Source organism: Electrona antarctica (genome assembly GCF_951216825.1).
Source record: "Electrona antarctica genome assembly, chromosome: 21".
Lineage (NCBI taxonomy): Eukaryota > Metazoa > Chordata > Actinopteri > Myctophiformes > Myctophidae > Electrona > Electrona antarctica.
Genome location: NC_136802.1, coordinates 28601119 through 28731118, shown reverse-complemented (window position 1 = coordinate 28731118; position 130000 = coordinate 28601119). Strand labels below are relative to the sequence as shown.

General features: G+C 41.8%; 3 protein-coding genes across 3 annotated transcripts; 2 read left to right on the top strand and 1 right to left on the bottom strand.

Annotated features, from left to right (window-relative positions):
• Positions 1–12661: 12661 nt before the first annotated feature.
• nat16 (N-acetyltransferase 16) lies at positions 12662–21023 on the top strand (the record flags this gene model as incomplete). The annotated part of the gene is made up of 6 exons (XM_079491603.1): positions 12662–12877; positions 13224–13448; positions 16056–16222; positions 19363–19548; positions 20241–20335; positions 20829–21023. The coding sequence occupies 6 exons, from the start codon at positions 12662–12664 to the stop codon at positions 20957–20959; spliced, it is 1020 nt and encodes a 339-aa protein (XP_079347729.1). The 3' UTR covers positions 20960–21023.
• A 26951-nt stretch (positions 21024–47974) lies between these two features.
• On the bottom strand, positions 47975–48991 carry LOC306914315 (ELAV-like protein 1; the record flags this gene model as incomplete). The annotated part of the gene is made up of 1 exon (XM_079491312.1): positions 47975–48991. One exon carries the CDS (start codon positions 48989–48991, stop codon positions 47975–47977), a length of 1017 nt encoding a protein of 338 aa, XP_079347438.1.
• A 12807-nt stretch (positions 48992–61798) lies between these two features.
• vax2 (ventral anterior homeobox 2) lies at positions 61799–103313 on the top strand (the record flags this gene model as incomplete). Its single annotated transcript, XM_079491311.1, has 3 exons — positions 61799–62105; positions 69098–69285; positions 102825–103313. The coding sequence occupies 3 exons, from the start codon at positions 61799–61801 to the stop codon at positions 103311–103313; spliced, it is 984 nt and encodes a 327-aa protein (XP_079347437.1).
• Between the last annotated feature and the right edge of the window lie 26687 nt (positions 103314–130000).

The window sequence follows — 130000 nt, the reverse complement described above, 5'->3', positions numbered from 1 at the left end:
TGTGCACGTGTGCGTGCGTGCGTGCGTTTGGAGGAGTGCAGTGTGCAGCACGTGGACCTCTTATATCGTGACTGCTCTGACTATAACCCGTCTGCCTGCTCTGCACCTGTCTGTCTGCTCTGCACCCGTCTGTCTGCTCTGCACCTGTCTGACTGCTCTGTGACCTGTGCTCTGTACCTGTCTGTCTGCTCTGTGACCCGTGCTCTGTACCTGTCTGTCTGCTCTGTGACCTGTCTGTCTATTCTGTAACCTGTCTGTGTGCTCTGTAGATGCAAAAGACACAAAGATGCAAAGCTATACTGAGCATTAGTGAGGACCAATTACATGATTGATTGATTGATTGATTGATTGATTGATTGATTGATTGATTGATTGATTGATTGATACAGTCAAACACTTAGTCTAAAAGGATATCACCGGGGGAAAAAAGTCCTGTTTCCACTCAGGTCCTGGGTATTTAATTCATAATAAAAAATAATAATAACTACAAAAAGTGCCCCTCGGGACACAGGTCTCCACCAGGCCAGGTCATGTTGTGGCCTCCTGGTGGCGCTATAATAGGCCAATGTGAAAAGGGTGCCATTTGTAGGCTACTTACGCCTTTGATGGCAATGGATGATTTGAGGCGTTTTGAAAAAATCCACCTGTTGGTGGCGCTATAACAGGCCAATGTGAAAAGGGTATAAGGATATATTCCTCAGCCTAGTAGGAAAGTGTGTGAAAGATTTCACGTAAATTGCACGCTGCGTTCATGATTTGAGGCTTTTTGTTCAAAACAGGCCAATCCTGCAAACTTTGAAAGCCAATGTTAGCCAATTAGGATGGAATACGAAATATTGGACATATCCGTCTTGAGCACATGACTATAGAGATACTGTGTAACGATTTGCAGGAATTTTGGACAAAATCTGGAGGAGTAATATAATATATATAATATAAGTCGTTTTACAAAATTCGGCCTCCTGGTGGCACCATAACAGGCCGTTCTGGAACATTTGGGGCAGAGGTTCATCTTTGGCATCCAGGGAGTGTGTGGGCAAAATTTGGCATCGAACGGGTTAACGGTGCCGGAGATTAGCTGTACACGGTCACGGACGGACGGACGGCCGCACTGACGGACGGAGTGCAAAACATACTCTCTCCCCATGCCTTCGGCCTGGTGGAGACAATGCAAACGACGTGTACAGGTTGGGGGAAAAAGGAAGGGGGTTATAAACAGGTCATTTAGGGAGGAGCGATCATTTCCTCTCCCTTTGGCCTGTTGAAAGGTGGACTCTCAAGCCTGTTCCATTTAGGCATGACGTCGAAATTAAAAAAGAAAAAGTCTGTTTTTTGAAATACCTACTGTATGTTTCTATATCAGTGGTGCTCAAGATTTCATGTCAAGGACCCCAAAAAATATAAGTAATTGGCCACCGACCCCCATCTGAAAATATGTTGTTCCAGGGACCTATGTTGTTCCAGGGACCAGGGAATTATAATAGAAATATTGTATGCTACATTTGATTTCAGTATACATTTAAAATAGAAATATTGTAGGCTATACGTTTGACTTCACTACATTTATAATAGAAATATTGTAGGCTACGTTTGACTTCATTGCATGTTTTCTAGGAAGCGACTTAAACTTTGGTTTGGTGATCTGATGTCGGCTGGCAGTTTGGAATTTGGAAATGAAAGCATTGGACACATCACTGTGTACTCTGCACGCATGCACGCACGCACGCACGCTCATTGTAGTTGCATCAAGAGACAGCGAGAGACAGAGGAAAAATAAGAAAACACAACATGGACAGACAGAGAGACAATTTTCTGTCTGTCTGTCTGTCTGTCTGTCTGTCTGTCTGTCTGTCTGTCTGTCTGTCTGTCTGTCTGTCTACTCTACAGACTATCTCCAAAATTAATATAAGTGAATTTGCGCATGCCAAAATGAACATTATACTTGGTTTAAGGGGAATTATCACTTATATTTGTATATACATTCTGTGCATTCTCTGCACATTATCGTTAAGTAAGCGTTAATAAGTAAGCGTTTATCTCGCTTACTTATACGTCACTCTGGATAAACAGTGTCTGATAAATGCCTACACAATTGTCAATAAAGAGATGCATGGTAAAAAAAAAACTGGAATTAAACAAATATTAAATCAAAATGACATAAAATCCTATTTAAAACCAATTTAGATACTATACGTGTGTGTGTGTGTGTGTGTGTGTGCGCGTGCGTGCGTGCACACTGGAAGTGTGACAGTAGAGAGGAGAGGAGAGGAGAGGAGAGGAGAGGAGAGGTTCTCTAATGACACCACGGCTGCTGCAAAGTCATCTAGGGCACCAGCTGTGCATGCGTGCATGCATGCGTGTGTGCGTGTGTGCGTTCGTGCGTGCGAGCGACATGGGCATGTAAGGGCACACACTTACTTGTTCGATGCACAGAGCAGTGCGCGCGCACGCACGCACGCACGCACGCACGCACGCACGCACGCACGCACGCACGCACGCAAGCAACGCACACACGCACGCACGCACGCACGCACGCACGCACGCACACACACACGCACGCACACACACACACACACACACACGCACACACACACACACGCACACACACACACACAGCCCCCTGCAGTGCAGCTTGCGTCAGAGGTGGCTGCTGACGTACCACATTGTACAGTATTTATTTGGAAAAATACTGTAAAAACATGTACTATTATTATTACACACCTCCTCTATGTCGGCATCATCAGAACTATCGTCTGTACTCTAAATCAGAGGTCTAAGGTTTTTCAGGCCGCAAGGACCACTGAGAAGAGAGATTGGTTGCTTGATTGCTTGATTGCTTGATTGCTTGATTCATTGATTGATTCATTGATTGATTACGTTCTACATTAGTAGGATTAGGTCCATTGTAGTCAATTCACCCCTTATGGTGTTTCATGCATTAGGTTATGCTTTAGCTATTGAAAAATAGCAGATCTACAAGCTCATATCTTGTAGATCTGCTAGATTTTTCACGAAAAATCGTGACAAATGCATGGGAAAATCTTTGAATATATATTCTTTCACAGCGAACATTTTTAACTCCAATCTTTGCTTCTGGGAGGTCCCTGGAACAACATACTGGTATGTTCAGATGGGGGTCTGCGGCCAAACACATGAAATTATGGGGGTCCTTGATATGAAAAAGGTTAAGCACCACTGAAATAGAAACATATGTTTTTCAGAAAACTGTTAGGATTTAGAAGACATTTGTAGAATCTGTTCTTACGTCTACTGTAAATGGGTTAACATATAACATTCAGACGTCCACAACAAATCTGCATTGTTATTGGATTTTCTTCAAATAAAGAATTCCATAAATAATACACATCAATGCATTGCATATGTCTTATAATACATACAATACATTACATATTGTTAGAAAACATATTGGAAAATAAAATATATCCATCTTGCTCCCCTGAGCCACTTAAAGAATGGAAACATAGAAATGAATAAATTATACATTTCTCGTTAACATTTGATGGCATATTGTGGATCTGTGCACTGACACGGTCTGTCTGTCTGTCTGTCTGTCTGTCTGTCTGTCTGTCTGTCTGTCTGTCTGTCTGTCTGTCTGGCCTGATAAGGTAAGACAGGTGGAAGAGATTGAATGGAGCTGTGAGGGTGAGACAGGTGGTCCAGATTGAATGGAGCTGTGAGGGTGAGACAGGTGGTCCAGATTGAATGAAGCTGTGAGGGTCGTTGTAAATAATGACCTTTGGCTGCCTGTGGCCATGACCTCTCGCTGATTAAACAGCAGCGCATGAGGTCAGTGTTATCTCCCTGCAGACTGAGCTGATGACAATACAGCTGTGACTGATTAGAGGAGTGGGTGAGGGGGGCTTGAATGCATTACCCATTGTTGACACCCAACCTTTGAAGATATATAGAATATTCTTTCTCCACGACGATCCACCCACCATCTGATTAAAGGCATACGATGAGCCGTTTGAGAACCTCACATGTCCTGCCATTGGCAATTCAGTCAGTGCGTAGTCAGAAGATTGATTCAGTAGATTGTCAGAAACAGGACGATTCAGTAGCTTGTCAGAAACAGAAGGATTCAGTAGATTGTCAGTGCATTGTCAGAACATCGTCAGGGAGAAAGGGGGGCCGGACAGATTCCCTGAATAGATATAGGAGTTCCTCTGCTGGGCACTTCTTTTCAGTAGCAAAGCAGGAGGACTGCCCTTAAGTCAGACCTCGCGTTAGTCCGACCCGTGCTGCGGGTTACAAATCACCCGCGCTGCGGGTTACAAATCACCCACGCTGCGGGTTACAAATCACCCACGCTGCGGGTTACAAATCATTGATTAGCATTAGGCTAATCAATGAACAAAACCTGCAGGGAAAACAGCCTGGTTTCCAGACTGTTTTTTGGTAGGCTACTACTGAATCTGACATCTTTTTACCGTAGGTTTTACTCTCGAGTCGCGTCTCACAGTGAGACACTGGACAGAGTGGCGCTGGCTGATGACGTATCAGCAACAACGCGGCTACGTAACAGGTCACGTTATGAAATACGAGTCAATTAAAATGCCTGCTGGCCAGACTGAGTATCAGAGAGACAAACAAATCAGGGAATGCAGCGAAGCAGGCTGGAACCCATGCAGGCTGGAAGCCAGGCTAGGGAAAACATGCATTTTCAGAAAACCTTTCAAGAAAAGATCAGGAAAGCGTGAAGAGTTGGAATCTCTTTAGTATCTCTGTAGTAGAGTCTCTGCGAATCTGAGAAAAACAAAAAAAACAGTGCCACCGTAATGCTCTATGTACCACAGTTCTGTTGAAATGTGGCTTGTTTTCTCCAATACATAATCAACATAAAGCAGAAAAAAACCATAGCCTATATATTTCTTTTATAAAACCTTGTGATCACATGATGGCTGGGTGTAATCTTCTTCGTCAAGGATCATTCACAGTTTGCGGAGGAGCTGAACATTGATTTTACAATATAAATTGGGGTCTCAGAAATAGAAATGCCATTAAATGGGGGTCTGTAGATTAATATACAAGTCAAACACGGGGGTCCTTGAAATTAAACCGGTTGAGAATCACTGCTAGAGCCATAGAAATCTTCTCCTTGGCATATATTTTCTAATGGGAGTCCGCGGGGCTAGTTAGTGTTAATTTCTGTCCTTCCTGACATGCGCATATAATACTGATTTATAAGCCCACATGATGCAAACAATCTACATTAAACACACACACAAGCAAGCAAGCGCACACACACACACACACACACACACACACACACACACACACACACACACACACACACACACACACACACACACACACACACACACACACACACACACACACACACACACACACACACACACACACACACACGTGCAGCAATGCATCTGTCAGTGTCCGATTATGTAAAGGGGATAATCTGGGGGGAAATGAATGCAGTGATTTGTTCACGCACGCACGCACACGCACACACGCACACACGCACACACACACACACACACACACACACACACACACACACACACACACACACACACACACACACACACTACAGTGAAGGAGTTGCTGACAGTCATCATTTTGATGTCATACACAGCTGCCATTAACGGTCATCATAATGCTGTTATATGACATCATATCGTTGCCTTCTTAAACTAATGGCCTAAGTCGTTTTTCAGAAGAAAAAAAAACTGATCCTAAACAAAACTAGGCATATATATTTCTTAACCGCATTTCACCAAAAACATTCAAAACCATTTATGACTATTACCATAAAAATAACACTGTCCGTTATGTAACATAAGAGGATTAAATAGAATTGAATACTGTACGATTAAACCTGACTTAGGCCAATTTACAGACTTACTCCTGACTTAGGCAATTTTATTTAACCTATTTTGGCCTAAGTCACACTTGAGATTTTACTAAAAGGGTCAGGATCGGCATGATCCGTTTCAAAAAAAGGACTTTAGCGATTTTACCAGAGGTGGCTGCAGTGTCATGAGGAGCCAGTGTGATGTTTCCTCAAAAAATGACTTAGGCCAGTGGTTCCCAATTTTCTTCATGTCAAGGACCCCCAAATTGGCAATAATTAGCCTGCGGACCCCCATTTGAACAAATATGCCAAGGACCCCGATAAGAGAAGATTTGTACGGCTCTAGCAGTGATTTTCAACCATTTTCATTTCAAGGACCCCCAGTTTTACCTGAATCACCCATTTCTATCTCATGGGACCCCAATGTATATTGTAAAAATCAAAGTTAATTTGGTTCCATTTGTACACTCTCAGAGTTACAGACCCATAAGGGTCTATTTGGTTCCTATAACTATCATTTAGCTGGGGACCCCCTGGAACTCCCTCAAGTACCCCTAGGGGTCCCCAGACCCCACTTTGGGAACCACTCACTTAGGCCATTAGTTCAAGAAGGTGACGACATTTGATCTAATCAGAAGACAGCAATCCGATGATGTACGATGATGTGCGATGATTAGAGCGCCCCTCACTTCACACAGGTGTGATTTTTCTAAATCTGATGGCGCTCTTCGCCATATGTTGGCGAAGAGCGCCATCTATCGTAAACCACTGAGAAGACCGTATAGACGTCTATGGATGTTCTCCGCAGTCGATTCATTCTTGTTATTTCAAACTATTTCAAACTACTATCAATATGTTCCCCCAAAAATCTATTTGTTTCTCTGCAATACAGGGTGTTTTCTGCCATTTTTAATGCCGTCCTACAAACATAACAGGACTCACTCTGCCCATCAAGCCTACGGCAAGCTCTACCACCGTGTCCTTTCACAACATGGCCTGTCCGCACAAACCAAGATCGGTGTCTACAGAGCTGTTGTGAATCCAACCCTTCTCTACGGGTCAGAGAGCTGGACCCTCTATCGGAAAAACATCAGGACCCTGCTGGTTTCACCAGCAAAAGCTGCGGGCAATCATGGGAATTGGCTGGGAAGAACGCATCACCAACAATGATGTTCTAACCCGTGCCGGCCTCCCAAGCGTGGAAGCGATCATCGCCAAGAACCAGCTGCGCTTCCTCGGTCACTTATATCGAAAGGAAGACTCATCCCTCTCCAAACAGACTCTGTTTGGTGAACTGGCCCATGGTTCTAGGCTGCTAGGGGGACCCAAGAGACGGCTGAAAGACCAGTTTTAACAGCTACTCAAAAAGACCAGGATCCCTGTGGACAGCTGGGAGGCCCTGGCAGTGGATTGCCCAGCCTGGCGTGGCACAATTGCCAGTGGTGCTCAGAGACTTGAGACCGACCGAGCACAAGCAGCAGAGAAGAAGCGCCAGCAAAGACATCAACGTCTTATGCTACCCCGCCCACCTCCAACACTTCCGTGCCCAGACTGCCCCCGGCTCTTCCACTCACACCTTGGACTCCACAGTCACCAGCAGGCACACAGACGGAGAGCCCAGCTATAGGTCAGCTAGTCCAGAAGGAGAAGTGAATGGCTGAGGAGAACGGATCCTCGTTTTACGAGGCTGCCATGATGATGATAGTGCAGTCAGAACACTAACGAATAGACGTAATCTTTTTTTTTAAATCAAATGCATATACTAAATATTTATACTAAATAGTGTGAATATTAAATATTTGATGGTGGTGTCCAGTCTCTGCTATAGACATTATTATACATATACAGTACATTACTCCCTGCTCAGTACATTAGAATACCAGGATATACATATCTACAGACAGACAGACAGACAGACAGACAGGCAGGCAGGCAGGCAGGCAGGCAGGCAGGCAGGCAGACAGACAGACAGACAGACAGACAGACAGACAGACAGACAGGCAGGCAGGCAGGCAGGCAGGCAGACAGACAGACAGACAGACAGACAGACAGACAGACAGACAGACAGACAGACAGACAGACAGACAGACAGACAGACAGACAGAGGGGGCCCCTCCTGGCTGCAGCTGAGGGCCCCGGTCTGTCTGTAGTGAGCTGCCAAGACCCGCCAGCTCACTACAGCATGAATGGAAAAGTACCAGCACGTGTGTGTGTGTGTGTGTGTGTGTGTGTGTGTGTGTGTGTGTGTGTGTGTGTGTGTGTGTGTGTTGTATCGGTTCTCAAACCATTTTGGCTCAGGTGACCCCTGTAAATATATTTTTCATCCACGGCACCATCTGAATTATATTGATATTTCTTTTAGAACCTTACATTTATGTCTTATTATTACGCTACCTAGATCTGTTCTACTAAGATACAGTATGCCACATGGGTGACGGATTATAACTCACTTTTATTTAACGTTGTTTAACCACTTGAACCCCAGCATCATCATCCCTATATCCTGGGTGGAACATGGGACGCGTTGTCTGTGTAAATCGGCTATTTTTGGTGAAGAGAATGCAGAAAGAAAGTATACAGTGAAACCCACTTGGGACCTCTCTGGTCTTGAACTCTGGTCTAGTGCTGCACGATTCTTGCTCAAAATGCGAATCTCGATTCTCCTCCACAAGAATTGATGGAGATCACGATTCTCCTTTTTTTTCTCCATGAAAACATTTCTTGTCTTTAGTCTGTAGTCCCATATAGGTCGCATAGCGGTGTCTGCATCTAGATCACACGGCTCTGGCGTTATGCGTTTGGTCCGACGTATAGGCTACTGTCAGTCTTAACAGTCCTACAGTCATGAGTCCGACACCCTATACCCAAAACCCAAACCCTAAACCTAACCTCACAGGAAGCCACGGGTTAGTTTTATCCTGCCACGGGTTAGTTTGAACTTGCCACGCATGTCGGGTTAGCGACGGCGTTGTCCGACTAATGCCTGTGGGACTGTTAGCATGTCTAACCAACGTATGCACCCCTCCCCCCCAGGCTACATGGATAGATGACCAGGAGAAATGTGTGTCTCTGTCTTTGTCCCAGACCGTCCTGCATGCTAGCCAAGCCTGAGGCGCCACTATAACCCCGTCCCTCATGCTAGCCAAGCCTGAGGCGCTAACTGTCCAACCATCCAACCTGTCCTAGCCGCTCGCTAACAACAGAAAGCCTGTGTGTGTGTGTGTGGTGGTGTGGTGTGTGTTTGTTCCGCTTCCACGCATGCCTGCCCACAGCTCCATGATAGTGTCTGTCACCCTGTCGGACTCCTTGCAGTACTCTGCGTGCCAGCACCGCGCCGCTCCGATCTGTTTCTTCTCAGGGGTTCGGTCGCGCCCCTTTTTTGTCCCCCCACATCTTTACCCATGGATGGACGTGGGACGGAGCTTGGATAAACAGCAGAGTTCTAATCTTCACATTGTTGAAGCTTTGGGAGATGTTAGGCTATTTTTGGCAAAGGGATTTGGTTTTAGAGGGAACAAAAGGATGGCCTGAGGGTAGATGTGTCCCTTATTGGGGCCGATGAGGGGACACACTTTGTTCCTTATTTAGTAACATAAAAGACGTTGTCCATTATTGAAGTGATGAGGGACACATGTTGTCCCTTATTTATTAAAGGACCACTTCACCACTTTTCAACTTCTCTTCCTATAATTAGTCCTAACTAATGTTCATGATAAAATACCACAATTTTTTCCTACTCAGTCTGTGTCTCATAGGAAGGCTTGGGCAGTTCAGAAACCCGTCCACCAGTGACATCATCGATGGTGAATTCAAGCTAATAGAAATGGCAGGCTTTCTTTTCCTGAAAAGTTGCAATGCAAAAGTTGAAGCCATCGTTCTCACGATAATAAAAATCGAAATATATTTTAAAACAAATCTTGTTTAAAAAATTAATCTGCCTAATGATGATGTCACTAGTGGACGGGTGTCCGAACTGCCCAAATCCCTCCTATGAGACACAGACTGAGTAGGAAAAAATGGTGGTGTTTTATCATGAACATTAGTGAGGACCAATTATATGAAGAGATGTTGAAAAGTGGTGAAGTGGTCCTTTAAACTAAAAGACATGTCCTTTCTCTGTGTGGAAGCTGCATTTCAAAGGGGCAAATAAAAAAATCACCACCCGTGTGAAGTGAGGGGCGCTCTGAACATCATACATCATCTCATTCTGGCCAATCACAATTTGCGTCCTCACTTTTCCATCTTCACTTTTTATACTCAATACATACTTTGCTTAGCCAATCAAATCATCGCTATGGCGGGCTCAGCCAATCAAATCATCGCTATGTGGTACACATATTGCTCAGCCAATCAAATCACCGCTATGGGTACACACGCACGCACACACAAAGCTGGGCATAGGAGGGGCTAGCGCCCCTCAAAAACGCCTCTGGTGATAAAACGCGCCCCATATTTGCATACTGTGCCCTGATTGGTCCCTCATTACTTCGGAGCGAGTGAACTCCAATCATTCACAACTGAGCGGTGTCAGACCAAAATCTGCAGGGGGCAATTTGTTTTTTCAATCGCAGACTGGTCTAGTTTCCAGGCTAATGAAGCCATAGGTCCCTATTTTCGCCGGTGCCTCCCTTACGCCTTATCCCCAAACCTTTTTGCCTATTTCTGTTTTGACTATTTTGAAAAACATTTGACAAAGCTTCAAGTAGCCGATCTACATCGACACGTTGTGATCTTGTAGACTGGCTATTTGAGGCATACAAAACATTTAAGTCCTGGCACTGAATGTGGATTCTATTATTTCATCCTATAAATGCGCCACGTCTCTGTCTGCGTGTGTGCGTGTGTGTGTAATGCACATAACTCGAGAACCGTTTGCCCCACCGACTTCAGTGCCCGGTATAGAGTCGGTCGGACCCAAGGTTGTCCAGAACCACCACAAAAGGCTCTGGTCAGGCTCTGCCAGTGGGCCTAATGAGGCCAACTCCTTTCACCTGGGCCAGGCTCTGCCAGTGGGCCTAATGAGGCCAACTCCTTTCACCTGTGCAATTAATTTCCAGCCTCTGTCTTAGCCAATTGAGGCTCAACCAATCAAGCTCTGCCAGTGGGCCGAATTGATTGCCAAGTACACTTTTCACAGTCAGTTTGCCCACTTCTCACAGCCAGGTTGCACTCTTCACACACAAGCTCACAGCCACAGAGATCTCCAACTATGTGCTGTGTCAAATGCATCCAGGCCCCAAGTTGCATGGTTCCCAAGTAGGCCGGTGGCCGACTGCGACAGTAAAACTACATCCCGAAAAAGATGCAAGCCGAACACGTGTTGGTGTATTTTTTACGTCTCACTTCCAATAATAGAATCCACCTTGAGTTCTAGACCTGGAATCTTTGACATAATCTTTCCTTTCTTCTGTAGTTGACACCCGAACTCAATCATGAATGTAATTAGCTGCAGCTGTGTTGCTTACATCACTGTGTACTATAAGGTCAGCCTTATGCCGCTGTGTTGCTTACAGTGCATCACTGTGCACTATTACGTCAGCCTTATGCATGCAACTTGCCATGTTGTTTAATCTGCATTGAATATTTTTCAGCGATAATTTGGGGGCTTTTTGTCGTTATCGATAGAGTAAGTGGAGACAGAGACGGAGAGTGACATAGGCCTACAGCAAAGATTTGGAATAGGACTTAGGAGCCTAGATAGGTGCCCCAGACTGATATGGTGCGTTCACACGGGTAGACACAAAGATCACGTGTGGAGCAGCTACATGCACCATTGTGTCTTTGCGTCGTCATGTCGCTGGCTTAATAATTTCATACTAGAAGGCTTTCTTACCTTTATTTGTAGTTGTTACGTCCACCACCAAAGAGGTCCAGGTGTTATTTTGTGCAAAAGCGCATTATTGGCTATTTCCCCTACCATAAGCCCTCAATGAATTGAATTGATTTGCATTGAATTGAATGGGGCATTGGGTTGTTGTGCTAATTGCCTGTTTTTGTATATATCCTCTCTTCATGTAATGTAAATAATAGTATCCCAATTAAGGGCACACTTTACTATAATTATTTCGATGGAAATAAGCGAATTAGCACAAAAACCCAACCCCCATTGAGGGCTTATATTAGGGGAAATTCACTCGCTAAGAGTATTTAGAAGCATTCATATTTTAGATGCGCGGTCATGGGGAAGAGCTATTGAGCCACTAAACACAGTCGCTTTATTTATCCAGCACGATTTGAAATGGAATACTCTTAAAAAGGCCTAGAAAGGCCTCACCCACCACCTTCCTTTTTTCCAATGCATTGAGGCTGAAGGGGAAGCAATCGAACATGGAGCTGCCACCCGAGGGGAGCTTTGATTAGCGGTAAGCCAACTTTATAGTTTTATCATTAAATAGAGCGGTAAATAACACGTTAATGGTGTCGTTGGCGGTGCGGGATCTCATTAAAAAGGCGTTAAAGAAGTCCTTAGCCAAGAATGAGTTAAAAAGGAAAGTCTCATGTCCTCTCTTAAATGAGTCAACCGACTGTGGTGCTCTCAGATGGGCGAGGAGGACGTTCCAAACAGTTCGGGGTCGACCAAGCCAAGCAGAAAGCCCGGTCGTCCATGGTGCGCACGTTGGTCTTGATGGGTTTGTTGTGGCGGTTAGTGGCTTCCATTGACAATGAATGGTAGACTGTATCTTTGCTGTCTGTCCATGTGAACGCAACATTAAGCCGGCCCCGGGCCAGAATAAACCTAATAATGTGGATTATTTTGACGCCTCTAAAAAAAAACTAAACTGTTACGCCACCTAAAACCTTCCGTGTTCCCGAAACAGCTCCGCCAACATGAAGATCGAGAACAGCTTGCCGCTCACCCAGCTGCCCGAGGCCCCGCCCCACATGGGCCTCCAGTTCACCGTAGCGACGGAGGAGGACTTTGACGACATCATGGCGATGAGTCAGCACATCTACGGCGGCCTGGACTACATCCCCACCCGCTACACCGACTGGCTGCAGGAGCACAACCGCACGGTCATACTGGCCCGCAAGCACGGCAAAGTGGTGAGTTACTAACTATAGGCTATAGGCAATGCCTTGCTCAAGGCCCTGCCCGGCCTGTTTCGTGCGCAAGCGCCATTCACTTACTGTATGTTTGGGTGCCATGGATGGAAGGTTTATTTCCAGGGGTGGCATGGATGGAAGGTTTATTTCCAGGGGTGGCATGGATGGAAGGTTTATTTCCAGGGGTGGCATGGATGGAAGGTTCAGGGTTGCCATATGGATGGAAGGCTTATTTCCAGGGGTGCCATATGGATGGAAGGTTTATTTCCAGGGGTGGCCTGGTGGGCCGAAACCTTTTGACAACCGCCGGTCTAACATGCCGCTCCCCACCCCCCCACCCCCGCAGATCGCTCTGGAGTCGGTGTGCGTGATCGACGACGGCGAGACGGTGCTGGTGGAGGGTCTGCGCGTGGCCCCCCAGGAGCGGGGGAAGGGCGTGGCGGGGGTCCTGCTGCGCTTCTGCTCACAGCTGGTCAAGTCCAAGTACCCCGAGGTCAAGGTCACCCGGCTGACCCGCGACGACCAGCTCGGACCCAAGGACTTCCAGAAGTACCGGCTCATCACCAAACAGGTACTGTCAGGACAGCCAAACGGTGTTCATATTTGTGACCCACCTTGAAAAACACTAAGTCATTGGACTTTTTTTTTAATTTTCATTATTTTTCATGTCATATAAATCATAGCTTCAAATTGACATTGGTTGTTCCATTTGACCCACCAGTTTTGTAGATGTGGCTTATAGAGTGATGTCTTATAGAGTAATGTCTTGCAGAGATACAGCGAGTTGAGAAAATAGCCCTGAAATGTTCACTTCGGTGGTCTGTGGCATTTAGAGGGCGCTGTTTCCCCTTTGTTCTCAAATTGGGGGGAGGTTGTTGGAGCTTTGCAACTAATATCTTGACACTAGGTTGGTTAGTATAGTAAGGACATTAACCTTTATGAAAATGAAGAGTAAGGAAATTATAAAAATGCTGCTATTAATTCACATTAGCCTTAACGTTTATAAGATTACAACTGGCTGGCCTGGCGTCCCAGCTCCTCCAGCTGTTTGAAGATGAACGCGGACGTGTCCGCACTACATTACTTATCAACACGAGTCGAGTTATTATTCCCTAGTCATGTACATTTCAAATAAACACCAAAATAGATACATGTACGCGACAGTTTTTACAAAATATTATTGTTAATAGACCTACATCTTTCTTTTGAGATTCACATTAGACAACAGACCTTTCAAAATGATCGGGTAGAAATAGCGGATTTGACTGCGAATTTGCATAATTTTGCAGGGAACTGTGTCTTATTGTTAGCATTGCTAGCAGTTGCTAACTCTAAAGGCTCATTCATAGTCTGGATTTTCGGTGGTGAGGTGACCACCGCTCCGGTGGTTGATTACCAATTAAGGTGGTATAAAGGTGATCTGTGCCAAATCTCATGCTTTTATCACCAACTGTGGATTAACCATGAGCAGATGTACAGTTATGCAATTTATCGGCAGCCATATTGGAAAACATGCCACCATATTGGAACTTATTGGATCGACAACAACGGGAGGTATGATTAATTCTAACGCGACTAGCGACGGGACCGCGATGGGCCGTCTAACACATAATCTTTGCTTAGAATTGGACGGAATGATTTAGATCAAGAGTTATTCAAGTTTTATAATATAATAACATTGAATGTTGCGCAACAGACGTTCCCAGCCTGTGGAGCGATGTGATTGGTTTTGATATCAATAAATCTCCGTCCTTTTATCAATCTCCGTCCTGAGTGCTGGGTGTTACTAATTTATTGAAGGGAGAACTCTGTCCTTGCCGCTCGCGGTGTTCACCATGAGCAGATGAGCACATTTATGCAATTTATTGGCAGCCATATTGGAACCTAATGTTACTTTTAATCACACTTTGGTAGAATTACCTCCAAACATATATTCTTTTATATCAAAATGAGGGGAAATAAAAATATTTACAGCCCCAGCAAAGTGATATAGTCCAAAACGTATGTCCAGTTGCAGCCATTTTTAAAAGTGGCAGCCATCTTGAAACAAATTGGAATTCTGCTTTTATCACCAACTGAACTATCATGCATTGAAAACAGCAATTTCCCGCCTATAGCTAACATGTTTAAGCATTTATTTCATATTTGCATGTGGATTTCAGCTCTGACATCTATTTCAGACTTGCTCTATAGGCCTATGTGAAGAGTCTGCATGCCTGTGCCATTAACTCATTTTGGATTAAAAAGCAGGTTACAATCATGATGGTCCACAGCATACATACTGAACTCTGCTTCTTCATGTTTAGTTTTGCTTCTAGGGACAGCAAGCAGACCTTTCCCAGAGACCTCCGGGTAGATCTCAATGGTTCATGACATGATGTACCACAAGATCAGAGATGTATTTTCTCCCAATAATATTCAAAACTTTATGGACCAACAGTAGTACTTTGAAATCAATGATTTGACATGGAGGGAGCCAACGTAAAGATCTATGAACTGGAGTGATATGATACGATACCATATCTCTGCTGTTGGGAAGAAACCACCTAACTCCAAAAGGAAATTAAAAATATATTATTTTTCAGGAAATTAAGAAAACCGTATATTTTGAAAACAAAGCAATACAGCCTCATCAAAGTTGGTGTTGTGACTTTATATTATTGTTAATTACTTTCATGAGAGGGGGAGAGGTGGTGGAGGCAGCTGCTTTAGTTTAAGCGTCCAATGGAGTTAAGAGGTGTTGTCCCAAGTGCTTTTTACTACTTTTCAATGGTTAAATATTTCAAAACAACACACAGATGTAAAGAGTGTTCAATAGCACTAATTATTGGAGGTGGGGAAACAAAATCAAAAACCTCAAAAATGAAGTTAGTTGGTTTCCTCCCGACAGCAACGAAATTCTGATATATGATGTTCATGATTCTGAATCAACTGCGTGCATAATTCTGGCCTTCCTCTTTGCATGTATTGATGCTGTATTGAAATGTAGATGTGGAGCCGCTAATTTAAAAATGTATCTTTCCCTTCCCAGAAATGTAGCAGTCAGAAGTATATGTATGCAATTGCATGTCTGTGTGCATGTATGTCTGTCAATAAAACAATAAATAAACTGGACTGAACTGAATTGAATTGAACTTATAACTGAACTTAACTGAATATCCCTGACATTCTTCCCCAGGGCATCCTGCTGGTTCGCTTCAGAGCTGAACAGCTGAAGAGTCGTCTGGCAGAGCTGAGTGCAGATGGAGACATGCTGACCTCTCCGTCTGCACCTCCATCCTCCAGCCTCCAGGTGGCCCCGGTGAGGCTCGACGACACGGCCATTCAGCGCCTCTATCTCGCCAGGTCAGTGTCATTCATCCATTTAAAAAAAAGAAAGAAAAAAGAAGAAATGACCCAAGTCATTATATATCAGCTTGCATTCCATTATCCATTTGCAGACCGCAGCCATGTTTCGATCAGAGTTTGGAAGCACTCGTTTTCAGTAAAGCAACGTCCTGCTGTCTCTTGCATTACGGTATGTGATAATTCAAAACAGGTGGTACACAGGGCAGTTGAGTGATATCTAACGAGCACTTCCAAACTCCAGCACTTAGAAAAAGAATCACCTCCAAGGACACAAAGTAGAGTTCTCAAACTCTGCCCGAACCCGACCTGGCCCGACCGGTACCGAGCCGGGGCCAAAAGCTATGCTAATTAGTCGGGCCGGGCCGAGCCTCGGGCTCAGTGATTTTCTGTGATTTTTTCTTTTTTCTTTCTTTTTTTTCTCCTTTAAAAAAAAAGAATGTTATTATAACAAATGTGTATACTGTATACATGTATGTATTTATGTATTTTAAGCATTATGTTGTACTTTAGCTGTTGAAAAATAGCAGATCTACAAGCTCATAGCGCGGCACCGAGTGCCGCGCTACAAGCTTCTAGGTCTGCTATGTATGAAAAATCGTGAAAATGTGGCCCAAATGTTTGAATATATTCTTTCAGAGCGAACGTTTTAAACTCAACTCTTTGCTTCTAGGGGGTCCCTGGAACAACATATTTTGAGGTGGGGGTCGGCGGCAAATTACATATAATTGTGGGGCTCCTTAACATGAACAAGTTTGAGAACGACTGACATAGAAACATGGGTTTTTCAGAAAACTGTCAGGATTTAGAAAACATTTGTAGAATAAAGCTCAGGTCTAAATGGGTTAATATGAAGAGGGCTGCGCAGCGCACTGGCAATGGCATTTCAGCAGCATGCACTGCGCGCAGCAGCACAGCAGAGAGAAGACTTGCTACCGCTGGCTGGCCTCTGGTTTGCACACCAAATGAGCTTCTAACCAGTTAACTTGCCATATGCTTAAATGTTTATAAGATCCATCGGATTATCACACGATAGCTGAAGCATCAGGTTTTCGTCATGTTGCACTGAGCTATCTCGTTAACGCAGCTGGCTGCGATGAATAACCTAATCATTAATCAACGTCACCAGTCACCAAACGATCCATGAGTGATATAACTCTGTAAGCTATACAAGCAAGTCTATGATGACCACGCAATGTGTCCATTGCAGGCTTTTTTTATTTTTTTTATTTGATTTCCAAAATGCTTAGTATTATAGTGCCGTCCGTCGGCACGCCTCGTTATATGTGCCCAAAATAACAGATCTGTAAGCTGTCGAGACACGCATGAGCGGTGCGTGGATGGTTTGTAAACTTTGTAGAACTTTGTTCTTTTGTACTTGGACACCGAACGGGGACAATACTTGGACATAACTGCTTCACTTCAGAAGAAACTAAAGGGAGCTGCTGCAGCTGCTATTCATGTTTAGGCTACTCACCACAACTGGAAATGGAATCCATTAGAATGATGGAAATGGAACATTAACAGCCTAACGTGAGTTACATAAATCCTTTATTCCGGCGATAAGTCCGTTGAACTCCGCTCTTACTCTCACACAGAGACAGACACACACTGAACCACGGCGCCGCCGCGCCGGCCATTAGGGTAGAGTAGGGCCGGGCCTTCATTTTTGGGCCCGTTGAGAACTCTAATTGGCTTAGAGGCCAGCCAATCATCATAACAATCCGCCACTAGACCACGTGACTAGACTAGAAAGTCTGATCATTGATCAGCTCCGAAAGCTGATAAAAAAGGCGTTTTGGCTTTTATTGTATTTACATTTTCAGTTTAGATTTAGATTAGCTTCAAATTGTATTATTTTATTTAACCCAGTTTAGCCGTAATGTATAGGAGGAATGGAGGATACGGCAGCTCACAAAACCTTACAACGCGGCATATTGTGAGCTTGGCTATTTCAACATTTTTGACAATCTTTGACAAAAACTAAATATATTGGAAGATAAAATGTAATCACAATACCGGTCTAAACGACTACATTGGGGAGAAAAGGGGGTTCGGGACAGGTCGATCTTACAAAAAGTAAACCACTGGAGAAAATGCATGTACCCTCATGGGCCTGAATGCCTGACTGGGAAAATAAATCAATAAACTTCCCCCAAATGATAAAAGAAAAAAGACGAACCCTCCTTATGGGTGTGAATCACCATTGTTGAGACGCTGAATAGACTCCTTCTCTCTCTCTCTGAGGCCTCATTCACACGTATCAAACACAATCAAACACATTTTTTAGTTTTTTTAGCCCACCACAATGCTTTTCCAATGGGAGTCACATGGTTTGACCAAACATTTGTGTTTGATTGCTGAATTGCTGGTTGTGTTCTGCCCAAAAAAACAAAAAAACGACCAAACATTTGCTTGAATGGTGTTTGATACGTGTGAATGAGGCCTGAGGGAGATTTGACGGGGTCGCTCACACTCGCAGTGTGTTGATTGCTTGTTAACGACCGTCATTGTCTCATTGATTGACTATTGACTATTTTATCAATTCAAAATGTGTATGACCCCCCCATTGGACTCATTGGAAAATTACCTGACATTCCCTTGGACTGAGATTAGAATGGCATATGCCCTCCCCCATCTTCCTTCAGTGGTACACTTTTTGAGTGGTGCAACCACTCCAAGGAACAGCAATGTCCCTATGTCCCAATCTATGTGACTATGTGACTATGTCCGTTTAGAGTTCCAATAGGGGGTGCTGTTGCACCACTCGCTTCAGACTGGTTTGATTTTTGAGTGGTGCAACCACTCCAAGGAACAGCTTTGTCCCTATGTCCTAATGTGACTATGTTCGTTTAGAGTACCAGTAGGGGAAAAAGTGGTGCTGTTGTGCCAGAAACAGAGAGAGATAGTGTTGTACTGTTGCCTGCTAATGAGAGAGAGAGAGAGAGAGAGAGAGAGAGAGAGGGGAGTTGCACCACTCAGTTCACACAGGTGTGATTTTATTTAAACCGACCTGTCCCTATAAAGGGAAAGCTATATAATATGAGAAATGTGGAACAGATGTTTTTAATTAACCTTGTACTGACCTTTGGATGTTTTAATTCACCTCGGTATATACTGACCTTATGGCCTCCATGCAGCGACCTGATGCACGATGTGCTGCCCAACGGCAACATCGTCCAGGACTGGCAGCCGTTCAAGCCTCTGTCGTCCAACATGGACATCCTGCTGAAGAAGGACATCGACTGGCTGGTGGACGACCCGGCCCGGCCCAGCGTGGCCAGCCTGTGCACCTGGCCGTTCAGGGTCCCTATTGGAGACCACTGGTAACTACTATCTATCACTCTGTGTACCTGGCCGTTCAGGGTCCCTATTGGAGACCACTGGTAACTACTATCTATCACTCTGTGTACCTGGCTGTTTAGGGTCCCTATTGAATGTGTCTGTGATCCACACATGGGTCCTCCTGACCCACTGTTTGGGAAACTGTGGTAGGGTGCCCATGGGAGATCACTGGTAACTATACCTGGACCTTTAGAGTCTTTGGGCCCAATTCACTAAGCTGTTTACTGTACATCAATATTTTGGGTGTAAAGGAATTTTCCAAACTTCCCACGTTAGTAGTCTGGAATAAGGTCTAATGACATACAGCAAGCTTTAGTCCCATGTAAGTCTCCATCCGTAAAAGTTTTTACTTTTTTCCTGTTGACTTGTCTTTGTAATTAGATGGCTTGCTAAATAAAATTTCAGTTTTTTTATCTGCACATCTTCGCTGTTGGGCAGAAACATTTCAACGTCTTTATGCGTGTTCATCATTTCATTCTATACTTCATACATGACGTATGAACAAGAGTGTCAAGCTAAAGTGGGGGGAAATAGCTGATCTCCAATCTCACAATTATGTCGCGTCGCGATGGATTGTGAGCTTGCCGATCCGCTATTTTCACGATAGTTTCCGACATTTCTTCGTTCTTCTCAGTTATTAGGTCTCAATTTCTGCCATTTCTTCATTCTTCAGGTACTACCTCAACATCGACATGTTCGGTAAGGACCTGGCTCTGGTTCGCCGGCAGTTCCTGTGTCACCTGCGTCGCCACACTGCCACTCTGAAAGGTACGACCGCGTTTGATAGTTACATATCGTTGCTGTCGGGAGGAAACCACAAAACTTTGCATGTATCAGTGCTATTGAACACCTGTGTGTTGGTTAAAAAAAATATTGAACCAAAAGATCATTAAAAAGCTCTTCGGACAAAACCTCTTAACTCCATTGGACCCTCAAACCGTCTGCTAAAGCAGCTAACTCCACCGCCTCATGCAAGTAATTGACAATATATAAAGTCACAATCACAACACCAACTTTAATGAGGCAGTATTGCTTTGTTTTCAAAATATAATATATAAATATATTTTTCATTTTCTGAAAAATGAACATTTTGGAGTTAGGTTGTTTCTTCCGGAAGGCAGAGATATAAAAGTGTAAGCTATCGTATCGTATATGTGTCCGTCCGTCCGTCCGTCAGTCAGTCCCCCCCCCCCCCCCCCCACACACATTGTTTGCATATATCCAGCATTAAACAGGAATCTGTTGCCCTGCCCCCTGAAAGGTCACGTGATGTGCCAGATGTTCCTGGACCCGCCCCTGTGGAAGCCCATGGAGGAGTTTTGCCGCCGAGCGCTGGGGGTGGAGCTTGTGAAGGAGTACACAGAGCAGTGCGTGGTGGAGTCCGACCTGTGACACAACAGCACCCCCTAACGCCACCGCCATCGCTACTACACATCTATAGTCTCGCGTTGCCAGACTGTTGCCTCTCGCAATTTTACAAATGCTTCCGTCATACAGTTTGGAGCAACGGGAGCTCTGATCATGATCAAGCGACAAAGCGGAAGTGGAGACTTCCTCCCCACTTCCATTTCGTCTTTACAGTCGCGCACATTTATCATAATATAAATAGAAATCACCTAAGCATATATAGCTTGCTGCTTAGCAGAAATGGACATAAAACAAATAAAATGTAAAGATGTTTTAAAATATATTTCCGTCAACGGAAATGGCAGCTTCCTTACTCGGATTTTCGAGAGGTGTAGTTCCAGACTATGGAATAGTTTGTCTGGCTACGTGAGACTACTACACATCCGACCTGTGACACCGAAAACACACAACGAAAAGCTTCCCCATCGGATCAAGACGCGAGGACAAAACAACAACAACAACCCGGACGACAAAAACAGAGGATGAAGAATGAAGATGAAGGATTGAAGAATTTTTTGCTTTTTTCACAGACACCCGACTCGACCGCGTTCCACTGGAAACGAGACAAAACCATCCCGGAGACCTGGCGAAACAAAGAAATCGACAAAAGATGTTTACTCGAACGTGCTTTTCCTTAACGATAACGACAAGTAACTCTTTAAAGGGGAGGGGGGGAGGTCTTAAAACGAGTTCTTACTCCCACCAGCCGATATATCATCTCACGGTAGCATCGTCAGGAAGAGGCTAAGCTCACGTTATTCTTTGGAGAAAGAAGAAAACACACAAAAACAGGTTCTTAGCTCGGCACATGTCCTTAAAGGCCTCTCCCTTTTTTTTTGTAAATATTAATTATTATAAATACATAAATACAAAAATATATATATATACTTTTGGAGTTGGATGAATACGTCTGCACATCTCTTTAGGCACTTTATGAAAACCTCCATAATGTCATTCATGTTTTTGTTTAAACGCTTAGCACCTCAACCGCAAAATAATTCTAACATTATTTTTGTTTTTTAATGATTGAGAAGTTTATTTTTTTGTGGTTAAGTGGTTAAATGGTTAAGTTGAAGGGAAAGGGGTTGATAATATAAACTCAAGTAGGAGTGAGTAACAAATCCCAACATTGTCATAAATGTAAACATCTCGTATACCTGGCGGCAAATCTCTCAGAAAGAGACACAAATCTAAGTCAAGAGTCAAATCCAATTATTGTTGATTCAAAGTCAAGACTTTTGACAGTCGAGCAAATAGTCTTAACTGGAGCTTGGGAAATGCTATTGTTATGTTATTGTTTTTTAACATTATACTGTAGTTATTTAGTTAATATTAACATTTTATTAAGGCGTCTATGTTAATTCACTTCAGCTATGCCACTAATTTATTGCTATTTTAACTCAAATGCTGCATGACATTTAAGAGGTCATTTATTAACATCTGAAGCTTTAGGAAACTCTTATTTTTATTATTTTCTATTATTATGCAATCAGACTTACTGTTACGGGAGCTTAAATCGCTTTTTTACCAATGCATATCGGGCGTTTGCTAGACAGCTGTGCAGTCTAACACGTGGCTTAATGAATTTAGAGTAGAAATCGGTATCGATATTTATGTCATCGTCAAGTCTTTGTCATTTGAAATCCTTGCCGGGGGAGAAAGAAAGACGAGAAAAAGAGAAGCTTTTTAAGAAACAGTTTTGCGATCGTGTTTCAAACATCCGTCACCATCGGATAAAGTTCAGTCACGTTATCGTGTTATACAGTCGAATCCAGGACACTACACAGGGGAATACTTTCTCTTGGAAGCTTCATAGCCGACTTAAGACCCTTCATAAGAGCCTTCATAGTCTAAGACCCTTCATAAGAGCCTTCATAGTTTAAGACCCTTCATAGCGTGTCCCGTTTAGCCTCATGCGTACTGCAAGGAAGTGGAAGGTGTGATTTTAAACCACCATGTCCTCAAGATGACGCAACTTTTTTTTCCGAATGAACTCTAGAACTACGGACCCAAATATGAAGAGAAAGCGCTTTTCATTTTCTTTGATAAAGAACAAATGAAGGACACCACTTCAAAGAGACGGATTTGACAACATATTTTTTTTCTCCTGCACGCCATATGAAGATCACATCTTTGGGAAAACAATCTTTTTTGAAAAAACAGACGCAAGACCAGCTGTTTCCCGATACCAACCCACCCCTTTTGTTTAGTTTTTTTTTTTTTTTGTATTGTTCCTGTTCGGGCCAACAAGGAGAAATATTTTTCACTTGAACTGAAGAAGGCCTTTTTTAATTATTATTATTGTTTTGTGGCGATTGAGCGCTGACGACGAAGATGGCGCCATTGAGGAAGATGCAAGCAGCCTGATCCCCTTGACAGGAGGAAGTATGCCAGCAGCACCCCCTACCTCCACCTCGATGCTACTACATATTACACACACACACACACACACACACACACACACACACACACACACACACACACACACACACACACACACACACACACACACACACACACACATCCCAACACAGCCATCAATGAGCAATCCTCGAAATCCATTTAAACGGCTCACGAGCAAGTACACCCTCACTGGTAGCGTCTGAATTTGTTTTGTTTTGTTTTGTTTTTGTTTTTAAATCTCAAAGTCGAGACCGGAAACTTTTGGGTCCAACGCCCACACAGGTTCCCAACCTTTTCCCGGGTCAAATCACACTTCAATAGCGTTTGCGGCCACGGCAGCCAAATTACGATAATGATCAATCGATTGTCTTGCGGCTTTGATCAATGGAACTAACATAGAAGTTCCTATTTACTGGTATCACAATAAAAAATAAAAAAAGGTTTTTAAAGAAACAAATAATACCTGTTGATTTTCTTTACAATATTGCTTTAATAAAAACGTAAAGAGTGTTGCCAATTATTTGGTGATAGTGGGCCCTGGTACGCAGGTTGGGAACCGCTGCTGCATTAGGGTCAAACACAAGTTGTTTGTCCACAATAACTGTGGGCAAAGTATTTGTGTTTTTGGAGTCTCTATCCACTGGTTGACAAAGTGCTCCATCAAACCTCTAAAGTGTGTCGTGAAACTGCACTGAATGCTAGCTTAGCATGTCTGCCTCCCGGTGCAGTGGTGCCCCTGTCTGTGTCAGTGTTTTAAGTCATCATTTCTGGCTCCCAAACAAAGAATAAAGATCGTCTCTCTCACACCCATGTTGCTCGAGCTCAAATTTATAGGTTATTATAGTCTTTCCAATGAATGGCGGAATGATACGTTGTATTCATGATTTGAACGTGGTCCGTCTGTCCCTAGCTGTGTCTGAACAGAAGTATATGTCAAAGCCTGTGTCTAAGACCATATGGCCGGCATGGGTCCACCACACACATGGGGCCGGCATAGGTCCACACGTGTTGTCAAATGAGGGTGTACCGAACCGTGATGCTGCGCACACACACGCACACACACAAACAAACAAACACAGCCCATCTTAAATAAATGTAAATCCGTTGCCTTTGATTGATTGCTCATTATAAGGTTTGATGTTATAACTAATCTGTCTTATTGCAACAGAGGACAGACATTTTGGTTTCACAAACTCTCCTACTTCACCAGAACATTGGGACTTTTGCATTTGGGGTTTACGGGTGTGCCGTACGTGAAACGTGTGTGCGTAAACCGAACCGTATAGTGTAAACCGACTGTCTGACGATAATATATAAATGTGTGACCCGAGTGTTATTATGATGGTTTGTATTGGGAGACGTCGGTGGTCAGAAGAGCTGCTTCATGTGTGTTTGTGTTCGAGGGAAGCGTGAAGGAAGATGGAATCAGGTCTTCCAGTGGTGGAGAATAATAACGTGTAGTGCATCAGAGCAGCTCTAAGCCTCTGCCTGATCTGAGCTAATATCTCTCCCCTGGCCAAGGGGATGAGTAACGTTTTATACTGTCAGTGGCATGGCCTTGCGGGCCTGTAATACTTTATTGTTCTCAGTGACATGCGGCCTTGGGGCTGGAGACCTATAAGCTATCATGGCTTGATCACAGATTGATTTCCTTCACAGAACCCGTATAAACGTTACTCTGCCCCCTTGAATACTTCCCAAGCACACAGACACAATGAAGAAACAATGCATTAACGTCATGTGGTTTTGTTCATGGTGTGTCGGAACTGTCTTTTATGCAAAGCGAATAACGACGACGTCAATGCTCCGTTCAGGTCGGCGCGACGCGGTAGGACAAAACTCGGGACGTTAGCGTTAAGACGGAAAACGTTCCGACTAGGGGAAACGAGGGTCAAAACTGAAAGTCACGTGGCTGGATATCAGCATTTTGATTGGCTCAAAGAAAGAAAAGCTTCCAGCCATCCATTTCAACGTAATGGAACAAATCACCAGGGTTGGGAAATCGAGTTGCGTCAAATTAAAAGTTGCGTGGAAACGGTTCCCCCATGTAGCGCCGACCTCACAGTATTGACCGGAGCGTTGGTCGTATATGAATCAACGGTTACATTTTCATTCACACTGTGGAGAGTGAAAACTCAACGGTACAACCGATGCCTTTCTCTGTTGGTTCCACTTGTGACCCCATTTAATACATTATCCTATTCCATCTCTACTCTGGGACCCCCAAAACTGTAATGTAACATCCTCTGTGTTACTGTAAGTAAGACAGAGAGAGTATAGGGTACAAATCAAACCAAATTGGTTCCACCACGTGTACACTCTCAGAGTTACAGACCAGTCCTGTTGGACTCCTGGCGGTCCCCAGACCCAGAAGGGATCTTGTTGACAACGCACATAAATTGCAACATATACATTCCTTACTATTGCAACGTATATTCTTTCCCCAGCAGAATGTTCAAAGGCAGCAGATGTGCGAGCTATAGATAACACATCGTTGTTATCGTCTCTGGTTTGGTTTAGCCACATTAGCAGCGTTTTGGTCACAAGCCCCCAACAGAGAAAAGCACGCGAATAAATCAATCGATTCTGCCAGTATTATGTCACATTATCTACCAACGGTCATCGCCACTGTTAAGCAACTCTGCACAGATCAACAACCCCCCCACCCACCCACCCACCCAACCCAAGAAAAGTCAATAGTTTCCAATTATAAAACGTGTCAATAATTTGACATGATCTAAAAGGGGACGAGCTGCTGTACATCGGTTCATAACACCGATCAAAAACAACAGGGGTTGGATTGATTTCTGCACGTTGCAGAACCAAGCGGTGGTATTTTGAGAGCCGTGTCACTTTGGAAGAACATCATTCATTGTATGAAGAACATTGAATAACATCATTGCGTGCTTGTTATTTTCTGTCCAGCCCTCTTTTCCATCTTCACTGTCCTTCACCTTTCTCCCTATCGAACAGCAACATCACGTTCCTAATATGCACAAAGCATCGTTCTGCCCTCAGAGCTTAGATGTTAGGATGCTGGCGGAAACCGTCCAGGATCTTAAGATGTTTCATCAGGATCGTAGATGTGGTGAGACCATCTTAGATGCTAAGATGTTGGGTTAATCATGATCTTAGACGTTAAGGTGAGGGGTTTATCACGATCTGAGATGTTAAGGTGGGGTGGTTCCATAGGGAGCACAGATTGTTATGGTGGTGGTTCCATCAGGAGGTTAGGTAGGCGTTGATGCCGTTGGCCGACTCTTACGGGTCCATTTGGTCACAGCCGATCTGTACCCTCTCGCAGAAAAATTAACAACGGACAACATGATTGTTTTTGTATCCACAGTAATCGTCTGAGACCCCCGAAGGCAGCCGGACGATCATACAGTGTGAGGTGACGTGTACGAAGTTTACGAGACCGATAGCTTTGGGAATTAACCACTTAGGACCCTGTACGTACAGTTGACCGGAGTCACCCAGGGCTCTATGCTAGGGCCTCTGATGTTTTCGCTCTACATCTATGAGCTTACAGCACGTTATAGATGATGTTGGACCAAGAATAGGGATGCTAGGGTTCAAGTGGTTTAACCCATTGAGAGCCGAGGCCAATTAAATACCTTCTAAATCAGTAGTTCTCAAAATATTCTCCTAATTCAAAATTACATTAACATTCAGCGTCTAACGAAACTTCTTTTTTTCCCCCCAAGTTCAAAATAGCGTAGTGTACAAGATCGCAGCGTGGCACGACGTGATGCGTTGTTAAGCTTGTATAGTTCTGCTATATTTTTTTAAATACGACACAATCTAAAATGACACGCATGCTTTCCCCGGGTTTGAATGGGTTTCATAATTTGACCCGTACTGTACAGTACTGTACCCCGCACATCCCTGAAGGCTCACGCTGGCGGCAGTGAGTGAAGAAACCAACATGGCTGCCGCCCAGCGCAGTGAGGTGTAAAACGAGCCCCTTTCCCTCCCGTTTAGCTGAAAGAGCTTGATCCTCTCACCTTCTGGACACAAAGACAGTACAGTAGTAGCTGTGTCACTGTACTTACGGTAACGTGACACATGCTCTGCTCAGGTTTCACCAACACTGTAGGCTCTCCTATCATGAATAATGACAGCATCGCAAGATAGATGAGAAGACAAGACACCCCCCCCCCCCCCAGTACGCACGCACGCACGCACGCAGGCACACACAGGCTCTTACATGCACACTCCAACATTCAAACGTACTCTTGTTGTCATCCCATAAATCCACCTCCCTTTGTCTCGGTGTGAAAGGAGAGCCTCCGGTCTGCGACCATCTGTCCAAGTTTTAGTATGGGGGAGCGCAGTGTGTGTGTGTGTGTGTGTGTATGTGTATGTGTATGTGTATGTGTGTGTGTGTGTGTGTGTGCGTGTGTGTGCGTGTGCGTGTGTGTATTGAACGGTCTTGGTTGATGGGAAATACAGAGTCCTATTTGAGCCGAATAGGGCAAAAACTGTCTCTTTTCAAACTTGCGACAACATATACCCTGCCCCAGCTGAGAGAGAGAGTGTGAGAACGAACACTAAAACCCATTAAAACCGGGAAGGCAATTGTGTCATTTTAGATTTGAGCTGAAGAAAAAAAAAACATTTTAATTTTCCCTATAGGGCTGGAACACAATATTTTGAGATGGGGATCGGCGGCCAAAAACATATAAAATATACATTTGGGAGGTCCTTGACATGAAAATGTTTGAGCACCATTGATATAGAAACATATTTTAGTTTTTTCAGAAAACTGTTATAAGGTTTAACTGTTGTAGAATCGGCACAAGGTCTTCTTGTCTTCATGGTTTAAATCAACACCATGGATTGGACTGTTTTGTTGGCCACTTTCAGAGAAAGGAGTGCACGTACATAAAAGGAATGTGTTGGCTAGAGTTTGGTTAGGCGGTTACGTAACTAGTGGAGAATCTAATTAAGAGGATAAATGGCTTACAAACACACACACACACACACACACACACAAACCTTTCGTCAATGAATGTGAACACATTCATTCATCCCTCTTTCTTTTCTCCTCTTTCTCCGTCATTCCCATATTTTTTTTTACCCAATGTGTTTTATTTGATTACATTTTCATTTTAGAAATCAACGGTCTGAACCTAAAAGGGAGGAAGTTGGAAAGAAAAGCAAATTGATTAAGATGTATAAAATACATTGTATAAATTATGTGCATTTCCACATCATTCAAGGTGGATCCTTGAGTTTTAAACGAAACATTGCTTTACAGTATATACGCTCTTAACCAATGAGTTAGAACAGGTTGCAGATTGCAGCTTTTAAAGACAGCTTTTCCTCTCAACTCCCTTTTTTCTGAATCTCTTACAACTTATTCTGCTGAAAGGCGATGAGATAAAACAGACTAAATGTACAAAAAAAACATGTCAATACCTCAATGTAGCGTGAACAAACACGCGTGTAAATGTTCTCATTTTTTGTCATGATGTTTCTATGTAAAGCACAACTGGGCTCTGGTGTGCACTGTGGTCACGTGACCTCGAGTTCCTCAGCCTCTGCAACGGCACAGTCGGACATTATAGAGCATAGTGGGTATGGTATTCTGGACCCACTGAAACCCAATCGGCCATTCATCTTTCCCATAGAGATTTGCAAAAAATATTGATATCAATTACTTTAAGCCTAGAATCTAGCCATCCAGGATCCTGGTTTATTTATAGAGCACCTTTCAGACACAAGTGTAGTTTCAAAGTGCTTTACATACAAGTAAAAAAGGAATTCACATAAATGCAGAAATTGAACAAGGATAAAAACAAAAGTAATAGCTTCAAATCTGGTCAGTAGAATTCGTTGAAATTAAAATAGAACATTGCATTCTGTGAAAAAAATGAAAATGAAAAATGCTAAACAAAGGTTATTTATTAAATGTTGTATATCATATAATTAAATATCCTTGTTCCCCACACACACACACATAATCAAAGGTTTTATGGCCATGAATCACCAGGATCATGGATGGCTTGATTCTAGACTTAGAATAATTGATATAAATATTTTTGTAAATCTCTATGGGGATAATGAACTGGAGAGTTTTCAGTGGGTCCGGAAAACCACGCCCACTGCTATGCTCTATTGCGTGTGAGATTGGATTTGGTACCTTCGTACCACCTGACCTGCTCAATCTAGCGCTGTCACAATTACACATTTAAGTCACACACAGATAATTGCGATTAACGATTTAATTGTCATTTAAATGACATAACCCTAACCCTTCAACCACTATAACCCGAAATACTTGAAATTTTAAATATTTTTGAAACATTTTTAACACAAATCTTGTCTGGGGAGGGTCCCTGGCACAAAATAATTCCAGGTGGGGGTCCTCGAGCCAAATGCATATTCACTCTGGGGTCCTTGACGTGAAAGAGGTTAATTTGGGAACCACTGCATTATTTAGAACACGCAAAAAGCGTCATGCTAAGCAGAAGGCCGTAGCTTTTATAAGTCGGATGTATTACAATACAGCAAGACACACTTTGGTTTCCAGTTGTGCTGAGTATTTGACCCAGAGCAGTATTGAACACATGTCTCTTTTTTGACCCAATCTTTGACCCATAGCAGTATTGAATACATGCCATTGTTATTGTTGTGGAATGATTTATTTTACTGTTCAGCCATCTGATGCGTGGGGGCAGAATTATGTGTAACACCCAGACATGGTCATTCAGTTGTCTGATACGTGGGGAGCATCATTAGGTGTAACACCCAGAACTGGTCATTCAGTTGGCTGACGCATGGGGGGCATCATTAGGTGTAACACCCACCCAGACACCCACCCATTTTACAATCCAGTTAGTGGATGCATTGATGTGTTAATCACATTGATGTTACAGCTGGAAAATGTGGGGCTGATTTTATTAATGTCATTTTCTGCTGTGTAGTCTAACCTAATGCGTCGTTATTAATCACTTGATCATGGATGTGCATTCAATTCTGCTACAAAAGCTGCCAAATAATTGTAGCAGAGTGAAGGAGGACTATATTTGTCTATGTGGTGGACTAGACATGCTGGGAAATTGAAATGCTCTGAGAAAATCTGAATTGTACTGAAGCAACAGAGTACTTGAGTAAATATACTTTCCACCACTGACATTGTAGCCCCCAAGCACCCGTCTCTTTCCCCGTCATGCCAAAGACCTATCTAGTTGTCAGGTATCACATCCAAAGTATATACTTTAGATTACATCCAAAGTATATACTTTGTTACATCGCTGAATCTCTGTGAGCTCAACTGAAAGACCTTACAATTCCAAAATGGACGAGCCCCCAAATTGACACTATACATACAACCAAAAAACTGAATGATGGCAATAACTGATGTGCCTGATCACATGGGGCGTGGAGGTCGAAAGATCCGCCGTTGTAGTAGTGATCTAAAGATTTTTAATTTTGCCTTTTTGAAAGTCGTCAGTCATTTGTCGCATATTATCTAATTTCACAAAAAGGAGGCAAACTAACCCCCCCCCAAACCACCAAGTTGCCGAAACACCTTTCAACACCACTAACGGGTCCAACTCAATGACCACACTGTAAAATCCAGAGACTTAACTCGGATACTGTAAGAATCTGTACACTCACTGAGTTAAAAAGAAATGACACTGACTATTCTATTGTGCCGTTTGTAAAAAATCAGCGTACTGTACATTGTTATGATTTTGCCTCAGGGTCACAAAGCTCCGGTAGCCACACCTCAACTCCCGTTTTACAAAAAAAATGTAAAAGGCTCTTTTGTGCTTAAGTGTCTGTCGATCGCGTCGGCTGACGGAAGTGTCCTTGGGTCGCTCCTACGCGCCGACGCGCTCGTGGGACGAGTTCGACAACGAGCCTTATGCCGGGTACGAGTTGGTTGTGTTTTTAACGTTTTAAACGTTTTTTAACGTTTTTAACGTTGGTGGCGTTTTGAAACGTGGCCCTTCCTTCGGTCCTTGATTTCCACCTCAGCTGTCGCACCGCTTCAGTCCAGAGCCTCACAATTAACACCTGTGCACGTTGTACGTTTATTATATCGTGCACCGTAAAATGAAGAGAGAGAAAAAAAAAGAAAGTAAACGATTGCAATTAGCACCCGGATTTGCTGCTGCAGAAGAGTGTGGTATAAAAAACACCCAGGTTTGTCTGTTTTAGAAATCTTTGTCGGTTACGTTGAACTTTAACGGACGCATGGTTAAAATGTAACCTCACGAGCTAATCACCAGCTGGACCACTGCTGATGTCATTGTGTTCATCGTGATGTCATTGATGATGTTGCTGTGTCCATCGGTAGCATGAACGTTCACTTCTCTACTTTGTGAGGCTCTTCGCTGATTGGGCACAGCTGGTGCCTGTCGAGGGGATAAATAATAATATGTTATGATGCCATTCAGAGGCATTTGGGGTTTTAACTGAAAATGTTTTTTTTTCTTTTTTTTAAGTTTATTTTTTATAAACCCAACTTTCCCGCTTATTCTCAAGCGGATGATTTGAGGAATGGTGTGTGAAAAAAAGAGAAAATATTTTTGTTATTTTTTATTTATTATCAATTCATTTTTATTATTATGATTATTATTCCAGAAGAGAGAACGCAGATGCTAATTGTTTTTTTGAGAAGAGATGCAAAACTATTTTAAATACAAATAATAACTTTTTAAAACAAACAAACGAAAAGGTGTTCGTCTGTTGAGAGATGTAATGGATGTGTTTCTGTTTCATTTGTTTCTTCATCCAGATGTGTGACTGTCTGTGAGGGGTGGGGCATGTGGAGGGAGTGTGTGGGGTTGGGCATTTGGAGAGGGTGGTCTTTGGCCTCTGATATACATATTCGGTGTGGCTAGGTTTACTTTGACAACACTTTCGACGTCACTCGCTCATATTGTACGCAACGATTTACAGCGGAGGTCTCCAGACGCAAATAATAATAATAATAATATATATATTTTTTTTAAGATCATTTTTGTTCCACCGAATACCAAACGGTATTCTCCGCTGTAAAATTCCATGAACTGTTCATGCAGTGACTAACTGCTAAAGGCCACTCGACAGTTCCTTACATAACGACTGCCGTTAATGAGTCATTAATGACTAATTAGACATGTGTTTGTATTGTGTTATGTAATGATGTATGACATAACAGGAGCTTCAAGGGCGGGGAGGAATTATAGAACAAATGCTGAGTGTTCATTTCAATGGTGGACAAATTAAATACTCTTTTAAACACTTCATAATATATTTTTGTAAGTAGGCACACCGCTGGCTAATTTTAAATTGACACTCAGAATTTGGAAAGCTTGTCATGGGAATGGGAACGGTAGTCGATAAAGCACTGCATACGATGCTCGGAGTAAACCTAGCCACAAAGACCTGACATGGAATTCAAAAAGCTATGTAATTTAAAGACCTGACATGGAATGACCAAATTCTAAAAGCTATGTAATTTAAAGACCTGACATGAAATGACCGATGTAATTTTCTGGCGACAAAGGTTAGTATTGTAAACCATTTTTAACTCTTTAGATTTTGTGCTTGCGTTTATATACATATAATCGTTGTATAGTGGACTTGTGTGCATTTTCAACATACCATTCCTCCCTAGTATATATATATATATACCATTTCCTTTGTAGTCTGGTTTAGTATTGTAGCTATCTCGAATACGACAAGGACCTTTTAACATTTACCGATATATTAACCATACTAAATGTATTATGCAACGGTATATCTATATTTGTGAAATTGTCGGAAACGGGAAAAACACCAATGGAAACCCAGTACTTTTGTGTGTAAACTGCTAATTATCTGTGACGTAGTTCTCTCTAAACTCTGTGATTATGGAAAAAGCATAGCTTTTTAGATAACTTTTCAGCTACTGTTGTGCAGTTTTTATTTTATTTTTTCTGTTGTAGCTTTTTCATTTAGTATTTTAACGGAGGGCTTGGTTGAGAGGACTAATATTGCACAATGAGACGCAAATTGTTAACGCAGAACTTTGCGAGCGTTTGGCGGCCTGCTGCTTGTCAGAAACTCTGTTGTTGACATTTGTTTCTTTTGTTTGTTTTTATTTCCGCCACTTTGTTTCGGAATATTTTTTTTCCTGTTTTGAATGATTTGCTTTGTTACTGTAGGTGTCGTTTAAAAAAAAGAAAAAGCTCAGTAAGAAATGCATGCCTGGTTGTTACAGTACATTAGACTCTGTAGTCCAACAGATAGGTTTGTGTCTCAAAGAGAAAATAATTCCTACCGGGAAGGAGAGAAAAAAAAGACAAAAAGAACAAGAAAATAAAGGTGGGTCGGGTGACATGTGTTTGATTTACACATCAGGACCAAAAAACAAGCAAGACAAACTACAGTAAGACTAGCAAACACACACATATCCTCACATGATTACAATTAGGGATGGAGCTTGTTATTTTTTATTGATAACGAGCACCTTATCTATCAGGGTTATCGAGCCAGGTTCTTTATATCGAGACCACTATCAAGCCTTTTCTATTATTTTGTGGAAAATAATATTGACGTCAATAACGTCATTGACGCTGTGTACCGTCACTTCAAACGCGTAATTTTGTTTACCCGGGCAGGGCTGGTTGGCAGGTATCAATACACATTTAGACCGACATGTTGTGCCAGCATGGGTGAATAGATTTATTTCTTGATCGCCTCTTGTCTTGATTGCTTGTTATCTGTTTTTTTCCCGGATATCGGGTTTCGAGCTCCATCCTTAATTATAATCAGTATAGTGGCTATGAAAAATAACGTTAGGTAGGAATGACTATTATTATTTTGAAAAATGACAACGTTAGGTATAGGGAAGACACTACATTTGGCTTTGCTTTGCAGTTTCATACATGCAGATGTGCAATGTAGGTAGCTTATAGTAACATCTTATGTCAGCCCATCGAGTTTACAATCTGGCATTAGGAAGTGTGTTTTTATTTGTGTCTACAGTCATTATACTCTTGTAATATTTTGCATCCTTTGGTGTTGAGAATCAACACATGTGCGGCATTTCTTCACCAAAACTGGTTAGTTTTCACCAAAAATAGTTGGATTTCACCAAAGCTGGTTAGTTTTCCAGTGTTCCACACATAACTCTGAAGTAGGGCTGGGCAATTAGGCAAAGTAAATAAGTAAAAATATATAGAAACTTTGAAAATAATATAGGTTAAAGGAGCATTCAGTGATTTGGAAAACCACCCAGTCCGCCCCGGTAACAAAATGTGCACATGCACGCTCTACAGTGGGGGGAAGTGCAACAGGCCAACAGCATGTGCACCAAGGCCTGCCCCCACTCGATCATGATTGGAGGAAGGCCCCTCTCATCCTGATTGGATGAAGGATTTGCCACCCGCCACCAAAACTGAAACTAGGGTTTTTTGACCCCAGGGGCTCACTGGGGACAGGGAGGAACTCCTTATATGGTCAGCACACTCTATAGTAGGGAGGATTATCCAGAAAAAAAGAAAAAATAAGTGATATTTGAATTAAGTCAAATCACTGAATATACCTTTAATCGAATACACAAACATTTGAATAGATTTTAGCATCAACTAAATCAATTAGCCTCATCAAAGAACACACCACAAAACCTACTTTTGAGCTTTTGAGCTTGTTGCGTCAGGGCCTTGATGTGACCGCTACGTTTTCGAGGTCATCTTAGCATGAATTTTCTGCCACCGCGGGTAACTCCATCTGTATAGGATGACAAAGCAACAGGTTTTGTTTGGTAGTCTAGAGACGGCCAAACACCAGTACACTTCCAATCACCACATTTAAGGCCTTTTCAGACGGGGGAGCGACTGGCGCGCCTAGTAATTCATTTTCAATGAGAGGCGTGGCGTTTATTTTGGACGCGCGGAGAAGTTGAGAGGCGATTTTAGACGCAAGAAATTGCAGCGTGTGTGCTCGTTTCGTGCAAGCGCCCGCCGGGCCGACTAGACCTGGATTGTGGTGAGCTTTTCTTTCACACTAAACGTGTCCCGCGCCACCTCGTGAGCACACCTGTTGCTGATCCAGGTGACGACGCCTGCGTCGCCTCGCTGCCCGTCTGAAAGGACCTTTACTACTTGTATCTATAGCACACTACTAGCTAGTGAACCTCCCTGTGTGACATGCCATTAAAGGGTCAATTATTAAAGGTGTAGGCCCTACACTGTAGGGCAACGGAAATGGTGGACATTTAATTTTGAAGTTTTAGCTTGAAACGCTGGCTCTGAAGTTTCTGAACCAATCAGAGCGTCGCATCCCTCCAGGCTATGGGGTCTCAAAGTCTGTGACTTCCTGCACGTGAATTTCGTTTGTAAACAAAGTGTCAGAGAGACATGGGGAAAAGCCAGCGGATTATTTCTAACCTATACACAACCTATATACATATTTTAGTGTGATGATTAAGTTTAAAACAAGTAATACACTGTCTGGATGTCATCGTGAATGAGATTAAAAACGGAGTAGTTCTTTAATCAAAACCAGCTGTGTGGAGGAGGACAAGAAGCATGGGAGTCAAACTGGTGAGCTTCATTTTTATTGGCTTTTATTGATGTGTATCTCGACACGTCATCACGCAGCACGTTTTCATTTTCAGGAAGTAATTAAAAACATATTTTTATGGACTTTTGATATACAAACACACTTTTCCCCCCCTCTTTATAGGAATATTGTTAAATTAGAAGAGTTGAGTTGGGTATGTCAAATGTATACTGTCCAATCAGATGAGGTCAAAGCGCACACATGCACGATTTTAAAGATTTTAACGTTTTTAAACTATTTAAACGCTTTTGATGATTTAAGTGCTGGAGTGCAACAATAGTCTGCTTGCCTATGGGCCACCACACTAATAACACAACAAGCCCCCCCCAGGGGGCAGGTTTCCATTGTGGTTCATTCATTGTACTCAATTCATCAGTAAGATATGCAACACAATACATACAATATGAGATATATCAGTAAAAAACCCATTAGCAGCAAAAGGCAGAAAAGGGAGGGCCGGGGGCAGAGGATGCTACTACCAAGGTGTTCAAAGGTTTTCTACTAAGCCCAGTTTGATCATTCATGCTTTTTGGTATTAGTTTAGACTAGTTTGGGTTAATTGGGACTGGGAGTGGAGGTCTTTCATGACTTGAGGTCGGTCATTCCACGTTTTGGTGGCAGCAACTCCAATGTTAGAGAGAGCAGTCACCATGCAGTCACCATGTCGACTTTTGGTGGACAATTTTGTAAAAAATCAATTTTGCCACGACATACTGTATAGGAACATACAAAATGAGTACACCAGAGAAACACAAAGAGATTGTGACTGCAACAGGTTTGTAACTGTTATGTGTACAAATTTTGTACACTCCACAGTTAAGGTGGGACCTTTATGGTGGTTCTTGCAAATGAAACGTTGGAGAACCACTAGTACTAGTGGGCTCCTAATGTGCCATATGTGTTAAATAGTAGTAAATAAGTGTCATGCATATTCTGAAGAAAACCTCGACATTCTTGACTTGATATTCAGTAATTGGGTCTTGTGCTCAAAATAAGAACATTATAATGGTGTGTAAAACAGAAAACGTACGATTTTCCACGGACAAGACCAATTCTTTGCCATGGTCACATTTTGTCTACGGACATATTGATGACCCCTTAGAGAGGGGCTGAACTTCCCTAAAAGGGCAATTTTAGCCTAAAATAATCGCAAAAAAACTGCTGATCTACAATCACGTACTAACAGTCCTACAGTCTTGAGTCCAAGACCCAACCCTAAACCTAACCTCACAGGAAGCCACAGGTGAGTTTTAACATGCCACATGTTAGTTTTAACCTGCCACGCATGTCGGGAGCCATGTGATAATGATAATGTGTTAATGTGTGCACGTGCCAATAACAGATGATGATCAGATTCACTCTACAGGTATATACATCTACAAGGACCATTACCTTAGTGGTTGTGGGCTTGCTTCCTTGAGAGGTTACACTTAACTCTGATATTATGAATATCCAAGTTTTAACTTAGAATTAAATTAAATTAACACGCCAGGATGTTTGCGTTGAATGGGGACAATTCAACAAAGCAAGAATGGTGTGAATACATATTAAAATGTTTGCCTCATCATACCACATCATGTTCTGGCGTAACAAGTCTTCGTCAGAGAGAGTGAGAGATCACTGAAATGACAAAGAAAAGCACTGTATTCATATATATTATTATCACGTCCTGATTAAATTTTGTCTTTAGCCAGATCATCCGGAGTCCGGAAATCCACATGTTGGACATTTCATAAATCATATTTTTATTTATTTATATTTTTACATGATTTGTCGGAATCCATCCTGAATGCAACAAGAATACAAGGACATCCATTGTGGACTCACAGAAACACAGGGCTTTTCATCGAGGTTCTAGTGCAGCACAAAACCAATCGATGGCTTTGAGTCACACTGGAGGATGAGAAATACCGACAGACAGACAGACAGACAGACAGACAGACAGACATATAAAGTGTAATGTGTTTTCCAGGGCAGTCAAATCTGAGTCATCAGGGTTTCAACAAAATGGCGGTCAAGATGGAACTAGATCCTAACATGGGGGTTTGGGAGTTGTGTGAGGAATTATCAATCATTAAATCTCTTTTTCCAAGAGAGAGAGAGAGAGAGAGAGAGAGAGAGAGAGAGACCATCACAATCGATGGCCACACTGGTAACTCGAGTTTGAGTTGCATAGTAGCGAAAGGATGGGAAAATAAGTTATAATCATTTATAAACATCATTCAACAGGTGAGTTGTTGGTGACCAGGTGACAGTTTAGCTTGCACTGATTGGTCAGCTGCTGTATCCTCCTTACTGGGCTAATAATATACAATATATATGTCATGGCGGCACTGATTTGTCCACCAGCATGCCATATTATGGTCACGTAATAGTTAGAATAGTTTCACTGAGATCCTTGACCCTCAAAACATAGGTCTATAGACACCTCTCTCATCAGTTCATTTAAGTGCAATATTGGCTGAGAATAGTGAAAATCGATTTTTCATTAATGGCAGCACTAATTCGCAGAAAAATGGTTGACCAGGAGGCTGGGACACATTGCAGACTTTTTTTTAACATCATTCAAGTAAGAAATACTAGACCTGTACGTGCCCGCTGGCCACCAGCCTACTTGAGAACGATGCAACTTGGGAACCTAATAATAATACCTGTTGTCAACTTGTCATAGCACCCGTTTTAACTATCTGTCTGTGTCCCTTTTGTGCCCATACTGTATATGGAGGTATCTGTATCTGTCTGTCTGCCTGTGTCTGAAGAGTGCTGCAAACTGACTGTGAAAAGTGGACTGGTATAGTACAGAATTTTTGCTATACAGAACATTTTCAGGATAGAAAGGTCATCTTTGGCTCAAATTGAAGGATATGGGCATGGGAAGTTTTCTACAAGTGAGGCAGTTATTTGTCAAGCGGAAAGTATATATTTTTGTGTTTCTGGGGATGATGTAGGACGGTCATATTTAAAAATACAATGGTAGCAAGCTCCAAAATCATATTCTGCTACTTCTCCTTTGAGTCAGGATACTACTTTCAGACTAACGTGTCTATTTTTTGTGAATTCATATTTTAGTGAATTAATATGTGCCTTAACACATTTTTGCCAGAGCCTATACCGAACAAATACATATTGTTAAAAATCTGCATTACTTAATTTACAAGTCTACACAATTAGAGAATGTATAGAAGAATTGTTATTTTGATCAATGTTTGCCTGTTATCTATCCTAATGGTATACCAACATCAATTCAGCATGGAATTGTGGACAATCTTATCCAACGATAACAAAATATTCTATAGTTTTGGGTCTGAGAGGCTAAATGTCGTCAAATGGTGATCCGTGGCTCAAATGCTGATGAATAAATAAGGCCCAATGCACAGGTATGGCGAGTATTGAGTTAGATTCACAACTAGGACATGTCTAATTAGGATTTGCCATTTAGAGGTTAGGTTTAGGAGTTATGGTTATAGAGTTACAGCACGCCGTGAGGTTATATAGATTGTAAAATGGCCACATTTTTAATGTAGGCTATTTATGATAATGGCCTAAAATATGGCTATATCCTCACACATATATCTCTATACACCACACACACACGCACACACACACACACACACACACACACACACACACACGTGTTTGTGCGCACGTGCGTGCATGTGTGCATGCATGCATGTATATATGCACGTGTGTGTGGTATGGATGGGGGAGGGCCAGGGATGTGGTAGAGTGGGGGGATGTGGGTGTGTGCGTGTGCGTGCGTGTGTGTGTGTTACATAAGAGTGTGTACTATAGCTCCCCCCACCCCCGCCTCTGTCCTTCCAAACGACACGCGCCCTCCCGCATGCGTCCTCTGCAGTGCATGGTGCAGAGCAACCGAGTGCATTTACTGCAAGTACTGCTGCATTCATTTAACGTAAATTACTTTTATATAAAGTAATTTATATTTGTCTCGTACGTATCAGAAACAAATACGGTATTGTATGTTTTACTCCACTGCATTGATTTGGCAGCTTTAGTTATAGGCTACTAAGTTACTTTGTACACATTTTAGACTACTATCACAAAACATACATTATATTAACCACTGTATAGCCCTATTTATATTGTATACCCAGTGGTGGAAAAAGTACTCAAATGTTGTACTTATAAGTAAAAGTATCAATACTGCAATGTAGATGTACTATGTAATACTCTATAGACACCTCGCTCATCAATTCATTTAAGTGCAATATTGGCTGAGAATAGTGAAAATCGATTTTTCCTTAATGGCAGCACTAATTCGCAGAAAAATGGTTGACCAGGGACACATTGCAGACTTTTTAACATAGCTCATTCAAGTAAGAAATATTCACTCATATTTCCAAATGTATAGCTGATACTGACTGAATATACTTTCTCCGATACTAGACCTGTATGTGCCCGCCGGCCACCGGCCTATAGAACGATGCAACTTGGGAACCAAATAATAATACCCGTTGTCAACTTGTCATAGCACCCGTTTTAACTATCTGTCTGTGTGTGTGTGTATATATATATATATATATATATATATATATATATTTATATTGTGGTAATGATGCTTTGGTTCAAAACATCAAAGTATGCCGAGGTTTTCCCCCACTTTTCCTCTCATCCATCCATCCATCCATCCGTCCCTGCATCCCTCCATCCATCCATCCCTCCTTGGCACAGATTCTCAGGGTATAGGGAGGATGGCAGCCTGGCATGTCAATGCCCGAGAGAGTCCTGCGCACGCACGCACGCACGCACGCACGCACGCACGCACGCACGCAAGCACACACACACACACACACACACACACACACACACACACCCCTCCCCCCTCTCATTTGGCCACCCGACCACCAATCACAAGAACCCCCTCCTCATAGAACAGAGAGGGGAGGGGCCAGGGGGGGAGCGCTGAGTAAAATTCCACTGAAGACCTCTGGTGCATGTGCTGTCTGTGATGTAATACTGTGTTACCCAAACTATGGCTAGTACCAAGACCCCATTGTGGATCAAGAACACATTCGTATTAGAGATTCGGTAGTATAGCGGTAGTATATCGGAATCGGCCATATCGGCCATAAAAATAAAATATTGTTATCGGATATAATGCAGATTATTTTCACCAATATTGATGACGCAATAATAATGTGACTATATGGCTAAATTCTACATTTAATTTGTGTACTCTCTACTATCTCATGCAATAGTCATTCAGTAGTGAAAACAGACACTTTATTGATTGAGTATTGATTGATTGATTGATTGATTGAATACTTCATTAACCCATTTAGAGCATTTTCATGTCATGTACCCTCAAAAATATATGTATTTGGCCGCCGACCCCCATTTGAACCTCACCAGAAGCAAAGATTTGACTTAACTCTGAAGGAATATATTCAAAGATTTGCATCACATTTTCAAGACTTTTCAAAAATAGCAGACCTACAAGCTCGTAGCGCGGCACTCGGTGCCGCACTACGAGCTTGTAGATCTGCTATTTTTCAATAGCTAAAGTATAACATTTTCATAACATACATTTTGGTCCTGGCAGATATGACCCTGCAAATAATCGGAGATCGGTAATATGATTTCATAATCGTGCACCCCTAATTCGTATGGGTCACAAGTAAATAATAACCCTTTTCTTTTTCACTATACACATTCTTTTAATTATTCATTTTCAATAGAATTCCATGAGCCCTGAATGGACCCCGAACCTCACCTTTCTGTGTGGAGTTTGCATGTTCTCCCCACGTGGCAGTGGTTCCCAAACCTTTTCATATCAAGGACCCCCAAATGGACACTAATTACTAATTAGCCCACGGACCCCCTACACACACGCACGCGCACACACACACACACACACACACACACACACACACACACACACACACACACACACACACACACACACACACACACACACACACACACACACAACCGTAACGAACGGTTACTTGTATAGATCTGCCCAAACAAGAGGACAGACCTCAAATCCAATTGTGTGTGTGTTATTATTCAAGTTATATCAAGTTATATCAAGTTATATCAAGTTATATCAAGTTTACAAATTATTCAGTGGTTAAAATAGTAAAATACACATTAACATGAATCCAATTAAGCTATTAATTGAAAACGTAATAGGCTATCCCTGCTTCATCTATCTCTATAAGGGGAAGACCCCTGTTCTAGTGAAGTCTAACATTGTCACTGTCTTTGTCGCCCTCGTGTGTACAAAAAGTGAATCTATTTTTTTAATTCAATCATGTAAGTATTTTTGTTATATTTTATTGTAATTAATCTCCTTGTAATCTATACACATTAGATTATGACATGCAGCACATTTTCTGCAAATGTCAGCTTTCATTTCCCGCATGAATGCACTCAGCGAGTTTCATGATGATTAGATTAAATGTACAAATGGAACCAAATGGACCCTTTACAGGGCTGTAACGCTGAGTGTACACATGGAACCAAATGGACCCTTACAGGTCTGTAACGCTGAGAGTGTACAAATGGAACCAAATGGACGCTTACAGGTCTGTAACGCTGAGAGTGTACAAATGGAACCAAATGGACCCTTACAGGTCTGTAACGCTGAGAGTGTACAAATGGAACCAACGAAATAGACCCTTACAGGTTTCTGATAAGAGAGTGTGACAAATGGAACCAAATGGACCCTTACAGGTCTGTAACTCTCTGAGTGTATTCCGAATTTCCGACACAAATTACATTGAATCACACCCTGCTTATAGTAGACCACTATAGCTGAATATAGGACTATATTCAGCTATAGTGTAGATTTCTGTCCTAACAAACATTAAATGCCATTGACAATGAATGGAAAATTTACGTCATATGCAGATGTGCAAATTGACAATGAATGGAGAATTTACGTCATATGTAGACGAGCAAATGATGTACGATTTTAAGAGCGCCCCTCACTTCACACAGGTGAAGGACAAAAGCTGGTGAAGGACAAAAGCTGTATATAGGAGGGGTCCTATATACAGCTTTTGTCCCCACACGTCTCAAGATTTGCCATTGACAATGAACGGAGAAATTATTCTGCTAAATATGACATAAATTAAACATCAAAACATTAAACGCCATCGACATTGAAGGAAAAATGTACGTCATTTTGTAGACGATCAAATCAGCTAACCAATCACAGGCAACAGGCATTCTGATTGGCCAGTATGAGATGATTCATGATGATGTACAATGATAAGAGCGCCCCTCACTTCACATGGGTGTGACTTTTTCATGTATTACTTTTATGTATTACTATGTCCTATAGCTGCTTGCAGCTATATTTCTTCTTGATTCTTGTCCATTTCTTTACGCCCATGGAGACAAGTTAGACAACTGACATCGCAGTACTGATGTCACAGTAGTGACGTCATAAATGTCTGACATCACAGACTGGTCTCCTATAGTATGCTGTTCATTCATTAGGCTAATTCATTCATTGGTAAAACGGCTAGTCAATTCTACAAATGTCTTCTAAATCAATGAAACATTTTCATGTCAAGGACCCCAAAAAGTATATGTAATTGGCCTCCGACCCCCATCTGAAAATATGTTGTTCCAGGGACCCCCCAGAAGCAAATATTTGAGTTAAAAACGTTACGCTACGCTACGAGCTTGTAGATCTGCTATTTTTCAATAGCTAAAGCATAACATAATGCTTAAAACACCAAAAGGGGTTCCCGCCCAGAATGGGTTAAGACCTACAGACACGACACAATACGATACGACACGATATGACCTCAGGTTCAGAGCTCAGAAGATTTTGGTCATTTGATATATATTACACCCATGGCCGGTTGGCTGCAGCTATTAGACTATATAGAGCAGTGGTTTTCAACCCTCTTCATATCAAGGTCCATTATTTATTCAGCCACGGACCACCATTTGATGACATTAAGCCTCTCAGACCCCATAGAATATTTTGTCGTCGTTGGATAAGATTTTGTCCACAATTCCATGCTGTATTGATGTTGGTACCATTAGGAGAGATAACAGGCAAATGTTGATCTTGAAAGTAACAATTATTCTTACATTCTCTAATTGTGCAGACTTGTAAATTAAGTAATGCAGATGTTTTATAATAATTTAACTCTCATCATTTAGCTGGGGACCACCTGGAACCCCCTCAAGAACCACTGGTGGTCCCCGGACCACTGGTTGAAAACCACTGGACTATATTAGTCATTACTGGGCACATTCAGTATGACACTATTTGCCACACTCGCAAATCCGCAGGATTGCATCTTTCTATATTCATTCGATTCAGACCTGGATAAATACGAGTTAAAACATTACAACTAAAGAAAAGGCAACTCCGGTGATAGGTGTGAGCGGTTTTGCCGAATTGCTAATGGGGGACCATTTAAAACAAGGCAAAAAAAAGGCAGCTTAATTTGCTACTAACAGAAATTTTCATGGACAGGGGGTGAATGGCTGCCAAAGCTATCTCTTGTTGTTTTTTCGCTCCCCTCTTTTCGAAGTTAGACATGGGCCAGCTAAAACTGAGCGGGCCACAGCCCGGGTGGCCCAATGGACCCTACGCCGGTGGTGTGAAGCTATGCATCTTTTGCATCTGCTCGTGTGAATCCTTACGGGTCGATTTGGTTGATGTTGGTACCATTAGGAGAGATAACAGGCAAACGTTATCTCTTTGGTTCCATGTGTACACTCTCGAGTTACAGACCCTTAGGGGCCATTTGGGACTCAAGGACACTTTAAATCCCCATTTTGACTGCAGCTTTAGCACCACATGTACCCACTCAAGGACACTTTGTGACCCACTGGTGTAGCAGAGTGTTTCCAGTGAGCTAACATGCACATGTAGCAGCACCCTGACTTTGTTCGACCAGAATCCCCGATCCGATATTTATATTTTTATATAACACTTATGCCATATCACAATATAGTACGATCATGTTTGTTTTCTCCCGATCCGATTCCAATCATTTAAAAATTATGTCCGATCGGGGCCGAACTGATCACGTGATCGGAAAGGGACAACCCTACTGTCAAGGCATGGTCTGACGTGCATGCAAAATGAAATCAAATGAAAAAAGAACAAAAAACTAAAACATCCAAAACTTACAAAAACATTAACAAAAGAATATATATATTACATACATAAGAAATAAAAAATAAGGGGAGAAACCCCCTAAAATACATTTTAAAAAAAGACTACAAAATAAAAATATATAACCTTAGAAAAACAAAAAACAAAACAAAAAATAATTTGGCTCTCAGGCTCTCCATCCTCGTTGCGAGGGGTGGGCAGATAATGTTGACAAATAGAGCTCCGGTAACAAAATAAAAACAAAATAAAAAAACAAATACATAATTTACAAAAAAAAGGGTGGCAGAGTGGCCACCGATCTATATTCATCTATATTTCCTCGGAGCATACACTGCGTGGAACTCTGGGTTTGCGTGTGTTTCTTTTCTCCCTCACCAAAACATGCACGTTATAGGTATCCATTCTCAACATCACAGCTTTAAAAGCAGCAGGTGAAACTCGTTTTTGGCACAATTTACACGCACATTGCTTTTGCTTTGCGGTCGAGGGTGGTGAAACTGCACCACCCTCCCTCTCTCTCTCTCTCTCTCTGGTTCCGTGTTAGAATGTCCTGTTAGATGCCGCTAGGGGGCTGAATGTCTTCAGCTTCAATGAGGTTATGCCAGATGCCTTTTTTATGTGGTGGGTGTACTGTAAATGTGCTCATTGTATAATATTTTGTGAGCACTTCCTTCAGGTTTACCCCATATAGGGTTCAAAGTATCCAGTCCACAATAAACAGAGCAAATCAGGGTTCGTTTGGTTCACTGATGATCACCCGTGGTAGGAGGAGCACTCACAAGTTTAGTAACTTAGTTACTAACTAACTTACTTACCCCACCCAATCACCCAATACTGTTCCCTTAATGCTATATAGGACCACGTTGGGCTTAACTCTTATACGTAGCGGTAGCAGTTGATGCCGATCGCTCCCTAGGTCGGTTTCACGGTGGAATTGTATACAACAAAGCTAGCCCAACACTTAAGAAACATACCCCCTTTAAATGAAATAACCTGCACAACAATCAACTAAAATTTTTTACCTCCCCAGTACCCGGGCGACAGAGTAAGGCCTCATTCACACCTAAAAGACACCCGTCTTGTCCGTGTCTCGTCCGTGTTTAATGGCCGCCCCCCAATGAATTTCCAATGGAAGTCACATGGTTTGACCAAACATTTTTGTTTGATGGCTGTGTTCTGCCCCCCTCCCCGCCATCAAACACGGACAAGACAGCTGTCTCAATAGTGTGAACGGGGCCTAAGACGGGGGCCTAAGTGCTGGGGGGGGGGGGGGGGGGGGGGGGTGCTTGGGTAATGGTGCTGAGCTGGGGGAGATAAAAAAAACTTCTGACATTGAAGTGTGGATGATCGGTGTTCTGTGTTCAGGGACTTAACATTTTGTCAAAGAACTCCAACTCTTGCTTCGCTCTTCCATGGCGTCGCTTCTCCGTGATGGTTTTGTTGGCGGCGGCGATGAAAAGTCGAAAACAAACCTGGAATACTGTGAGCTAATAATAGCTAATCTATTTGTCTCTGGGTGTTTTCCTATCATATGTGTGGGCTGTAAACAAACAGTAAGAGCAAAAACTAAAACTAAATAAAATCGTCAAGAAGCTTGAAGGAACAGCAACCAATCCTGATTGCTGTGCTTTACTGTTCAATGCCTGTTGACACCAGCAGAGGGAGCACTAAGTTAGCTTGAGTTATTACTCAAACTAACTTAGTGCAGCTGGTTAACAATGTTGGGCTCGGGGACCACCAACGGTCCAAATGGGCCCTATACGGGACTAACTATGAGAGTGTTACACGTGAAACCAAGTGAACCCTTACGGTGGAGGGTCCATTTGGTTCCCTTTGTGCACTCTCAGAGTTCACATTAACACTGAGGGTGTTGATTGTATCAAGTAGTCCATGGACTAATATATATATCAAAGTGAAGGTCCTTGAAATACAAAAAGGTTGAGAATCACTGTAGTCTGTGAGCTGACACGCAAGTGTGTCTCTGTGACGGTTCTATGTGCATTTTTTACCATGCATTACACAAAGTGTTTACCTCTAAATATCTACCTACCTATACCGTATATATACACAAAGGTGACTAGCGTGCCAATTATACTATTAGATTGCTTGCACTGTGGAAATTATGTAACATAAAATATGCCTAATCATGCATTCAACTGAGCCTTCGACTGAGCCTATACCTACCAAACTTGCAAAACACCAACAACGATATGCAAGAGCCACCCAGGTGGGTGTGGTTATATGCCTAAACCTAACGTTGCCTCACGAAAAGTATGCCTAAACCTAAGCGTAAACCTCACAAAAAGTATGCCTAAACCTAAACCTAAGCCTATAACCTCACGAAAAGTATGCCTAAACCTAATCTCACAAAAACCATTCATATAAACCTAACCTGAAAAACCAAGCTCCACCTGGGGTATGCGAATCACCAGAAAAAGAGGCTCTCATGTCTATCTAGCAGGCGGCAGTGGTTCAGGAGGTAGAGTGGCCCTCAATCGTCGCATCCAGTCATCCCGGTTCTCCATACATCTGGCTAGTTCGTTGGTGCTTTGCGCTCCTGCATCGTTCTTAAGTACATCCACGTATGTTAGTGTGGGACGTCCTCGTGACCGGTGCATGTGTTGTCGGTTCCCACAGCACTAGTTTGCTGGCTGGCAGCTCCTAGTGTCTTTGGCAGTGTCCTGCTAGATGTATTATTTTATGGCTCACCCTTGGCATTCCATCATACAGATTCTTGTTGGTAGTGTGTAAACTCTTGCTGATATCAAGTAGTGCATGGTGTAGCACCCGTCTAGAGGCTTCTGCAGGGTTGGCTTCAGGATCCAGCATTCACTGCTGTATAGGAGAGCAGACTCTAGGCGTTGCGTAGAAGCCAAGTTTGATTCGACGGGAGGAGGTTGGCGGTTCCATAAGCTGCCCTGTATACACCCAGCTCAGACACTCCCCATGTGACCACCGTGCAGGCTTCCCTCGAAGTCCTCCACCTTGAAGGAAACCTGCAGCACCTTGTCTCCGACACGGTGGCCGTTCAGCTTGGCGATGGCGTCGATGGCCTCGTCGTAGCTGTCCATGGTGACGAAGGCCAGGCCGCGGCACTTGCCCGTGCGGAAGTCGCGGATCACCTTGACGTCGGCGACGCCGCCGAACGGGCCGAACATCGCGCGGATGAGCTCCTCGTCGGCGTCCTGCTCCAGGTTGTAGATGAAGATGCGCGGCACGGTCGCCCGGTGGTCCGCACCCCCCTGCTGGTGGTGGCCGTTGTTGCCGTGCTTGTTGTGGTGGACGGTGAAGCCCGGCCCGGCCGCTTTGTTGGCCTGGTCCTCCGAGCCGGAACGGAGCTGCTGCTGAGAGGCGGCCGCCGCCTCCCGCTGGGCCGCCACCATGGCCTTGATGCCCGGCCCGGGGCACAGGATGGGCTTGGAGATGCGGATCTTCTTCTGGGCGCTGGGTGGCCGGTGGCCGTTGAGCTGCCGTGTGGCCTCCTCGGCCTGCGCGCGCTTGTCGAAGCGGACGAACGCGGCCCCCCGCGACCGGCCCGCCTCGTCCAGGAGCATGCGCGAGTGGATGATGCGGCCGTACGGTGCGAACAGCGCCTCGACGGCCTCGAGCGTCATGGTCTTGGGCAGGTCACTGATGTATATGTTGGCGTCCTTGATGGCGTCGGAGCTGGGCCGCGCGTACGACACCTTGATGGTCTTGGTCTGCAGCCGGAGGCCGTTGAGCGCGTCGATGGCCTGGCCCGCGTCGGCCGGGCTCACAAAGTTGACGAAGCCATACTGCAGGCTGTGACCTTTCACCTTGTCCATTATGACCTTGGCGGAGGCCACCGTGCCCACGCTGCTGAAGAGCGTGCGCAGCTCCTCTTCGGTGGTGCTCTGAGGGAGGTAGTTGATGATCAGGTTGGTCCGGACGTCCCCCCCTGCTGGCGGGCTGGAGTCATAGCAGCTCATGTAGAAATGTTTTTATCTCTTTGTAATTTGAGACCTTGTTGAGAGACGAACAAAGGGATTTTTTGGCAAAAAAGTAGCGAATATATCGGCTCCTCCCGTCGGTTGGCTACATATATGTGGCCGCAGAGACGTTACGTCACCGCTTCATTTCGACATTGTGTCGTTATTGGTCAATCTCTCAATGTCTGGTCCCGGCGCCCACCAGGGGTCCAAAGTGACCCTTACAGGTCCGTAACTCTGAGAGTGTAACAAATGGAACCAAATGGACCCTTACGGGTCTATAACTCTGAGAGTGTAACAAATGGACCCTTACAGGTCTGTAACTCTGAGAGTCTACAAATGGAACCAAATGGACCCTTACGGGTCTGTAACTCTGAGAGTGTAACAAATGGACCCTTACAGGTCTGTAACTCTGAGAGTCTACAAATGGAACCAAATGGACCCTTACTCTGAGGGCCCTATTTTGCGTGTCTTAAGTACCAGGTCTTATAACTTAAGGCTGTTTTGAGTGCCCAAACAGCATCGGCCACGCCTCGAGGTCTTAAGTTAAGTCATCAGACAGTTGCTTAACTCTTTTATTGCGGCTAGCATAAATGAAGTTAAGCTGTGCCACCATCAGCGTGTGGCGATCAGCAAAAATAATAATAAGTTCAGTCAATGACAGCACTCACACCCACATCCACGCTGTTTGTCAGTGACGTTGCCTGTTATGTGGTGCTGGTTGGCTGCTCCCCGAACGCCCAGCCTCTGGCAAATATGGAGACTTCCATTATGAATGGAGTGAGAGGTTGTGAGTGCAGACCGGCGGTGTGAAGACAGCAGTTTTGCCCCTTGCCCGTGTAAACAGTAACAGCGTGAGCCGTGAGCAAGTCCGCGAGTCTCCCCGTTCCATTTAGAACGGCCTCTACAAATCTGCATCTCGACTGACACTTCTACTGACTAGTGACTACGTTGTCTTTTGAAGAGGCGCCGTTGTCCAGTATAAAGAGCAGCTGAGTGAATAGAGGATTACTGTGGGTGAGCTGAATATAGGGGCTAGCTGCGGAACACACACACACACACACACACACACACACACACACACACACACACACACACACACACACACACACACACACACACACACACACACACACACACACACACACACACACACACACACACACACACACACACACACGCGCGCGTACACACACAACTACAGTCCACACACAAGCACCAGGACGCTGTCTTCGTGATTATTGATCGTGTGCATCTTTATTATTTCCCTGAGTGAAACCAGGTAGGTTGCTGTATTGTCATACAGTGACCTTTGTAGGGTTTTTCCTGTGACTCAAACCTTTATTGGTGAAACCGCTACAGCGGTACAAAGTCACAGATGACATCCGAACTTTGGATGGCAGAAGCTGGTGGTGACGGAGGCGTTGCATAGCAACCGGATCCATGTTAAAAGATGCCGTGGGGCTCAACCATTATATACACGGCCCAGCAAGTACGGTTAGGACCTGGACGAATTAGTGACGTCTCGATTGGGGCCAGATCAAGTCAAACCAAGACTAGTCATATCTGGGCCCAGAATATCACCTGATTTCAACCAACATAAATTCTGCCCACTAAGACGGACGTCCCTGGATGAATCAGAGAAAGTCCGAACGAGGCCAAGTCATATAAGTCATATAACTAGTCAGATCTGGCCCAGAATAAACTGTATTATTTAATCTGGTGAAGACGTCCTGAAAATGACGTAAAGATCATCCCCATATGGGCTGTGATCTGGCCTAGTCCTGAACGTCACCGGAGGACATCATCATAACGTCATGTTGACGTAATTTGGCTTGCTGGGGGAGTATACGTTGGGGTCCATATATACACGGATCTATCAAATAACGTCACATATAGCTATATATATGCGGACATTGGAAAGTAAGAATTAAGACACGCAAAATAGTAATGAGAGTCCTTGAGCCCTGAGAGTGTAACAGATGGAACCAAATGGACCCTTACAGGTCTGTAACTCTGAGACAGAGGCGTATTCTCCATTGGGCCACGCCGGCCGTGGCCCAGTACTAGAGTCTAACTTCGAAAAGACGGAGGCGATAAAATAAAATAATACTTAATTGAAACTCTTCAGCTCCGATTGACTATTAACCTATTGCAAAACTATTGTGTGTATTGCGGTGTGGCTCTGCTCATGTGATATACCAGATTACCTGTGCACCGAGACACAGTTCTGATACAAGTAAGACGCGTAAATGCGGGAAGTGAACAAAGCTGTTGTGGCAGTCTCACACACACACACACACACACACACACACACACACACACACACACACACACACACACATACACACACACACACACACACACACACACACACACACACACACACACACACACACACACACACACACACACACACACACACACACACACACACACACACACACACACACTTTATTATTTATTTCAGCTCCGGTGGTCAACTCACCACCGGAGCGGTGGTCACCTCACCACCGAAAATCCAGACTATGAATAGGCCTTTAGCTGGCAGCGAATGAGAGTTAAGGGAGTTGACATGGAGAGAGACTGCTGATTTAAAGGAACAGAATGAATTACTGATAGAGAATGAAAGGGGGATTAAATATAATAAACCTTCTGACTTCCGTGTCTCAATGAACTACTATCGCTGTGCTGGATTTGCATTGCAGCCCCTCGCCCCTGCATGCAAATCTATAGCCAGACATGTGACACAGACAAGTGACATGTGGACCCTCCCCCAGGTAGGAAGAGTGGTGCTGCATGAGTGAATCCACATTATATCAGTCTGGCCAGCAGAACTCATTTGACATGAATAAGGTTCTATAAAGTATAACAATATAACTCAGGGGTGTCGTGGATGAAACAGTTCTTTACAGAGGTGACCTGAGACGAAACAATTTGACAAGCGCAGCTGTTCTATAGCCTCATTCATGAAGCATGCACTTCCCTGTGTTGTTGTTGACAAACAGGTGCGGTATTGTAATGAATGAAACGTGTGTAACGTACCTGTTTCAAGGTGTGTCCACACACTGCATCATTAGTGGACTCCACAACTTAGATAATAGATCTGTAGATTCACACACATTCCCACTGATTTATAAATTACTGTATAGTCCAGTAGCTCCCCATGCTCTGCGTGTGTAGACTGCAGGTATCCCATTGCCCAGAGGCAAAAGTTTGGTTTGGTCACGCCCTGATTGGCTAGTTGGTTGTTAGGCATTTTATTTTATTTTATTTTACCACATCCGTTGAACATGTACAAACTATTTGAAAATGTTTTGTATGTATTATTTATTTTACTTGTCTGTAACTCTTAAAGTGTAACTGAGAGAGTAGGAACTGGAACCAAATACCTGTAAGGGTCCATTTGGTTCTATCTGTACACTCAAAGTTACAGACCTATTAGTTATATATTGTTACACCACCAAGATCAAGCTCAGTGAGCAGATGGAGGTTCTGGGTCTTTGTTGTTTTTCCTCAAAGCCTGTATCTGCCAAAGCTTAAGAAAAAATAAGAAACACTTTCTCCCAACGGTGAAATCGTTTTTCAGTTTTCCGATATTAACCTGCATGATGCATTAATTAAGTGAAGGTGGGGGCCACAAGAGGATTTCAGGTCTTCTTTAGGGGCAGAACGCAGGCCCAACATAGCCTGGATCCAGCCCAAAGACCCCGCCCAAGCTTCAAGAAAGCTATAGTCTGATAATCAGGCTAGGCCCAACAGCCAACATGACCCTGATATACTGCATGGAGGTATGTGGATGCAGTATTACCATTAGGCCTATATCATGTTATCGTGGAGCAATGTCCTACTCTTATCTTCTGTGGGCCTACCTGTCTGTAGGCTTCACAACACAAGACGTTAGGTTGATCCTTTGTAGATGTTTTTATTCCAAAGTTATGGTAGTGACAAAATGCCAGTGGTCTCCGAGGCTATGATAGTGTCCACTTCTATTGCACTTTCACTTTTTCAGCAACAGAGGGCGCCAAAGGACAAGCAGAGAGTAGGCCAACCCTGAAATAAGTCTCACAGCCACCCATGAGCTGCAGTTTTTTGTTAGTTTGACACAAGTTCTTTTCGCAGATAAGTAAGCCTGGGACCGAGGCTACACAAGTCCAGGGGTGCCGGCGTGCCGAATGTGTCAATGAAGATAAAGTGATAATAATGAGGTAACGGTTAGCGGTCCACATAAATTAGATGTGATAAAGACAGTGTTTGCACGGACAGTCACAACTCAGAACTGTCTCCCCCCCCCCCCCCCCTCTCTCTCTCTCTCTCCCAAGACTGTATCTCTGCAGCGTCTCGAAATAAGTCACCGTTTTTTTGTCACAACAAAATACAAGTCCAGGTGTTCCGGCGTGCCACAGCATGTTTCAATGAAGATAAACGTGATATTAATGAGGTTAGTGGTCCATATAAACTAGATTTGATAAAGATAATAAACATGACATTTTACTTGTCTTAGTCTTGTTTCCATTCAGGTCCTAGAGTACTCAATTCATAATCAAGACATGAAAAATAACAAAATTCAAATCATCATAAAAAAGAAACACAGGTTGGACTAGTGTAGGCCTATTATGTGATACATCTTTAGGACGTTTGTATGTATATTTTTATAGTGCAGGTCTAAGACTTGTTTACATCAGGGTCCTCCATTTTCAATTCATCAGAACATTTAATGACGTACAAATATACGCTTCTAGGAGAAAAAAAAGGAAATCAACATAGGCCTACTGTATATTGTACAGTTAAAAACCCAAGAGACTCCCCGTCTCTCAGTCACGATGCTCCACAGCTTAGAAGTGAACTGAAGTCGGGTCCGATGGCATGCCAAACCTTGTAACCCAGCCGGAGATGAACGCCCGGGCCACGTCTGCAGCTGTGGTGGGGAATGAATGACCCACATCCATGTCCGCGTGGACATGGTCAAACCGCCTCTCAGGAATGAGAAACAGCTCCAAGGGGGCCAATCACGTGTCTTCTTGAATCTTCTGGAGTTGTGGTTTTCATACAAGTGTAAAAACATGTACGTCCCTGGGTGGACTCGAACCACCAACCTTTCGGTTAACAGCCGAACGCGCTAACCGGTTGCGCCACAGAGACTGTGATACTCCCTGTGATACGGGAAGACAAAGGCTATACATACAAAATAATCAAGCAATATAGAATATATAATTAACTAATAAGTAAACTAATAATAATCATAATTATTATTATTATGACAAATAATAAAGAACCTTGAACCAACCTTGAACCTTGATAAAGATAACGACAGTGTTTGCACGGACAGTCACAACTGCACTGCCACTGCCTCTCCCTCCCACCCCAACCCGGCCTGGGTAGGAAGCGAAACGAACGAATCACGTCTTGTTGATGTATTTGCAGACTGAGGGAGATTTGTTTCGGCACTGTCAGATTCGTCTGGTTTCCAGTTTCCACAGGTAGGTTATTGTGTTTCCAATTCCATAGGCCTCCCTTCAGGTGTAAAACATGTTCGTCCCTGGGTGGACTCGAACCACCAACCTTTCGGTTAACAGCCGAACGCGCTAACCGGTTGCGCCACAGAGACTGTGATAGGCTACCTTGAAAACGGGAAGACAAAGGTGTGTTTGGTCACAATTTATTTTTATTCATAGTGCAAACATGACAGCTTCAGTGATAAACATTACATTTTATACAATACACTTTTTTCCTTCCTTTTTTCCGGTTTGAGCTGCCAAACAGCTCAGCTCAGCTCACAACAACAGTGAGAACAAAATTAAGTAATTAAGGATAATCATTATATATAATAGGCTATACATACAAAAGAATCAAGATAACAACAGTGTTTGCACGGACAGTCACAACTGCACCCCCAGCCCCCTCTCTCGACTCACGTTCCTTCTATTCTGTTTAGGTGTAAAAACATGTTCGTCACTGGGTGGACTCGAACCACCAACCTTTCGGTTAACAGCCGAACGCGCTAACCGGTTGCGCCACAGAGACTATGCTGCTTCAAGCCAGATATTAATCTGACGTAATACAAAACTGTTCTTCACTTTTCGCGGGGGCGAGTTGGAAAAGCGGCGACCGTACCTGTTACCCATTAAAACATTTGGAACAGTTGGAGTTTTTATTCCAAACGTGTGGTTGATTCATGTCAACTTGTGTGAATCCTGTTGCAGTTCGACTGTTTCACCGATAGAGGGCGCCAGATGACAAGCAGAGGAACATGTCTGAGAACAAGCACTATGTTGCAGTGATTCTAGTCTGTCTGTCTGTCTGTCTGTCTGTCTGTCTGTCTGTCTGTCTGTCTGTCTGTCTGTCTGTCTGTCTGTCTGTCTGTCTGTCTGTCTGTCTGTCTGTCTGTCTGTCTGTCTGTCTGTCTGTCTGTCTGTCTGTCTGTCTGTCTTGTTGTGACAGTGGTACGATGATGATGTATGACTATATGTCCTTCAGGTAACTTAGAACAGTGGTTCTCAACTTGTGGGTCTGGACTAGCCTGATTATCAGACTGTAGCGAGTCCACTCAGAGAGTGGGCGGGGTCTTTGGGCTGGATCCAGGCTAGGTCTGGACCCCCAGGGAGGTCCCACAAGATTTTATGGGGTCCCCATGGAGGACAGTGAAATGTAAATGTAATAACTTGTAAGGTTTTATTAAAAAGGTTACATTTTAATTTAAACAAATAAACCTGAACCTGAACCTGAATACCAAAACAAAATATTCATAGGGAACAAATATCATCACTGCATCAAAAGTAATCAACAAACTAGTTTATAAAAGCTAGTTGGTCAAATAATATGAGAAAGAGACAAACATTGTGAAAATAGCTGATCTACAAGCTCGCCATGCGTTGTGTGGGTTTGTAGACCAGCTATTTTCACATGCAATATTTATCTGAGTCAAATTGAATGTCTCAACTCCTACTATTCCAAGTGCTTGTTCAGGGTGGTCACCAGTTCAAATATGATGATGATGATGATGATGATGATGATGATGATGATGATGATGATGATGATGATGATGATGATGACATTAGGGGTCAAGCCAAAGGGCATAGACCCCTTATTGTTTCAGTGAAAATTCCACCATTTTAGCTGTTGAGAAAATTGTTATGATTTGCGTTGACAGACAACGCCTTGTATGATGTATGAATGATGTATGTTGAAAAGAGCGCCCCTCGCAGTGTGATTTTGTATTTACTTCAAATAATTTCAGTCATCAATGTAACTTATATAGCTCATTGTGTATATTGTATATAGTAGCTTTTTTCTTTATGGGCTTGACCCCATCTTATAGCTGCTTGCAGCTATAAGATGGGGAATTTTTATTATAAGGGGTCAAGCCCAAAGGCCCTTTTGTTATCATGAAAATTCCGCCGTTATCAGTTTTGGCAGTTCTGAGCAATCGTTTTTCACAAAAAGTTTATGGGCTATTTATAAAGTGATATATATTCATGACATTTTAGTTTATGGGCTATTTATAAGGTGATACATTCATTACATTTAAGTTTACTAGACCTGTGGCCGTCGGCCACCGGCCTACTTGCGAACGATGCAAGTTGGGAACCTATAGTATGCAATACCGGTTGTCATAGCACCCGTTTTAACCGATCTGTCTGTGTCCCATATGGAGATCTCTCTATCTGTCTGTCTGCCTGTGTCTGTGAAAAGTGGACTGGTTAAGTAATCAAATGGCAGGTGCGGGGTTTCCATGGCAATCAATTGGCTGAGGCAGAGGCTGGGAATTGTACAGGTGAGGGGACTTAGGCTGATTAGGTCCACAGGCAGAGCCTGACCAGAGCCTTTTGTGGTGTTTCTGGACAACGGTGTATCCCGACGGTGGTGTGGATGTGTGTAAAAGTCGGTGGGGCTCGAGTTATTTGGATTGCAAACACACGTACAGTGCATTTGGGCTATGTGTTTCTCTTTTGCTGATTTCTCAGACATGTATTTGGTCGTGGACCCCCATCTGAACATAATGTGGTACCAGCACATTCAGCATTCAGCATTCAACTAATTGTAAAATGACTTATACTGGATCTCTTGTTTTCATCAGTGGAAAAAGGTAGTCGACGAACATTTTTCGTCTTTTTAGTCGACAAAAACAACACTGATGTCAACATCAAAACAAATTCCTATGTGTGTATACACAATGGCAAATAAAGGTATATATCTCAATCTGAATCTGAGATCTACAAGCTCAGAATGTATCGCATGTGTGTCACATTCTGAGCTTGTAGACCTATCATGGTCTACGTTTGGTATACTTTACGTATACATTTTGATACCGATACTTTTGTTATTTTACTCAAGTGAATTTTGATAAAAAAACTTTTATTTTGATAAAAAAACTTGTAACAGAGTATTTCTACATTCCACTATTGATATACTTTTACTTAAAGTAAAGCATTTGAATACTTTTTCCACCAGTTTGTGTGATAAAGCTGCATCTTTCTTTTTGTTTGTTTAATTAACCACTTTTCAGAAGGAGAATTTCTGCCAAAGATAGCAGATCTGCTAACCGCTTGTAGATCTGCATGTTGTAGAGGGGGGGGGGGAAAGACCAAGTACAGCAGAAAGGTCAAGTTTACTCAGAATCAGCATCAGTGCATTCACTTTCTTTTGTATTATCTTTTTAGGGGATTAAAGTGATTTTGATGCAACTTTATATATTATTATTGAGTCATTTTGCTATGGGGACCCCCCCCCCACCACACACACACACACACACACACACACACACACACACACACACACACACACACACACACACACACACACACACACACACACACACACACACACGGGGTTAAGGGGTTTCAGCAGTAATCAGCCCCCCTCCGAGAGGTCTGGGTTTGATTGACAGCCGCTCTATTCAGTCGCTGCCACAGATTAGGTGTGTGCGTGTGCGTGCGTGTGTGTGTGTGTGTGTGTGTGTGTGTGTGTGTGTGTGTGTGTGTGTGTGTGTGTGTGTGTGTGTGTGTGTGTGTGTGTGTGTGTGTGTGTGTGTGTGTGTGTGTGTGTGTGTGTGTGTGTGTGTGTGTGTGTGTGTGTGTGTGTGTGTGCTCGTAATGGCCCACTATACTAGAAACCCATGCAGCATGGCAAAACTATAATTATACAATCTGCTTCAGATTCAGAATGCCTTTTAAACACTGTCAGTGTTTTCACACCTGTGTGTGTGTGTGTGTGTGTGTGTGTGTGTGTGTGTGTGTGTGTGTGTGTGTGTGTGTGTGTGTGTGTGTGTGTGTGCGTGCGTGCGTGCGTGCGTGCGAACTGTATGTGCACACACATAAAGAGGACATGTGTCTGTTTTGTTGTCTGCAAACCATGCAGTCATGAGTCATTTATTTCTTTATTGTTTTGTTATTGTTTGTTTATTGTTTTAATAGTTATTTCTTTATTGTTGTGCTGCAGTCGCTTCAACACAACGACACGTGACGTGACGGGTCCATTTGATTTTTCTACAGTTGTGGAAAAAGGTACAAGAAATACTCAATAAGCCATAGGCCTACTGCAATATAAAAAAACTCCTGTTATAAGAAGTCCGGAATTCTAAATATACTTAAAATAAAAATTCAAAAGTATTTGCACCAAATGTTATTAAAGTAGGCCTACCAAAAGTATAAGTCGGCTATACTCATTATGCAACAGAATGTCCCATGTTTCAAGTATTCAAATGTACACAAATATTTTGAAAATAGCAAGATAACAACAAGATCACAATGCGACACATTGTGAGTTTGTAGATCTGCTATTTTCAAATGGCCAAAATAGGACTGTGTTTGTAATAATAATCGAAATCTACAAAAGGCTAACTATAGTTAACTAATGTTTTCAAATAATTGTAGTGGAGACTGTGGAGTAAAAGTACAATATTTGTCTCATCGATGTATAGTCATGGAGTAGAAGTAAAAGTATTGGAAATCGGAAATATAGGCTACTCAAGTAAAGTACAAATACCTCAAAATTGTACTTAAGTAAATACACATTAAATCATCTTTGACTGACTGTCCAACTGATCTGGACCCGTCATAATAAGCACGGGTGGATTTATTAGCTGACTAAATGAAAATATTGTGCTTTGTTGTTTATTAAATGGTTTTTTTAATGTTTTGAACATCATAGGCTATGTGTATTAATTCCTATAGTAGAATTATTGGCCTCTTTCCCCCCTCATTTAAAGTGCATCACTTTGGAGATACTTTATGTATTTGTAAGTATTATTGTGTAATACAATTGTATAATATCATGGATGAACTATTGTTGTATATTATGTAGTATATGTTTTAGCAAATTGTAGCCTTTATTTCCTGCCTCTTGGCCACCCATGCAAATGAACGTTAAATAAATATAAACAACATTGTTGTGATTTTTATTTTAAAAGACCACGTTTCTGGGTCGTATATATAGGTTGAGTTTATATGTTCATGTAGTTTTCTATATCACACATATATTATAATTGCTACAAAGCATCTCAGCCACAGCATTTGCACACAGAAGCTATATGCTATAGTTTACTTCCATTTTCGCAGAGAGAGAAATTAAAATAACAGTATGAATGAATATTCAAATAAATACAAATACAAATATAATCGTATCCCCACCCCGGCCCGCTGCGTGCGTACCCAGCGCAGTAACCAATCACGGACCGGTCCTGCGTGCAACAGGAAGTGACGTGACAGGGGCGGCTGCCTGTGTAAATATTGTTATTGTACACACACACACACACACACACACACACACACACACACACACACACACACACACACACACACACACACACACACACACACACACACACACACACACACACACACACACACACACACACACACACACACGGGAGTGAATAATATTAACACAAGCATGCACAGCACAAGGCAATCACTGCTCGTCAAATTATATGCCGCCTTCACAACTGTCAAGTATTTAAAACATCCGATCGACACATTTACGAAAGCCTTTATTATTATTATTATTATTATTATTATTATTATTATTATTATTATTATTATTATTATATTGCTCGTTTCGTTGTGCATTTCGTGTGCGTTTCGTTGTGCAAGGGACTACATTAATTTTGCTCCTATGCCACCAAAATGTGGAACGCCCTACCAACTGTCATTAAGACATGTGAATCCCTTGACTCCTTCAAAACGGGCACCTGAAGGGCACCTATACGGACGGCTGCAATTCGAAACTGGCCCCCGTAAAATCTGAATCCCCCACCCACCCCTTTTACCCCCTCACAGTATATTTTTTACCTCCTTTATGATGATTTCCTGTTTTTGGCTATATATAGAAGACGTGTATATTTGTACGTCTCTATAAATGTTATGATGAATTGAAAACGGTGGACCCTCTTGTAAACAAGTGTAGCCTAATGCTTTATGGTGTCGTCCAATCACAGTTTCTGCAAACTGTTAATAAATAGTAAATACTTCAATCAATCAATCAATCAATCAATCAATCAATCAATCAATCAATCAATCAATCAATTCAAACAAACAAGTGCGTGCGGACTGTGTGATGTGTGAGCCTTATTTTCTGCAGGTTTTTTTTGTGGGTTTTTTTGCGCTTTTTACTTAAGACCCGAGGCAGAGAGGCATGGCAGGGAGATCCGTGCGTGCATGAGAGTGCATCATGAGGACAACCATGGTGGATGTTCTGTGAAATGCTTCTTCTAGGAGAGGTCTGCCTGCAGCTTCTGCTGGATGTTCTGAAATCACACACACACACACACACACACACACACACACACACACACACACACACACACACACACACACACACACACACACACACACACACACACACACACACACACACACACACACACACACACACACACACACACACACACACACACACACACACACACACACACACACACACACCCTGGGTTGACCGACCGCTATAGCCTACAGGGGTTGCGCGCCCTTGGCTGCGTCTTTCCATCCAATGTATTTAAAAAATGTGTGTGGTACCTCCCTCTCACACGCACGTATAACCCCGTGTGTGTGTGTGTGTGTGTGTGTGTGTGTGTGTGTGTGTGTGTGTGTGTGTGTGTGTGTGTGTGTGTGTGTGTGTGTGTGTGTGTGTGTGTGTGTGTGGGTGTGTGTCATAGATGGTAACCTGCCACACACACATGCATCATGCATCTTTAGTTTAGCTGCTGGGTTGGTTTAATTGCAAGGAGGGCTCCATAACATCCAGGACCGACCGACCCGTCCCACCAACCTCTACCCGCTCCTGTGGCTCTCTGCCCCGGCTACCATCCACCAACCTCTTCCCGCTCCTGTGGCTCTCTGCCCCGGCTACCATACAACCTCTTCCCGCTCCTGTGGCTCTCTGCCCCGGCTACCATACAACCTCTTCCCGCTCCTGTGGCTCTCTGCCCCGGCTACCATCCACCAACCTCTTCTACCCGCTCCTGTGGCTCTCTGCCCCGGCTACCATACAACCTCCACCCGCTCCTGTGGCTCTCTGCCCCGGCTACCGTCCATCCACCTCCAGTGGCTCTGTTTCCCGGCTACCATCCATCCACCATGCCGGCGGCGGGACGCCGCCTCGAAGAACCAACAACAACCCCGCAAGACCGCGTGCTTTATCCCGGCTTCTAAAACTGGATTTTATACCTAAAATAAGGTTATGCGTTGGAAAGCACTTGTTCCAAAGTCTAGGAAAGGGCCGAAGTGAAGAGGGTTTTTTTGTGGGGGGGTTTCAAGTAAGAAAAGGGAGGGAGGGTCGTTAATTTAAAAAAGATCTTAGAAACTTTGTTACATGTTTGACCACCAAGCCACGCGGATCATGGGCGATGGAGTGGCCGAGCCGAGGAGCCAGAACCCCGGCCACAACCACCACCACCATCACCCCCATCACCTGCTGCATGGGCCGGCGGAGCGGGGAACCGGCGCCGACACGGACCCGGCCCGCTCCGCCTCCCCGCCGCACACGGCCCGCTCCCCGGCGCACAGCACCGGAGACACGCCGGGAACCTCCGCCTCCACACCGACTTCCAGCAGCGAGGACGGGCATGACAAGATGCTGGGAGTAGACCCTGATTACTGCCGCCGGATTCTAGTCAGAGGTATGACTATTAAATATATATTTAGGCATATAGCCTATATTACACCAGATATGAACGATTGCTGACGCAGGATTTAGATTTGTTTATTTATTTGGTTTTGTATTCTATAGGCTATACTATAGTATTTTTTTTATAGCAAACAGGAGACTTTAAAATAATAAATATAATATTATAGTAACATTTCCAGGTGATGGTGATGCTCAAACGGATTTATAATAAACATTATGCTATATTTTTCACTTCCGCCATAGCACCAATGTTTAATAATAACAGCAGCAATATGTCAATATTATGACATAATATTAAACAACAAAGCTACTTTTTATAATAATAAAAAAAAGTCGTGACATTTTGAGGCTTTGTCAATATGTGAGCTAAAATAAACCAAAAAAATATGAACATTTTACATTTGAAATTGTGAGGGTGACTTAAGAAGAAAACATTATAGTTTTAGTTAGTTTAAAGTTACTCCAGTATAATTTGACATTATTTAGTTATGGGTGTAAATTATGAAAGACACATTCACCATGATATCATTTTGATGAAGTCTTGCGTCATGTCAAGGTTTTTGAGATCTGTTTTTAGACACAACAGATTTCAATAACAGTCACAGACAGGCACCTATATTTTAATATTAAAAACACGGTTTTGAGGAATGACACAATATGGAAGAACATCAAGTTTAATGTCCTAAAACATGTCTTAAAAGCTGGAATACTTTCTTTGTTTGTTTAATAATTAATTGAGTTGCCAGGTGTTTCTTATTAGCGTTATGTAAATGACTGTATAGGCTATACAATTAATATTTGGTCACGTGTCCACTATACTCTGTAACTGTAAGTATAGGACAAACATGCCCTTTTGTCAATATAGACATTTTCCCATGAAAAATAAAATAAAATAGAGTTTCAGTCTCCAAAATAAAATAAAATAATTAAAGCAATTAATTGCACGACCATACTTTAGACGTAAATGAATCATGTGTGAATGTATATCTGTCTATATGTTTAACATGGCAGTATAAAAATACCTATATGTGTAACATATAGCTATACAAATATATATGTGTAATAGTAATAGCCTATAAAATATCTGTGTAACATAGTATAAATATCTATGTGTATAACATAGCCTGTGTACAGACATGTGTATAACATATAGTATAGCCTATAAAATATCTGTGTAACTGTGCAAAATATGTGTAACATCATGTGTGAGTATATATATAAACACATCTGAACCAAAACTTGGAAAGCAAGATGAGTGTCATGTTAGGTTTTTCCGTTGGCTATTCAAAAATAAAATATAGGCCTATATTAAGCTTGTATAGATCTGTTATTTCAGCCGATCTTCACATTATCATCCCATTGTCTTGTGGGTGGGCTATAGTTATAGATATCGAGGGTGGCTAGCTATACTTTTGAACATTTTGGACAAATGTACAGAATTATAGAAGGCATTTTGTAGTGTACAATCGGCCTCGGGTCTTCATGGGGTTAAATCGAGGACCTTAAAGTTAAACACATCACAAACAAAACCCATTCACCATGTCAAATCAATGCATTATACTTTATTACTATCTAAACACTACACTGCTATTATCTAAACACTACACCACACTGCTAAAATGAACCGCAAAAATGATGCAATATACAGCCAAGAATCATTGACGGACCATTGTGTTTTTAGTGTGTGCATCTAGCTTAATATTGGTGGGATTTTATGCACAAAGAGTAGCTTATAATAGGCATGTAATACAAGCGTTGACAGGACATTATAATGTCCATGTATACGATTACACATTACATTGTATGCAAACAAAAAATGCACAAGCTTATGTACTATACTGTACCTTCTGATACGTTGAGTTCTGCATGCAGGCCTATATGCATAATAATAATGTAAAATATCTTTACATTTACAACGTGTATTATTATGGAACAAGCTACATCAATACAGTTATGTTGTAATGCAAAGCGTCAATCGAATAGTTGGAACATTTTATATGTTACTGGTGGTGAGAAGTGAAACTTTATTCTCACATTTTCTACACATGGAGGCACAGATTTTATGATGACAATTCTAGGCCCATGAACTGTGTATATATATATATATTTATACCACCCAGACTGATCAGCAAATATCATTATTATTATTAATAATAATAATTCAATTTAGAGTCCATTTAGCAAGGATGTTTTTTTTATATGATTATATATTTTTCTAAACTTTCCTGCATGACTGTTATAGCGGATGTATGAATTTATATTAATTTTGTATTATGGGCAGGCATTAGCCTTATATAGCCTATACTCGTCGTGATTATTATCATAAATAAGAAATATCTTGTGATATTTTGTGAATATTGTGACTATATATGCATATGACACGTTGCTGGTATAAAAGTTGCCACATTCATTTATTGACCAACCATTATACCAACCAACATATTCATATAGAATTATTTAATTTAGAACATAATTGTGTAACTCTCAGAGTGTATACTACAGGAAACCAAATGGACCCTTACAAGTCTGTAACTCTGAGAGTGTAACAAATGGAACCAAATGGACCCTTACAGATCTGTAACTGTGAGAGTGTAACAAATGGAACCAAATGGACCCTTACAGATCTGTAACTGTGAGAGTGTAACAAATGGAACCAAATGGACCCTTACAGATCTGTAACTGTGAGAGTGTAACAAATGGAACCAAATGGACCCTTGCAGGTCTGTACCTCTGAGAGTGTAACAAATGGAACCAAATGGACCCTTACAATGTACAATGGCATTATGCAGGCTCTTAATCCAGAGCAATTTACAGTAAGCAAAAACAACACATTGAAATAGTCATGCAAGAATCAAAATAAGCAAGCTAACCTAACATCAACAGAATAATATCTATACACTATAGCATGCTATGTCTATATAAAATGCTATATAAATTACATAAGTTATAGCCTTTGCATATATGCCTGTGAGGTCCATTTTGTCATTCTAACCAAGTAGACCCGTACGGGTCCATTTGGTTCCATGTGTTACACTCTCAGAGTCAAGTAAACCAAGGATTGATTTCGTTATTTATAGTCACCCGAATTATCAGGCAGTGCAATAGCCTACTATAAATTCCATAATACAGGACGATATATAGCTCATTCAGAATGTCCCATCTGTAACTATAAGTTCATAGTTCAAGACAAGTCACGGGTCCATTTGGTTCCATTTGCTACCTCAGAGTTGCAGTCCCATAAGGGGCCCATTTGGTTTCCATTTGCTATCTCAGAGTGACAGTCCCATAGAGTCAGTGAAATAACCGCTATAAGGATTTATTCAGAGCAGATCCGTGGCGCGGGCGGGGCGGGGTCACCCAGGGGTCAGGTCACTGAGTGAACGCGCACGCGCTTTATAATCCAAGCGTTATTCACGATTCACAGACGCCGCTGCGCTGCGGGCGATGCGTATTATTATTATTATTATTATTACTCATATACGTTACACACGTAGGCTATAGCCTATAAGTGACTATATGCATTGCATTATATGCATTATGACTGTCAACAACATTCTATTTATGCTAAACATATTATTAAACTAATCGCCCAGAGGCATGTATTCTGGCGTGTGCGTGCGCGTGTGTGTGCGTGTGTGTGTGTGTGCGTGCGTGCGTGCATGTGTGTGTGTGCGTGCGTGCGTGCGTGCCAGTGTGTGTGTGTGGACAGTGCAGTGCTTTTATAGAATACATGCCATGTGAGAGAGAGCTGCGGAGGGGGGGGGGGGGGGGGGGGCGTGTATAAGTCCCGAGGGTGCATGTGCAACAATATCTAAAGGCAGAAATAGTCGTCCAAAGGGAAGCACGCACATCCACATATAACTGAAACGTAGCCTACAGGTGCTTATAAAAAACACTTCCACATGGAGACGGAAAGCTCATTGCAGTAAAATGTGTAGGGCAGGCTATTCAGAGTTTAAACCCAACATGCATGCAGTGGTTTTCAACCCTTTTCATATATCAACGTCTATTATTTATTCTGTAGTAGGCCTATGCGAGCCACGGACCACCATTTGATGACATTTAGACTCTCAGACCCAAATATTTTGTATTGATGTTGGTCATTCCATGCTGTTTGTGGTGCGTGGTACCATTAGAGAGATTACAGGCAATAACATTGATCAAATAATAACAATTATTCTACATTATATTATTGTGTATTGATTTAATTGTAAATGTAATCATGCAGATGTTTAACAATAGTTAACTCTTGAGAGTGGTCCAACTCCATCATTTCGCTGCGGACGATCTTCTAAACTTTAGAATCTAAAGTAACAAGTGGCTATACATTTACTTTACTGGGTATTTTCTAATTTCACTAATTTACTTCTAATCCACTACATCTCAGAGGCATGGCCTATATACTTTTTACTCGACTACAATTATTTGATTTTGATTATCACTAGGCCTATTACAAAACATATACCCAATTTCGGCCAAATTCAAAATAGCCGATCTATGCCGGCTATTTTGAACAGATTTTTATACATTTGAAAACTTGAAATGGGACATTCTGCACAATGAGTATAGCCTAGCTTTTACTTAGTAAATGTTGGTGCCAATACCTTTGTACTTTTACTCATAGGCCTTATAGTTTGTAAACACATATTTCGTATTTCTATACATTGCATTATTGGTACTTTTACTTTTAACATGTGATAGCCTACATGGGACGGTTGTTAAAGAACAATGCAGACAACCCTTCCAAATTTCCAATGTGTGTTTGCAGTGCACACACATCAAACTCCGGATTTTACACACACACACATGTTGCTCTTAAGACACATGCATTATTGCAACTTTTTATTTTGTTATCTTCTGAAGTTCCATCGAAGACATAGAATTAAATAATCTTCAAAATCCCAAAGTGTCCCAAATGTTGGTTTAGATATAGGCTTAATGGTCACTTTTTGTTCCAGATAGATAGATAGATAGATAGATAGATAGATAGATAGATAGATAGATAGATAGATAGATAGATAGATAGATAGATAGATAGATAGATAGATAGATAGATAGATAGATAGATAGATAGATAGATAGATAGATAGATAGATAGATATTGATTGATTGATTGATTGATTGATTGATTCACTGACTGTCACTGACTGATGTTTTTATTTACAAACATGCAACATATTTGTAACACACCTGTGACGTAAGCATGCAGCTGCAGCCAATCAAGTTAATAATGGCTGTGCTATTGAGGTGCGCGGTTTCTCATTGGCCCTTGAATGTGTGGACATCATGCACTGCACGCCTATGACAAAAAAACAAAACGTATTTTTGACAAATCAGATTTGAATCACATTCCTGAGCCTTGTTCAGATTGCCTAAAACTATAATCCAACTAGAATCTGGATGATATAAATCACATTTGGATTGCATTGCGTGTTTGTGACAATGTGTGTGTGTGTGTGTGTGTGTGTGTGTGTGTGTGTGTGTGTGTGTGTGTGTGTGTGTGTGTGTGTGTGTGTGTGTGTGTGTGTGTGTGTGTGTGTGTGTGTGTGTGTGTGCGTGTCGGCGTGTGCGTGTTATTTGAGCTTCAACACGAAGCTCAAACCCCACATGCATAACGCATTTGGCAGCAGGGTTGTTGTAAATAAGCACTTTTTAAATATTTAACAATGCAGCAGAGATACTTCCAACAACCTTTCAGATGTCAGCTCGCAGCAGTCTATACAGATATATATATATATATATATATATATACGCAGGGGTTCATGTATTCCCTGAGCTGAAGATAACCTTCGTTTCAACTCAACGCTGCAGTAAACATAGTTCTGAATTTGAACTCCGTCCAACAACGTGAATTAAACTCATGTTGAAGATATAGTTTGCATTATTGAAATGCACCTGTTGCACTGTTTAAAGACAATTGGACAATGACCATTCACACCTGTGTCCACTGTCCTCCCTAATCACTGCTTATTAGGCACGCACTGTGACACCTGCCTTCAGATTTTGATTTGTTTGAAACTCACATTGTTCCACCTCACATTTCTCCTGTTTAGTAGTATTGTTAAACCGCATATATAGGAAATACAATCATTTTAAATTGCACGTAAATAAGTCGTAACTTATACGATTCGCATGAAGTTCACAAGACACTGGTACATTTAGATTTAGAGCAGGCACAACGTGTATACCTCAAGACAATGAAACCATTTTTTGCTTTAATCATCTCCTTCTGAGTTAACTTATATATATATAAAAAAAAACATTCTACAGAGCTATAGTATATACCATATAGACCACAGTCAGTGCACCACGCTCTCATACACGGAAATAATACCTTTAAAGGCTTTTGTCCCAAAAGTGACTTAAAGATTGGTTTTGGTTTTAAAGATGTTTGTTTCTAAAAAGCTTTATACCAAGCTGTACCCTTAATTGTCAACATTGTATTGTAGGCTATTGTATAACTTTCTAACAGCAAATGAAGTGAACATTCGTGCTTTTGTAAGTATAGCCTAAGCCATGCAGTTCCTCGAAGTTGCAACATGACTGACAGTCACATAGCTCACAATGCTGGAGGCCTACCTACCGCCAAACACTGTAGTTTTTTTTGACACTTGCTTTGATATAGCAAGAATTTCACCCACGTAATGTGATGTGACAATAAAGATTGATTCTGATTCATCTGAGCAACATGTTTTCTTTTCATGTCAATATAAAGCTCCTTTGAGTTTAACTTGAATTGGATCGTGTGTTAACATGAATTGATTGATTTAGAAATTGTACGTTTGAAAGTTTGTAGAATGAGTAGCCTATACGGTTCAACGAAAGTACATGGTCAATACAAAAAGAGGATAAACCCAGAAAAAATACTTGTTTACATCAGGGTCCTCCATTTTCAATTAATCAGCACATTTAAAGACATACAAATAATCATATACAGTTTTGTAAAAAATACAAAAAAATAAATGATTGTTTGTACTATTACAGACGCTAAAGGCACCATAAGGGAGATCGTGCTTCCTAAAGGTCTGGACCTGGATCGTCCCAAACGCACGCGCACGTCGTTCACGGCGGAGCAGCTGTACCGCCTGGAGCTCGAGTTCCAGAGGTGTCAATACGTGGTGGGACGAGAGAGGACCGACCTGGCCAGACAACTGAACCTGTCCGAAACACAGGTAGGATTATAATAATAAAGGTCTATCTATCTATCTATCTATCTATCTATCTATCTATCTATCTATCTATCTATCTATCTATCTATCTATCTATCTATCTATCTATCTATCTATCTATCTATCTATCTATCTATCTATCTATCTATCTATCTGTCTGTCTGTCTGTCTGTCTGTCTGTCTGTCTGTCTGTCTGTCTGTCTGTCTGTCTGTCTGTCTGTACTGTGTATAGACCACTGTTTCCCAAACAATGGGCTGGGACCCAATTTTGGGTCATATACAAGTAAATAAATACTCCTATTTTTTGGTTTCCCATTTAGTGTTTTCATTATTTCAAAACATTTTCAGGAAACGAGGGTGTATGCATGGGGGTGTCATCGATTTGAATTGATTGAACTGATTGATTGATTGATTGATTGATTGATTGATTGATTGATTGATTGAAATATGTATTAACAGTTTGCAGAATTACAGTACATTTCAAGCACAAACTCAATACAAAGACTGTTAAGTGAGTGGACGACCCAATAAAGCATTGCACTTGTTTACAGGAGGGTCCACCTTGTTCAATTCATCAACATTAATTAATTTGTCTTCAAAGCAACAATCATCAAACTCAAACTCAAACTCAAAAGACCATATTGATGATGATGATTGGCACGTCTCATTCACCTGTAGGCCTATGTGTGCACCAATTGACCAAACACCTTGAAAATAGAGGTATAGCGCCCTTGTATATTTATTTATTTTCCCAAACGCCTTTGTCGGTAACAGGTACGGTCGCCCCTCTTCCATCTCGCCCCACTACTCTATAGCTGTAAATAACAAACATAAATTCATGTCGGTGATTATATAAAAGGTATTATATTAATAATTGTTAAGTTCACTCTGTATATCCATGGGCATAATAGCATCATGATGCCATTACAAAACATGGGGTACTAGAAATGTGTTTAATAAAACGAAATTAACTGCTAGAAGGTCCTATAAAATTAACTTAATTAAGCAGTCACCGTCTCTGTCTCATGTTATTCTTCTTTGATTTTGCGTATAGAGATCGACTACTAGATAATTTCAGATTTCAGGGAGGGAGGGAAACACTAACATTAACTGCATGTTAACTACATTAACAGATTTCGCGGGGGCGAGTTGGTAAAGGGGCGAGTCGTCTGGTATTCCTTTTGTTCGTTCCAATTATCTCTCTCTCTCTCTCTCTCTCTCTCTCTCTCTCTCTCTCTGTGTGCTATTTCAGGCCGTGTTATGCTTGTAGATCGTCTGTTATTTTAACCAGGTCTTAGGTGATGAACTCGTGATATATTGTGCTATATATAAGCCTGTGTGCCTGCAGGCCAGTGTAAAGTGTTGACACCAACGTATAGGGCTGTATTGAGAAGAATGTATGAAATGAAATGAAATGAAATGAAATGAAATCTATATTTACCCAGGGTATCTGGGCTAAGCTCAAGAACTTGTTTCCAGCCAGGCCCTGCTCATAGAACACATTTCATCGTAGTGGTTGATGCCACCTACAGGCCACCTACAGGCCTCTCTGGTTTAGGAAAATATCACCGAGTCTCAAATTGACTTTTGGATTATATGGCAATATATGATAGGCTATATAAATATGAATTTATAGGCTTGTTGACGACTTTTTTCCCCGCGCCAGCAGCACAGGGCTGTTGTTTGATTGTCAGTCCCTGCAGTGCTGATTGGCAAAGACAGACACACCACCCGGGTATTTAAATGTCTCCTTGTTACTGTATCACCCTGAAGAAGCTTATATAGGCAGTATTATCTGTCCGAAACGTTGGTGTCCGTATATGCATTATTGGCAGCTATGAGTGTGCGGCTAGACATTTTTTTCGTTCAGTAGGCCTACTATTATTAATTTCCCGTCGGCTGGCATAGCCTGGCACCTCACAAGGACCGATGTGCTGTGCACCCTTTTGCTTATATCGCTTGTTGACGACTGCTGCATGCTTTGTTTATCATCTCACCAAATATCATCTCACCAAATGCACCGTGACAACATTAATATGATCTCAGCTCTGCAGTATCTGGGCCTATATAACTGGGCCTGTCTACTATCTGGGCCTATATCTGGGCCTATATCTGGGCCTTATGGCCATGTTGTTAAAGTAGGCCTATATTGGTTGAAATAACGTTTTTATTTATTAAAAGAAGTTCCCGGATTTGCAGGAGTATTGTTTATTTGAACCTGTTTAATTGAATTAAACCGTCATGGATTCATATAGATTAATGTTGAAGCTGTCACTGCAGCTGCCTTGCAATCATTTCAAGTGGATTTAATTATAGACAGTTATATCCTTATTTGGTTTAAGAGAAGATACAATTATATGTTTGGGGTCCAACTTTGAAAGCATTTTTCCAGCTGCTGGTAAAGAAACCCTATACGATATGGTCTATTGTTATATTGGACAATAATTGTTGTAGGCAAATTGTTCAAACAGAGCAATAAATGAACAATAATTATGATTATGTGTCCGCCAATTCGCCAAATGCGTATATAATCGCTGCTGCTCTGCTGTGGTGAGAACGCTGTGTGCGTGCGTGCGTGTGGGTGGGACGGTGGGTGTGTGTTGACCGTGCAGGCCTCGTGATCAAGTCAGCAATGTGCCGGCATCGCGAGAATTCAAATAAACTGCAGATTGGTTTGAATGAATGATGCAATAATGTCATTTCATGCATGGATCTTAAACTGATTAGTATTTACCGCGCGACCCACAAATGGTGGGCCAGTGTTTGGGAGTGGTCACGCGTGGTGTCGCTTGCCGTTGCATCCCAGATTCCCAGCAGCGCATGTCATTCATTATAGGCATATGAGCAATAATATATGCAGTAATGCAGTGGTGGGGAAAAAAGTACTTTTTACTTGAGTAACAGTGCAAAAGTAATGGTATATATCATCAAGTATAGCCTATACTCATTATGCATGAAGGTCCAGTTTAAAGTTTTCAAATGTAGGCTATAATGATCTTTTAAAAATAGCAGATCTACAAGCTCACACACATTGGGGGCTTTTAGATTCAAATGGCCAAAATGTAGCATATATACATAGTTTGAAACTACTACGTTTTCAAATAATTGTAGTGGAGTATTTGCCTCTGAGATGGAAGTAAAAGTATACTGGAAATTGGAAATACGCAAGTAAAGTAAAACAAATACCTCAAAATTGTACTTAAGTAAATGTACTTAGTTATACTTTCCACCACTGAAAAGGTTTGTTGACGACTGCATGATTTGTGTATAATCAAATGCACCATGATATGGACAGTATTAATATGATCTCAGTACATTTACTTATGTAAGATATTTGATTGATTGATTGATTGATTGAATAGTTTATTAGACATTAATGTAAAAACAGCAGCAAAGTATAATATAGAGAATAAAAGGATGGCACCACCATGTTTTTTTTCCTTCTCCATAGAGAATTCATATACTTTCCTCACTTGAGTACTTCCAATTTCCAACACTTTTACTTTTACTCCACTACATTTATTTGAAAACTTTAGTTATATACTTTGTGGATTTAGATTATTATGACAAAACATACATTTACCACTTCAGCCCTTGTAGATCGGCTATTTTCAAAAGAGTTGAAACGGGACATTCCGCATAATGAGTAGACTATACTTTTATATATATATATATATATATTATATATTATATATTATATTACATTTTGATGACAATACTTTTGTACTTTTATTCAAGTACATGTTGAATACAGAGTAGCCTACTTTTGACACCACTGGCTATAGCAGGGCCTTTATATTTCATTAAAGATGGAGTGCCGCGATTTTTTTCCAAAAAAGTGTACAGTATTTGTTAAAATGTTGTTTTTATGTGGGCATGCCAACCAGTTCATTAAGTATGCCTGGTTTGCCTGGTGGGTGGTGATGGGTGGTGATCCACCTGAACTTAAGCCGCACCCACAGCTGTAGTTGTATGATAAAAGGGGAGGGGTTAGGGGAGGGGCTGATAGTGTGATGTCACTATATTACTGTTTATTTCATTGGCCCGTTTGACTGTCAAGGGTTCATTCTCCAGGAAGAAACCCTAAATACAAAGTGAATATATCATTGCACATAAAAACGACTCCAGGGTGTCTAATGATGTACTGTCACCTCACGCATGAAAAACTGGAAAAATACAAAAATTGGGGCACTCCATCTTTAATGTAGTTGTAGGCCTGCATGTATTTGACTTTGACCTGTTGGGTAGACTTGTCTTGTTGTATATCTTTTATTATCTCTTGTTTATTCTGATATTGTGTATGCTAAACATGACGATTATTAACAGTAAACAGCAACAAACAAATTCGACTACTCCTCGGTCTGGGGCCCATGACCCATCTTTTTGCAACCCATTTTGATAGTCTAGGGTGGCTCCGGGTAGAAAACAGAGTTAAGCAATTGAAATTGGGACTGACATTTAAAATTGTAAATGCAGCATTGCCCTCTAGCAGTCTGTACCCGCATACATGATGACAAACTACCTAAACAAAATGAGCGACTGAGTCCCACAGCCACAATACAAGAGGAAGCGAGAACAACAATCTGGTACCACCCACTTTCAAAACAAACATGGGCAAATGTCTTCTTCTACAGCACTGCCACCCAAGTGTGGAATGCCCTGACTCCCTCCCTCAAAAAATGCAAATCCCCGGCGTCCTTTAAAACAGGCCTGAAAATCCACCTTTCAAAAATGCAAATCCCCGGTGTCCATTAAAACAGGCCTGAAAATCCACCTTTCAGCATGCCAAAGGGAGAGGAAATGATTACCCCCCACCCCCTTAGTCTAGTGACTATACCCCACCTCCTTATAACCCCCTTCTTTGTTCCCCAACCTGTACATATTTTTGCTATTTTTTGAGTGGTGTAAACCACTCCTACAACTGGCTTTGTTAGTCTGTCTGTCTGTCTGTCTGTGCAAAATAAATGAGCATGGTTGATGCTGATTGGTTGATGCTGATTTCATTACGTCAGACATTACCTTACACCACTCAGTTCACACGGGTGTGATTTTTACCTTGTTATTTTTCATGTCAAGATTATGAATTGAATACCCAGGACCTCAGAACGAAAATACATCGCATGGACCTTTTTCGGTGGTCCCATTGGACGTGTGTTTGACTGTACCCTGTACTGATTACATTTCTGTTTGACTGTACCCTGTACTGATTACATTTCTGTTTGACTGTACCCTGTACTGATTACATTTCTGTTTGACTGTACCCTGTACTGATTACATTTCTGTTTGACTGTACCCGTACTGATTACATTTCTGACAATAAAGTATTCAATTAATCAATTAATCAATCAATCAATCAATCAATCAAACAAACAAACAAACAAACAAACAAACAAACAAACACACAAACAAACAAACAAACAAACAAACAAACAAACAATCATCCATTATAACAACAACAATCACGGTTGTAACACACATATTTTGTCATATTTAGTAAAAATCTACAAAGTAACTACAGTTTTCAAATAAATGTAGAGGACTAATAAAAGTACAATATTTTGGATCAAAGAATAGTGGAGTAGAAGCAAAAGTATTGGAAATTTGAAATACTCATAAAGTACACATATATAGGACTATGCCTCCAAATTGTACAAGTACAGCACTTGAATTTATGTACTTTAGCTATACTTAGCTACTGATAGGCTATATTACATCATATTTCAGTGACTCTGCTCATATAAAAACACTGTCACTTTATATTGGGGTTGAGCCTCGTGGAGTTCATGAGAACAGACCGTTCTTAGAATGAATCACATGCTATAGTTTAGGAGGATATTTCCTCGCTTTCAAATTTCTTCTTTCAATGAAAGTGTTCTCATGTGCAATAATTGATAACACACACACATTGAGCTATTGCGGTGAGACAGTTTAAGCTGTGTGGAGTTGTCCCATGAAGTCCAAATTGTTTTATAGTGAGTTTTTTTTATAGTGAGTTTTTTTTAAAGCTGTCTAAATGATCATTATCATCCAGATAGTGTCCATTTGATAATTCAACACCCTCCGAGTTACAATTTCAGAGTGAACGAATAAATTGACCGAACTATAACCAGATAAACTATAGTATAATAATTATTTTCTATATACATGTCATCTTTGAAGCATGTTTTTCGCAGTCAGTCCTGCATGAAGCGCACAGTGCTCTTAGCAGGTGCACGGCATGCATTAATAGCGTTCATTAGATTTATATATAGTATTTATATTTTGGGCCAGTCAGTGGGCTTGTTTGCGGAGTTTCTTTTATATGTTCACTTCAATGCTAATCGTGAATAAAAAGCCACAACCTGTGGCAAATCATGGCAGTTCTCAAAATGATGCGCGCTTTCTCTCTCTCTCTCTCTCTCTCTCTCTCTCTCTGTGTGTGTTCGCGTGCGCGCGCGCTGTCAATATTTTTTAACGTCAGAGAGAGAGAGCAAGAGAGAGGGGGGGGGATTGAAAGCATTTTGATTTAAAATGCTTTTCTGTTCTTGTCTCTTTTATATAAAAGAAAATAATCTTTGCTGGTCTCTTAAGGTCGACCAAAACACCAGACAGTCCTCCCAACTTCTCCTCCAGTACTCCCTACAGAATTCAGTTTTCCCAATTTTTAAGCAACATAAATACTCTCTATACTAAATAAATAAATAAATAAATAAATAAATAAATAAATAAATAAATAAATAAATAAATAAATAAATAAATAAATAAATAAATAAATAAATAAATAAATAAATAAATAAATAAATAAACAAACAAACAAACAAACAAACAAATAAATAAATACATCTTTCGTTCTGGTTGCATGGTGTAGAGATTGATTGATTGATTGATTGATTGATTGATTGATTGATTGATTGGATTTCTTTTCCACAGTTTGTAGAGTACAGTTCAACGTACAGTACAGTACAGTTCAACGAAAGTAGGCCTACAGGTCAACACAAAAACTGCTACGAGGATAAAACCAGAAAAAGCACTTGTTTACAGCAGGGTCCTCCATTTTCAATTCATCAGAAAATGAGCAGCCCAGGAATGGTAACTTGTTTTGTGGAGTTGTTGTTTGGAAATGTTGAGAAGACCAAACAATTTAACTATTCTTCTAGTCTATAATCATATAATTTATAACGAATAATATAATCTAGTCAGTGTTTTGCAGTAATTTGAGTTGATTCAGTGTTAGAGGATGGTCGCGCCACGTATAACTCCCCCCCCCGCATATAGGCTACATTCGATTAGTAGGCCTATGCATCGAACATTTCGAATTTTCGATTTGAAATATTGACATTGACGAACCCGAACAACTTCAAGTCCATCACAGACATCATATGCGAGTTTTATCTACAAATAACATATAGGCCTATATTCTATCTCATTGTTTGTTATAGGTATAATAACTTATTTCGAAGGGTTGTGGTTTGATAAGCAAGGGGTTTTGTATTGTTGCCGACACCTGCATTCTTCCATTCGTTTTTGTAATATAATGTAAGCCTGCATGTTCTTAAAAAAAATGTAATCGAAAATAGACTGTTCAAAAACATATTGACAACTTGTGGTGAACATTGTGACACACATAAAGGCAGTTGTTTGTGAAAACACAATAGTTAATATACTCCCACCATTATGCTTAAAATGCTGTCTCTTTTTTTAAATAACCATCTGTGAACATTTTGTCCTCTCCCTCTGTGCCTGCGTGCGTGCGTGCGTGTGTGTGTGCGTGTGTGCGTGCGTGCGTGCGTATGTGTGTGCATGTACTATTTGTTACTCAAGTACAATTTTGAGCTAGCCTACTTTAGTTTTTTTGCTTGCGTGTTTTCATTGTTAAACTTTAGGCCTATATATAGGCCTAAAGTTTATTTAGTAAAGTTTATTCTATTACAATATAGGCCTACTTCAGAAAATCGAAATCATAATGAGTATATAGCTGAGCATAGAAGCTACTTGAACTTTTAGGTATAGCCTATACTTGATGCCAATAATTTTGCACATGCATTGACTAAGTAGCCTAACACTTGCATTAACTTTTAATACTTTTTATATTACTACTTTTACTTTATATTTTACTAAGTAATACAATAATAATAATAATAATACCACATGCGTTTTATTTTCCAGAATATGATCAATGATAATACAACACTAGGAAATAAAGTGTAATGTTTAACAGCTTGGCATTAGTGACGAGATGAGTTTGGAAAGTTGGATGGTTGAGGCGTTTTGTTTCACGCGTGGTGTGGTGGGTGTGTGACTGTGTGTGTGTGTGTGTGTGTGTGGGTGTGTGTGTGTGTGTGTGTGTGTGTGTGTGTGTGTGTGTGTGTGTGTGTGTGTGTGGGGGGGGTCCAATTAGTTTAGTCAGGTTTTCAAACTGATCACGCATGACACGCAACGAGGCAGGACACGCACGCGCCCGCGTGCACGTACGCACGCAGCAAGAGGGGGGGATGCTTGAGATTTCTGGAGTCAATGAATCATGCACAATCTTGTCTAATTATTAGACTAATAACCTCAACAATATAGACTGCTAAACATATCACTTGCCTATTAAGTTTCATACTAAAATGCACAAATAACTTTCCCCCAACGTTCTGAGTTGGCAAAGCCTGCATGCATGCACTATATTGAAAATGCGACAATTAATATGCCCAAAGTTAAATTACACTCTCAAGACTAGTTACATTATTGTTAAACATGCATCTGCATTATTAATTTACACCACACAATTAGAGAATGTAGAAGAATTGTTATTTTGAACGATTGCCTGTTTTCTCTCAATGGTAAACATCAATACAGCATGGAATTGTGGACAAAATCTTATCCAACGACAAACAGTTTTGGATCTGAGAGGCTAAATGTCATCAAATGGTAGTCCGTGAATCAAATAATGAATAGCCTATAATGGAACTGTAGACAGTTTACAAACAAAAAACACTGTGAGTTGGGAGTATTGTATACTCTGTTGACTTAGGTTCCCTTTTTTTTTTGAAGATGCAGGGTTCTCAGATTGGGAATAATGCCACCTGATCACTTGATGAACGTTAAGTTGCTGTGTTTTAAAGTATACAAAACTATATATTTTTTGGACCCTGCCTGCAGGAGAGAGAAGGCTATTGAGGTCGTTTTTTATTTTATTTTTTATTTTTGTAACTTTGCCAATTAAGCTAAAAGCCATGACTAAACGGAGTGCCTTGGAATCTTTCTTTTAAGTTCACACGTTTTCTCATATACTTGGATGTCAGTCTATAGCCTACAACTTACAATAGCAGATACTGTACAAGTGACAATAGCAGATACTGTAGGCCTACAAGCTCACAACGCAGTAGGCCTACGCGTCGAGAACTTGTAGATCTTAGCTTAAACATTTGTTTTTAATTCATGAAAGTTTTAGATTTTTTTTGTATATTTTACCCAATGTAATATATTCCATAAAAAGTATTTCTCATCAAAATATATGAATGTACAACAACACATGGCAACTTCAGGTACCCTTATGTAATATTTCAACGTGAAATTTCACAAAAAAACTATATCATAGATATCATGGTGATGTTAAAACAAACGGTGCCAACACAAACATTAAATTCTCTTTATTGTTAATGACATTTAATGTTTGTGTTAGGGACAAGATTACGTAAATGTTCCCTTCATAATGGCGTTTAAAACAAACATTGAACTAAAAACAAACATTAAACCTATAGGTTTAAAACAGGGATGTAGGCAGGGAAACAAACCTATATACCTGGCTTCTATGATGTCACTGAGCATCAAGGTATTGAAAGACCCACCCACCTCAGACATCAGCAACATTATGAAAATTACATAAACATAATGTATTGTCCTGGTGAAAATCCCCCGGGTTAAAATAAAATAGTGAAACTTGTCGATCTACATCAAGTGCAACCTTCTTGTAAGATGAAGTATAGGCTATATATAGCCGGGCATATTGACATAAACAAGTTTACATTTCAGAGATACAAGGTTTGTTCCCAATCATGTATGCTGGTCAGAGTGAGGGACCCCCACTCCGGCCCAGCAGGGGTCCCCCCACTCCCACAGTGGGAGATGAGACCTGCAGACCATGCACCCTATATACCACATTCACTGCTCAGTTCACTGGGGTTGCAAATGGATATAAATGAACACTGAGGATTTTCACTAGATGCTTTGTTTAGTTTGATATGGAAGCTGTGGAACCTGCTATTTATTATATTCCCTAACAGGTCCTATACCCTTAATATAAAGGGATATTTCACTTTCAAAAAAACTTTTGGTCATTTCATCGTCTACTCAGGCTTATGTAACACCCCAGACCGTTTTTAAGTTGCTGATTCAGTAATTAGATATTTGATATTCATTGTAAGTGCCCCGCCCTCTTCCTAAATATACAAACCCATTGTAACTTCAAACTCCATTTTAACCATGATAGATTCATCGAGAACACCCAACCTTTTTTCTGGTGACTGATACAGCCATCCTAATACGTGAGGGGGCCGTGTTGTTTTATTTACTGTTTTCATTTATTATTTATAATTGTTTTGGAAAATGTGGAGGACTCTGCTGCGTGACTGAAGAGACTAAAGAATAAAAAAAATATATAAAAAATAAAATAAATGAAAACAGTAAATGAAAAAAACACGGCCCCCACGTATTAGAAAGACAATATCAGTCACTAGAAAACAGGTCAGGTGTTTTCGACGAATCTATCACGGTTCAAATAGAGTTTGAAGTTACAATGGGTTTGTATAGGAAGGGGGCGGGGCAGTCAAATGTCAAATGTCTAAATACTGAATCGAGCAACTTAAAAACGGTCTGGGGTGTTCACATAAGCCTGAGTAGACTAAAATGACCAAAAGTTTTTTTGAGCTATAAGCTAAAAGCTTATAATTGCCTATGGTTTACAGAATCAAATATTAAAACAAATGAATAGAGCTAACAAAACTGTTAAACAGTTTATACATATTTTTCAAGTAAGAAAATAACAAAATAATAATATAATAATAATAACAACAACAACAACAACAACAACAAACAACAAATGAAAATAAAATTAAATTAAACAATATCATTTCAGGAAAAAGGTGCAGGTCCATTTAAATTATTTACAGCGTAATGCAAATAATTACATTACTATTATAGAATCAGAATCATCTTTATTGTCACTTCTTGGCAAGGCAACTTTATGTATATACATCACCTTTCATACACACAAAGGCAATTCAAAGTGCTTTACAGAATAAAAACAAATACAGAGTGCAACAATGCACTTTTAAAATGAATAGAGAATATAATGGATACAATTGAAATAAGATAAAGGATATTATATATATATATATATATATATATATATATATATATATATATATATATATATATATATATAAATTATATATAATATAAATTACAACAAATACAAACAAATAAAATAAAAATAAACAAATCAAAAGAAGAAAAAACAAAAGCAACAACTAGGTGTTTCGCCCTGCAGCTTAACCGGTGTTGTCGTCTATGTCAAGCTAAGCTAAGTTATGCTAAGTATAGTCTCGCGTAGCCAGACAACTTCCACAATCTCTGAATGTTATATAGAGTCTGGAACTACGCCTCTCGAAATCCGAGCAAGGAAGCTGGCATTTCTGTTCACGATATATTTTTACATTTAACTTTTTAAAATCCATTTCTGCTCAGCAGCAAGCAATGTAAATGATTTAGCCCAGGAAATCAAGCAGGCCAATTTGTGTATATCAATTGAAAACATCGATTTGAGTATTATTTTATATGCTGATGATATTGCTCTGATGGCTATAAATGAGTCCAATGTACAAAGAATGTTGAATATTGCATGTCTATGGTGCAGTAAATGGAGACTTGCGATTAACAGAGAGAATACTCAGATTATACACTTCAGAAAGAAAGCTGTACAGCAAAGTAACCATGCTGGGGCAGATCGGCGTGTGCACGCATCCACCTGGGTGACGGCAGACTGCTGGGCAAGTGCTGTCGCTTTGGCATGGGATCAACTTTGACCAATAAATGCACAATGAAAAACAGGTATGGATAAGGGTTCATGGCCATGTCCAGGGTTCATAGCCATAGCGTGTCTTGGAGACGTGACTAGACGTGATATCACAATCAGGGTTCCTGGCCATATATAGCGTGTCTTGGAGACGTGATATCACAATGCGTGACCATATATGGGGACATTCCCATATATGGGGATTGTGAGTGACAGATTGAGTGAGTTAGATGTCGTGACAAAATGCAAGGTGTCATATTTAACTGCGACCTCTGGTCGCAACTATCACAATATATAGCTAGCTATTTAAGGCGAGACATGGCAGGTGAAATCATGATTTTTCAATTTTGAGATTTTGTGCTATTTTGCTTCCTAAACATGTTTTCTTTCAAACTAAAGTAAAATAAACATTCAAAATACAGATTTAGATGTTTATTTTAGTACTTTATTTTAGCCAATGACAGCTCGTTTTGCTGGGTGAAAATATCATGAAAATAGAGGGTGGCTCTATTTTCATGATTGGTTGTTGGTACAAGTGACCATATTTGGATCAAACCACAGTCAGCTCGAGGTCCAGACCTTTCCAATGATATATGGCATGATATGTTGTTGCCAAGGTTTGGATGAGATATTTTGTGTCAAAATAGTGGCTTCAAATAAAACGTTTTGGAATTTTACAATACAAATCTTTAAAGGCCGTTTTCTCAAAATGAGTTTTCCATACCTGGGACAAATAATCTCCACTTCAGTTGCACTCACATACACTAAACTTTCCAGTCTTATTCATAACTATATTCTGCAGAAATTTACAGAAGGGTTTGTTGATATATCATTCACATTTTATTCCTAAAAACATGGCGAAAATGTTTTTTATGCCTGTAATTTTCTTTGTCTCTAATATTTCAACAAAATGAAACAATCATTTTGAACCTGGCTTTATCCAATCTTCAGATTTATCGTCCCGAAATGTATGCAAATTAGCGCATATAATGCCTAATTTGCATATAATCAACTGGAGAAGTTTCATTGTGATAGCTATTAGTTAACTTTTTTCCCTATTCACCTGTAGTGTCTCACCTTAATACATTGAACAAACACTCTATATAGCAATGATTACTAACGCTTACTTCAAGCATCTATTATACATTTGAAAACATGTGCCCAAGCCCAGGAAAGGAACATAAAGTCACCAGCTACTACGTCACTGACACGCTGCAACACGCTGCAACACACACTGCAACAACACACTAACACGACACAGCCTTACCCTCCGCGTCGCTCCACGGCTATCTCCTCATGTCGCGCCGCACGGCCACAAACAACACCATCCGCGTAAAAACTGTCATTGCACTGCCACTCAAGCCGCCTCCCGTCCACACTCACAAACAACATCAATATCAATAATAAACACAAACACGCCACAAGCACCGACACCCCCGCCGAATTTCTTGCCACGTCTATGAAAACAAGCACAGAAAAAATGCCATTCAACACGCTACTTACAACTCGCTTACAATTCGCGGACCTGGCAACACTGCATCCCGTGATTCCACTCTTTTCATTGGCTGCTCCATAGATATATGGGCTGCGCCGCCAACATTGTTGCCACGTCTATGTAAACAAGGCCGCAAACCCTGACTTATACAGCCTACTACAGCCTATACTTTCACACACTAACACTCGCTTACAATACGTGGACCTGGCAACACTACATCACCCCTTCCCAATGGCTCAAAACCCCACCACGTGACCCACGTGTGTTTCGTGTTACCTTTCACACTTCCGGAAACACTACCGGAAGTTACACAGCACACACACACACACACACGCGCGCGCACACACGCACCCACAGTGTACAGCCTGCCGGAAACCAACAGTAGAAGAAGAAGAAGAACAACAACAACACAGCTTCTACACTGATTCTAACTTGGATGGAGAGCGCCGCGATTACATACATTGTTACAATCATGCAAACACGACCGCGTCGACACCTGGCGTGGTACAATCGGGACGAACCGAGGGGCATATATGGATAACAACAACAACACTACACGCACACGCTGCAACTACGCGCTGCAACACAAAACGTAAGTTACGTATGTAACTATGGTTCTATGATTCCTGGATGACTGCTTAACACTGGATGATTTGCGTCCAGTGTTAAGCACTGCCTCTGGCAGTCAGTACGGATGAAATAGCACAGCTGTGTACAACGCAGTGTCACTGCAGACACGTCTGTGTGTGTGTGTGTGTGGTGTGTGCGTGCGTGCGTGCGTGCGCGGGGGGGGGGGGGATTTTGATCGCCACACGATGCAGCTGAAATGGCACACACACACGCCACAAAACGCTAATAATAATAATAATACACAATTACAACACTACACTAATCATAACAACAGTACAGAGAACAGTACAGTACACATGAGTACAGTACAGAAAGAAAGCTCACATCACAATATTAATCCATGTAATAATAAGAATAATACAAACTAATAACACAACACTAATAACTATAACATCAACAGTACAGACAACAGTACAGTACATCAGAATATTAATCCATGTAATAATAATAATAATAAACAATAAGAACACACCACTAATAACAGTACAGAGAACAGTACAGTACAGTACACATGAGTACAGTACAGTACAGTATACTGTTCCTGCGCCTTGCCATGCTCTCTTTCAATCATAATCATAATAATAAATAATAACACTACACTAATAACAACAATAACATCAACAATACAGAGAACAGCACAGTACACATGAGTACAGTACAGAAAGAACGCTCACATCAGAATATTAATCCATGTAATAATAATAATAACACAACACTAATAACTATAATATCAACAGTACAGAGAACCGTACAGTACAGTACAGTACAGCAGAATATTAATCCATGTAATAATAATAATAAAAAATAACACTAATACAACAGTACAGAGAACAGTACAGTACAGTACACATGAGTACAGTACAGTACAAAGACTTACAGTACAGCACAGTACAGTATACTGTTCCTGCGCCTTGCCATGCTCGCTTTCATACGCAAATACACAAAACCAAACAGGGCCACTCAGCCAGCTTGGCAACTTTGCGCTTTCCAAGCAAATGCATAAATTAAAACATCATGGGTTGCCATTGCCTTCTTCCCATTTGCGACGCATCGCATGGCGCGAGGATGAGCGGGCCGAAGGCCCGCGAAATTCTAGTATTTCTACAAGGCAATTCAATTGACATCAAACATTAAGCAAAGTACAATTATAAAAGGACATAACATTCATAGATATGTCTCAGAGATAAAAAAAAAAAAAAACAACATCTTATCAGATGGAGGGTCCTTGAAATAATAACAATACAGAAAAATCTTGAGAATCACATGGTCTTGAAAAGTAATGTCGAAAAATGTAGAGAACGAGAAAATAAAAGCATAACGAAAATCTCGGCACCTGGCAAGGTTTCAGCTTCTGTACAAAACCTGTGTGTGTGTGTGTGTGTGTGTGTGTGTGTGTGTGTGTGTGTGTGTGTGTGTGTGTGTGTGTGTGTGTGTGTGTGTGCGTGTTTGCGTGCGTGCGTGTGTGTGTGTGTGTGTGTGCGTGTGTGTGCGCGTGCACCTCCATTGTATCAGTGTGTTGTTGTTTGTTGTCCACGCATGGATTTAACGAGACACACGTTAATCCTGGATCTAACCACAGTGGGTCTGCCAGGTGTTAATGCAACTCTGACAGGGTACAGCTGTAACCAAACGGACCCGTACATAGACACAGGTGACCTGTGGCCTGTGGCCTACACACCACTGCATGTAACCAAAAAGACATGTGACAGGTCTTTTTGGTTTCACGCAGTGGTGTAGGCCTACTGTACTTATTAAGTACAATTTTGAGGCATTTCTACTTTACTTGCGTATTTCCAATTACGTGTTACCAGTGTTAATTTTGTTGACTAAGACAAAGACTAAAAGACTAAGGTTTTTGATATTTAGTCGTCTAAGACAAAGCAATTTCAGAAGACTAAATAGGAAAGACTAAATACTTTTCTGGCAAAATTAACATTGCATGAAGACTAAGACTAAAAGACTAATATACTAAAAGACTAAGATGTTTTAGTCGACTAAGACTAGACTAAGACTAAACAATTTCAGAAGACTAAATAGGACTAAGACTAAATGGTGTGTTATGCAAAAGATTATGACTAAGACTAAATCTGATTTCAAAATATTTTGTAATACCATTTGACAACTTCAAATGGTACATTCTGATAATGAGTACTTTTACTTTTGGTACTTTACCTTTGTACTTTCACTCAAGTGCATTTTGAATTCCGTATTTCTACAGTACATTGCAGTATTAATGCTAATGTAAGTAGGATTACGACTTGACCGATCAAATAAGCACTATAGAAGACCAATTGGCGTGAATCTATGATTCTACGCCAATGGCGGGGAATGGGTTAAGTAAAAAAATGTGAGCACTTTTCCCACCACTGGTTACCAGTCATTCAACCCTCGCAGAGTCACAAATGGGTATATATTATACATACATGGACACTGAGGAGTGTTTGTGTGTACAACAATGAACGCATTTTTGTCTGGGTTTGGTGAATAAACACGGAAAGCCTGGGCATGGAACTATGGAAGTGTGTGTGTGTGTGTGTGTGTGTGTGGGCGTGTGTGTGTGTGTGTGTGTGTGTGTGTGTGTGTGTGTGTGTGTGTGTGTGTGTGTGTGTGTGTGTGTGTGTGTGTGTGTGTGTGTGTGTGTGTGTGTGTGTGTGCGCCTCATAGTGTCTTTGGATTCACAGAAATGGCCTTTCTGTGGCATAGCATAGAGTAACATTTTGTGTAGTGTCTGAGTAGTATAGTCTGTTTGTGTGTGATAGTCAAGAGACTGTGTGCGTGCGTGCGTGCGTGCGTGCGTGCGTGCGTGCGTGCGTGCGTGCGTGCGTGCGTGCGTGCGTGCGTGCGTGCGTGCGTGCGTGTGTGTGTGTGCATTGTTCTGTGCAGTCCAGACAGACATGACGACAGTGCGATGACGTCCTGTCGTACTGACACCGAGAAGAGACGGGGTGACATAGTACTGAAGACAGACGGACGGAAGGGCGGACGGATGGACAGACAGACAGACAGACAGACAGACAGACAGACAGACAGACAGACAGACAGACAGACAGACAGACAGACAGACAGACAGACAGACAGACAGACAGACAGACAGACAGACAGGCATGTGATCATGGAACTGCAGTGATTTCATCCACTGACCCGGGGTCAGATTTTAGATGAAGGGAGGGAGGGGGAGTGGGGGGGGGAATTAGGGCATGAGGGTGATGATGATGATGATGAGGATGATGATGATGAGGATGATGATGATGATGCAGAAGTGACAGCGATGAAATACAAAGCAGTTTATGTGGCGTTAGTTGGAGCAGGGTTGTTCCCGATCCGATTATTATCACATCCGTATCAATATTTATATCCATATCCTTGATATTAGACTGGATATGATTTGGGATATTGTACTATTGTGATATGGCATATAAGTGTAAGGGCGGACGGATGGACAGACGCGGACAGACAGACAGACAGACAGACAGACAGACAGACAGACAGACAGACAGACAGACAGACAGACAGACAGACAGACAGACAGACAGACAGACAGACAGACAGACAGACAGACAGACAGACAGGCATGTGATCATGGAACTGCAGTGATTTCATCCACTCCGCATTGAAACAGGCTTGTGTGAAGTGATGAGGGGGCCCCCCCTGCACACTTATTTTAACGAACACCGTACTCTAAACAAACATGAGAAAGTCCATAGACTTGGCCGCCACATAACGTCGTGTTTAGTACTCTAAACAAACAATTAAAAAAGTCCACAGACTTAGTCATCATGGCTTAGTTTTTATTTAGTTTTTATGTAGTCTTTGTCGGTGAAAAAAGGGTAGTCTATGAACATTTTTCGTCATAGTATTAGTCGACGAAAACAACACTGTTCTGGAAGCCAAACGTTTGAGCTCTGTCACGGGGCAACCCGTGCCCTATAAGTGTTACCAACTCTCCAGTAACGGAAGGAGCTAGTGGCTCTTCGAAAAGTCTCTAGATGCCGCTAGGGGTGGGATATGCGCGCCGCCCCTAGCGACTTTTTAGCGTCCCTAGCGACTTTTAGGCGCCTCTAGCAACGAAAATATGGAGCCAGCCCAGAACACCATTTCCTTGCTCTGTGCGAGGAAGCCAGACGCGCCGAGCACTTTAGTGTTGCCAACTTAGCGGATTTGAGGCTGAGAGAGGGAAAATGAAGAAAAATTAGGGTTTTATCTTTGGCACCTGTCAACACGATTTGTCCCCAATTCACCAGAAAAAGTAGCTAGATTTGTCCCCAGAAGCTTTTCACTAATTCAGTCGTAGGGGGGTCTGGAAAGAAGCTAAATCTAGTGACAAATCCGCTAAGTTGGCAACACTATGTATAATATATATACATAAACTGCTCTCTATAACATGCAAGGACTAATGTTTTAAACTGGTGTATTGAAAACTGTATTCACTGATTGTTGGCTAATTGTCTCTCCTGCACTGCTGGTGGCATTTCCCTTGATTTAGGAAGGGGCCAAGTGCTATGCAGGGGAGGGGTGTTTCCTATGCTTTGAGTTTAATTGTCATTGAGTTTCCAACCCAAGTTATACTTGTTAATTGTAATGCATCTTTATGAATGTTTAGATTACTTTTATGCAAGGGGTTATTATCGCAGTATTTATTTATTGAGAAGAAATGTTGCTAATTGTTCTGTGTCCTGTGGTAGGATCCACCCCATATTTAAGGGAGGCTGCAGGGACAGGTGGGTTATTTGGTTGTGTTACACGGGTAACAGTCCTGAGGGAGAGCTACAGGGCCTTGTGTGACCATTGAAGGTTTAACCTGAAGAGAGTTCTCATCCTATTTGGTCTTGTTCAGTTGTGTATGCCTAAGTATTTATTTCATTGGTCTATTTCTGGCCAGTGTGTCATTTTGAACTTTTGATATGTGAATTGTTGTCTTTGCACTGAAGAAAACGGTCTGGAGGTTGGTGGAGGAGTTTTGGGAGAATAAAAACCCTTAACCTACATTTTCTGACTGTTCTTGGAGCCTTGGCCGTTCGGGCAACTTTACAAGCGCCCCTCAGAAAACCCCCACATGTTTAGCAAAGAAATGCAGAGGAGGATAGATATACAGGATGGATGGATGGATGGAGAGAGAGAGGCCCACCTCTCTCTCTCTCTCTCTCTCTCTCTCTCTCTCTCTCTCTCTCATAATACTGCGTGGTGCTTTGCTCCGCTAAGGAGGGATTAGGTAGCCATATCTACGCAGCCATCCAGCGTAAGACGGGGTTGACCTCCGCATGAACCCGCCCCTGGATCATGTGCTGATGCTGACCCGGGGTCAGATTTTAGATGAAGGGAGGGAGGGGGAGAGGGGGGGAATTAGGGCATGAGGGTGATGATGATGATGATGAGGATGATGATGATGAGGATGATGATGATGATGCAGAAGTGACAGCGATGAAATGCAAAGCAGTTTATGTGGCGTTAGTTGGAGCAGGGTTGTTCCCGATCCGATTATTATCACATCCGTATCAATATTTATATCCATATCCTTGATATTAGACTGGATATGATTTGGGATATTGTACTATTGTGATATGGCATATAAGTGTTCTATAAAAATATTAATATTGGATCGGGGGAAAAATCAGTATCGGCAGATAATCAAAATCGAATGATCGGAATCGGATCAAAAAAAAAAAAAAAAAGGATCGGGACATTATTATTATTGTGGTGGTGTGACAGCCTCGCTTTTTATGTATTTATTTATCTAGATGGCATACAAATAAACAATAAAACTACATTTACATTATATCGATACACTTTACTGTTAGAACCTGGAATTAGGTTGGTCATGGACTTTAGGCACAAGTATCGTAGTCGTATCAGTTTGTTTTGGGATGTCCGAAGCTTAGTTTTGTCAGCTTGCAGATTAGCTCTCCTGTAGGCCTACTTATATAGATGAGAGTACATTTGAGGATGTCAGTATTAGCCAGAGAAGTTGCAGGACTGTTTTCTGTCATGAAGCTACATAGAGGTTCTTAAAGTGCAAGCCCACTTTGGTATAGAGGTTTTGGGCTGTGTAGTTACCTTGCCATGATGTAGCCTAACTCCAAATGTGGACAAGAAATCAAAAATCACACCCGTGTGAAGTGAGGGGCGCTGTGTACTGTGGTAGATCGTTGTTCTCCCGTTGAGACATGTAGACCATATTAATTGAGCCCTGCATTTGACTGGGCAGATTAAACCAAAAGCCAATATTTTGGCTCCCCTTCTGACCCTTCATGGCTTCTGATGAACATCGTGGCATGATGAATTCTTCACGTTTATTTATTAGGCATTGTTTATTTGACACGCTGTACAACTGTTCAGTTTAATGGCCAAATTCTTGGACACAAGTCAACGTTAATGCTGCCTAGCGCATGTGGTTTTCAACCCTTTTCATATCAATGTCCATTATTGTTTTACACTCCGTCTGTGTCCGTGTGTCCGTGTGTCCGTGTGTCCGTGTGTCCGTCTGTGTGTCCGTCTGTGTACAGCTAATCTCTGGCACCGTTGGCTTGATTGCAGTGAAACTGTGCACACACACACACTCCCTGGATGCCAGAGCTGAACCTCTGTCCCGATTTTTTCATATGGGCCTGTTATAGAGCCACCAGGAGGCCGATATTTGCAAAACACCGTTTTTGACATTACACCTACAGATTTTGTCCAAACATCACGCAAATTGGTACACAGTCTCTCTATAGCCATTCAACGAAACTGGTCGTTCCGACTTTTCAGACTCCATCCTGATTGGCTAAGATTGGCTTCCAAAGTTTGAATGAGTGCTCAGGTTTTGAACAAAATGCTGCAAATCATGAACACATTGTGTGATTTCCGGGAAATCTTGCACGCACATTCCCACTACGCAGAGGAAGAAATGACACTTGAAACTTCTCAACTCAGCCTCATGGTGCGGCTATAAGGGCCGATTCGTGTTTTTATCTATATAACTCCATCAATCTGTGTAAAACCTTGTACTGTATGCACACTCACTAGATGCCAAGGAAAACCCGTTGCCTGGAATTTGTCACATCTGCTCTTTATAGCGCCACCAGGAGGCCGACATATGTAAAACACATTATTATATATTACTCCTTCAGACTTTATACAAATTTCACGCAAATCGGTACACATGATCTCTACTGTCATGTGATCAATACTTCTATCATATTCCATCCTGGTTGGCTAAGATTGGCTTCTAAAGTTTTCAGGAGTACCCGTTTTGTACAAAATGCCGGAACTCATCAACACAGTGTCCGATTGCGGTGAAACTTTGCACGCATATTCCGCATGAACCCGCCCCTGGATCATGTGCTGATGCTGACCCGGGGTCAGATTTTAGATGAAGGGAGGGAGGGGGAGTGGGGGGGAATTAGGGCATGAGGGTGATGATGATGATGATGAGGATGATGATGATGAGGATGATGAGGATGATGATGATGATGCAGAAGTGACAGCGATGAAATGCAAAGCAGTTTATGTGGCGTTAGTTGGAGCAGGGTTGTTCCCGATCCGATTATTATCACATCCGTATCAATATTTATATCCATATCCTTGATATTAGACTGGATATTATTTGGGATATTGTACTATTGTGATATGGCACGCATATTCCCACTAGGCTGAGGAAGAAATGTCACTTGACATTTTTCAAATCAGCCTCATGGTGGCGCTATAACAGGGCAAGTCGCGTCTTTACATATAACTGCACAGATCTGCATGAAAACGTTGTATGCACACTCCCTACAGCAACAAGGAAAAATGTCTGGCCTGCATTTTTCAATTCTGCCCTTTTGAGCGCCACCAGGAGGCCCATTTATGTGCAACACTTTTTTTTCCTATATTTTATACTGCATTTGAGATGAGATTTAACCTCTCAGACCCCAAAACTAAAGAACATTGTTGTCGTTGGGTAAGATTTTGTCCACAATTCCATGCTATATTGATGCCATAGATAACAAACGTTGATCAAAATAACAATTCTTCTACATTCTCCAATTGTGTAGACCTCTTGTAAATTAAGTAATTCAGATGTTTAACAACAATAATTTAACTCTTGAGAGTGCAAAATTAAACCAAATGGACCCGCAAGGGTTTCATTTTATACTCTCAACCGTTAAATATTGAACACGGGTCCATTCGGTTACTATAACTCCATCAGTTAACCCATTTTGGGCGGGAACCCCTTTTTTGGTGTTTTAAGCATTATGTTGTACTTTAGCTGTTGAAAAATAGCAGATCTACAAGCTCATAGCGCGGCACCAAGTGCCGCCCTACGAGCTTGTAGATCTGCTATTTTTGAAAAATCGTGAAAATGTGGCGCAAATGTTTGAATATATATTCTTTCAGAGCGAACGTTTTTAACTCAAATCTTTGCTTCATGGTCGGTCCCTGGAACTATACATATTTTCAGATGGGGGTCGGGCCGGTCGGCGGCCAATTACATAATAATTCTGGGGCTCCTTGACATGAAATAGTTTGAGAACCACTGACATAGAAACATGGGGTTTTTCAGAAAACCGTCAGTATAGAATGGTCCTCAGGTCTAGTCTGAGGACCACCTGCATGGAACCCCCCGTCAAGGACCATGTGGCCCCCCGACCCGGACCACTGGCCTAGCGGGATGGGACGGACGGACGGCGGGGGGATTCCCTGTGGCGTGTATTGAAACATGCAGGAGAGCACAGGTGGCTCAAATCTCAGCCAGGTATGACATAATAAATAACGCGTAACACGCAGATTGTGGCTTTACAACAACAACATGGCCTATACGATGGATGGACTGTGGCATATGACTATAGGATGGCGTGACTGTAGTCGATTGGTATAGCAGATGTCTGTAATACCCTATTAGGGCCATCCCCTTTATTCCCTGATGCATGTCGATACAATAAAAAGATTATTTATTCTATAATGTCATTACAAGTAACAGATTATGTCCATTGGTCGAGGGCCGGGTGAGAGGTAGGGACTTAAAACCGCCCTATACCGATTTGAATCCTAAACATTTGCATAATGTGGCGTGACTGAATTCAATTAAAACAAAAAAAACAGACAGACAGATTACTTATACCGTATTACTTAATACCGTATTATTATTACTGCATCAACATGTAGGTGGTGTGAAAGAAGTACTCAGATATTTGACTTAACCCATGCATTCTAGACCCATGCATTCTATTGAAAAATAGCAGATCTACAAGCTCGTAGCACGGCACCGAGTGCCGCGCTACGAGCTTGTAGGTCTGCTATTTTTTTTAAATCGTGAAAATGTGGTGCACATCTTTGAATATATATTCTTTCAGAGCGAACATTTTTAACTCAAATCTTTGCTTCTATGCAGGTCCCTGGAAAAACATGTTTTCAGATGGGGGTCGGCGGCCAATTACATATAATCTTGGGGGTCCTTGACATGAAAATGTTTGCGAACCACTGACATAGAAACAGGGTTTTTCAGAAAACTGTCAGGATTTAGAAGACATTTGTAGAATCTTTTCTCAGGTCTAAATGGGATAAGTAAAAGTATCAATGCCTCAATGTAGAAATTCTCTGTTTACATGTCAAAGTCCATGTTTTTTCTTGCGTTGTTTCTTGTCTCCCAAACATCATTAAAATAAGATCTGGTTGCAAAAGGGGTGAAGTGGCCCTTTAAGTATTAAGTACAATTTTGAAGTATTTGTTCTTTACGAAGGGTATCTCCGATTTCCAATACTTTTACTTTATACTCCACGACATCTCGGATCCAAATATTGTACTATTACGAGTCACGACACTATACATTTATTTGAAAACTTTAGTTACTACTTTGGAGATTTAGAATATTTACAAAACAGACAATAACCACTTCTAGCCCTGTATACATTTTTGGCTATATATTTTCAAAAAAGAGTTATATACATGGGACACAGTGCATATATGAGTACTTTCTAGCTATACTTTTGGCACAGAGTATTGCAGTGAATACTCGTCCAGGTGTGCAGGAGGATGAAGGTATAAAACATTTACTTTCTGTCGGTTGTTTCCTAAACATACGTATACTTGCGTGTTGTTGGTGGCCATCTTCGTACATGTATGTTGTCGAAGGCTGAGCCAAAGAGCTTAAAGCATAGGCAGGTTGACCCCCGGTATGACCCCACCCGGCTCTGGGTTGCGACCCTGCTTAACCTTATCACCCGCTGGTCCTCGTCATCCCGACCAGGGTGTTGTGTCTGAGTGGACGCACGAGGCTGCTGCGCCGCCATCTCCAACCTTAAAGGGACATTTCACTGTAACCCATTTAGACTTGGGAACGATTCTACAAATGTCTTCTAAATCCTGACAGTTTTCTGTAAAAGGTTTCTATGTCAAAGTCGTTCTCAAACATTTTCATGTCAAGGACCCCCAAGATTATATGTATTTGGCCGCCGACCCCCATCTGAAAATATGTAGTTCCAGGGACCCCCCCAGAAGCAAAGATTTGAGTTAAAAACTTTGGCCCTGAAAGAATATATATTCAAAGATTTGCGCCAAATTTTCATGATTTTTCAAAAATAGCAGACCTATACAAGCTCATAGCTATGAGCTTCCCGAATGATACGATATGCAAGGGATAATGTAAGACGCGGCGGACGGCGGTAGTTGTTGAAAAATAATGACGGAATGGCGGAATGTTTAAACACCTCGACTTCGTCTCCATGATGTTTAAACATCCTGAAGGGCATTATTTCTAGACAACTATACCGCAGCGTCATACATAATCCCGCTTATTATTACAAGGCTACTTTATTAGTAAAATAATAAATTGACCCAAAAAGTAACAACAACACGAGGTATAGTTCGTCGCTTACGGTAATGATTTGAACGTGTCGCCCTGGCCGTCTGCCCAGCTGCAGCACAGTCGCCTCGGACAAACAAGGAAGTGATTTGATCAAATAGAATAAATGTTTGGTTACTGCATTGTCTATTTCTCGCTTCAAATGTTTTTCCAAAACATTCTTGAGAGCAACGTTTAAGTTGTAAATGACATTGTGTGTTTTTTTACATGTTGAAACAGCATAGAATCCAAGCAGCGCAGCGAGGTGCTCTGTAAGGCTTTGATTAGACAGCAATCTGTTATTATCAAGAAATAACACACAGTCGCTGAATTCAGCGATTGACCGATCAGAATCACCTCCCCACCGGGAAGTCGTACTGTTATCCTACTGACTCACCTGCCAGTGAGGAGCCCCCACCGGGAGGACGTACTGTTATCCTACTGATTCACCTGCCAGTGAGGAGCCCCCACCGGGAAGTCATACTGTTGTATCCTACTGACTCACCTGCCAGTGAGGAGCCCCCACCGGGAGGACATACTGTTATCCTACTGACTGACCTGCCAGTGAGGAGCCCGCACCAGGAGGACATACTGTTATCCTACTGACTGACCTGCCAGTGAGGAGCCCCCACCGGGAGTACGTACTGTTGTACCCTATACTGACTGACTCACCTGCCAGTGAGGAGCCCCCACCGGGAAGTCGTACTGTTGTATATACTGACTCACCTGCCAGTGAGGAGCCCCCACTGGGAAGTCGTACTGTTGTATCATACTGACTCACCTGTCAGTGAGGAGCCCCCACCGGGAGGACGTACTGTTGTACCCTATACTGACTGACTCACCTGCCAGTGAGGAGCCCCCAATGGGAGGACGTACTGTTGTATCCTACTGACTCACCTGCCAGTGAGGAGCCCCCACCGGGAAGTTGTACTGTTGTATCCTATACTGACTCACCTGCCAGTGAGGAGCCCCCACCAGGAGGACATAGAGCCTTCGTCCTACTCCTCTGCACTATACTTATGTGACTCTTATTGACGTTGTTGTTTGCAGAAAAGGATGAGACCAATTAAGGCACTCTTGGTTAAAAAGCCTTTAATAGTTTGGCAAATTTGGCATAGCAAGAATAAAAATCACACCCGTGTGAAGTGAGTGTTGTAACTCTGTGTGGGGGTCCCTGGGGGGTCCCCGGAAGTTCCCACAGGAACGCACTCAGGGTGCCGGCCCGGTTCCGGCGAGCCCCCCGGGAGGTCCCCGGGGGGTCCTTCTACGTAATGGCTGCTTAAAAAAGCAGCTTCCCATCATGCAGCTGTGCACAGTGTGAAGCTCAACAGCGCCACTTTGTCACTTGTTGGTACTCTAAACAGACATACACACATACACACATACATACATACATACATACATACATACATACATACATACATACATACATACATACATACATACATACATACATACATACATACATACATACATACATACATACATACATACATACTTTGGATTTTAAATATATGAAGGTATTGTAGGCTGGGATTTTACAAAAAAGCCCCCCTTTTAAATACATACATTTAGGTATGTGGTCTAGTCTAACTTGGACTCAGGGGGGTGGACGCCTCTGCCTTGCATAGTCCCCAGTGAATAGGCAGGTTGCCCTTCACTGGTAACCTTACTTTGGATTTTAAATATATTAAGGTATTGTAGGCTGGGATTTTACAAAAAAGCCCCCCTTTTAAATACATACAGACATACAGACATACATACATACTTATAAGGTATGCCATCTGGTGGCTAATGAACCAAACACACATTCTCAGAAGTTGGAGCAGTTTTAGAGGACCCACTTTTAGGCCAGTGCAACAGAGCATGCTTTTGCCTTTTTTAAAACCTTACCCATTTTAACCAAATACATACATACATACATACATACATACATACATACATACATACATACATACATACATACATACATACATACATACATACTTATAAGGTATGCCATCTGGTGGCTAATGAACCAAACACATTCTCAGAAGTTGAAGCAGTTTTAGGACCCACTTTTAGGCCAGTGCAACAGAGCCAGTGCAACAGAGCATGCTTTTGCCTTTTTTTAAACCTTACCCATTTTAACCAAATACATACATACATACATACATACATACACGTATACAAAGTGACACCCTATGGTTGCACCACTCAAAAACTGCTGCACACTAACTCTACACTTTACGCTGGGGAGGGGCGTGGCGGGCAGGGGGGCGAGGCCCGGGGCAAATACAGGTCACTTGCAGATCTGCCTCTAAGCCTCGTTGTGGCCTAGCTCTACAGTATGTGTGTGTGTGTGTGTGTGTGTGTGTGTGTGTGTGTGTGTGTGTGTGTGTGTGTGTGTGTGTGCGCGCGTGCGCGGTGCCCCTGCTCTGAACTCTGGGATCCCATTAAAAAGGATTTACATCCAATAGTGTAGATGTACTCAAATCCCAGGATTTACTCGCTCTGTTCCCATCATCAGCCACACACACGCACACACGCAAGCGTGCACGCGCGCACACAAACGCGCACGCATGCACGCATCAAGGTTATTATAGTTAGATAAAACTAACGAAATAAAGAAAACTGAAATTGAAAAAAAACATTTTCGTTTACTGAAATAAATAAAAACTAGAATTAAAAGAAAAATCATAACAAAATGCCCTCAGTTCTGCAGGTTTTTGGCTATTTATTCAGTTTCATGAATATCTTGTTTTAAAATGCTATATTTTCTTGAGTTTTTATCGCGCAACACTTACTCTGACTCTTTTCAATGTTGCACCTGATTTATTTGTCAGGTGCAGGATTGAAAAGGGACGAAAAAACGAACACAAAATCTAATAAAAAGCTATAACTAAAACTGTATCATAACCTTGACACACACACGCGCACACGCACACACACACACACGCACACGCACACTCACACTCACACACACACACACACACACACACACACACACACACACACACACACACACACACACACCTCAGTCAGAGGATTGAGGGAAATCGCTTGCTCGTGCTTTATGGCTGGATTGTGGTGTGTGTGTGTGTGTGTGTGTGTGTGTGGGGGGGTCGTGATATAGATGACAGGTTAAGGCACGCCCACATTTTTATGAAGGGGATGAATGGAGGGCAGGGATTGGTGGAGACACATGGTGTGTGTGTGTGTGTGTGTGTGTGTGTGTGTGTGTGTGTGTGTGTGTGTGTGTGTGTGTGTGTGTGTGTGTGTGTGTGTGGGATGTTGGTGTACGCACGATGCACGCACGCACGCACGCACACACGCACTCACAGAGGAAGGATACTCCAATAACAGTGATATTTCAACAGCATATCCGTATAGTCGGGTCGCAGGGGGCCAACAGCTCCACCATGCAGAGAACCCCAGACTTCCCTCTCCATGAGCAACATTATTATATATATACATATACTGTGCAATGCGTGAGCCGTCATCTGCTGATGCCCAGCATGCAACATGTTTACAGTAATTACACTATAAGTCTCGCTGAGATCTGATTAAGTCTCATTATGTGTGTCGTGCTGATCTCACTGCCTCCAGACAACATACACACACATCATCTCAATGCTCCCACTTAACACCTTAATGTACATACTGTATATGTGATCTCACTGCGTCCAGACAACATACACACACATCATCTCAATGCTCCCACTTAACACCTTAATGTACATACACGGGCCTATACGTGATACGTGCTCAGACACTCCCCGCAGAGTAGGCTACTAAGACGGTAACATACTGTATATGTGATCTCACTGCTCCCAGATTAAGGCTGTAACATACCTTATTGTACATATGTACTGTATACTGTCATGGACTACTGTGGTGTCTTTATTATGGTGTATACCTTTATTTTATATTCTAAAACGGTTAGTCCCAATACTTGATTCTGATTGGCTGGTTACCGTCACGTGACCGGTGTAAATTTCACCGATAACCCACACCTTCAATCACTATATCATTCGCACCTGATTCCGCATCTCTGTAGCTGTACTGGGGAAGGGGAGCGCTTGATTACCTTACAAACCCATGCCGTGCGGGCGTCTAAGCGCCGCCCGCCTCATATGACTGTGAATGTGTGGCTCCAGGCAGCCCCGTAAAGACATCAAGCGCTATTCTCCCGTCACATAGGCTACTTGCCGAGCAAAACAAGGAAGTGATGTGGCTCGCTCTGGTGGTGCAAAGCGTAGCTACTTTTGTGAATTTAATAGTTGTATTTAGGTTAATATTGCTATATGTTTGTAACCGTTTTAGAAAAGCAATAAGCCACTCGAGGCCCCAGCTTACTGGGTATTTTACAATGGCTGGGGGGTAGAAGACCCTCCGCTCCGCGTCGGGTCTGCCTACGCCCCCAGCCATTGTAAAATACCCGGTAACCTGAGACCTCTCGTGGCTTATTGCTTAAGTAACTAATGTCTTTATTAGGGTGTATGTTTTTTCTAGTATCTAGTGTCATGTATCTAGTGTTCAACCCCATGTAGCACGCATCTGCCTGGGGTTGAACACAGAGCGCTCGCTCATGAATTGAATTGAATGAATTGTCCAAATCGCATTATAATTTCATTATAATGTAAATAATGACAATAACAAAATATTCACAATCTAATATTTCCTGAATGTGCATGAAATTCTAGTCATGAATGACCACGCACCAACATCACCTGTTTGTATGTTTGTATGTACCATGTGTTCTCACTGGAGGAAATTGAGAGAATGAAGTCTGTCTTAATCTTTTGGGAAAGAGGAGATATTTGACTAAATGCACATTTTCTGTCATTAAATGTCAAATGGATATGAAACTAGAGTACAATACAGTACTGGTATAGACGAATAACAGTTTAAGTCCACATTTTATTCTGACCCCTCCATGATAAGGCCTAGTTGTCCTGACCCCTTATCCATCATTTATACATTACGGATAAAATAGTGTGCACTTAAACTGTTTTCGGTGAGTAGGCCTACAAGCAAACGTTACAACTTTGAATGCAGTCGCAAAGTCGCAATGACGCCCCCTCCGTAGGAGAACATGGACGTGTTCATTGCCTGATGTAGGTTTGCTAAATTAAGCCTACTGTACTGCCACTGGCTATTGCACACATTGTAATTTGAATTATTGTCGCTGCTGCTGAATGTCGACTATGGAAATCAGCCCGACTGCTTGCATGTGCGTGCCGTGCATGTGTGTGTGTGTGTGTGTGTGTGTGTGTGTGTGTGTGTGTGCGCATGCGTGTGCACAACTGTGTGCATGTGCGGCACGCGTGTGTTAAACCCACACAGCAGCATTTGTAATTGCAGTGGTCCATTATCCACAGTTAATTTGTACAGTATAGTTTGTACAGTACAGCAGCATGGCACGCACGTACAGTCCTTTGTACAGTAGTTTGTACTAGTTTATACAGTAAAGTGTAAAGTAGTTCCGTGTGCCTGCAGTGGTGATAAAAAAGTACTCAATTTGTTTACCTAAGTAAAAGTATCAATACTGTAATGTAGAAGTACTCCATTAAAACTAAAACTCCGCTATACAAAATGTACTTGAGTAAAAGTACAAAAGTTTCAAATGTGTAAAACAAATCATTTGAAAATAGCAGATTTACAAGCTCACAATGCGTCGCGATGCGACGCATTGTGAGCTTGTAAATTGGCTATTTTCAAATGGCTCTCCAATGGCTCTGATATGTAGTGGGGTAGAACAGTAATGGAAATTTGGAAAGTTACAAATACCTCAGAATTGTACCCATTTTGAGCGGGAACCCTTGTTTTGCATTGTTATACTTTAGCCATTGAAAAATAGCAGATCTACAAGCTCATAGCGTGGCACCAAGTGCCGCGCTACAAGCTTGTAGGTCTGCTATTTTAGAAAAAACGTGAAAATGTGGCACAGATCTTTGAATATGTATTCTTTCACAGCCAAAGTTTTTAACTCAAATCTTAGCTTCTGGAAGGTCCCTGGAACAAAATGTTTTCAGATGGGGGTCGGCGGCCAATTACATAATAATCTTGGGGGTCCTTGACATGAAAATGTTTGAGAACGACTGACACAGAAACATGGGTTTTTCAGAAAACTGACAGGATTTAGAAGACATTTGTAGAATCGTTCCCAGGTCTAAATGGGTCCAGTACTTGAGTAAAAGTGCTTAGTGACTTTCCACCACTGTGCGCCTGACTGACTGTACAATGTACACATTGGCTTGGCTCTTCCAGTCGGCTGCTTGGATGTGAATCCACTCCTAATGAGATCAGAGCTGTGCGTACGTTGGGCTCTGTGAGAGAAACGCACAGCGAGTTGATGCACTTTAAAATTAGATCTGATCATGACGCTCTTCAGCACCGGCGACTTTAATATGAGATCTGCAACTGCCCTGAATATAGGCCTGCAAGCAACAGCTCACTTGTTTTTAACCCATTTAGACCTGAGGACGATTCTACGAATGCCTTCTAAATCCTGACAGTTTTCTGAAAAAACCCATGTTTCTATGTCTATATATGTAATTGGCCGCCGACCCCCATCTGAAAATGTTGTTGTTGTTGAGTTGAGTTAAAAACATTTGCTCTGAATTCAAAGATTTGCACCACATTTTCACAAATTTTCAAAAACAACAGACCTACAAGCTCGTAGCGCGACACTCAGTGCCGCCCTATGAGCTTGTAGATCTGCTATTTTTCAATAGCTAAAGTATAACATAATGCTTAAAACCCCGTACAGAATGGGTTAAAACTCATTCCCTGCCAATGAGATCTTTTTTTTGTGGCTTTCGCCTTTATTTTTATATATTTTATGGAGGGACAGACCTTGGCTGACAGGAAATGGGGAGAGAGATGGGGGGGATGACATGCAGTAAAGGCCGTCAGGATCGGGAGTCGAACCCGCGGCACACTGCCAGACTGGATTACCAGCCAAGGTGCCTGGCCATGGCCCAGGCCTTTTGACTTATTTTGTTCTTTTATTGTTTTTCTGTTGAATCAAAATAAGATCGCGGGACACTTTACACCGCCGTGTTCACTTCCGGTTCATTCTTCCGTTTTTTTTTGGCCTTGATTGATTGATTGATTGATTGATTGATTGATTGATTGAATGTTTATTCACAGTTTTGGTTAAATAAGCTTATATCTAAAATGATCTAAAATGACTGATGATGATGATGATGATGATGATGATGATGATGATGATGATGATGATAATGTGATGAACACACAGAACACAAAGCCACATGCGTGTGTGTTGTTGCACAAACAAAGATTACACACACATTTTGACAATCGAAATCCTGGGTCTGTTTTGCGCATGGATTTGGATTTGGCGGTATACAGTCTCCCTACTGTGCGTGCGTGCGTGCGTGCGTACGTGCGTGCGTGCGTGCGTGCGTGCGTGCGTGCGTGCGTGATATTAATTGCAGCTAATACACTGCTGCATTTGCACAGTCGGGTATAGAGGAATGAGAGAGAGAGAGAGAGAGAGAGAGAGAGAGAGAGAGAGAGAGCATTGAAAGTCGGTCAGTATCATATGCATTTTTCATGTTTGTGACCCGTGTGTGTGTGTGTGTGTGTGTGTGTGTGTGTGTGCTTGCGTGCGTGCGTGCGTGCGTGCGTGCGTGCGTGCGTGCGTGCGTGCGTGCGTGCGTGACCCCGCCGTGCCCTCTCCACCACAGCAGTGCTGTCACACAGCATACATTAAAGCATCAATTAAACATACATGTACAAGGACATGCAGAGTTCAACACACACACACACACACACACACACACACACACACACACACACACACACACACACACACACACACACACACACACACACACACACACACACACACACACACACACACACACACACACACACACACACACAGCTGCGTTCACATGGCATCACTGTCAGCCATCATATCTCCATTATGAAGGTTGACCCAACCACCACCAGGGCCAGGATTTATGCATATAGGCTTTAGTCTAGTTTTCGTTGAGGAAATATCATAAGATTTTAGTAATCTAAATCTACAGTTGATTTAGTCAACAAACATTTATGTTGGCGTGTGTCATGGGTTCGATCCCGGGCACCCCCAACTCAGCGAGTATAGCACGGCTTGGGTTGCGGCACGTCGTGCGGTAAGTACTGGGAGCTGATGGTATAGGTGTGGCGCTCCACCAGCGACGGCCCTTAATTAAGGACCTGAGGACGATTCTACAAATGTCTTCTAAATCCTGAGAGTTTTCTGAATTTTTTTTCTATGTCAGTCGTTCTCAAACATTTTCATGTCAAGGACCCCCTATATGTAATCGGCCGCCGACCCCCATCTGAAAATATGTTTCCAGGGACCTTCCAGAAGCAAAGATTTGAGTTAAAAACGTTTGCTCTGAAAGAGCAAAGATTTGCGCCACATTTTCACGATTTTTCAAAAATATCAGACCTACAAGCTCGTAGCACGGCCCATAATATGGCGATAATAATAATAATGACCCTCTGGGGCCTTTCTTCTAAAACATACATGGTTGTAATGACAACGTCTTTGCGTTGTGTTTGTCTCCCCCTGCCTGCAGGTGAAGGTGTGGTTCCAGAACCGCCGCACCAAGCAGAAGAAGGACACCACCAAGGACGGCGACAAGCGCAGCTCCTCCTCTTCCTCCTCGGAGTCGCTCGCCACCTGCAACATCCTGCGCCTCCTCGAGCAGGGCCGTCTCCTCTCCGGCCCGGCCCCCGCCCCGCCCCCTCCCAACCCCCTGCTGGGCCTGCCGCCCTCCCACCACCACCACCACAACGGCTCCTCCCCCGAAGGCGGGACTCCTCCCACCTCGGTCGGGACGTTCGGCCTGTCGCTGCACGGGGGAGCTCCGCCCCTAAACTCCTTCTGCTTCTCCATGCCGCTGCTAGGGGGCGCCGGCGGCATTCCGCACCTGAACCACCACCACCACCACCACCACCCGCACGAACTGCCCAGCGGCTACGGCTGCGGCACGTCTGCGTTCGAGCCCTACATGAGGCTGGATCGGAAGGAGGCGGACCTGGGAGCCAAGAAGACCGTTTCATAGGTGTCCCCCCCCCCCCCCCCCCCCCCGCCCGCGTTGAGAGTACCGCCCTATAGCCTGGCATGGTCATAACATCACTGCGTAGATATTAGTCTGGAACTTTGGTGTGGAAGATTTATGGGGGGTGGTTTACAAACGGATTCCAACGTCACAGCGGGGAAAAAAAGAAAAAAAAGGCTCACTTTAAATAGTCTGGAGTGCTAGACCAACAATCTCCACAGGGATTTCTGTCCCCCTGCGGCAGATTTTGTCTGGTTCCCGTTGGGCTACGCATTCCGTGGATTTGTGGATGTGCGACGACGGGCCATTTGCGAAAACAACAACAACAAACCTTTCCTGCTCGAGTCTGTCCGCCAGAATGACCTCGAGTCTGTCCGCCAGAATGACCTCCAGTCTGTCCGCCAGAATGACCTCGAGTCTGTCCGCCAGAATGACCCGTCGCCTCTAACGAAATAAAGAACGAAACAACCCCCAAAACCTCGACAAAAATATTAAAATAATAAAATCAGGTGATCTCGCCCCCACGGCGCCATCTTGTGTCACCACCGCACAGGATCGCCCCAGACACGTGAATGGCTACAGGAAGCAGAGGGGGGGGGGGGGGGGGGTGTTGTCTCTGTCGCGTGCGTACAAGAAAAGAAAACTTCTTATTTATAAACACAGACATCAAAAAAAAAGAAAGAAAAACGTGAAGTGAAGATATTTTGTGTGTGTGTTGTGTGAACTCTCAAAGACTATACAGTGATTTCAATGACTCTCCACTTGTTTGTGAGTGTTTACCGTTCAGGAAAAAAAAAGATGACGAAAAAAAAAAGGAGAAGAAGATGATGAAAACTTGACACGGATTGAGAGACCGTCGAGATCTGACAAAACGGCCGAAGAAGAAGAAGCAAGAGCTACACGTTGAAGCCCGAAACTTAATTTGGACACTTTTAGTGAGTTAAAATGAACAAAACACTGTCGTAGACGTTTTGGTAGTGTATTTCCATCTGGTCTATATTTATTATCCTGTTTGTGCTCTCACGTTAAAAGACAAACCGAATGAATGAATGAATGAATGAATGAATGAATGAATGAATGAATGAATGGTCGCATTCTAATATGGATCCGGTTTCAGTCATAGAGTCCAACAAGTGGTTTCTGTAAATTCTTTATTTTATTGTGTTTGTGTGTGTCGGAATATAGTGCGATAGAATCTGGACAAAATGGTGGAGAGAAAACAAAATATTTCGATAAGAGAAGAAGAAAAAAATGCTAAGAAACAAAATGTTGTAGTTCATTTTATTTTTTATTTTTTAAATGAGGCTGGATAAACAAATCCTTTCCAAAGTGTTGGTAGATTTAAACAAAACAAAATACTGCTAATTTAGGGCACTGTTCTCCAAACAGTGGGTCTGGACCCATTTGTGGGTTGCGGACCTGTATGGATCCGTATGGGTCTCTATATTTGTTTGTTTCCCACATTTTGTTTTTAATTATTATAATTTCAAAACCATTTTCAAAACTAAAACACACACTTTGAAACCCCCAAAAAAGGTTCAGTCATGTTGGGTGTTTTACATTCAGTTCAGGGATTATTGTTATTATTATTATTCCTGGTTGTTATTGAAGTTCGATCTCGTAAACACCTCAAAATCACACAGAACTCACTTAGATTTTTTTGGTCCATTGCGTCATAATAATAATAATTAAATAATAAGTCCCATTATGCAACAGTTTGACGGGACCGTGGCGCTCGCTCACGTCAGCACCCCTCAACGTCTCTGCGCGTCCAAAAATAATCGCCTCTCGTTGAAAATGAACTCCCCGTCTGAAACGACCTTAAGGCCCAAAAACCGCACCAATGCAACTCCTTGCAACAGCAAACGATTTTAAGGACATGTCCCACCAATGCAACTCCTTGCAACTCCCATTTGGGGATAATGGTTGCTTGCAACTACTTTTGCAACCGTTTGGTTGCCAGGAGTTGCATGACGAATCATTGGTGCGGTTTGGGCCTAAAGGTGGTTGCACACTGGACACGTTTTTCGGGAAAACCGACGGAGAAACGCCGCTAAAAATCCGAAAAACGTGCTCTGTGTGCAGGAACCTTAAGAGTGACGAAGGATCCTCAGGTCAGTCAGGCTGGTCTGGTGTGATCCGTGGCAGTTGGGTTCAGTGTGTGTTCAGTTCACGTGCTGCTTTGGGTTCATCTTCTCTCAGTGAGTTTTCTCTTGTAGAATCTGATTCTGTTTGACTGTCTTTTGAGATCTCCATTTCCATAGAGCTATTCCTTACTTCAGAGATCTCCGTGGCTCTGGATTAGAACAGGTACATTGTCTACCAAATACTAAGAGATTGAGACACCATCACACTTAACAGCAAATACAGTTAACAGTTAAATATAAGATTATGAATCTTCCATACTAGGTTATCGATGATGCACAGTGCTTAAGATGCAATAAGCCACATAGTATTGATTTTTAAAAAATCCCTGTCGAATGATTTTTTATGAAGATATTTTAGCCCGTTCTTGTTATTTTCTTCCCTAAATCAGTTCTTGTTTTGCCACTTTCATGCTTTTAAATTTAGGGTGAGCCCTCCTGCAAGCCATGACCTTGAGACACGTTAATTGAAAGCACTTTATGTTGTTTGATTTTTGATTATGTACTTTTACTCTCGCTTTTAATTGATTGCGCGCTCACAGACTATCCGCCTAAAAAAATAAAGTATTCCAACGGTTAATAAGCTTGGGCTCAATTCACCTTCAAATCAGTGAACTGGTCGAAGAGTGTTTTGTTCGCTTTACCTCAAGTTTTTCCTGAACCAAACTTTCTCAAATAAGTCGTGATTGAAGTCCCGTCAAAGACTCAGCTTAACATTTCAGTTTCATATTTGAATTGGTGGATTGAAGGTGAAATTTGGCCCCCGAACTGCCCTGCCACATTCACAGGTCCGTACAGAACCCAAACTGCCCAAACTGCACATTCACACTATACAGGACTAGGGATGGAGATCATTAATTTGTATTGATAACGAGCACCTTGTCGATCATGCTTATATCGAGCCCACGAATCCCACGATTGAGCTTTTTTTTAAAATATTTTGTGGAACATAACCGGCATCTTTTTTTTAATTGGCCAGTTACTTGTGACAGCATGTTGTTGACCACCGTATAAAATGAAATGAACATTGGCAAGTATCAATACGGTTTTAGACCAACATGCCAGAGTGCAGGCGGTTAGATTTATTTCTTGATCACCTCGCGTCTTGATTTGTTTAAACATGACGTCATGGGTCACTATATGCTCGATAACTGCAGGCTTGATAAGCCCAAAGCTTCTTTGATACCGGGACTCAATGATTTTGTTATGGAGTTTGCAATGGGCTCCGGTTCGGAGCTCCATCCCTAGACAGGACAGAAGGTCAAGGGTCAGTTTCATATTGACTCTTACAAGTTGATTCTCAAACATTATCGTCGCCGTCACATGGAAACCTTGTATGTAAAAATACTACTCATCAAGATATTAAAAAAGGAACCTTTTTCCAATGGATCCAATGCAGTTATTATTTATTATGAATATAACAACCTGGATCCAATGCAGTTATTATTTAGTCACAAACTCTTAATAATTTTAATCGGTTGAATATTTATAAAACCATACAGATACGCTTAACCTTTCAAACATTTTCCAAAATAGCAAAAAAATAGCAGATCTACAAAGCTTACGACACGTCGCGTGGGCTTTGTAGATCGACAAATTTTGCCACATTTGCATATAGCGCTTTTATACGACAAAATAGGCCATTAGTAAAAAAATATATAAAAAAAGTTGAAATATAGGGAGATACAAGGTTTTCGGCACCAACAGAGGCACCGACATGCTTGCCCCTGACTGCCGGTGTGGTTTTGTTAGAGGCGTCTAAAGGGAAGATATTTCCTGCGACCTCAATTTGTCTTGGGTCAGCTGAGGTACTGGCCTGACACGCGTTCACCACCTGCTCTGCTCGCCACCTGCTCTGCTCGCCACCTTCCGCTATTCACCATGTCTGTGTAGTTTGGTTTCTCCTTCTATTCCTTCCTACGTTATGAATCTGGCTTCAGGGTTTTTCCACCAATTTCTCTCTCTCTCTCTCTCTGACTGGGTGAGGGTGAGGAGGTGCCATGGTTGCTGTGGCCTAGCTCTATCCCTTTCTGGTGCAAATTGATTAAAAATGGCACTCTGTGTCTGTGGCAGTAAAGTAAAAACCGGTCAAGGTCCGTTCGACTCAAAGGCAGCCTTAGCTGGTATCCTTTCAGGGACATTAAAAAACCACAACATGTGTCTCCAGACAGTTGTATAAAAACCATGACCCTTTTCACAAGCTTGTAAGCGCAGGTAGAAAGCGACAGCGTGGCCATTTGTTTAGCGACCATGCACCGTTCACGAAGCGCTAGCTGCGAACATCTTTAGGCTCTTTGCTGCACCGCCCGCGAACCTCTGCTGGCTGTGTGTGTGTGTGTGTGTGTGTGTGTGTGTGTGTGTGTGTGTGTGTGTGTGCCCATGTATGATGAACAAACGTGCAGTATTATTTTCTATAAGCACCATGCATAATTCACTCGCCTTCGCATCAAATATTGAGCGAGGCAAAGATGATGAGAGGCTGTGCTGGGGAGAGGTCAGGAGTACGCTTTGCCTCGCACACAAACCGTCCCTTTTTTTCTGCTGTTATCCAACCGTGTAGTTGAGCACCCCTGCCGTGCAGATCCAAGGACTTATCTGTCTTTATATACAGCCAGAATCAAACTATTTAATTTCAAAGTTTGATTTGCAGTTGACCTACGGACCTCTATTTAAAAAATATATAATACATAATTCAGGGGTCATCACCATGTTGGCTTGCGGTGGACATTTTTGTCAAAAAAAATATTTTTTTTTGCCACGACCATACAAAATATGACCATTACCAGAAACTCACACAGAGCTGTAGCCCTGAATGGCCATAACTGATCTGTAACTCTGAGAGTGTGTTCCAAATGGAGCCTGCTGGTCCATTTGGTTCCATTTTGTAGAGTTAAGCGGGGCCTTGAAAAGAAAAGGTTTGAGAAGCACTATAGTACTATTTGGACTCATAATATGCCATAGTGTCGTAGTAAACCAGTGTCATACATATTCTGAAGAAAACCTGGAGACTAGACATTCACTAATTGGGTCTTATGATCAAAATAAGAACATTATAAGGGTGTGTAAAAACAGAAAATCAAAACGTTGCCACGCGGACAAGACCAAGTCTGTGCCACGGACAATATTTGTCCCTGTACGGACATATTGATGACCCCTGCTTTGAGAGTGCGCAAATGGAACCAAATGGACCGTTGGGTCGTATTTCTATAGGAGTTGGCAAACTGCAAGGGTCCATTCGGTTCCCAACTGTCAATCACCTATAGCTGGGGACCATCTGGGACCCCCCCCCCCCCCCCCCCTCTGCGGACCACACATTGAGAACCACGTGCACCATGTACGTGCACACGTACGTGCACGTTTCACATTCCATCCAGGATGGTCGGTCAATAAGCAATTCACAACATGCTCGTTATAACCGGCAGCACTGACAGGAATTTGGGTCCATATTTATTTATTTTTCTGTTTTGTGTCAAACTGAAATGGCATTTCACTTAGCAGAATGTTTTTCTTTGTTTCTTTCAGTGATTTGCTCAATAGCTCTGAATGAAGTTATATGTATATGTTGAAAAAAATGAAATTTATTTTCTTTCCCCCTCTTGGGTTTTTCAACAAAAAGGTCTTTCTTGCTTTTGAAAAGGAACCGTCCTTGGCCCGATGATGCAGACAGTTGTGCTCGCTATAAAGATGTCATTTTATTCACGGTATACTTTAGCGTCTTTGGGCTTTCAGTGGCACAAAAACAGCATGGTTCAAGGAATAACACGCTGTTTGTTGTTCAAAGCACATGCACACGCAAACATTCACACGCACGCACGCACACACACACACACACGCACGCCGCGTTGAGTCGAAACCTTCAGCACACTGCTTTCATATCACACTCTCTCTCTCTCTCTCTCATGCTCTTTGGCCGAGACAAAGTATTTATTTTAAATGTTTTATGCTGTTTTTTCGTTTTGTAAAACGTGCAATCTGTGACATCTTGCACTTGTTGAGTACGTAGGTCGCTCAGCGTCACTGTGGGTTCGTTCATTTAGACTTTGTCACACGACAAAAACTACTCATTTCCGTTTGACAGTTTTGAAAGTATAGCCGATCTGCAAGCTCACGTCGTGTCACGTTGTGAGCTTGTAGATCTGCTATTTGCAGAGCGCAATATGCACCGAGTGCAACCAAACGCATACAATGATCTCTTCTCCACACGTCCCTCTCCAACATTTTATAGTATATAGCTTTTATTTGTTTTTAAATTGCCAGTATATTTTGTCGTAGTTCTAGTCATCCTGGCTTAGTTTTGTATTGACTTTTAATTTGGTTTTGGTCAGTGAAAAAAAAGGTACTCGACGAACATTTTTCATCATAGTTCTAGTCAACAGAATCAACGCTGCTCTGGTCCGCGTGTAGAGACCAGGTCTGGTCCGCGTGTAGAGACCAGGTCTGGTCCGCGTGTAGAGACCAGGTCTGGTCCGCGTGTAGAGACCAGGTCTGGTCCGCGTGTAGAGACCAGGTCTGGTCCGCGTGTAGAGACCGGGTGACGGACCGTCCGTTCACGCTCCTTCGGCGCGCCTCTTCCGGCGGTGCATCTTTGTATTCATTCCTACTAACAACAAACTCTACGCGTCGTAGCGGGAGTTGCCGACGGATTCAGCTACGGCTGGAGCTCCGTCTAAATCTATAGTCCGGAAAGATTTTTAGCATTTTTGAAACATCATTCCATCTTCGTTTGTTCGTGTGACAAAGAATAAATCGGACTCGCGTCTAAAAAAAAAAAAACGATGTCAAAGACATTATTTTAACTCGCTTATTATTGTTATAATAACTCTTTTCAGCTACCAGGGGTTTTCTTGATGTGTTTTTTTAAGTCCTTTGAGATTGTGCAGAAATAATAATAATAATGACCCTTTTTGATTTAAATGTAGTTTTGTTGGATGCACAGTCCAGGTTTCTTTCCATTCCCTGAGCAGTGGAGTACCTCAGGGATCTCTGCCGGGGTCTCTTCTGTTTTCTGTTATTGTGGGGGAAAGCTTTTGCTGAAAAAAACAAACACACACACACACACAACACACACACACACACACACACACACACACACACACACACACACACACACACACACACACACACACACACACACACACACACACACACACACACACACACACACACGCACAAACGCATCACAGCTGCGACTCTTTTAGATCTGCTATACATTCCTGCTGAAGCTTTCCACACCAATACCGGATGCTGGGGTTTAAGTGGAGAAATGGCTAGTTCACCCCATCGATTAGACATACCCCATGAAGCCTCGACATCTTGGACCCTTCAGCTCACCCCTGGTGGTCTATGGTTTGTAGGTCATCAGGCCGGAACCACCTTTACCCAAAAATAATTCCCTGTGATCAAGCTTAAGGGCATCATAATGATAGGGCCTATATATATATACTCAATAAAAGCCTTGATGTGGCGTATATGAATCCGACACGCTTCTTCAAGTACTTGGAATAATTTGTTTGTTCTTTTATTCCAATGACCCGGTCATCAAATTATTGTCTCAGGAATAGAAAACTATACATCTCTGTAAATTCAAGGCTTCATGGGCGGTGTGTAATTGATAGAAAATAAGTCATTTTTTGGGAGGGGCATATTCCTTTCAGTCATGTCAAGATTACTGGCACCAGCTCTACAACTACTGAAAATGAACAAAATGCTTTGTACATAAAATATATATACGCTAAATATATATTTGTTTTTTTTTGCACAAGTATCTCCATGTCTGTTCCGTTGTGATTTTAACAGGAAATAAAAGAAAAGAGGAAGAAAAAAAAGCTAAAGAATGACATAAAAAAGGACTTTATATAGTATATTATGCTTTACAGTTTATGTCTCATTAACAGTTTGCACTTATTTAAAAAGAGGCTTTCTTCTGTTTGTTTGTTTGTTTTTGTTTGTTTTGTTTTCCGGTTTGAAAGAGCCGTTTTCAGGGCTCCGACAAGATATTGTATATATGTATATGTGTATTTGTATTCATATGCATATAAATATGTCTATGTAATTTGCTTTGTGTATCGTTTCTTCATTCATTCTAAATCCAATCCAATTTATTTACAGAGCACGTTTAAAACAGCAGCATTGAACCAAAGTGCTTAAAGGCCAACTTTATTTATTTTTTCAACCAAGGTTCATGTTTTAGGTTATTAGAGAAAGTATAAGATGAGTGTTATTTTGTTTTTTCCCCCCATTTGCTGCTTTCTTTCGTTTTAGCGATTTTAGCTATTTTTGACATGGGGGGGCGGGGGCATTCGAACATGGGGCTAAATATGTATTTTTTTACAACATTTTATAGCGATTTTATTTATTTATTATTTACTATAGTCCTACTAGACCCCAGGAAATTACATCTGGCCACAAAAGATCACAGGATCTACTGAATGTGAAGGGGGGTACTATAGGGGGCTGCCATACTGTGTTGTTTGGCTCAACAGGTCAGTTTGTCACCCCCTTCACATCCAGTGATCTTTAAAACATCTAAAACTATACTACGAGCCAGTGTTGTTTTTGGCATCAAATTTTGATTTTAGTTTTAGTCATATAGTCTCTTCAATATTTTTCATTTAGTTTCAGTCACATTTTAGTCACCTGGAATGTTTTAGTGTTAGTCTAGTATTAGTCGACTAAATATCATAAGATTTTAGTCGACTAAATCTACAGTTGATTTAGTCGACTAAAATGTATTTTGGTGGGCCTTGATGCCATCGTAATCGACTGTTTTTACACTTGCTGAAAATTGCAGATCTACAAGCTCACAACGCGTCGCAGTGAGCTTGTAGATCTGCTATTTTCAGCATGCAACCAAGTGTGAAATGACTTATACTAGATCTCTTGTCCACTAGTCCCTTCCTAACATTTTACTCTAGTTTTTATTTGTTGACGAAATTGTCAGTATATTTAGTCTTAGTTCTAGTCACCATAGCTTAGTTTTTATTTAGTTTCCATTTTGTTTTCGTCAGTGAAAAAAGGTAGTCGACGAAAAATCTTCGTCATAGTTTTAGTCTATGAAATCAACACTGCTAAGAGCAGTACAGAGTACAACAACGCACAATGAACAAGGAGGAAAAAAAACACAGACGATGGCGACAGAGAAACACCTTGCCTAATGGAAACAGCAGCTTTTTTTTTTTTTAAGATATTTTTGTTGCGGCTTACGCCTTTTATTGGTTTTTTGAAGGGACAGACAGTAGGCTGACAGGAAATGGGAGAGAGATGGGGGAAGACATGCAGTAAAGGCCGTGTCGGGCTCGGGAGTCGAACCCGTGGCACACTGCGACTGGATTACCAGTCGGGTGCCCAGACGGTTACGCCACCGCCTGGGCCAACAGCAGCTTTTATCTTATAGAATCATGGAAAGAGAGAATATACCAGTGAGTTTTCAAACTTCATCTAAACACACCAGGGAATATTATCAGAACCATAATATTATCCAACCTTGGAATAAATTCCTTTCTAAATGAATGTCTTCACCAATGTGTTTGTAAAGGTGTCTAGTATAGTAACACATCTCACAAAGATTGTGACTAGATTGGGCATAGACGTCATCACAAATGTGATGAGGTCAAGTGGCTGTGGTGGGGGTTTTTTTTTAGCCCAAGGAGTGTTTTGCATATATAGGCTATTAATGGTACCCCAACTTTCAGCAGCTGTCACAGATTCTCCTTATTAGGGTAATTGAATTTCAGTCTTTGTGAGATGTGTTTTTTTTGTGGCTTTCGCCTTTATTTTATATGGAGGGCTGACAGGAAATGGGGAGTGAGATGGGGAGATGACATACAGTAAAGGCCGTCGGGATCGGGAGTCGAGCCCGCGGCACACTGCCAGACTTTACCAGCCAAGGTGCCTGGACCGCTGAGCCATGGCCCAGGCCGAGATGTATTACTATACCTTTACAACACATTGCTGAAGAAATGTATTGTTAAGGAATGTATTCCCATATTTTATTAGTATCCCCTGACTAACAGGGAAGCTTTCATTGTTTTCAGAATAGTGACACAAACATGAGAGTAGGCCTGTTTCACATTCCGTGAGAGAAACAAGCAGCAGGTCCTTGAAAAGAAGACCAAAATTAGATAAACCAGCAGCAGCTCCGTGAAAACGAGACCAAAATAAGCCACTAAAGGGCTAAGGCGATGTCCATCCGCAGGCATTTTTAATTGAATTGCCGTTTCATCCACACGGAGCCAACAGAATACGCTCATTTTTTTAAACCTGGTGGTCCCAGAGTGTACAAATGAATCTGAAGACGTCACCCTTTGCGTCTTCGTGTGTACACACATATACACATCTTTCCTGAACCGATGATTCATATGTACTACAGGCATATCCAGTGGGTGTGTTGGTTTCATATGTACTACAGGGCAGCATATTCAGTGGGTGTGTGGTGTTGTCAGTGGTTTCATATGGACACATTTCTCGAGACGATTCCACGTGTGTATATGGTAAGCTTTTTGAAAGCGACTCTGTGTGGATAGCGGCCAGAAGTGACAGATATACAGAGAATTCATCTATATTTAGGCCTATTGTATTCATGTGTGTATGGGGGTGGGGCAAGCATTGACACAATGTAGCGGCAGGGTGCCAATTATCGTGATTGGCACCTTTTATTTGAGCAAGAGGAGAGAGGAGAGAGGAGAGGACAGAGCAGACCAGATGGGTGGCCCATTTTAGAGAGAGAGAGAGAGAGAGAGAGAGAGAGAGAGAGAGAGGGGTGGTGAAAAATCTGTTCAGCTCCAAAGACAATCAATGAGGAATCATGAAGCTATAGGCTTACAACAAAATTACTTCTTTGACAAGCATATGTGACCGCATTTGTTACAGGCAGAGTCAGACTTTGTTCAGTAATGTCTGGCAACAGTTTCAGAGCTTTAGGTAAATTTGAAATAAAAGCTTAAACATGCCTGTGAGTTATAAGAAGACTGTAGAGCTGTGTGCCATTCAAATTGGGATTTCTCTAAGGTTTTTAACTTGACTTCAGCAGTAAGCACTCAATTTAAATTAACCAATGTCATTATTTTGAGATGATTTTCTGCTTTCATATGAAATGGAAAAAAAAGAAAAGCTAACATTTACAATGACTATATAGAGCACCGAACGTCCTGACGTCACTGTCAGTAGAGGGCGCCAGTCCACAGGTTCGTGTACTTTTTATTTGCATTGAAATCCCCATAGGGGGATTTTAGATCTCTTCATATAAGAACTGTGTTTGAAAAATAAACCGATCATCCCGGCCTTTTCACTCATATGGGATATGAAGCATCAACTAGAAACGAGTCAAACAACCCAGAGACTACATTTCCGGGTAGGCGGTGCCCGTCGCACAACAGAAACTGACATGTTAATTACGTTTTTTTAATCTTTTTTATTGAGTCGAGTCACCGCCAGCTGAGCTTACGTCAACGAGGAATCTCAGGAACGCAATGTGTTGACAGCTGGGCGTGACGTATATTAGCAGCGACATTGCTTTCATATGTAGTTTCAAGGCTTTTGCGGCCACATTAATTCCATTTTCTCCAGAAACTGGCTCTATCTGAAATCCATTTCATGAACAGGGGACATCCTAAAGATATAGATGACAAAATGGTGTCTCGGTATACCCTGGGTATATAGGGGTATCTCAGTCTCTTTTTGAGGGTTTGTTCCTGCACTGTTCGGCATGCATCACTGTCCCTCCCTCCCTCCCTTCTCTCTCTCTCTCTCTCTCTCTCTCTCTCTCTCTCTCTCCTCTCTCTCTCGTGGGGGGGGGGGGGGGGGGGGGACCGGGAGGCCCCCTCCACTAATTAGGGCCTCTAATTGGAGGTCAGTCGGGGCAGGGACCCCTCCACACCTGCACATGTCATGTGACATTCAAAGAGGTGCGCTGGGCCAAAGGTCACGGAGCAGGGGGCGAGAGAGGGAGGGGGCAGTGGAATGACAGAGAGAGAGAGAGAGAGAGAGAGAGAGAGAGAGAGAGAGAGAGAGGTGGGACATGAAGGGGAAAAACGTTAGAAAAGGAATGAGTGAACAGAAAAGACGTTTGGGGGGGAGTCGTGTCGTGGGTCTTGGGGGGGTGTCGGGGGTCTTGAGGACAGGGATGTAACCCTTTCAAGGGTTAATTGCCGGCTGACCCGGGCCCACCCCTCACGGAGCAAAGTGACGTGTGTGTGTTGTGACAGCGTTCACACACAAGACACACATGCAGCTGCATTCTGGACGACCCTTAAAGACCCCCTTATAGCCCCCCCCACCTTACTGGCCAAAGCCGGAACTGAAGGCGGAGCCAAGTACATGCACAGGTTAAAAAGAGCACGCAGCAGCAGCAGCCGGGGTTTGACCTGAGGACGATTCTTTAAAAAAAATCTTCTAAATCCTAACAGTTTTCTGAAAAACCCATGTTTCTTATATATCAGTGGTGCTCGACCTTTTTCATGCCCCCCCCCCCCCAGAAGCAAAGATTTGAGTTAAAAACGTTCACTCTGAAACATGGACGAATTTTGGCTTGTGCCAAGTGTGCACGTGTACAGGGGCCCTGAGCCAATGGGGGCCCTTGGGCTCAGAATGTCCTCAAAGTCACTTGCTCCAACAAGCTTTGAACTGAGCAGATTGGACTTTGGACGTCAGAAAGATAATGATAATGGCCAAAAGATAATGGCCAAAACGTCTTGAAAACGGCCACTTTAGCTGGTTTTCGATTGCCCGTTTTTCGTTAATAACACAGGCTTGGAAGGATTGGACAGTAACAAACTATCTATACCTGATTAAAGTTCACCTCTGCCGTATAGGCTGCTAGGCAGTTGAAAAAACCGTGCTGAACACATGAAATTGGGCGGACTTTGGGGGGCCTTTTGGTTTTGTGCACAGGGCCTATTTTCACTTTAATCCATCCATGCTCTGAAAGAATATGCTGTCAATGGAGGGTGTTGCAACTCTAGATTCAAGCCATTATAAAAATAAAAAAAATCTAGTGTTGCAAATTGTGGCTATAGTCTCACACTGTGACAAGAAGCAGCCGGATAGGCCAGTCCTCGTTCAGACAACCAACCAGGGGTGGAAGAGGAAGAGAGCTGAAAGCTAATGATTGGTGCGGGATAAAGAAGAGGTTAGAGGAGAGAGAGAGTGAAAGGGATGCTAGTTTGTTTGGCGAAATAATTGGAGTTTATTTTTCTTCTCCATTTTGTGCACATTCACCCACTTGTGTTTCTGTGGCTTTGTGGTCGCGGGCAGGAGGTTAGCACGAGGTCAGCGCTAAAGAGCAAAACAATATGTCGTTGGTCAAAGACGTTTCCTAACGTATACTCAATTTACCCCCCCCCCCATGTATTCTGGGGTCCCTGTCATTGCCATGGCCACTGCCTGCCTGCCTGCCTGCCTGCCTGCCTGCCTGCCTGCCTGCCTGCCTGCCTGTCTGCCTGTCTGTCTGCCTGCCTGCCTGCCTGCCTGCCTGCCTGCCTGCCTGTCTGTCTGTCTGTCTGGGCAGGCCTTGGGCCGGACGATAACATTGGCACCAAAACACACATCATATTAATTAACATATTAAAAGAAAAGTTAATGTGTAAACAAACACTGCCCGTTTGGAGAGTCCTAGGACTCTCAGACCCAAAACTAAAATAATATCTTGTTGTCGTTGGATCAGATCGTTTTACTCTCTCAAGAGTTAAAGATTAATAAGGGTCCATTTGGTTAGCAACTCTCCATCATTTATAGCTGCATGCATGGGAACACCTGGAACCCCCTCAAGGACCACTGGTTGAAAACCACTGTTTTAAAATAATTCTAAACACGCGTTGAAATGTTAGTACACGGGTCCTGAAAATGAGCCCAAAACTGAGCAGGGATGGGCAACTTTGACCATGGCGAGGGCCAATATATTTCCACACTCACTGCAGGGCGCCACATTACTGTTGTAGCAAAAATAGTTATATTTGAATTGGAATCCTGAAAAGTAACCTTTTTTTAATTTAATTTCAAATGCATTTATTTACAGTTATGTCAAGTTTATGAACTAAATACAAATACATTGGACAATAACATTTTAATTCTAGTCATTCATAGACTGAAGTAATTAAAGCGGGTCATGTTTGCATGTTTGGAATTGTTACAGCTGAAATCAATAATAATATATCAATATTAACTAATTAACAATGAATTGAATAACTGTGACACAACAACTGTGTATATCACGGCTATAGAGCATCGCAGTCCCGCCGCCGACGATGGCCCAGGAAAGAATTCCCCGTTCATTTTCCCCATAGACGTTTCAAAAAGTATCTATTTAAAGACGTTCACGCCGCGGACAAAGCCAACTCTTGTAGTGACAAATCATGACAATAAACACAATGTTTTGGGCAGATGAAATTATTAATGGAAAAAAAGAAAAGGCAGCTATGGGTACAACACTTACTAATTATTTGATCGGCCCAAAACAATGTGTTTATTGTCATGATTTTTCACAACACGAGTTGGCTTTGTCCGCGGCGTAAACATCTTTAAATAAATACTTTTGATAAATACTTTTTGAAACGTCTATGGGGAAAATGAATGTCGTCGTTCTGAAAGGGGGTGGGACTGTGACACTCTATCGGCATCTAACGATATATCGTAAATCGATTAAAATCGTTTCAAACTGGTGACAATTTAAATCGCGATTAAATCCCCAATTTGAATCGTGATGCAAACATCAGAGTGCGTATAAAAAAAGAAAAGAATATACAGAATCTTTGTAAGAGAATTGATTAAAAACAAATAGTTTTCAGTAATTTGCTATTGAAAAGAGAATGAGAAGATAATTAAAAGAAAAAGAAAATACTGGATTTGTTTAATAGAAATAATAATAATAAAAAATATATATTTTGTTTTATTCATGTATTTTTATATATGTTTCTGTCCGTAATAATTTAATGTTTAAAAAATATATGAAAACTCATATTGTGAAACTAGTATCGTGATTCAAATCGTATCATGAGTTGAGTGAATGGTTACATGCCCTATACTCAGCTATCTTGACTCGTTCACATTGTAAATGTTTGTGTAAATGTTTTACTTGTGTGAATTTTGTCGACTAAAACCATGACGACAATTATTGTTCATTTTTTTCACCTTTACAGTCACGCACATTTATAATATAAATCGAAATCATCTAAGCATATATAGCTTTGCTGCTTAGCAGAAATGATTTTGTTTTTTTAAAACTATACTTTGGTGAACGGAAATGGCAGCTTCCTTACTCGGATATCGGGATCTGTAGTTCCAGACTATAAACTAAAGCATTCGGAGATTGTGGAATAGTTGACTGGCTACTCGAGACTGCAAAGTACTATAGACGAATAACAGTTTAAGTCCACACTAATTATCCATAATGTATAAATTATGGATAAGGGGTCAGGACAACTAGGCCTTATCGTGGAGGGGTCAGAATAAAATTTAACTTAAATAACTTAAACTGTTATTCGTCTAGTACTTTATTGACTAAATCAACTGTATAGATTTAGTCGATTTACTAAAATCTTTAAGCTATAGACTAAAACTACAACATTTTAAAAGTGTGACTAAAGCCAAGCTAAATGGAGTTTAATTAAAAATTCCATGACTAAAACGGAAAAAAGTAACACTGGTTCCCTTTAAAATAAATACAAATGAAACAAATGATTCATCTTTAGTGGTACATATAACAGTTGAAATGGATCGTGGGGCTCTGGCCCAAATATTAATATTTACTGTATCTAGAGAGATGATCACTTGTTTTGCTGATTTATCTTTCTGGTTGAGTGCAGCAATGTAAACACTGTAGGGCCCGATTCAAGTGATTTTAATGTAGGCCTATTCATTTATTTAACATCCCACGTTAGTAGTCTAGAATAAGGCATTCTAACGACCTATAGCAAGCTTTGGTCCCATGTAAGTCTGCTTCCGAGCAGACTTGAGAAAGAGGCAAGAGCGGCCCTCCGCAAAATTCACTGACAAAAAGAGAATACTGAATCAGACTGCTGACGTGGGAAGTTTGGAACAATCCTTTCTGTGTGGAGTTTGCATGTTCTCCCCCCTAGTGTTAGTACCCTCACAAAAAAAATTGCAATAATCCTGGTCTCTAAACTGCCTCCCCCTGGCCAGCCGGGGCGCCTGATGGAGGGGAAAGGAACTGCTTGGAATAACGTGTTCCTTCCACGTGCTATACGTCCGGCCGGGGAAACTCCCCCCTGTCAGGTGTAAAGGAGCAACTTGGACACTCATGCATGAAGGAAGCATGAGTCCGTTGCTCTCCCCAGGTTGGCGGAGGGTATATGTAGAGCCAAGGATCACATTAGATAATTGACACAGGGGTGAAATTGGGTTACAAAATCGTGGGATAAAAATTATATATAAAAATAAATTATATATAAAAAAAGAACAATCCTTTAAAACCAAAATATGGGTATAAACAGCTTAGTGAATCGGGCCCATGGGGCGGAAATCTCTACAGTATGTACCGATTAGTTTTGATTCCGATTCAGAGGGCTACGATTCGATTCCAGTTAATTTGGCTACAATCCGATTACCATTCGATTGCCGATGCATCGCAATGTTTGTTCGTTTGTTTGTTTGTCATGTTTATTTTGAATATGCCAATAGAAATAAATAAAAACAGAAACAATTCTTTGCATGTCCTAATTACAAGGAAGAACAATTAAAATAAATAACTTCAAATATAAGAAAATTAAACAAAGAAAAATACAAAAAGAAAACTCTTCAATTTTATATAAGAAAAAAATGCATATACATAAGATATGCATATGCAACACATATAGGCCTAAACATATACATTCAATACACATATGATATATCCATATCATACATATGAAAAATATCCATTTTAAACACAAACACCTGAACTATCCATTTCCTCCTCCCTGTAGATACGTGATTTAATTGCCCCTCACTGTGTAACTAATAAACAAAGTGGCTTTCTAATGATCCATAATGAAAACACATTAATTTACTTTAATTATATTTTATTAATAATAAAAAAAAGAAAAAAGAAAGAGATGTGTCACTGTCACTGTCAACTGGAAGGTTAGATTTGACATCAACAACTGCAGAAAACTCACAGTAAGATAAACAAGTTTTTTGTATAATATCCAAATAATAATATAATAATTAATAATAATAATTTTTGACATATCGTCACCTTCTTAAACTAATGGCCTATGTCATTTTTTTTTGCCTAAGTCAGGTCCTCTTGACACCTCTGATAAAATAATCGAAGTTCTAATTGAAAAGGATCTTTTAGTAAACTTTTATGAGGTTATATCTTCCCTTCCTCTCTGGAATCCTGCCTCAAAGCAGACCAGAGGTATAGAAAACTGTCGTTCCCTGATGTCATCGCTATAGGGACACATGCGTCAGTAAGCAGGAACTGGGGATGGCAATGAAGGACCGGGAAGTCTAGCGTACAGTGGCATTGTGAAATCCATGATCTCGAGCCCGGTCGAAAAATAATGATTTAGTAAAATGAGTGTGACTATTAAGGCCAAAATAGACAATGTTTTGGCCTACGTCAATGGTTTTGTATAGCTTTTATTTTCGCAGATGGTTTTGTGACGTCATAAGTAAGAAAGTAAATTGGTCTATAAGTCTAAGGTTTAACCCTATTTAATTTAATTCAATTTAATCATATTATGTTAGGCCTACATAACCGACATAAATTGTTATAATGGTGGAATGATTAAGAAATATATAGTCTTGTTTTGGACCAGTTTTGTTTTTGTTCCTAAAAACGTGTATGAGAAAACTATCGCACACCTAGCAATCAGGCGTATGCACAGGTGCGTAGGCCAGTGGACATCAAAGAAAGCAATAAGGTACACCCGCACACTGTGTATCTGCTCGGCACAAGAGTATTGTCTTATTTAATGAAGCACCGTTTCGGTCACTAGGGACCTTCCTCAGGCATAACACATCATTTGGACAGAGTTACTTATATACAAACATTTGAAAAATAATCAACCAATCACAATAGACATAGTCTAATTAGAGGAAGAGGTACAGCTTGTGATGATCCTCAATTTGCTGACATCATTTAAAGGCACAAGGACCCCAAATAACTTTTACATCATTTCAGTTACATTCTAAAAAACATTATACGAGAAAATATGTAAAGACTAATGGTTGTACAAATACATTAGGAAATCAACATAGTCAACAATAAGAGACAAAAAGTCACTAGGTCCTGCTCTCATGACATACAGACAATGAGAGTGGAAAAATACATAGAATATATATATATACACACACAAACCACATTCCTAAAAACGCCCCACAGGGCCCAGGAAATGATTCTCCGTTCATTTTCCTCATAGACTTTTCAAAATGTATTTATTTAAAGACCTTTTAAGCGTCGTACAAAGCCAACTCTTGTCGTGGCAAATCATGACAACAAACATGGGCCAAAAAAAATAATTAGAAAGAAGAAGAAAAACGGAAGGTTACTTTTTTTGTTGTTTTTCTTCTTTGTAATTATTTGTTTGGTCCAAAATATTGTGTTTATTGTTATGATTTGTCACGACTCGAGTTGGCTTTGTCCACGGCGTAACCGTCTTTAAATAAATACTTTTTGAAATGTCTATGGGAAAAATGCATTGGGAATCATTTCCTGGGCCTGGCGTTGTCATGAAAGGGGGCGGGACTGCGACGCTCTATAGTAAACACATAGGCCTACATCAGGCCCATGTTTACAGTCAGTGCTAAACAATTCGATGAATAGACTGCTTGCAAAGTCTAAACTACGTCTAAACTACGGAACATAATATCACTCTACCGGCCAGGAAATTAATGAAGTACGTCACTCACACTTCGTCAAAAACCCTCACACAATTCTAACGTTTTCCATGAAAATATTTATACAAAAAACGTAAACAAAAACACAACATTAACTCAAATGAATTGGACAACCAACTATAGTGCATGATTATCCACGATTCTTCACAAAATGAGATTGCATAGGTGTCTGAATCTAGAATCTCGATCTTTTTTTGATTAATTGTGCATGATTGAGCATCAATAATTGAGCATAAAACAGCCGCATGTACGTGATATATAGTCCTTATAGGTTATTATTATAGTCAACTAAAACTAACAGAAAGATGCATGCATGGGCGATATATAGTCCTTATTATAGTCAACTAAAACTAACAGAAATTGCATGCATGGGCGATATATAGTCCTTATTATAGTCAACTAAAACTAACAGAAAGATGCATGCATGGGCGATATATAGTCCTTATTATAGTCAACTAAAACTAACAGAAAGATGCATGCATGGGCGATATATAGTCCTTATTATAGTCAACTAAAACTAACAGAAAGATGCATGCATGGGCGATATATAGTCCTTATTATAGTCAACTAAAACTAACTGAAGACAGACGCTGCATGTAGGCCATATTAGCATATTGTCAACGAAACCTAATGAAAATTACAATTGAAAATAAATAAATAATATATATTTGTTGTTATATGTTATGTCTTCAAGTATTTGTCTGTTTTTCTTGCTTTCCTATTATTATTTTTGCATTATTTATTTTTATTTCTTTGTTTGTTTTTTGTTTTCTATAACCTGTACAGCACTTTGGTCGTTGTAACATGTGCTCTATTAATATAGTTTGAGTTGAGTCGAGTACATAAAGTACAGTCAAAAGTACTAAAACTAATCTAAACTAAACTAAAACTAAGACTTATTTCACAAGATAAACGCTAAATTAAAGTAGCGAACACATGTCAAAAAACGAATTACAACTAAGTAATCTGAAATTCAAAACATGAAGCCAAAACGAAATAAAACAAAAACTATATTGGCAAATTGAATTAATCTTGTGTCATTATTGTGAGAATTGTTGTTGATTTTGTAGGAGGCCTTTTATTTTATGCTACTTTGGATAAATTCGTACTTTTTTACAGCGCCAGTTGATGCTTCGTTATGCATTATAATGATTAAGATGCTTCACATTGTGAAGTTTGTTTTATTTGTTATATTGCTTAAATTAAAGCAATAAGCCACAAGAGGTCTCAGGTTATCCTGGTATTATATAGAGCGTCGCAGTCCCGCCCCCTTTCATGACGACGAGAGACCCGGAAAATAATTCCCTGTTCATTTTCCTCATAGACTTTTCAAAAAGTATTTATTTAAAGACAAAGCCAACTCGAGTTGTGACAAATCATGACAGTAAACACAATGTTTTGGGCCGATCAAATAATTTTGTAAGAAGAAAAACAAAACAAAGGTGTTGTATCCTGCCTTTTTCTTCGTTCTAATTATTTGATCAGCCCAAAACATTGTGTTTATTGTCATGATTTGTCACAACTCGAGTTGGCTTTGTCCGCAGCGTAAACGTCTACTTTTTGAAAAGTCTATGAGGAAAATGAACGGGGAATTAATTTCCGGGTCTCTCGAGGGGGCGGGACTGCAACGACCTATTTTAATGGCTGAGAGGCGTGGTGAGACACGACGCAGCTAGTTACTCTGTCTCCAACCCTGCAGACATTATACAATACAAGGTAACCTCGGACCTCGCGTGGCTTATTGCTTTTTTACAAACATAGCAATAATAACATTAGAAAACTATTCCTAATTCACAAAAGTATAGTTACACTTTGCGCCCTCCTTGTTTACTCAGGGAGCCCAGCCAAACTTCAGTCTCATGGTACCTAACATTCGATTTAAATTAATATATTTTTTAATCCAGATTTAGCTGATATGTCTGTGAACATCACGTCAAAAACGGTAGCATAGCGAGCTAGCGAACAGCTGTTCTCTGTGACGAGGGAATATAGGAGGCACTTGCTGTCTTTACAAGGCCGCCTGGAGCCACCCATTCATAGTCCTATAGAGCGCGGGCAGTGCTTAGACGCCCGCACGGCCAGGGTTTGTAAGGAAATCAGCCAAGGAAATTGGCCTGTTATCTCTCCTAATGGTACCACATCAATACAGCATGGAATTGTGGACAAAATGTTATCTAACGATAACAAAATATTCCATTGTTTTGGGATGCCAAATAAATAATGATGACCTTGATATGAAAAGGTTCAGAGCATTCAATTTAGCTTGTTTTCTATATAGCTCTCCTTTGGTGATTGTAATTATCGATCCAATGCAGTCAGTCGAAGCTCAATTAGCAGCAATTTGACCATGAAGGTCTGATTGAGCAGTGGTGGAAAAAAGTACTCAATTGTTTTACTAAAGTAAAAGTATCAATACTGCAATATAGAACTACTCTGTTACAAGTAAAAGTCCGGAATTCAAAGTGTACTTAATTGAGTAAAAGTACATGTATATATCAAGTACATGTGTATAGAGCGTCGCAGTCCCGCCCCCCTCGAGAGACCCGGAAAAGAAATCCCCGTTCATTTTCCTCATGACTTTTCAGAAAGTATTTATTTAAAGACGTTTACGCCGCGGACAAAGCCAACTCTTGTCGTGACAAATCATGACAACAAACAAAAAATTTCGGGCTGAACAAATAATTAGAAAGAAGAAGAAAACGGCAGGTTACAACACTTGTTTTGTTGTTTTTCTTCTTTGTAATTATTTGTTTGGTCCAAAATATTGTGTTTGTTGTCATGATTTGTCACGACAAGAGTTGGCTTTGTACGATGCTTATAAGGTCTTTAAATAAATACGTTTTGAAATCAGAATAGAGTGACCGTGGTATGTTTTTGTAAATATTGAGCTCGTTCTTGGCAACAACATAGTGAACCAACACCAGGATGGATAGAAAGAACGTCGGGCCCAAATACATTACAAGGACAAGGAAAATGTTGTGAACAAACACGGCTGTTCTTAGATACTTTGTTGAACGTTATGTCTCTGCGCCCGTGCGCCATACAGCCGAGATCCAAGCCATTCTACGTCTTTTTGTAAACTCGTCAATCTGGGTTCCTTGATGCTGTATCCATGCTGGAAAAGGTGGTGATTCAAACTGGCCTAATGATAATAATACACTAAACACTACCTAAACACATGACGAGATATCTCGTCATTTCAGGGCTTTCTTTGGTTACGTTACATGGCGCTCGATCTTCTCCAATGTATGAATGGTTCTATAGCTATAGGAGACAGATACAGATAGCCTACAACCCAAAACGAACCGTCCAGAGTGTTGATTTTGACAGCAAATTTAGATTTTTGTTTAGTCATATTAGTCATCTGAAATGTTTTAGGCAAATTTTAGGCGACAAAATATCGAAAGTTACAGTTGATTTAGTCTTTTAGTCTTAATATTTTGGTGGACCTTGATTGTGTTGAATGGCTGATTTTACACTTTACGCTGGTTGTATGCTGAAAGTAGCCGATCTACAAGCTCACAACGTGTCGCACTGCGACGCGTTGTGAGCTTGTAGATCGGCTATTTCCGAAGCGCAACACCCGAGCGCAACCATGAAAAAAGGTAGTGGACAAAAACCTTTTGTCATAGTTTTGGTCGACGAAATCAACAATGGAATGGCTGCTATAGGAGACAGATAAAACCTGAAATGAACCGTCCGGAAGTGTACCTCCGTCTCCCGCCTCAATGTAAACATATTTACAAAAATCACACCCGTGTGTGATTCATGTTCATGTCTCGGGTCTCGCTGGAGCCTTCAAAATAAGGGTCTTCAACTGAAAAAACCCCCCAAACAAACACTGGCAGTGGCGGGATAATGGCTCAGGTCGTCCAATGATCCCTGGGTTGGCTCCTCCTGTCCACATGTCGAAGTGGTAAATGGTGCATTTATATAGCGCTTTGCATACACCAATGGCGGAGGAAACCATGCAAGGCACCAACCTGCACGGGAGTGATGGATATATTATAGACATGGACACGTATATATCAATCAGTGGTTACTTTATAGACAGTTGATACACAGACTGTACACAGGACACAGAACTTTAAGTTGAGACATGCGATACTGTGGTGACTAACACAGAGTAAACGGCTTAGAGTTATTTACAATCAGTCCGTAAAAACAAAGCCATTTGTTAGAATGCTAAAACACCCCAGGGGGGTCAGGGGTGCTGCTCCTGACCTAATCATAGGAACCGCTCCTATCTCAAACTGCTAAACCAACAGCTGTAGCTGTGGGTGTGTGTGTGTGTGCAGGGAGCTTCCTGCTCTCTGCTCCAGAATTGACATAAGTATACAATGTATTTGTGCTTAATCATTTAGACTGGTTAACAATATAGTTTGAACTATTTCATTACATGTGTTCGGCATACTTCATATATAGTATAGGTATTGAATTAGTCCTATTTGGTATAAAACTTATAGAGTGACACATGAGCTGCATGCCATGTGTCTGTCCCTCCTCCCCTCCACCGGAAGAGCCTGTGAGTTTCCAGGGAGGCGGGACTTAGAAGTTAGTAAATACGTTGACGCTGTGGAACTGAAAAGAGTCCACACGGATTAGCTATGATGTGACTCGATTGTATTTCACGGGGCCTTCCGCCCGTGGAAAGCCTTGTAACTGAGTGAATTCTGTTCAATAAACCTGATCAGATGTGACGACTACAAACCTGCTTGACTCCTTTCTTCCACTCGACGACCATCACTGCTAAGACACATTTGGGTAACATGGTGCATAAATATACATCAGGAGCAATTAGGGGTTCAGGGTCTTGCTCAAGGACACTTCGACACTAACTCCGGGGGAACCCAGGATCGAACCTGGAACCTCACAGTTTTTCCATCCGGCCCTTCTACCGGATACCCCTGAGCCACTGCCTCCCGTGTCCTCGGGCAAGACACTGAACCCTATATACATTGCCTCCAATGAGTCGGTCGGTGTGAGCTTTGCCACCATTGGTGTGTGAATGTGGGAAGTGATAGGACGCTGGCGTCGACTGTTCGCCGTTTCACCTCCCAATGTATGAATGAATGAACCATTGTAAAGCGCTTTGAGCACTTGGGAAAGCGCGTATGAAAATGCAATTCATTCATTCATTATAATGAATGAATGAATACCTGCCAGTCAATGTGTTAATAATAATGCAACACACCATTACTCATCATCATCTTCAGCATCAGGCTGGACACTGCTTGACCTCTTGACCCCCGGAGGTCACGGCAGGTTGTCTTCATTAGTGGCATACACTCCCGCCCCCTACAATGACCACACAGATATACCGGGGTGCCGTGACCCCTGCACATGACCTTTGACCTGTGAAACTTCACCTTCACTCATCCTGACATGGCTGCTGCTATTTGGTCTGTGTGGTCATTACGCACGCACAAACGCACGCAAGCAAGCACGCACACACGCACACACGCACGCACGCACGCACGCACGCACGCACGCACGCACGCACACAATTGTGAGCTTGTAGATCTGCTATTTCCAAAAGATGTTTCAATGTTAAAATAATCACACCCCTGCGAAGTGAGGGGCGCTCTTATCATCATATACGTCATCATACATCATCTCATTCTCAACCAATGGCACATGATCTCCCTGCACCCAAATACGCCGGCCAATCACAATTTGAGTGTAATTTGCATACTTTTGTCTTCAGTGTTTGTGTTTTCGACACTCAAAAGCCGAGCAATTCTCCATTCATTGTCAATGGGAATTTAATGTTTGTGTAGGACAAAGTGGACAGACTAGACACCAAAAGCTGGATAGGAGGGGCTAGCGCCCTCAAAAAGTACTTTTTCCGCCACAGAGAGAGAGAGAAGGGAGGAGGAAAGTATTGGGCGAGAAAAACCTGGAATGACCATCAGAGAGGAAGCGGGGGGGGGGGGGGGGGGGGGGGGGGGGAGGGGCAGCGGATGGGCCTTCTCTTTTCAAAGCCCCCCTCCCCCCTCCTCCTCCTCCCCCGCTTTTCAACGGACGTGTGAACAAAGGCGGCGCTCAAACTGTTGGGCCGCTGCCTGGGGTGTTCACAGACGACCCCCCCTCCCCACACACACACACACACACACACACACACACACACACACACACACACACACACACACACACACACACACACACACCACACACACCAAACTGTTGGGACGCAGCCTGGGGTGTTTACAACGCTTGTATCTATAACCAACAAATCAAGACCACTCCCCCACACCGGCCGGCCCCACAAGGCTCCCCCCTCCCTCATTGGGGGCCACATTAAGGAGCCCGTCCAGTCCAGCTGGGTGTGATCTGCAATTAGCGAGCGAAAGCTGTCAGCACACATTATGACCGGCGCGCTTTTATTTTGGAAAGAAAGGGAAGGGGGGGCGGGCGAGGGAGGAAAGGATGAGAGAGAGAGAGAGAGAGAGAGAGAGAGAGAGAGAGAGACCAAGAGAGAGAACTTAAGCTCACACCAAACGGAGCATACAGCCAGGGTCATTTATTTATATTTATCACCACCACGGCATGCCAGCTCGTGATGGACATTAGACGTATACGGATACTATACGCCATAAATGTATGCCACGATGCCATAAATGTTATGCCACATTTGACAAGTGAGGATGACGACAGAATTGTTTCTGGTTGAACAAAAGGAGTGTTCCGTTCCATTCAGAAGGGATCTTGAACACGTCCAGGTCTCCGACCATCTTAGCAAAAAGATATATCTCTTCTCCGGTTCTCATCTTTGTCATCACTTCAGCTGCTGTCGATTTGGCCGCTCCATAAAACATGCACAGCGATCGGTTCCGGAGTACGACTCTTCCCCCCCGAAAACGTCAGGCGATGGTTCTAACACTCTGTAAAGGCCTATTAATACAGTTTTAGGTGATAAGGTGACCACCGAAACGGTGCTTAGTAAAAACAGAGAGATGTGTTGGACCATTTTTAGAATTTTTTTAGACGGACGTCTAATAGACGACTATTTCTCAGTGGGTGAGGTTAGGGTTAGCGACCTGCGTGACCGGTTGAGACTGAGTTTGGCTTAACGACCTATGTGACCGGTTAAGACTGAGTTTGGCTGAGCGACCTATGTGACCGGTTGAGACTGAGTTTGGCTGAGCGACCTATGTGACCGGTTGAGACTGAGTTTGGCTTAACGACCTATGTGACCGGTTAAGACTGAGTTTGGCTTAACGACCTATGTGACCGGTTGAGACTGAGTTTGGCTTAACAACCTATGTGACCGGTTAAGACTGAGTTTGGCTTAACGACCTATGTGACCGGTTAAGACTGAGTTTGGCTGAGCGACCTATGTGACCGGTTGAGACTGAGTTTGGCGACCTATGTGACTGGTTAAGACTGAGTTTGGCTTAACGACCTATGTGACCGGTTAAGACTGAGTTTGGCTGAACGACCTATGTGACCGGTTAAGACTGAGTTTGGCTTAACGACCTATGTGAACGGTTAAGACTGAGTTTGGCTTAACGACCTATGTGACCGGTTAAGACTGAGTTTGGCTTAACGACCTATGTGACCGGTTGAGACTGAGTTTGGCTTAACGACCTATGTGACCGTTTAAGACTGAGTTTGGCTGAGCGACCTATGTGACCGGTTGAGACTGAGTTTGGCTGAGCGACCTGCGTGACCGGTTAAGACTGAGTTTGGCTTAACGACCTATGTGAC